Source organism: Pinus tabuliformis, chromosome 9 (assembly GCF_031772625.1).
Source record: "Pinus tabuliformis cultivar Carrire ecotype Pingquan chromosome 9, CPIR1, whole genome shotgun sequence".
In the NCBI taxonomy this organism is placed as follows: domain Eukaryota; kingdom Viridiplantae; phylum Streptophyta; class Pinopsida; order Pinales; family Pinaceae; genus Pinus; species Pinus tabuliformis.
The window spans coordinates 1,271,227,702-1,271,371,880 of record NC_142307.1 but is presented as its reverse complement, the minus strand read 5'-3'; the positions used below and the strand labels follow the sequence as shown (position 1 = coordinate 1,271,371,880).

Sequence of the window (144,179 nt, the reverse complement as noted above, 5' to 3'; positions counted from 1 at the left end):
ATAATTTTATACAGAAGCATCGAGAACTACTCAAGTGTTGAGGACAACACTTTTTGAAGGAGAGGGGCATGTTAGGTCCCTATACTACTAGTGTAACCCTGTATTGTTATTAGTAGAACCCCCTTATTATATTGTTGTTCCCATGTAGTCCCCATATTGTTATTATTGTGCCTCATAGAAGCCCACTATTGTTATTATTGTGCCCTTACATTATTATTGTTATCTCTGCTTCGATTGTATTATGACCCCTTAGACTCCTATATATAGAAAGGAGGTCTTGTCATTTGTATCATCCAAGAATTGTTCATTTGTGTAATGTAAAGGAGATTGCCCCCTCGAAGAGGCTTATTTCTAAGGCGTTGATCTATCTTTTCTATCTTTTTGTGAGCTAGTTTCATAACACTAGCGAAGCCATGATACCATTGGGGAAACTTGGTTTCTCAAGGAAATTGATGGGTGTGAAGTTCACTCTCCTTCACAACTAGTCAATGGAAGAATGCCCTCTACCCACAAAGCTCAAAACAATCCTGGATTGTATAGATGCCTTCCCAATGCGTTGCAAATGCACAAGGGAGTCCCTTAATTTCCTATGTAATCCCTCAACATCTTCCCCTTTGAGTGTTTTCTTCCTCGCCAAGCCAATATAAAAAAACTCATAGCCCCCTTTTTCTCAGTACGAGGTCATATTTTTTCAACAATCAAATTCGAGTTTTAGTCAACCCAAATACCTAATGATGGACCCCACTCAAGTTTAGTATCCATGGGCATGATTTTTGGTAGCCCTGTTGAGTTTTATTTTCTTCTAAAAATACCAAAAACAATCTTCTCGTGATTTTCATTATTTTTGCTTTTGGGCACTTCCAAAATTCCTAGAAACTCTTCCTCGACCCCTCCCCTCTTCATTCGAACCCCATGTGCACCCCTCTTCCCCCTTCTAGGAAACTCATGATTTTTTCTTGCTTGTGGTAGAGGAATTCATGGACAAACTAGGGAAATCGAGGTGTATATTGGTTGTACCATTGTCTTGTTGAAAAGGGTAACTAGGTTTGTTCTTCATAATTATCATTATCATTATGTATTTTATGTAAAAAAAAAAAAAAAAAGACGAAAAATAATATTTTTAATTGTTCATTAGTTAAGCATGTTCTTCATGCTTTTAGGATTTGTTGAGTCAAAGTCATATTTGGACTTCGTAAAGAAAAAGATAAAAGAATTTTCAAAATGTATTTTTTTGGGTCAATTCTCCTCAAGAAGCCAAGTCGGCCCTCCAAGATGACAAGTCATATCACTCAAAAGGTGTTTCTTTTTGCATGTTATAAAAACTATATATTGGAATACATCCTCCACCAAAACAGCAAGAAATTTGGTGCTTTCTATGATGAGTTTTGAAGTAAAAAGTTTGGATGCCTTCTGTGGTGAGTTTGTGGAACATATGTGATACAAAAATGAAGTTTCTAGGGTCCAGAATGCGAGTCATTTGTGAAAATATGTGAGTTTTCTATATCATACTTCTAAGGAAAAATCGAGTTGTATATACTATTCTTTTGTGATGGAATACGAGCTTATGTGGTGGTTCTCTGTGATGGAAAGTGATCTCCTGTGGTAGATCTTGGTGAAGGCATATGAGCTTTGTGATGTATCTCTATAATGACCTATGAATGAATTTATGGACAGACCTATGGATAAACCTATGAAGTATGTTATGAGGAAAATGTTGTCTAGTGGAGGGTTGACTTGGCATCTTGGAGGTTGGATTTTTGTATTGGGTCTTGGATTTCTCACTTTTATCTAATTCTATAAGAAGAGAATTTGGTTGGGATTTCCCCCTTGTGGGGTTTTTCCCTGGGTTGGAGCCTATTTTCTATGTTCATTGTCTTTTGTGATCTTCCTGTTTCATATTTTGGTAATTGCTTGATGAAATAAGAAAAACATAATAATAAAGAAGCCAACAATTTCACATGTAATTATCATGCAAAGATAAATCAACCCTAATTTCTTAAGCACATTTATTTCTCAACATGGTATCAGAGATAAGGTGAAGGAAGGACAGTCTAAAGATCACTAATTGTCTTCACCTTTCTTAGAGATACTCTTATGGAAACTACATTGCAGGACATTATCTACATCTCTAGTCAAGTTTGCAAGAATAATTTTGGGGAAGAAAGTGGACAATTAAATCTGAAGTTTAAGGATGAATTATGTTATACATTCTAAAGAAGGTCTGAACTTATTTTGAAATGTTGAATAAGGGTGTATCTTGTCTCTTAAGTTGAAAGTATTGCAAGGAGGATAGAGTCTTCATGTGACCTCTTTTTTCTGTGGATTGGAAAAGTTCCTATGGAACCTATCTTCTATGGATTAGATGAATTCTTGTAGCTACTATCTTTGTGGATTGGATGCATTTTTGTAGTATCTATCTATTGGACACATTATTGTATCATCTTGGACGACTTATTATGGAATCTATAATCTATGTTGATGCAAAGTATATAATATTAATTTTGTGGTGTCTAATATTCGTGTTGCAAGAAGTATATTATGATGCGAAGAAGATACAAAGATGTGTTGGAAAATTCAAAGTTGCATCTTATTAAATCAATTTTCCTTCGACCTTAATATTTTCTCGTGAATTAGTTAGTCTTCTTGTTTTCTTTATTTAGATATTTTCATCAAACAAATACCAAGAACAGAAACAGTAACAACAGAGGACACAGAAATTAAGCTCTCAACCAGGGGAAAACCCCTCCAAGTGGAAAAATCAAAAAAACTCTTCTCTTCTTATAGAATTTGCTTCATATGAGATCACAAAGACCCAAATTGTAGACCAATTCCTCCTCCAACTATCAATTCATCCCTTCCATCGATTCCTTCTTTGACCTCACACCAACCAGCATCACACTGCAACTTCGACTTACCAACTTCAGTACTACAACTTCGACCTACAACTTCGGCCTTACAATTTCGTTCTTGTAGTTGCTACAGAAATCCTAATTCAACTTCCTCTTGATACATTCCTTGAGCAAGACAGCTTCTCCAACTGTCAACGAGGTCAAGATAGATTATTATTCCTTTCAACAGTAAGAGACTACACTTCATCCCACTACAACTCGGATCTGTAATTTTGACCTCCTTTACAATTGTAGAAACCGTACAATTTCACATGTGTGAGAGAGACATAGCCCAAAAACAAGTCTTCTTCTTCTTCTAAAGCTTCGCTCTTCTTGTCTACTTGCTTCCCAGCTATAGATTGAAATTTTTCCTTGAGATTGAACTTCTTGGTGAGTAAGTCCAAAATAAGTTCGAACTCCTTCTTTATATAGCCTTTCCAAGGGGTCGAACTCCCTCCTTTAGGCTGACTTGAAGCTTCTACAGCCGACTTGTAATTTTGGAGTTTCCAAGACTTTTGGACACAAAAATAATTCTTTTTCAAATTACATTTTTCTCGAAAGGGTCTTATAAACATGATGTTGAATCCTTTGACTCATGACAATAAATCCTATGACCTAACAAACCCTAGAAGCATGAAGAACATGCTTTTACCTAGAATACCATCAATAATGAGCATGAAACCCATGTTTTTATAAAAACATTTTTTTCCTTTTCTTCTCTTGTTTGTTACATAAGATACATATTGAACTTAATACAATAACAATTATGAAGACCAAATACAATAACAATTATGAAGACCAAAACTAGTTACATTTTCAACACTCCCTCTTAACTAGGGAGGTATTCATAATTGTACAACCAGTAAAATATCATTCTCAAACTAAAGAGTTCTCATAAGAAGATTTAGATTGATAATACAAATTGTAAGAATCATCATTATAAATAGCACTGTCATTGAGGCCTATCTTGACAAGCTCTACTTCATTTGAGAACATTATGTTGGGAGGCTTTATGTATGATACCACACTGCCTCTACAAGGCACATACCCCATCTAGATGTTCACAAGGTATTTCCTTTTAGGATTATTCTTACCTTGGATCTTCAATCATGATTCCTCAAAGAATATTGGTCCTCTTCGGTCACTCTTCTCTTAGATACATGTCCTATCCTCAAAGAGTGTCGGTATCTTACCTTTCTTGGATTCTATATCCTCAAGAAAACCACAGATGCTTATCCAATCCTCCACCATTCTCTCTTCATTACCTGAATATGAGAACGCATATGTAATGTCCAACATCACTCCCTCTCAACTAGAGAAGGTAACACTATTCCCTTTTGTCCATGGAATAGATATTTTCTCCCATTTAAAGATACTCCTTTGCTCCCTCTCAAACCTAGAGGAGATTATAGACTTCCTTTTTATTTGGGAATTCAATGCCACAAGCCTTATAGTTTGTCTTCATAAGAGTATCAGCTGCCAGTTCTCCATAATTGTTTGGCTCCCTCTTTTCTTAGAATCTCATTGTATCGATATTTCTTTCTTTTGAGGTATCATGGAACCATCTTCACTCTTCAATATCATGATAGGATCCAAGTCATTTTTCTTGCATATCACTTTCATCTTGATATCATGGATGAAGAAATTATATTAAGCCTTTCCAAACTTTAATATGAACATAGTTTCCTTGTGAACGCGATATCCTTTTACCTTCAGGGTATCTTCGCACTGCTACCTTTCCATTCCAAGATGGACACATCTTGACTTCACAGTGTCCATGTACCAGATATTGAGTTTCTCAACATTCTCCATACATTTCCATCCATACAATTGAACTTGCCTCAATTTTCATCATGTATTCTTGCAACATTCTTCCAAGTAGCAAAATAATATGTTAACCAGATAACCAACAATAATTAAAATCAGACTTACTTCATCATGTTGACCTTCTCGTTCCATCAACATCCTCATGGTCCATATCCATATGAATCTTTCTTCATGCATCAGGGTGCCCAAGGATCTAAATTGATTACCAAGTTACAAATTTTTCTTCAGGAGATTATACTCGATGTTAATCATTATTTTTAATATTCTAGAGAAAGTCTTAATCTTTTATACATCATTAAGTAAGTCAAATTCCTCATTTTAAACATCATACAATCATACTAAGCATGTTACAAGATTATACACACATTAATTTTAACCAAGAGTCACTTCCAATGTGTATCCTTATGCTTCTTATTCCATCATCTAGTTATATGTCTCATATTGAGTTTGCATCCTGACCCATTGCATTCCTTCATCTCTTTACCAGTATTGTTTCCACTTACATGGAATGTATACTAACCTTGACATATTGCTTTTCCCAAGAACCTTATATAATGATGGTTCTTCCAGGATCATAATGATCCATCTAAGCAAGATGACTGCCTCTAACATAATATTAGATAATTCCTGGATGATCAATATGAAAAAAGGTTTATCTATCTATCTATTCTTAATGACTAGATGACTTCTACAAAGAAATATTAACCAATTATACTCTACATATGCTACTATCACATTATTCTCTTTATGATGTTATGCACAATCAAGACTCTTCTAAAGTAAACAATAATGCATGTTATTCTAATGGAAAGACCAATTTTACCAAGAACCTAACAAACAAGATGTCTTCTTTAATAGTAGATATATTTCACTTCTTCTTTCTTCGGCTTCTTATAAAGTTCACCTATTTCCTCAGCTATGTGAGCCTTGCTTCTTTCCTTTCTCTTGTTGTTTTATTGGCGTAGACGTTCCCTCTTATAGTGTCCATATTCATTGCACTTAAAGCATTGAACCTTGGACATATCTTTCTTCTTGGACTTTCCAAACTTCCCCTTCTTCATCTTCTTGATGAGGGCTAGATAGGCTTGAGACTGTTCATCTAATCCAATTGCATCTTTCACCTTGATCTTGGATTCTTACAAAATTCATTGTTCCCAAAACTCATCAAATGGAGTTGAATCTTTATTGGAGTAGATGTTGGTTGCAAAGCTACTCCATTCTAGTGGCAATGCATTTAGTACATAGATGGCCATTTCCGAGTTAGAAATAGTCTCCCCTAGCCCTTGTAAGTGATCTCTTAATTGAGAGATCTTAATTAGAAAGGATGACATGTCCTCATCCTTTGATTTCTTCATCTTATATAGTTTATTCTACAAAGACATATTTTGTTCTGATGTACTTACAGAGTACAAGTTCACTAACTTGTCATACATAGCCTCGGAAGTTTTCAAATTTGCATCATGGAACAAGAGGATCCTTGATGGATTCAACTATGATCCTTTGAGCCCTTACTTACCCTTTCTTGTACTTTTCTAGTTCTTGAGTCTTGTCTTTGCTAGGTTCAGTGATTTCCTAGTTACATATTTTGTTACCTCATGCTCTATCAGTGCTAGGTAAATAATTTTCTTCCATGCTAGGTAATTTGATACTGCAACGAGCTTATTGCTCTCCTTGCAGAAAGAAACCATATGACAAGTAGATTCATATATAGAGTAATAATATGATATTTACTTGATAACCAGGATTTTCATCTTCCTTGATGATGTCTTCAACCTTTCTTGATACCCTCAAGACCTTTGAATAAACTTCAATAATGTCCTTGAAAGATGTTTCCTAGGATTCCTCGAACGACAACTTCTAAGATGAATGATACCAAGATCATTTTAATGCTTTCTTCAATGGTGATTCTTTAAATAGATATCCTTCTCTCAAGAGAAAACCTTTCTTGTAGTCTTCCTCTCAATCCTTCCTTGATGAGAGCTTGATGTAGTCTTGATCATATTCAATGTAGAAACCCTCCTTCAATATTTATAGCTCTTCTACTTCCTTTCGTCCACAAATGATTCCCTTTGAATAGCAAACCCTTCTTTGTGTCCACAAGATAATCCTTCCAGCTGCCTTTTTGTTCACCTTAGCTCTGATACCATGTTGGAAAATTCAAAGTGGCAACTTATTATATCAATTTTCCTTTAACCTTAATATTTGCTTGGGAACTTGTTTAGTCTTCTTGTTTTCTTTATTTAGATAGTTTCATCAAATAAATATCAAGTATATCAATTTTCCTTTAACCTTAATATTTATTTGTGAACTTAGTTAGTCCTCTTGTTTTCTCTATTTAGGTCTTTTCATTAAAAAAATATCAATAAAAGAAACAGTAACAACAGAGGACACATAAATTAGGCTCTAAACAAGGGCAGAACCCCTCCAAGGGGAAAACCGAGAAAAACTCTCCTCTTCTTATAGAATTCACTTCATATGAGACCAAAAAGACCCAAACCCTAGACCAAGTCCTCCTCCAACTACCAAGTCATCCCTTCCAGCAAGTCCTTCCTTAATCTTGCACCAACCAGCTTCACACTACAACTTTGCCTACCAGCTTTAGTACTACTACTTCGTCCCTGCAATTTCGGTCTTGTAGTTGTCGCAGAAACCCTGTTCCAGCTTCCTCTTGAGACCTTCCTTGGGCAAGACAAATTCTCCCAAGGTCAATGAGTTCAAGATAGAGTATTATTCCTTCCAGTAGCAAGAGACTACACTTTGTCCTACTACAACTTGGATTTGTAATTTTGGCCTCCTTTACAGCTGTAGAAACCCCAGAATTTTGCACAAGTGAGAGAGAGATAGCCCAAAAACAAGTATTCTTCTTCTTCTAGACCTGCGCTCTTCTTATCTTCTTGATTCCCATCTATAGATCGAACTTTTTCCTTAAGATAAAACTTCTTGGTGAGTGAATCCCAAATGAGGTCAAACTTCTTCTTTATATAGCCTTTCCAAGGGGTCGAATTCCCTCCTTTAGATAGACTTGAAGCTGCTAGGGCCAACTTGTACTTTTGGAGTTTCCAGGACATTATAGACTCAAAAATAATTATTTTTTCAAATTACATTTTGCACAAAAGGGTCTTATAAACATGATGTTGAATCCTTTGACTTCTGACAATAAATATTATGACCTAACAAACCCTAGAAGCATGAATAACATGATTTTACCTAGAAGACCATCAATAATGAGCATAAAACCCATGATTTATAAAAATATATTTTTCTTCTCTTCTCTTTTTTGTTACATAAGATATATTTTGAAATGAATACAACAACAACTATGAAGACCAAAACTAGTTACATTTTCAACAAGATGACCTAATCTTTGTAATATGTAGACCTAATATCTGTGAAGAAGCACGTAGATATAATATTTGTAATTTCCTCAACCTCTATTATGCGAGGATTGAAATTAGTCACTCTTATCTTTGTGGTGTGAAGTCTTTGTGATGCATGTGAAAACATAATCTACGTGAGAGGAAGTTCACCTATTTCTACCATGTGGAGAAGACCCTGATCTTTATCATGCGAAGAAGGGTAGGATTTATATCTGCAAGAAGACTGATCTTTATGATACAAGAAGTCTCCCAATCTCTATAATTATTTGTGGCAACTAATATCTAAGGCTTAATGAATTTATACAAGAGATCAAAATCTTTAAATTCCATGAATCAAGAAACTAAAATATATAGCATATGAAGGAACCAAAGTTGTGTATTATCTCCATAATCAAAAGTTGAAACTTTGTAAAAATATTTATGAAGACCATCTCTATGGCACTACAATTGTATACCTGAGGAACGAAGGATAGTAATGTGTTAAGATCTGAAGTGACAGAAACAATATGAATCATCTCTAAGGCATATACAAAGCAACATCTTTTCCATGACATTCATGGAAACATACATAAGTTTGTAATGAGACCTTTTTACCTCAAGTGGACGAGATAACCAAATAAAAAATGTATGATGACTTGGTTCGTATCCCAGTTTGAAGAACAAAAATGTTGAAGCTCAATGAATGAATTGTGATTTGAAGCTTATCTTTGTAACAACAATACTTGAGGTAGTCATGTTATCCAAATCTCCTTCCTATACATAATAGAAGAATGAGTGACATAAATGCAGTCGACCTGAAGTTTGGGATTAAAATAAAGTTGCAAGTGACAAACCTAAAGAAAGTTATTCTTTACACACAAAAAAGAAGTTTGGATATGTACAAAGAAGTACTATATTTGAATATTGATGAAGCTCATCTCTGCACTATGAATATGAGAGGTTGTCTCTTTTGAATGAAGTTAATAAGTGTCAACTCGAGAAACAAGACCAGATCCTTGTGAAGAAGGACAGGTAAAATCAAAAGAGGTACATCTAATTTTTGTGCATTCCATGACCTATGTCAACTGTTCATAATATTAATTCCTTTAGGTCATGTTGATGATTATAAAAGGGGGTATGCATAAACGTAGTTTAGAGACAGTGGCATGTAAGAGATTGATGCCATCTAGTATTTATGGGCATATAAACATTGGGTCTTGTAATCAAATGAAATGGATAGATGGAATGTCAAACAATATCATTAGGAATTTGTTGTCGTTGCGACAAATACCCTCCAAAATTTTTCCAATACTTGAATTTCGGAGCCTACTGTGGATCTTGCAATCGACTTTTCTGTAGCCACCTCTAGCTCTGATTATTCTTTGAGCTCCCTTTTGGACTATAAGCGTCGAAGTAACCTTCTCACACATGCTCAGTCTGTAATGAATTCATGAGCACACTTCTTCATGCAAGCTCGAATAAGCCTAGCATAGGCTATCAAGACAGTGCTTGCGCTATGTTCAATCTATGTTGACAGTCAATGTGCACTGATGTTGACAGTGTCTCACTTCTAGCTGTGTTTGTATGTCTATTTTGGTGAGTTTTGCAAACTGCTGCATTTGCGCACTCTTACTTTCGCGAGTCTTGTTTTCATGCTTTTGACTATATCTTTTTCTTTCTCTCACTCTAATTACTGTCAATTTCATGTTATCTTCACTCTAGCGTGTGTTGCTTTCACTTTTGTTCGTATATCGCAAGTGTCGTTCACACTTTTCTTGTATTGTTGCAAGTGTCGTCTTTTGGCATGGGAATTGTCGTTTATCACGTAAAATGAAGGTCATACTTGTTTCAAGGGGTACTATTTATGATAATGAGTTTTTCTTATCATGTAGACATGTTTCACACTCATTTGCAAACTTTCATGCATTATCGCACAAGTGTCGTCCCTTTCGTCGCAAAGTGTATCTTTTGTGTCGCACTTGGTAGGAGTTGTCGCAAAGTTGTTGCATTGAGGAAGGTATGTTGTTCATATGTTCTGAGTGTTTCTTGTTGTGTTGTCAAGTGATTTAAGTGTGTGATCATGTTCTTAGTCTCTCTCTTACTCATCTTCATATCACTTATCCAACACTTGGTGCAACTAGGAAAACTCCCCCACTGGGCCACTCAGCCTCATTTTTCCCAGCCTGAACTGCGTATTACGCAGTCCCAGCCCTCAAGCAGCACCCTTGTCCCTTGGAACTGTGAAATGTGTAGACTCTGCATTCCAAGACTATGCACTGCACAATCACAGTGCTCAAGCTCAGCCTCTGACCTCCAAACTGTGCAATCTCTCTCTCCTGCCCAGTTAGAACTGTGTATTGTGCAGTCTCAAGGCTCAGGCCTCAACCTTGAGCTCCTGAACTGTGCAATTTCACATTCATCAGCCTCCTCTTCCTTATAGAACTATGCGGTAGGTTGAATCATTGCTCAACCCCTCATCCTGGCTCACTAAGCTCCCAAACTATGCAATCATCTACGTCAGTCCAGCCTATACTGTGCATTGTGCAGTTTAAGAGCTCAAGCCTGACCCCTGATTCCCTGAGCTACGCAATTGCATAGTTACTGAGCCTCTCCCTCGGCCTATCACCCGCTTCTGGCTCAGTTAGTGGATCATCATGTAGCATCTTAGACTAGGAGTTTATTGGATTGATGTTTTCTTGTCATGAGTGAATTGCAGATGCAGGTACTCTGTCATACCATGACAAGATGAAGAAGAAGAAGATGGAGAAGGATACCATGCTAGAAGACACTTCACTAACTACAAAGACAAGTTGATCAATCAAGAGGAAGCAAAGGGACATCAAATTGAGACAACAACTAGAGATCAAGTTACACTAAAGACTCCTCATATCTAAGCCATTTTGGAGGACAAAGAAGAAGGTCATGATCCATCTTTTAGAAGACACAAAGCAAGCAGCAACAAAGAATGGCTTGACATTTTCATGTCATCATGCAACCCATGTCATTAGTGTCATGTCATGGCATGTCAAGATTCATCATGTGCCACATCATTTTTTGGAATATGTAAGTCAATATTGGAGAAATATAATGTAAAGTGGAAGTCTAAGAGTCATTCATGTAATGTGAAAAGTCATGTAGGAAGTCAAACAGTCATGAGGGTAGCCCAAGGGTCACAAGGGAGGTGAAGGATCACCCCATTTTTTATATATACAGCCTCATGGTACAAGCAAAGGACTTTTTCACCTTGGGTCTTCCCATAAGCCATCAGAGAGACAGAGCTAGTACTTTTGGGGAGAAAGTCGTGGCTTCAATGCTTTACTATTGGAGATAGTGATGCTCGTTGTATTCATGTATCTTGGGAATTTTATTTAATACTTGAACCCTAATGGTCAGCACGTTTTGATGCATCGATTGTGAATATTTATAAGATTGTTATGTGAATATTTATGATTCATGTTTTCTTTCACCTGTACTAAAGTAGTTGACCTATTTCAGTGATTTTAGTGCTTATCTAATTGAATATGTGTTGTAATGGTTGTAAAAATTGCCGAATCTATGTGGATTATTCTGCGTGATGTTAGGCGGTTATCTCTTCACTTGTGTGTGCCTCTACTAGGGTGGTACTATTACCTTTCTCTTAGAAGCTCATATTTCCTTCCTCTGCAGTAGAAGAACCTTGACACACTTGCAATTGAACATTCACTAAGCACACTTACTTGTTTTTTGCAAAGGCACATACACGCTTCTCTCTCTTTTTGACAGTTAAACCTAAGGAAAATCTATAAGAAAATATGGCAACCAAACCGATACTTCAAATGGGGCTCCTATTCCCAATGGTGTGAGGTCTTATTGGGACTTCACATTAGGGAGACCCCTTTGGTTGACGGATTTCCAGCACCTGTCAACAAATGGTGCTAGAAGGAGGGCCTTATGACAAGTAGTGCTTGTTGAGTTTGTTTTGAACCTCTTATCTAAAATGGCCCATCCCCAAATATTACTCCCATGGAATTTCTCTAATTTATACATTTGTCAATTTTCAATCCCTGATGAACCTCTTTATCACTTATCTCAGTTAAAGTTTGATGGTGAGGATAGAACATCCATAACTGAGCACATTTCTTATTTTCTTAAATTTTGTGAATCTTACAAAATCGATGATGAAGATTTTGCTTGTGTGCTTTTTTGCCTCACCCTTGAAGGTCGAGTTAGTTGATGGTGTCATACTTTTCCATCTACTGTCATCCATTATTTTCATAATTTCCTCAAGGAGCTTCATCAAGCTTTCGATAGGTATGATCATTGGGATGTTCTTAAAATAATTAATCAGTTAAGAATGAATCCTAATGAATCAGTTGAGGATTTCTCTGATCGATTCCTTAACCTTTGTTGTGAATTTCCTGAAGAAGATATGGATTGGGTTTTCTTGAAACAAAAGTTTCAACTCTTAGTTCACATTTCTATGCATGGTGAACCTTAACCCCCTAATGTTTCTACTTCCGCAACTCATGTGAATTATGAGACACCTCTAATTTCAGAGGAGGATTTTATTGCTCCTTTTGTTCCTTGTCCTCCTCCTTTTCCAATATCAATGAGGGTGCCTTCGCATGATGATAACAAAGTTGGAAAATCTCCAGATCAAATTCCTAATCCATCTCTTCATCCTCTTTCTACTTTTCATGATTCATATCTAATGGCAGAAACCTTGGAATGGCTCATGGAGCTTAGGGTGAAGGTTAATCTTTTCATTCCTCAAGATGACATTAGCACTCTAAACATCAATCTTGAATCTGGTTCCATTGAAAGTGTTACTTATTCAGGGGACATTTGTCATCCTCTATCATCTACATGTTATGACTTTGTGTATCATGATCTGCTTGATCAATTTTCTCCACCAACTAGCTCTTCATGCTCTCTTGATTTTCAAGTTGTTGGTTCAAATTGCGATCAGATACAAGGTAGTAACAGTACACTGGTAGAGGTAAAGGAAAGTGAAGAGACTCTTGAACTCTCTTCCCTTTTTCAAAGTCCCCCATGTCAAGATAATGTGCTTCCGTTCTTGGATGATTTTCAATCTGCTAATGTCAAGAGTGAATCAAATACAATCAATTCTTTCAATCAACTTGTATCCTTGGGAAACAATCATTCCGATGATGATGAATCTGTTGATGTATGCAATCCTGAATGCCCAAGTACATCAGATGATCTTTCAATTTCTCATAAAGATGTTAATTTAGATCGATAATTTGATTTGGTTAAAGAATATGTTCTTATTGAAACTTCCTCTTCATCTCACTCTCCCTTGCCCTCTACTATTTGTGATGCATCTACATGCGATAAAGATACTCCATGCTCTTCAAGTTCTTCATCAAATGAGTTAACCTCTCAATTGACACAAGGTGGTGAGATTATCCATGATGCAAATGAAAACAATCAATCATTGAGTACTCTTTCAATCCCTCATCATCTCATCTCTTGCATGAAGACAACTCTTCAAATTAGCTTGCTCATGAAATGTCTTCAATTCATACATCTTCATATTTGTGATCAAAAGAATATTTTAACCTGAGTAATCTAGTTTTTAAAGTTGAAAAAATCGGTCAAATCAGTGATAGAGATAGTTGCCATCCAGTGAGCAGTGGTCTTATTAAAACCAGTGGTAGTAGTTATCATCACACCATGCACGATCCGGTTCAATCTTCACAATGTGATTTTACAATATTTAAAAGTTTTGGGACTTATCATCAAGTCGAGTCACTTCAACTTCCATCAATGATTATGTCAAGATCTCGTGACTCTGGTAAGCCCCCCGAACTTGGTCAGATCTCGTTTCTCTTGCATAATCCTTCTCTTTGCATGTTTTCTTTCGATGTAAATTTCTTTTTGAAAAATGTTTGGTATTTCAGATGTAATTTTTCAAATTTTCAAGATTTTACTTCTGATTAGATTCAAGAATCTTCTTCAGTTGATTCATCTTCATGAAAATCTCTTGCATCAAACTTGGGTTTGGAATGTGTACCTCTCATAAAGTCATGGAATTGTGAAGTTAATCACTTCAAAGATCATCTTTGGCCAAAAGAATCATATCTATCATATGTATTTCATGATGAGCAGCACCTGATTTTTCTTGTGAATATCATATCGTGAATCGTGTTCTTCATCACACCTGAAATCCTCTTGAGTGCGAATGAATTCATGAGTTATTGTGCAAATAAAATTCTTATTCGTTCACTATATTCTGACTGGTCTCATGTGTTTGATGTACTGGCATTACTTTTCACTTCTTTCGATGATTACGATGCTAGTGCAGTGTGTTACCAACTACAAACAAATAGTTTGTTACATTCATCACACGAAGAAGATGATTCTATTATTCAGATAATTTTTGAAGATGTTCAAACTAATCTATCTTTGTTATTTTCTAACAGAGAATCTCATACCAAAAACAATCCATCTAATCATGATATTAATTGTCATGTATTTTATCATTTTCCCACCAATATATTCAATGACAGTTGTTTCACAGTGTTTGATCTTCATGGCTCAACATATCACTATTAGGATAATTGTCAAGAAGTTGAGGCACTTTAGCCTTTGTTGATGGTTATCTCAAGTCCTCATTGTCTTGGCATGCCTGTTGAATATGATCAACTCTTTTTTCCCTCACAAGATTACCATCCTGATCTCGCGCTTTTAATTGAAGATTCATTGTATCAAATTTTTCAATGATTTCAAGAGGATTATTTTGAATTTCATGATCCAATTGTCGAATGGTTGGAGCAATATTACTTGGAAAGCTCCATTGCAAATAACAAGTTTCAACCTTTCCTCATGCTTGTTAAGCAAGATGACACAAAAGAAGGTGCATTCACAAGAATATTTCAAGGTTTGTTTGATTATGGCTTCCCTCAAAAAGGTAAGAATGTGAACTGATTAAAAGTAGTGGTTGTGACACATCTTTCTGCCCACAAGAAATACTTTATTTTTGTTGTGCAAGTTCTTCGAGATCTTATCTTCTCTCTTGCACATTACTTTATACCAATTTTAATCGATCGCATATTTGTCATTGCTGGTCGAGAACAACTACGGTGACTTCACTGGAAATTTCATTATACGTGACCTCGATCTTCTAGTTGTTTAGGTTAGGAGTAGGACTAGCTGCATTCTAGTTTCCCCTCTCTTGCACTCATTCTACACCTATTCTCCTTAGTCTTTCTTGTGTTTTCTTACTTTTGTCTTGCATCATGTTTTGGTTTAGCTTCCTTTTTCTTGTCTTTTGGTTTTGCTTTCTTGTTGTGTCATGTCTTTTCTTTTATGTTTTGTTAATAAGACATTGCATGAAGGGTGTCCCATTTGGGCTCGAAAGACAATGTGGCCAAATAAAAAAGGTCTTTGTGACAATGCAACATTTGGCTAAACTTTAGTCCTTCTTCTTCGCCCTGGTTACACTTTTTGGTCGATGATGTTCTGACGGAAAATACAATTCCTGTGTGATGAAATCTTTGTATCAAACCATGCTATTTGTGTCTATTCTAGAAACCTTACGCCTTCACTCGGTTCTTTATGTTTCAATGTTTTCCATGCTTATCCAATTAAGTAGAGAAAGAGAAGGGAAAAAATCTAAACGAGAAAACCAAAATCAGAGGTATTTATATGCTTCTCTGAAGGAAAAACCTCTTCTGCTCTCAATAATTTGGGATCCCTCTTTTGCCTATGAAATGAATAAGTTCCTATGCACAATCCTCTATAAAATACATAAATAAAGGCGAAAGAAGAGAAAGGATTCCTACGCAGAGAGGTGAAGCAAGCAACTCCATTGGGGTACTTTCCAGGCTCATTGGAAACGGAGAAATGTTTGTATTCTTGTAGTGACTCCACAGGGGTACTGTCCAAGCCTACTAGTAGCAGAGCAACACCAGAGAAGAAAAACAATACTCTGAAAATCTAAAGCTCGTGAACTATACTACTCTTCTTTGATTCGAAACATTGTGATATTGTTGATCTTATGTTTGTGTTCAACCAAAGGGACAAAGGGGACTACACTTATTCATAGGGTAAGTGGGGAGACCAAAGTGATATGTACGATGAATCAATACTCCCTGAAGAACTAGACCCTACGCAAAAGAATCAACCTAGACAAAGACGCTGAAAATCTACCAGTGTTGTCGTTGCGGAAAACACCCTCCAAAATTTTGTGAATACTTGAATTTTGGAGCCTACTATGGATATTGTGATAGACTTTATAGTAGTCACTTCTAGCTCTAATTATTCTTTGAGTTCCCTTTGGGATTGTAAGTGTCGAAGTCACCTACTCACACATGCTCAGTCTATAATGAATTCATGAGTGCACTTCTTCACGCAAGCTCAAATAAGCCTAGCATAGTCTATCAAGACAGTGCTTGCACTATGTTCAATCCATGTTGACAGTCAATGCACACTGACATTGAGAATCTCTCACTTCTAGCTACGTTTGTACTTCTATTTGAGTGAGTTTTGCATATTATCGCTTTTGCGCACTCTTGCTTTCACGAGTGTCATTTTCATGTTTTTGACTGTCACTTTTGCTTTCTCTCACTTTAATTATTGTCGTTTTCATGTTATCTTTGCTCTGGCATGTGTTTCTTTCATTGTTGTTCGCATATTACAAGTATTGTTTGCACTTTTCTTGTCATGTCGCAAGCGTTGTCTTTTGGCATGGGAACCGCTGCTTATTGTGTAAAATGCAGTTCTGGCTTGTTTCAAGGGGCAATATTTGTGACACTGAGTTGTTCTTGTCATGTAGACATGTTTCGCACTCATTTCTAAAGTTTCAAGCACTGTCGCACAAGTGTTGTTGTTTTCGTCGCGAAGTGTATCTTTTGTGTCGCACTTGGTAGGAATCGTCGCAAAATTGTTGCATTGAGGAAGGTTTGTTGTCCATATGTTCTGAGTGTTCATTTTCGTGTCATCGAGTGATATAAGTGTGTGATCATGCTCAAAGTCGCTCTCTTTCTCATATTCATCTCACTGATCCAATACTTAGTGCAACTGGGAAAACTTCCCGACCGAGCCACTCAGCCTCATTCTACCCAGCCTGAACTGTGTATTGCACAGTCCCAGCCCTCAAGCAGCACCCTTGTCCATTGGCACTGAGCAATGTGCATTCTATGCCTTCTAGGATTGTGCACTACACAATCACAGTGGTCAAGCTCAAAATTTGATCTCCAAATTGTGCAATCTCTCTCTCCTTCCCAGTCAAAACTGCGCATTGCGCAGTCTCAAGGCTCAGGCCTCAGCCTTGAGCTCCTAAACTACTCAATTGTGCAGTCATCATCATCCTATGCCTTCCAAAACTGCATAGTAGGATGAATCAGTGCTCAACCCCTCAACTTGGCTCAATGAGCTCCCAAACTGTGTAATCTTCTTCCTCATTCGAGCCTGAACTGTGCATTGCATAGTCTCAGGGCTCAAGCCTAACCCCTGACTGCCTGAGCTGCGCAATTGCGCATTCACTGAGCCTCTCCCTTAGCCTGTCACCCAGTTTTGACTCAATCCGCAGATCATCATGCAGCATCTTAGACTAGGGGTTGATGTCATATTGTCATGAGTGAACTGTAAATACAAGTTCTCTGTCATACCATGACAAGATGATGATGAAGAATATGGAGAAGGATACCATGCCAGAAGAAACTTCACTCGCTGCAAAGACAAGTTGATCAATCGAGAGGAAGCAAAGGGACACCAAATTGAGACAGCGTCTGGAGATCAAGTTACACTAAAGACTCCTCATCTCTAAGCCATTTTGGAGAACAAAGAAGAAGGTCATGATCCATCTTTCAGAAGACACAAAGCAATCAACAAAAAAGAATGGTTTGACATTGCCATGTCATTAGGCAGTCCATGTCATCAGTGTCATGTCATGAGTCATCATGTGCCACATCATTTTGTGGAATATTAATTCAATAATGGAGAAATATAATGTAAAGTAAAAGTCCAAAAGTCATTCATGTAATGTGAAAAGTCATGTAGGAAGTCAAAAGGTCATAGAGAAGTCTAACAATCATCAGGGTAGCCCAAGAGTCACAAGGGAGGTGAAGGATTAGCCCATTTGTTATATATACACCCTCATGGTACAAGAAAAGGACTTTTTCACCTTAGCTCCTCCCATAAGGCATCAGAGAGTCAGAGTTAGTACTTTTGGAGAGCAATTCATGGCTTCAATGCTCCACTATTGGAGCTAATGATGCTCGTTGTATTCATGTATCTTGGGACTTTTACTTAATACTTGAAGCCTAATGGTTGACATATTTTGATGCATGGATTGTGAATATTTGTAAGATTGTTCTGTGAATATTTATGATTCATGTTCACTTTCACCTATACTAAAATAGTTGAACTATTTCGATTATTTTAGTGCTTATATAATTGAAGATGTGTTGTAATGGTTGTAACAATCATTGCATCTATGTGGACTATTCTGCTTGATGTTAGGCGGTTATCTTTTCGCTTGTGTGCACCTCTACTAGAGTGGTACTATTACCTTTCTCTTAGAAGCTCACCTTTCCTCCCTCTACAGTAGAAGAACCTTGATACACTTGCGATCGAACATTCACCAGGTACACTTGCTTTTTGCAAAGGCACATATGCGCTTCTCTCACTTACCGACAGTTAAAGCCAAGGAAAATCTATAAGAAAATATGGAAACCAAGTCGATACTTCAGATGGGGCTCCTATTCCAAATGGTATGAAGTCTAATTAGGACTTCACATCGGGGAGACCCCCTTGGTTGACGGCTTTCCAGCACTCGTCAATAATTTTTTAGAATCTTGCAATGCATGGATGACAAGTCTTGATAACTATGAAGGATCTAGGGTTTGCAATTCTTAAGTAGCATGTCTTAAAGACTGGCATCTAGGGTTTATAAACCCTAACATAGTTTGGACTAAAAATAAACCCTAGAAACAAAATTGTATCTAATCATGTTCATTGTTAAAGATAGATATAACCCTTGATGTTTAATGTGGGAACAAGGTTGGTGAACAAGTCCAAAATTAAGAGGGAGCTAATCCTTCTCAAAAGATAAGTACACTATATTTCCTTGTTTATTATCTTTATGCCTTGCCCTTTTTTTTCTTTCATGGTGTTCTAATAAAGGTTGCAGGTCAAGACAAAATTTTATCTAAAAGCTTGACTACTAGAAGGAAGAAGTGGAAGAACGTGGAAAAGTATGAAGATGAAAAAGAAGAACGCAGTTTGAAGTTTGCATTAAGAAAGTCAATTAAAGGGAAGAAGTTCACTCACCTCAGATGGAAAGAGGGAGTTGTAAAGACCCTGATGGATACTATATTGAAGCTTGTTGATTGGTTCGTTCCAAGAACACATTGATTGATGATTGAAAGTTGAAAAGCATGAAGCAAAACTTTTTTGCAATATGAGGATAGACCATGTGAAGGAATGTTGATCTCAAAGGGAGCAAGTAGCAAGATTTTGACATGACGAATCCCACACCTTGACTGGAAGCTATTGTGATTTGGTAACTCTAATATTGATGATTTTTTGGGGATACGATTTTGCTCCCTAGAAGGACATTTCAAAAGTATATGTAGAGGCTATAAAAGATAGTAGTGAGATAATGTGATGTACCTACAATTGTTTGGTTTAATTCAATTTGGGAGCACATGGTTTGAGTGGACAACATTGATGATGGCTTGGAAGAGCATGAGGGTAGAATTATGATTTGTAATGAAGAAAGTCATGTGCTAGCATCTTGTGAGGAAGTTTGGATCCTTGAAGATGATAAGTGAACCATTTAATGACAAAGTTGTAGGACAATTTCCAAGATCCAAAAAGGTCGAAATTTGATATGATGTGATGTTATTAGGAGCCAATAAACCTTGTCATAAAGATAGAGTGTGAAAGAATTTCGCTCCATAGGATGTTTGACATCCAGGAAGGTCGAAGCTCAGGTATGATGTAATGCGAGAAAGGAGCCTTGCAACTACAACTATATCTCCATGGAAGAAAAAGTAGTTGATGTATTGATGAAGTATGAGACAAGCTAAGGCTTTTGGTTATGTCTCCCTAGTTGAGAGGGAATGATGGACATTGTATTCTCCATGTGTCATGCACTAGGTGACGATTAACATTCGTAAGTCTAGTGAAGGAACTGGTAGGGAGAATGGAGGATTGGATAAGCATCTGGGACTGATACTCCTTGAGGATTTGGAATCCAAGATAGGTAGTAGTCTCGTGGACTGATACTCTTTGAGGATAGGACAAGGTATCCAAGATAAGAGTAGTCAAAGAGGACCGATATTCTTTGAGGATTGGGAATCCAAGATAAGAATAGTCCTGTAAGGACATACCTGGTGAACATCTGGATGGGGTATGTGCCTTGAGAGGTTGTGGTGATGGTGTCCAAGTTTATGCCTCCCAGCATTGTACTCTAATCTAGTGGAGATTTAAATCTCGTTAGTCAAGGCCTTGTTATATTGAAAATTCACAATGTTGGTTATAATGTTGATGCTTGATGATGTCTTAGCAATCTAAACTCTTCTTACGAGAATATTTCAATTTGAGAGTATCCTCGTATACTGGTGTGTAATTATTAATACCTCCCTAGTTACAAGAGAGTGTTGAAAAGTTTAACTAGGTTCAATCTTCATAATTATCATTATCATTATGTATTTTATGTAAAAAGAAAAAAGAAGAAAAAGAGGAAAAATAATTTTTTTATTGTTTCATTAGTTAAGCATGTTTTTTATGCTTCTAGGATTTGTTGAGCCAAAGTCCTATTTGGACTTTTTGTAAAGAAAATTCAAAAAGTATTTTTTGGGTCAATTCAACTCAAGAATCCAAGTCGGCCCTCCAAGATGACAAGTTGGCTAACTCAAAAAGTGTCTCTTCGCATGTTAGAACAACTATATATTGGCATACATCCTCCACCAAAAGAGCAATCAATTCAGTGCTTTCTGGGATTAGCTCTGAAGTAAGAAGTTTGGATGTCTTCTGTGGTGAATTCGTGGAACATCTGTGACAGAAAAATGAAGTTTTTGAGGCCTGGAATGTGAGTTATCTGTGGAAATATGGGAGTTGTATGTACCATACTTCTAAGGAAAATGTGAGTTGTCTATATTATTCTTCTGTGATGGAATACGAGCTTCTGTGGTGGTTCTCTATGATGGAAAGCAAGCCCTTGTGGTAGATCCATGTGATGGCATATGAGCTCTATGATGTATCTCTATTATAACTTGTGAAGTACTCTATGGACAAACCTATGGATAAACCTATGAAGAACGTTATGAAGGCTAATGTTGTCTAGTGGAGGCTTGACTTGGCATCTTGGAGGTTGGATTTTTGTATTAGGTCTTGGGTTTCTCACTTTGATCTGATTCTATAAGAAGAAAAGTTGGTTGGGTTTTCCCCCTTGTGGGGTTTTTCCCTAGCTTGGAGCCTATATTTTGTGTTCATTTTCTTTTATGATCTTCAATTTTCATATTTTGGTAATTGCTTGATGAAAGAATAAAAACACAATAATAAAGAAGCCAACAAATTCACAAGTAATTATCATGCAAAGAGAAATCAACCCTAATTTCTTAAGCACATTGATTTATCAACATGTATGGCGTTTTCAACTATCGCAACCACCTCTTCCATGTGAAAATTTGGAGACCTAAATTTAGACTGCAACAACTGATTAAGTTTCTTCTATTTGTTAAATAACTGAACAAATTATTTACTGTTTTCTACGGTAAATATCAAAACCAATACACTGCAACCTTCACTAATTAAATTATATGTGGAAACAAGAACGAAGCAAGAAATAAATAGCACACACAAGTGACACCGTTGTTTTTGGACCAATGTCCCCGGAAAAACCCAATGCGAGAAAACCGGTGCAGCAGCTGAGGGTTTGTATTATTTAGCAGTATTTTTCTTAATACAATTCTTTAGATGCCAAAACTGGAAATCCTATACAGAGATCTAACTGGGCAAAAGGTAGTGAGATGATCTCACCCTATCACTAGAAGATCTGGAACCGATATGCACTGGAGATGAACCTCTGTGTTACCTCTGCGCAGTATTGCGTCACACCCACGTAGTCAATGGACCACTATTGTTGGGACTGCATTGCACCTCCTCTTGATCCTCTGTTGACTGGAAACTTCGGCCCTCTGGCCTCCCGGTCTCACACCCCCGCTTTGGCACTAGATCCCGACTATTCCTTAGCAGAATTTCAATCTCCCTCTGAAGCTCTGCGCTGCCACAACATAGCTTCGTGTGTCCCTGAGTCAGCCTCTCTGGACGTCTTTCTACCCTCTCCGCCTTGTACTCTCCGGATCATGAAAACTTCCTCCAGAAACTATCCCTGCTCCTCATTGCAAAAAATCACCTTGATCACTTCTTTGGCAACTGTTGTGATGTTCTCTCGAGAAATCAATCTCTTGATCTCTCACTCGATATGTTTTCCAAATGCCCATCAAGCCTCTTCTTATAATCCTCTCGTTGATCAATCAACGGCCCAGATTAGATTCTAATCAATGGCTCCAATGATTTTGGCTTGATCCTCGTCTTCTTCTAGAAGTTTCAACCCCAGTTTAATTAATACCCTTTAATTATTTTAATTTCTTAAGTTTAGAGTTAGGCATCCATTAAAAATAATTAATTGTTTTAATAAAACTATCTCCGGGTGGAATTTCCCAAAACGATTTCTGGGTATTCTGGAATACATGTGTCCTAGCCTCCGTGCAAATTTTGAGGCTTAGAGCACATCTGATGCTACCAGAAATCAACACTCCCTCTTAGCAAAGAATGTGCTCTAGTAATGCAATCTGCTGAAGCAACACTCTAACTCTATAACATCTCCCTCCGCGCTACTGATGTCTGACATCACTACCCACCAACTACTGCGCAAATGTTGCATTTGTGTTGCCCCTGGCCCTGCCATTATGAACGATGTATCTGCACTACAACCCTTTCCAACTGTTGTTATTGCTGCAATAGCAATGGAAAAGCATCCAAAATACTGAACAGGTGTTCAACATGATGCGTTTGTCACTGGAGTTCTAATTGTTGCTAGTCTCTGCGCTGACCCTCTGAGGTCTCTGTGTTGTTGTTGACTCTGCATTGTGCCAAGTACATTGTTGCCAACTCTATTCTGCGCTACTCAGTCTCTTGCGCTCCTAGCCATTACAACTGCCACTCTGGCACCCCTCTGCACCAACTGACACTGGTCCATCCTGCTACTTCTGATATGGGCTCCTGTAGCAAGCTATTGATCCAAGAGGTGGACTCCTCAAGGACCCTTCCCATCTGTAGTTCTTTCGATCTACAGTACTAGATCACCCCACCTCTCCCCTAAAGGTATCTAGGAAACCATGGCAAACTCCTCTTCCTCGATCTTTGTGATTACAGCCTGTGGATCATGTTTCTCATCCTTGTCCTTCTTCTTGAGAGGATAGTGTGTAGCATAGTGACCAAATTCACCACACCGGAAACATTTGATCTTTGAGACGTCCTTCTTCCACCTCCGTTGCTCCTGTTGCCCCTTTGATGCAAGGGTTGCATTCTCTTCCTCCTCCTTGGGCTTCATCCCATTACTGTTGTTGTTATCAAGTTTGCATTTGACTAAGTCTCGCCTCATCTCTTCCTGCTGAAGAGCGGCCCACATCCCTTCCCAAACCGGCAATCTCTTTTTTCCCAAGATACTCTAGACAAACACTTGTCATTCTTCTGAGACTGAATTTGGGGCCAACATCACCATCTCAGTGGGCTGAGGCGCTGATCCTATAGCTGCCAACGAGTCTCGGACCTCTTGAAGCTTCGAAACGAACGGATCAATGCGTTCTCCCTTTTGCATCCTCGTGGATCTCATTTTCTCCTCCAAGTACATCTTTCGTTGCTCGGAAGATCCCTAATCCAACATAGCCAAGGTATCCCACATCTCCTTGGCAGTGCCTTTGCCAGCAATGTGACATACAACATGATCCCTCACTCTGTTGAGGATCAATCGCTTGGCCTTCGCCATTTTAGCCTTGTACTTCTTGAGTGGATATGCATATGCAGGTTCAGCTACCACACTATCGACATAAGCTTTGAGATTATGCTCATCCAGAAGGTAGGAAATCCTAGCCATTTAGATCACATAGTTGGATGCTTCATCCAACTGATATTGATCTATCAGCCCATTAGTTGCCATTTCTGCCAAAAAAATGTCGAGCTGCCTCCTCTCTCATCTAAGCTGCTACTAAGCTGGCCTACGCACTCTTTGCTAGAGTTAGTAGATCTGCTCCTCGCTACCACTGCTCAACGACTAAGAAATTGAATTCCCTGGCTAGGAATTCTTTGAGGAAGAAATTCCCTCAAAAAGAAATGTCTACTTCCTTCTTCTGACGTTTTTTTGCCCCAACAACGGCTGCAGAAAACTGTGTCTCACCTGAAGACTACTTTGCACTAGAGCTCCTGCAGCACTGCTCCCTCTGCCACTGACAAATCTCGATCTGGAAACCTTACCTCTCTGTCAACTCACACAGAGAGAGATCTTCCTTGGGAATCTTTCCCTCCTGGCTTGGACTGCGCAATCCCTATGGGGATTCGATTTGCTGCCTACGCAGCACTTCGATCTCCCTCTTTCTCTTCAACGCTCGACTCTTCCGATCTGCTCTCTTGCTTCACTTGTGCTCTGATACCATGTGAAAATTTGGAGACCCAAATTTCTACTGCAGCAACTGATTAAGTTTCTTCAATTTGTTAAATAAATGAACAAATTATTTACTGTGTTCTACGGTAAATATCAAAACCAATACATTGTAACCTTCACTAATTAAATTATATGCAGAAACAAGAACTAAGCAAGAAAGAAATAGCACACACAAGTGACATCGTTTTTTTTTGGACAAATGTCCCCGGAAAAAACCCAATGTGAGAAAACCAGTGCAGTAGTTGAGGGTTTGTATTATTAAGCAGTAGTTTTCTTAATACAATTCTTCAGATGCCCAAATTGGAAATCCTATACAGAGATCTAACTGGGCAAAAGGTAGTGAGATGATCTCACCCTATCACTGTTAGATCTCGCACCGATATGCGCTAGAGATGAACCTCTTTGTCGCCTCCGCGCAGCACTGCGTCACACCCACGTAGTCAATGCGTCACTATTTTTGGGACTGTGTTGCACCTCCTCTTGATCCTCTGTTGGCTGGAAACTTCGGCCCTCTAGCCTCCCAGTCTCGCACCCCAACTCTGGCACTAGATCCCACTATTCCTCAGTAGAATTTCAATCTCCCTCTGAAGCTCTGCACTACCACAACGTAGCTTTGTGTGTCCTTGATTCAGCCTCTCTGGACGTCTTTCTACCCTCTCTGCCTTGTACTCTCCAGATCAGGAAAAGTTCCTCCGGAAAATACCCCTGCCCCTCACTTCAAGAAATCACCTTGATCACTTCTCTGGTAATTGTTACGTTGTTCTCTTGATAAATTGATCTCTTGATCTCTCACTCGATATGTTTTCCAAATGCCTAGCAAGTCTCTTCTTATAATCCTCTCGTTGATCAATCAACGACCCGAATTAGATTCTAATCAATGGCTCAAATCATTTTGGCTTGATCCTTGTCTTCTTCTAGAAGTTGTACCCCCAGTTTAATCAATACCCTTTAATTATTTTATTTTCCTAAGTTTAGACTTAGGCATCCATTAAAAATAATTAATTATTTTAATAAAACTATCTCCATGTGGGATTTCCCAAAATGACTTCTGGGTATTCTAGAATACATGTGTCCTAGCCTCCCTGCAAATTTTGACGCTTAAAGCACATCCAATGCTCCCAGAAATCAACATTCCATACTTTCATAATTATGGTTGGTTGGTTGCCCAACGACTCAGCTCTCTCTCAATAGTTGATTTATGGGAAACAAGCCGAGGGAAGAATTTCAAATTTAAATTTTGGTAATTTCGTTATATGCTTTCTTTTAGTTCAACAAAGATTATTTATTTGGCAAGGTAATTCCCCAACCCTCTCACCAGTTTTTACTCACAATATCATGGTCATTACCAACACTCCACCCTTCAATCAGTTGTTCAAGGAATTTCTATTAATTACGTAGATTATATTTACATCATTTATAATTTGTCCATCATAGTCTTAAAATTTACAAAACATTTCTCATACCTCACAACGACACTAAGACATAGTTATAATTACAAACAAAGGGGAAAACAAGGTGTTACATCCAATCATTAGCCTTGATTGATGTATCCCTACCTATTGCATTAGCATGGGAAGAGCCCTCCAATACTCAAATGGATGTGAATAATGTTGCTAAATTTGTTAAATGAATCTAGCACATCTAGCAACAAGTACATGAAACTCTACAAAAAACCAATGCCAAGTATAAGCAACACCATGGTCCACACAAAGTTCCCCACATGTATAAGGTTGGTAATTGTGTTAATGTGCATGTAGGAGCCACTTACAAGCCTTAAAATGAAACTTTGACCACTCCACCAAGAGGTTTTACAGCATCACCAACGCAATGGACAAGAATGTTTTTTAACTCAATTGGTATTTGTCCCTTGGTTTACACCTTGTTTTCAATGTGGAGGTGCTTTGGCCATACTCCCTCCTTTGTTGGACACATCTGAGGTAGAAAAGCAATTGGACACTACAGAGTTAAAATTTGATTTCATCAAACAAGCCATAATAGACAAGATCATGGATATTGAAATGAAGAGCACATCCCATTAAAATATGCATCTCTATTGGTTTATTAAATCAAGGCAACATCTTCACCAAGGAAGTTATTTATCAAGAACCAAATCAATAGAAATTTCTCCATATGATATAGGAACTTAACAAAATAGAGATCAATGATCTCTGTGGTTGTTCCAAAGTCATCTCAACTTCTCAAAATCCATGTCAAATCTTGTCAATGTGTAAGTCCTAAACTTTTAGCACATTATTCAAGCCCTTAGTTGTGAATTTGTCATTTAGTGTCGACAATGCAGACCTCTTTGGGGGTTCACCCTACCAAACTTGTAGAGCTCAAAAGAAACTTTCCAATAGTCCAATGAGTGCCCAAAATGGAGTTCACATCCAAAAGTTTATCACAATCTATCACATCCATAACCTACAAAATCTAAGTACAAGGTACTACCTAACCAACATTGAGTTCAACCACATTTTCTAGTCAGTGACACGGTTTGGCTCCACTTAGATAATCAACATTCAAACGTCAGCAATGTCAAAAGTTCAAGCTAATTCACTATGGTCTATGTTATCAAAACCAGTGGAATTGGATCAGAACTAGCTATTCTAGACTAGATTTGGGCATCTCTGGTTGAAATCGATGGTTTAAATTGGTTTTTTGCTTATAACTAATAAAAAATAAAAATAAAAATTGGTCAAAAATGATTGATTCTAATAAATTAGTCAAAACAGACCAAGACGATCAATTATGTATGAGCGCCCCATCCACTCTACCACAATTTTATAATCATATATAGAGAGAGAGTGTGTATGTGTGTTTAGCTTGGGTGGTTGGGTAGAATAGTGGTCATCTCCCCACCCAGGTTCAAGTCTTGTAAGTAGACATGTTGATGCTTTGGAATAGAGTATCTTTGTTGCGCTCTTAAGTGAGTCTATACCGAGGGCTGGCTTAGTACTAGCGACCTCTCTCTTGCCTTCGGGTTGAGAGGGAGGTTGACTTTCTTCCCCAGGCAGTCCCCAATGCCCAAAATTTTTTCCTTGGAAACAAAATTTATAGAGAGAGAGAGAGAGAAAAAAATCTCTATAATACTTACATCCTTGTATCTTTACTACTGTTTGAGTTTTACATCATCGCTGGTATTGTATTCATATCATGAACATATCTAAAATGATTTTAATCCAAGCTTTGAACCAGTTAATAAGTAGATTTGTTCATGCTAAACTGTCACTAGTATTTCGTGCTAAGCACATGTTTCAACATCCACTTAGAAATCTGAGAAAAATCCCAAATTCACATCCAGCACCTTTGCTTAGTATGCACAAAGGAAGATCACTAATGCCAAGACCACGACATCACATAATTCACGTCATTTCAACCAAAGAGTTACACTTATTGTATAAATTGTGAAATTGCTGGATGTAATATACACTAGATTTTTCTGCCCCTTAAACTTTGCAGTTTACAGGCTTTACAAAATCTCTTCATTAGTTGTTGACAGATAGTTCTTTTCATTGTTTTCCTGGGCCACTATTTTTTCCAGTCCTTGCATCTGTTTTAAGGAAGTGAAACCCCATCATTTCCCTGTATTCACCCGTCCCTAGGCAGCGGGAACAGTAGATCAAGCCACTTCCACCACAGTTCTTGCACCTGGTAATAAGAACCTGATAATGTGAAAAAGATCCAAAAATTGATTTGCTCCAAAAATAAGATCCAATTGCTGTAGCACAAAATATCAATAATAGGAGAAATACTGTCAAATCCTAAGAGCTTACCATTTCGGCCATTCTCCTTTAGGAAGCATAGCAAGATGTATGAAATTGGTGCGCCCTGTAGCATAAGCAATCAAAAGAGCAATTTCATGATCAGTAAATCTCAGCTGGGAGAAGTTAACAAGTGGATACCATAGAACTGAGTATATTCTCTTATAAGTTATTGCAGAGATGTTGCCTTGGCAAGCTAGTAGCGTGGAACAAAATCATATTCATCGCACAAGCTTTCATTTCAAAATATCAATTATTAACTATTATCGAAGAATCAATAGAGCATTATTACTTTTGTTTGAAACCACAATAATTTATGTAGTATTTGTCATTCACTCTAAATAAAGGCTGAAGCAGATCACTGCCTCCATTAATGTAGGTATAAAATAAAAATAGAAATAATCTCTTCAACTCTGTTGACATAATGGCCAAATCACTTTTCAATAAAACCAAAAAGAATTGACATGCAATAACAACCCATGCAAGCATAATACATGTTGTTAGTTATAAATGAAATGACCTAATTTGATATCTACAAAATAAATTGCTGCAAATCATTACCCTCTCTTATTTGACTTTTATAATTGTTCAACGTAAGGTTTTTGATGCAATTGAATATAATATGTTCATATACCATGTGTCTGTGCCAGGGAGGAGAGAAAGACCTCTTCCTTGACATCGGCTGCAATTAACTTTTCCATTTCCTTCACATATTATGCATGGAGGGTCCGGGCGCTTTCTTATTTGCCTCCTGACACTTGACTGCACAAAGGATGAGTTTAGAATTAAAGAAATGAAAATTTGTAAGAAACACCAATCGATGTTAGCTAAATTCAAATGGCATTCTCACATACTAGACTTTCCAAATTGCACTTCTAGCTTGAAAATTGAAGTTTCAAGCTCAAAGCTGACTTACAGGTTTGATTTATAACTTTACAAGTACCGTGGATTTCATGGGCTCTACTTCTTGACATGTGACCAATACCGCCCAAATGGCAGTTTTCAATTCACAGCAAAAACCAGGAAAGAGGAACTTGTATGAAACAGGAGTCCATGATTGGTTATAGTTAAAAGAAAAGTCAATTTCAGAAAACAGCTCCTGAAAATACATTCCAGGCTAAATCTAGACTAATAAAAGAAAAGGGAAGAGTGGTAGCTACTTTATAGGACTTTAGTCAAAAAATTTCAAAGACAACAATCCAAAGTTCAAACAACTGGTTGATTATCCTCAAGTTATAAAGAAGTAAACTCCAAGTTAGAAATGAGAAGTAAACCCTAGAACGTGCATTTCAAATTTAGCCCAACTTGCATCAAAGCTACTAACTTCCATCCTTTCGTTGAAGTTTAATGGGAGGGAGGGGGGTAGACTGACTCATGTTACAGCTTGCAACTATATACGAGTTTGCAAGTATTACAGTATGTGCAATCCAATCTAAAAGTTGGGCAAAAATGTTAAAATTAAGAAGAAAAACAAGAAAAGAGTTTTTAAGGATAATCTGGAATTCATTAGAAACAATATTGCAGAAGGTTGGCAAATGAGGAGATGGTTGAGAAGGAAGATTCCATCATCAGATAAAGATATTGATGCAGAGGAAAAAGCAATGACTAGACTCTATTCCATAGTTATCCTTGGGATGAAAGAACCAAATTTCTCACTACGTTGCAACACCTAGAAGGACTATTAGTGCAAATTACAAATGTAAAATACGAAGGGAATTGGTTGAACTTAACTTAGGGAAAAGCCTCCTTGGCTGCTCATTATTACAAGTAATTATTGTCTTCTCAAGGTTCAACTTGGAGAAAATGTTACAAAAATATCTTAGAGGACCTTCCCAACAAGGTTTCCAAGGATCAAACAAGGTCCTTTTTAATTAGATTGCAATAATCTTATGGAGCAATCTCCCCAGATTGGGTGGTCATTAGTACAAGTGGAGAAACGGGTGGTGACCTAGGACATGACTTTGCCTTAGCCACGTGTCGCTCTCGCCCCGCTCTAGTGCATGCAACCCACTCAAGTAATAAGAATGGTAACTCATGTGCCTCTAAAGGTTTCTTTGTTGCAACGATGCCCTGGACCATCCATGATTAGACCTGTACCTCTGGCATTGATGCGAAGAATGTGTAGATTTACTCTGTTTGGCACATGAGTTGTTCAGCATTTTTGGTTCAATGTTGTGAAGATGGATTCACTCCTAGCTTTCTCATCCATTATTCATCCCTACTTTGCACTCTCCTATTATGAAATCCTTTGTTTGTTTAGCACTTTGGTTCACCGCCATTGGTTTTCATACACTCCCATGGCTCCCTGTCCAACTAGTTAGTGACGGCCTCTTGTTCGTTGCACAGGGGCAAAATTTGCAACTAGGGAAATTACATAATCCTTCCACTGCATTGTCTCCCCTATTACCCACACGAAATTGAAGTTGCTAAAAGCTATAGTCAAATTGAAGCAAGGCTCTCTTCCTGACAAGGCACTCCAAGGCTGAAATCAAAGAATTCATCCTGGACGCAGGTTCGTGTCACACTTGCAACACTAAGATTTTCAAAACCTTGGAATTGTACTAGCATACCAAGACATGGGGAGCTCATTTGTTTGCAAGGTTGGAATTAGAATATTGGGAGCTCCATGTCCATCTGAATAAGTTAGAGAAGTCAAGGCAAGTGCTCCTCACCCTTTGGAAATGACTAGCTAAGAAGCATGGGGGGATTTTGGCCTCAAAGGTTGTCGTTGGTACTTGAGACCATCCCATCAAAATCCTTGCAGATGTGCCTTCATGCTCAATTTCTCCTGCATATTAATCCCAAGTTTCATGTATGTTTCATAGTATTTCAATGACCTTTAAGTTGTTTACCACTATTCGGTCTTCCCTTAGGTCTGTTAAAAACCAGATTAACCCCTCTAACTCTAAAGGTGTTTACATTATTCCCTATTCCCATGGGAAGCCTTATATAGGTGAAACTGGTCGTTCCATCAAGTGAAGGATTCAGGAGCATGTTGTGGACATCAAGCATAATCACTCTCTATCATTGGCTCTTGCTGAGCATTCTGCTAATATTAAGCATCACATATGTATATGTATAGAGGACACTTGTGTCCTAGCTAAGGTTTTTCATTATCATCACAGAAAATTCAGGGAAGCCATCGAGATAGAGAAATGAGCGGCCAACAATCTTAACAGGGACGAGGGTGGCAAATTAGTAAAAATTGGATCCTTGCTCTCTCCTTGAGGTATTCTTCGTAATTCGTCTCCCTAGTTCTGTTGATTTTGGGTAACATCGGATGTGCTCTAGCTCCAAAATTTTGTGGAGGGGCTAGAATATATAAGATCTCTAAGACCCAGAAATCGTTTGGAGAAATTCCACCCGGATTGTGAGTTATTAAAATAATTAATATTTTTAATGGGGTTCCTAAGTCTAAACTTAGGAAAATAAAAATATTAATGGGTATAAATAAAAATATGGGTGAGAAGCTTCTAAGAGACGAGGATCAAGTTTGTTTTAATCTTAGCCGTTGATTAGGGACTTAATCTCGGCCGTTGATTCATCAACAAGAAAAGTATAAGAGGAGGCTTGAGGGTCAGTTGGAGATATACCAAGTTGATCAGTGAGTTCGATTTTTCTGGGGCATGGTTTGCTGAGAAAATAGAACCAGTGATCTGAGTTGCAGTGAAAGGGGCAGAAGCAGAGATTTGGATCGAAAAGGAGTTATGAGCCAAAGAGTACGTGGCAGAAAGGCAGTAGTAGCATTAGAGAGGCAATGCAGAGGCCTACGCAGACCAGGAAGGGGCTCACACAGTGTTGACGCAAGCCAGGAGGGTCTCTTGCAATGGCAGTGCAGAGTATTCATCAAAAGTCCGAGATTTTGCCGTAGAAGCGAGGTTCTGAGCCAGGAGGGTTGAACAACAGTCTTTCTCCAGCAAATCGATCCAGCAGAAGGGGTGAGGCAGTCTCCTAGAGGCAAGACACTGGCCCAAGCAGTGATTGCGTTGGGATTTCGCAATGTTTGTCGAAGTCAAGCCACTCAATGGATCAGTTGTGACTTGGAGAACGAGGTAAAACCTCATATGTATTTCTTGTTGCCGTGATTTCTCTGAAAGATTAGCTGATGTGAGAGGCAACCTGTTGTACTCAGATTCTGCTTGCTTAATAATACAAACCCTCTATCTGTTGCACCGGTTTTCCCGCATTGGGTTTTTTCAGGGACGTGTTGTCCAAAAATAGCGGTGTCCCTTGTGTGTTTGTCTGATCTATTGTTTCAGTTTATGATCTGTGTCAGTGTAGTCTGCAGTAGTGTTTTTCATCACTGTTTATAAATTAAATAACTTTTTGAATGAAATAACGAGTAGGAGATGGTAAACCAGTAACTGCAGTAGGATTTATGTTTGTAAAGATTCAGAAATTTTCACATGGTCTCACAGCATTGCAGGTCATAGGATACTGAAGCCATCAGTCGAGAGATACAGCAAATATGTTGCAAGGAGGCAATTGTCTCGAGTGACAGCATTATTTTAGAGCTAGAGAAGCAGCTGAAGGAGTGACGTAATGCCAGAGGAGTGACACAGAAGCTCACGCAGTGCTTGTGTCAGCTTTCTGAGCCAGGACAAGGAGATTTAGTAGCCAAGAGGAGCTCACGCAGTCACTGCGTCAACTCCTTGGGCCAGCGCAGAGCTTGAGGGGCTCAGATCAGTGAGTTTTCGGGGCAGTAGGAGCAGTGCAAATTCGATCTGTGGTGCTGGTGGGACGTTGTTGTTGTTGTTGCAGAACAGTGTCTGTGGAGACAAAATTGAGGTAGAGGGATTCACTGCTTTGACGAATTTCTTGCCAAAAGAAATCTAGGTCTGGGTTGTTGCACAGCAGCAAAGGAGGATTGGAGAAGGGGTGATTCGACATTATTCGGCGGGAGGATTTTCGTGAAGGAAATCAAGACTCGGAGGGAGTCTAGAAGGAACTTGTTCCTTAGAGGATTTCTAGCGCCAAAGAAATCCAAATCCGAGTCTTGATGGGGCAACAGTGAGAGAGGGAGAAAAGAACCTGTTTTATCACTTTTTGAGCAGAGATTGCAGTTAATGGATCGAGGGATCAAGACAGATTGGATGGAGCATCCAACTTTGTCATCTGGAAGGCCAGGATCCTGGCAGTCTTGGACAAGAATCACATCAAGGATTATGCCTTGAAAGTGGTGGTTGTATCGGTCGATGCTGATCCTCTCAAGAAATACGAGGAGGCTCAAGCAAAGGCGAAGTGCATGATCTTGGACGGGGTCAAGGATCATGTGGTCCCACATATTGCTGAAAAGGAAACAGCAAGGGAGATGTGGGAGGCCTTGACCACCTTGTATGAAGGAACTTCTGTCCAACGGAAGATGTTGCTTGAGAACCAACTAAGACAGTATCAGATGCAGAAGGGAGAAGAAATCGATCCCTTCCTTCTCAGGTTGCAAGGGATTCGAGACCAGCTGACTTCCGTGGGGTCTACACCAGATCTTGAGTTCATGGTCAAGACTGCCCTGAATGCAATCATTGAAGACTGGGAGACCTTTGTCCAAAGCATCTTGGGCAGGGCTTCTCTCCCCAGTTGGGAGGAGATGTGGGCAGCTCTTTGACAGGAAGAGATTAGGCAGTTAACCAAGGCAGGAAGTAGCGGCAAAGGAGTCAGATTCAAGAAGAAGGAAGAGGAGGATGCAACTCTCGCATCATCGAAATAGCAAGGGCAGCAAAAAAGGAATTAAAAGGATATAACCAAAGTCAGATGCTTCAAGTGTGGGAAATTGGGACATTTCGCCACTCAGTGCCCTTGGAAGAAGGGCAAGGAAGAGAAGTCTGACTCAAAGGTTGCTCCAGCGAAAACTGACAAGGAGAACGATGATGAGGATTGTGCCATGAGTGCTCATGCACCTCTGGAGAAGAGGTGGGGCAAGATAGAGTTGTAGTAGGGAAGACTACATTGGGGCAGGATCCTTGAGGTGCCCAAAATCATGGATCACATACATCTACAGGAGCCCTTAATGACAGTAACAGAATGACGAGAGTCAGTTGGTGCGAGGGATGATGGAGCGACAGTGGCAGAGCTAGAGTGCCAAAGTCTGAAGCAACGCAGTTGAGTGTTGAGCAATGAGGGAGGCACAGAGCAGATACAACAGCAGCGCAGTAGCATCAGAGAGTCAACACAGAGTAGCAGCAGAGGTAGCTTCAGCATCACTAGGTATCCAAACTTACCAGCGTGTCAGCTTTTGGGTAGTTTTTCAGTTGCTTACTTCTCAACAACTAAGTTGCAATGCAACAGTTAGCTGTGGCAGCGCTATGGGCAGCATATTGAGAGGGAGTTGCAGTACAGATGTAGCAGTGACAGTGACAGTATCATGGGCAGCAGTACAATATGCAGCAGTGCAGTGGATGAAGGGCAGCATGCCGAGCATCAGCAACACAGAGGAACGATGTCGTGGATCAGTGTGATACTTCTGCTGGGAAGTATTTCTAGAGCACATTCCTCGCTAAGAGGGCATGTTGATTTTGGATAGCATCGGATGTGCTCTAGCTCCGAAATTTTGTGGAGGGGCTAGAATACATAAGATCTCCAAGACCCATAAATCGTTTGGAGAAATTCCACCCGGATTGTGAGTTATTAAAATAATTAATATTTTTAATGGGGTTCCTAAGTCTAAACTTAGGAAAATAAAAATATTAATGGGTATTAATAAAAATATGGGTGAGAAGCTTCTAAGAGACGAGGATCAAGTCTGTTTTAATCTTAGCTGTTGATTAGGGACTTAATCTCAGTTGTTAATTCATCAACAGGAAAAGTATAAGAGGAGGCTTAAGGGTCAGTTGGAGATACACCAAGTTGTTCAGTCAGTTCGATTTTTCGGGGGCGTGGTTTGCTGAGAAAATCAAACCAGTGATCTAAGTTGCATTGAGGGGCAGAAGCAGAGATTTGGATCGGAAAGGAGTTTCGAGCCAAATAGTACATGGCAGAGAGGCACCGCAAAGGCCTACGCAGCCAAGGAAGGGGCTCACGCAGTGCTGACGTAGGCCAGGAGGGTCTCTTGCAGTGGCAATGCAGAGTATTCGTCAAAAGTTCAAGATTTTGCCGAAGAAGCGAGGCTCTGAGCTAGGAGGGCTAAACAGCAGTCTTCCTCCAGCAAATCGATCCAGTAGAAGGGGTGATGCAATCTCCTAGAGGCAAGACATTGGTCCAAGCAGTGATTGCGTTGGGATTTCGCAGTGTTTGCCGGAGTCAGGCCACTCAGTGGATCAATGGTGACTTGGAGAACGAGATAAACCCTCGTAAGTATTTCTTGCTGCCATGATTTCTCTGAAAGGTTAGTCTATGTGAGATGCAACCTGTTGTACTCAGATTCTGCTTGCTTAATAATACAAACCCTCTATCTGCTGCACTGGTTTTCCCGCATTGGGTTTTTCCGGGGACGTGTTGTCCAAAAATAACGGTGTCCCTTGTGTGTTTGGGAACAGTGCGGAAAAAGTTGGGAAAAAATCGGGATTAAATCCCCAAAACGCGATTTTTTTGGCTAGCCAATTAAATCGACCAATTTTTTGCCAATTTTTTCCCAGTTGAAAAAGTCGAGATTAAATTGGGACTTTTTCCAAAAAATCGTGAATGAGGTAGTTTCTTTAATGATATTTTAAATTTTTTTTTTTTTTTTAAATCGGGATTTTATTGAAAAAGTCGGGATTTTTTAAAAAATGAATATTTTTGTATTTTTTTAATTTTGCCGACTTTTTCAAAAAACTCCCGACTTTAACAACTTTTTCAACTTTTGGACCCTTGCCGATTTAATCACGACTTCGACTCTTTCCACATTGGTTTGTCTGTCTCATCTATTTTTTCAGTTTATGATTTGTATGTCAGTGTAGTCTACAGTAGTGTTTTTCATCACTGTTTATAAATTAAATAGCTTGTTGAATGAAATAACAAGTAGGAGATGCTAAACCAGTTACTGCAGTAGGATTTTTGTTTGTTAAGATTCAGAAATTTTCACAGGTTCTTTATTTTTTCTCCTTGATTGTCTCCCCCCTTTTCTTTTCATTCTTGCTTTCTATTTTCTTCCTTATTTATTTATTTTTGTTCTATTTTGCATTATCTCTTATCACATTGGGTTTTTAACCCCACCACCCCCCCCTTATTTATCCTAGTCATATGTTTATTTATTATGGGGAAAAATGCCTTCCTTCTTCCTTCCCTTTTTTATTTTATTTTATTTTTATAATAATTATTCATTTATAATAATTTAATTTATTTATTTCTAAACCCTTAGCCCCTAATCCCCCTTTAAGATATATAATTTATACAATTATATATCTATTTAACTCATAATTTGACTTTGAATTATTATGATTATTATAAATATAATTTTTATCCCATAATTCCCCATAGTTTTATTTTATTTTATTTAGAATAAAGTAGTTATTATTATTATTATTATAGAATCTTTTTCTTTGTTTGACCTCTAATTCTTGTTATATAATAATTTATTTATTATTTATATAATTATATTACTTAATTATTTATTTATTATTTTGGTCCTTAATTTATTTATTTGTTACCTTAAGGCACTTATTATTTACATAATTGGAATTATGAGTTTTTATTATTTTTATTTATTGGCTTTTATTCAATGTTGCATTAATCGGTATTGGGATAATATCGACGCGAGGAAAAAATCGGAAAAAATCATAATTATCGGGAAATAATCGGAAATAATCGGGAAATAATCGTTTGGTACAAAAATATTCATTTTTTCATTTTTTTCAATTTTTTTAATATCTAAACCATCTACAACATAAAATAAATACATTGACACATAAATATGATAAAAGAACTAATATATAAGATGTTTAATATCATTTCTAGTGCTCAAATCACGCATAACATTGAATCATGTCCTGAATAGTAAGTCCTAACTCCTGAGTTCCAACTCAGCCTCAAAATATCAACAAAAAATATGATAATGTATCTCATCATGTCATAATGCCATATACAATAAAATGAAGAAAATAACTAAAGTCTAATCCTATTGATTTCCTCTACCCTTCTTGCGAGAAAATGCCACAGCTTTCCCTTTCCCTCTAGATGTAGATGCTGGTGCCCATGCTGGTGGAGATGGCAGTGGAGTCTGATGTGCTCTAGAAGCTGGAGAACTAGAAGTAGGAGCTATAGGAGGTAGACCACATCCTCTACTGGTGGCAGTTGTAGCCCGGGTAGGTGGTGTCACCTCCTCCTCTTGTTCCTCCTCCTCCTCCTCCTCCTGCTCCTCCTCCTGCTCCTGCTCCTCCTCCCCCTCCACAACATCCTGCACTAACCAATCATCAGCAGACTCCATGAGAGGCCTCTCGGCCTCAACCCTCCATGCAGCAGTGATGTCAATCCCATCCAATGAGATGGCCTCCACATCAGGTGTCTTCTCAAGTTGCCTCACCCACAATCGAAGATTGTAGTAGACATAGACCATGTCATTAAGGCGTTGGGACTCCAACCTGTACAAAGACCATGAAATAATAATTAATAATTATAAAAAAAATATTGTTTAATGAATTCAAAAATTTATTTGGAAATTTGAAATATTTTAAATGTTTAAGTGTTAACCTGTTGCGCTTCTTGTTGTGTATTTTTTCAAATACACTCCAGTTGCGCTCACATCCTGAGGAGCTACATGTTTGGCTGAGGATGCGAATGGCAAGCTTTTGCAGAAGGGGTACCCTGCCACCATACATTTTCCACCATGCATCTACAACAAAATTACAAATAAAATTTTAAATAAACATAAGAAAAAAATGGAATTTGAAGAGACAATGAAATTTGAAACAAAGTTACAAACTAAAAAATACCTGGCATTTTAATCGTCCTATCAGTGGCAGCCATGTCAAAGTCAATTGTGCCACCTGCCATCCTATATGTTTCAATTTGTTTAGAGATCTCTATACGTTGTTCTGGAGATCGCACCATCTTCTGGACACAAGATAAGAATCCATCCATGATCTCAGCATCAAAATCAAACCCACATGTGTAAGAAAATGCAGGGTTCAGGAAAAGCCCAGCAGCATGAATAGGACGATGGAGTGTGTTCCATCACTCATCAATCACTCCCCATAGGAGGAGTTGTCTCTGAAACCCATCATCTCCCTTGCCATCATAGTAGGCCCGAATGCCTTCTTTGGCCCTGTCCATGGCCTCATACAAATAGCCCATTGCGGGCTTTTCACCATCAACCAACAGAAGAACCTTTACCAAAGGTTCAGTAACGGCGCACACCTCCTGCACTCCCACCCAAAAGTCTTCCTGGTATGAAACTAGTCTGCATACGGCCTCTCCCTCTGGTTTGCAGCTCATTTGCAAAGCACGCCACTCCTCTGAAAGAAACATTCTCTTCACATCCCACATAGAATTCAAGAGGTATTGAAGAGATATGAAACTGGTGGCAAACCGTGTAATGGCGGGGCGCACCAACTCTTTGTTGTTGGTGAATCTTCTCATCAAACTAAGCACAGATGTATGGTTATATATAAATTTTGTAATGCTTTTGGATGAATCAACAATATCTTTGACAAAGGGAATTTTCCCTATGTCCTCCAACATCAAATCAATATAGTGTGCAGCACAAGGTGTCCCAAATAAAGTAGGATGCCTGTCCATAAGCATCCTGCCAGCAGCAACATAATTTGCAGCATTGTCCATTATGACTTGGACAACATTTTCTGCACCCACCTCCAAAATAAACACATCTAGCAAATCACATAAAGTTCTTGCATCTTTGATTTGTGCAGATGCATCAACAGATTTGATAAAGATACTCCCCTTGGGACAACTAACCAAGAAGTTTATAAGGGTTCTCCCCTTTTGGTCAGTCCAACCATCTGACATAACAGTGCATCCTGTTTGTGCCCATGATGCCCTAAAATCCTCCAATCTTTGGGTGCAATCACGCTTTTCATTTTGAAGAATCCGGCCTCTAAAATCATGATAAGAAGGGATTTTGTACCCTAGGCCAACACTGGCAATAGAATCAACAGCAGGTTGGAGAAATGGATTATTCCTTACAATGCTGAAAGGAATATCGCTCCAGAGGAGAAATTTTGCCAGCAACTTGTCAGCTTGTTCTTTCTCAGTTCTTTTTAGCATTGAACTGATAGATGGCTGTGAACCAGGTGTGGTTCGAGGAACAAAAAATGATGTGGCAGCTATCGGATTGGTTGATGCTGCAATAGAACCAATGCCACTTGCTTCAATTGACCTTTTTAGTTTCCTTTTGATTTCTTCTTTGGCCTCCCTAGTCTGCTCTAAATTTTCCAATGCTCTCATGGCTCTTTGGATGAGTTCAGGATTTGTATTTGTACAGGGCCCCACATCTTTTCCAGGGATCTGTGCAAGGTGAAACTTCAACCTGTACACCCCCCCGGACATAGGGTGGCCACACAACTTGCAACTCAAGTTTAGTCTATCATTCGGAGCATCAGGTTCACCATATTCCCAGAAAGGATCCAATTTCCTTGGCATGTTTGTTTTTGAACTTTGAAGTTGCACACTTGAAGTCTTGACTCTTGAATGGTGTTTCGGTGCAGTTGTGAACCTATGGGAAAATAAGGATTACAATTTAGTATTTACAAAATTACAAGTTACAAATTTACAATTTAGTATTTTAATTTTTAATTTTTACATTGTACAATGAAAACCCAAGTTACCCAACCTAAAACAACCATTCCAAAGTTCAAACACAAGTTACCCAACCATTCCAAACCCAAGTTACTCAACCAAATGGCAAAAACAATGACAAAAACATAAACAATGTTTAAAAACAATGAAAACAAAAAAAAAAATTGGTTCCCATAGTCATACCAAGTTACCCAACCAAAAACAATGAAGAAATACAAAAACAATCTTTAAAAACAATGAAAACAAAAAAAAAATGGTGCCCATACCAAGTTACCCAACCAAAAACAATGAAAAAAATACAAAAACAATGTTTTTAAACAACGAAAACAAAAAAAAAATTAATCCACATACCATTTCTATGGAGAAATCGGTGGTCTCCTCTTGATTTTCTCCTCTAAGCACTTGGAATTAGCTTCAAACCCTCTCCAGTTTGGTCTCCCAGCGCTCCTCTGCCCTCCGTGCGCAACTGTCCAAATGAACTCATAAAAAGAACCAAAAAAAATTATAAAACCTCGTTGATGCGAAGCCCCACGATTTTTCCAGTTGTTATCGCAATAATTTCATAAAAATCCGGTAAAAAAAATTTCCCGCGATAATTTCGTATAATAATCGCGATAAAATCGGCATATCAAAAAAATCGTGATTTTCACAACACTGCTTTTATTATTTATTCATTATTTAGAATAAATTTTCATTTATATTTTAGTCCTTAATTTTCTACAACCACTCATGGGTATTGATCCTAATGAGGAAAAACATTGGGGGCAAAGAGCTTGCTATGCCTGCAATTATGAGATTTGCATATCACTTCCTTACGTTGCAATGTCTCAATTCTCAACAAAAAAACTTGCAGAAAATGTTTTCTTCTGATGAATGGACTTCATCTGGGTGGGATCGTAGACAAGATGGCAAAGACACCAAAAAGAAAGTTTTTGACAATTATTTTTGGAAAAAGTCTGCAAAGATTATGAAAATTGCCAATCCCCTTCTTAAGGTGTTATGGATGGTGGATGGGGAAAAATTGGCCATAGGCTACAACTATAAGGCTATGGATCAGGCAAAGGAGCAGATATGGGCAACTTACAAGGATAAATTAGCTAAATATGGGCGTATTTGGGAAATCATTGATAATAGATGGAACAATAAACTCCATAGTCCTATACATGCAGCTGGGTATTTTTTGAACCCAAAGTATCATTATAAAGCTCGGCTAGGAGATGTGCAAATTGGGGAGGTCAGAGATGCGTTGTATGATTGCTTGGAACGAATGGTCCCTAACCATTCCGACCAACTGGAAATACATAAACAACTTACTCTTTTCAGTATGGCAGCAGATACCTTTGGTAAAAACTTGGCAAAGATGGCAAGAGATGTGGATCAACCAAGTAAGCAAATCAAATTTGTTTTTCTTTTAAAGTTCAATTGTTTACAAGTTTACAATTTAATTTGTCTGTAACTACTTGTAAATAAGTAATGAAAAGAACTAAGTTACTAATTAATGCCCTTTTCTTTGCAGCACACTGGTGGGAGTCATTTGGTGGCCAATGTCCTCAATTGCAAAAGTTTGCAGTTAGAGTCCTCGGCCAAACTTGCAATGCTCCAAGTTGTGAGCGCAATTGGTCTGTTCACACATGAAGAAGAGAAATTGTTTGGAACAAAAACGATTAAATGATCTTGTCTCTGTGCAATACAACCTTCAACTAAGGTGCAACCAATTAATGAACAAAAGACTTGATCTAGATCCCATTGTGTTGGACAATATTGATCCAACATCAGAATGGGTGGAGACTGAACCAGCTGAGTTTGATGTTGATTTTGATATTGACATGGAGTTAGGGAGGGGTGATCCTAATGTAGATCTGGTAGTGCCATCGGAACCAGAATTAGTAGCCGAATCAAGCAAAGGCAAACAACAAATGGAAGGTACTAGTCGCGCAACTCAACCAACTCATGCTTCCATTAGGTCTAGTTCTATTGTTATTGGTGCTACTATTGAGGTTGCAGATGAGCCTGAGGCATCCTTAGACTTTGTCTAGATGATGTTTATGTAGCTCCAGTTGATGATCCTGTGACTAGTAGTGGTGATGAGTTTCATCATGATGAGGAATGATCATGTGGATCACTGAAACGTACCTGTAGTCTTGTAGTAGGTCAATGGCCCCATAGCTTGTAGCATTGTTTTTGGACTTTATTGGCCATTTAGAGCCGCATTACTTATGTATTTTGTCGATGATATGTATTGCACTCAATGCCATTTTGATATATTCACATTTACATGGTATATAGATGAGTAAACTTTGCATATTTTGTCTCTATTGGTTTGGAATCATGGTTTTAAATCTTAAAAATAGTTTTTCTATTAAAAATTAATTATTTCATGTATTTTTTTTAAACTAGTTTATTGAGATATAACCAGTCTCAGTTTGACCGGTTCCAGTTTGAAACCCAATTTATTAGGTGGACAAGTTCGATCACCGGTCCTGATTTTGAATACTCTGAATATAACAAGTTTTGGGTTGATGCAAAGTGCTTGTGTTGTGGCATTTTAGTGTGTTTGTAATCATAATCTTAGACATAAACCCGATTCTAAAGTGTCGAGGAAAATTCAACAGAATTGGCTTGTAGGGTCCCATTTTAGTGGCAAGTCCCTAATCAAAAAATTGGGGTCTGGAACCTTCTGAAGCCATTCTAAGGCATTAAACAATGTTTTTTAGGAGTGCAGGATCTGGAACTTATGCCAACGCCCTCAACATCAATCTATACTCTAAGACCTTCCAATTGTTCAAAGATCACCTCAACCAAAGCTCATATGCGGAAGTTATGTGTCCTACAAGTTGACCTACCTAGTTGACCACCACAGTATGAGTGGATGCCACTCATCCCCCATTACACACACATGTCAAACTAGCCACGCTTACAAGTAGATTCTATAAGGTCCAAAACCTTATCATATTGAGGGTTGAGGAATTCTAGTACCAGGCTTGCCAGGGGGAGAAGGGGTTCCATTATTGTTAATTTTAGGTATGTTCTATGTTAGAGTAATTTATTTCAATTTTCACTGTTAGCTCATTATCTTTTCCAGATTAGCAATCACATCAGCATTAAAGTAAACTATAGATAGAACATAAATATAAATCGCAAAAGACAAGCCAAGACAAGAGGACACAAGATGTGGCGCTAGCCAGGGACAAACCCCACAATGTGGGGAAACCCTTGATCAATTCTTCTTTTATGTTCTTCAAAGTTCAGCAGAGAAAGAGAGAGAGAAAGATAGTACATTTACAATAAAAGTCAACACTTTGAATTATCTAGATAAAAGCATAGATCATCTCTAAGAAGATGATACATGAGATCAGTTGAAGACATGCTGCTTCAACTGATTCTCCAAGGTGACTCCTTCACCTATCGTTGTGCTGCATTTCGTCATCACGCTGCACCTCACCGCGCTGCACCATGCTACACCCATCATCACTGTACTACATTATGTGTCATTGCTGCACCATGTTGCCTTCCTGGCAGTTCCGGCTGTTCCCTGCAATTCTGACAGTTCCGGTTGTTCTCGGCAATTCCTGCAGTTCCAGCTTTTCCGGCAGTTCTGGCTTTTCCTGTAGTTCTGGCTTTTCAAGCTTTTCCAGCGGTTCCGACTTTTCTGGCTTTTCCGACTTTTCCAGCTTTTTTGGCAGTTCCGGCTTTTCTGGCTTTTCCAGCTTTTCCGGCTTTCCCCACAGTTCCGGCTTTTCCCATAGTTCCGGCTTTTCTGGCTTTTCCGACAGTTCCGGCTTTTCCAGCAGTTCCGGCTTTTCTGGCTTTTCCGACAGTTCCAGCTTTTCCAGCTTTTCTAGCAATTCCGGCTTTTCCGGCTTTTCCAGCAATTCCGACTTTTCTGACTTTTCCGACAGTTCCGGCTTTTCCGGCTTTTCTGGCAGTTCTGGCTGTTCCTACTTTTCCGGCAGTTCCGGCTTTTCCAGCAGTTCCGGATTTTCCGGCTTTTCCGGCTTTTCCGACAGTTCCGGCTTTTCTGGCTTTTCCGACAGTTCCGGCAGTTCCTGCTTTTCCGACAGTTCCGGCTTTTCCGGATTTTCTGGCAATTCCGGCGTTTCCAGCTTTTCCCGCTTTTCCTGCTTTTCCCGCAGTTCCAGCTTTTCTGGCTTTTCTGGCTTTCTGAATTAGGGCAGCGTTATCCCTTAGGATCTCTCCTCTTACTAAAACCCAAAGACAAGTAGAGAGAGGAAGAGATCCCAAGTGTGTGTGTAAATGACTTGAAGTCCTCTATATTTATACTAAAACGTAGATGATGAATAGGCATGTCTATTGGGCTTTTGAGCCTACTCAAGTTGCTGGTCGGCTTGATAATAATTCCATAATCATTCATAACTCCATGAATACTTATCGGAATGGGATGATCTTTAGATCAATCCTACACCTCTCCATGAGAGGGATCCAATAAAAATATCAAGGGCCATAAATAAGCTGACCCACATGGAGTTTGACCCTAGTTGCCAATTTTAATAATTATTTTGCAATCAAAAAACATTATCATATTGAGGCTTGAGTAAGTAAAACCCCTAATCCTAGATGGCTATTGTGCTACATTGAATATCGCTACGAGAAGGGGTCTATTCTTTTGCATTGTACTTGTTCCATAGCTAAGCAAAACATCTGGGAGATGTAATTTTCATAGCATAATAGAGGAGGATTTTGTGGCAAACGTTTTAGCCAAAATATCAAAGATAACTCCATAGGAGTGCCCATTCCTTTGTATTTGCATTTTTCTAACTAATACAAAGAGAGAAGAGGATAGGCCTCACCTTTTAGTTGGGTTTTCTCCCATATTTGGTTTCCGAAGATTAAAAATCTTGTGTTCGTTTGTGTGAATGGTGTTTTTATGTCCCTATTCTTTCCATTTCTTATTTTAGTTATTTCATAAATTTGAACAAAGCTAGTAATTAATTAATCTGGAATCTAAGAAAATGAATCTATATAATCTAAGATTTCAAAATATTATAAGATCTATTATCAAAAATTGTTCTAGTGGAATATTCAAAGCAATTTACATATCATATTGGTATCAAAGCGCATTTTTCTTTGTAGTTGTGAGAAATTGCAAGATCCAAGAATTGGATTGAGAAAAAAGTTACAAAACCTTAGCCATGGCAAATGAGTATGTTCACAACAACTCTCAAGATACAGCAAAAGAGAGATTTGCAAGGATGGAAGAGCAATGTGGCCCTTCTAAATAGGGTTGTTCACCTAAACATCCCTAACATAAGGTAACTTGTTTGCAAGTCCTAATCTAGTTAGACATTTGAAGGTGAGTTTTGTGTGCAGTATTTATGTGCCCCTAGCATTACATATGGTCCATTATGATGCTTTAATAGTTTTATGTCCATAATGAGGTTGATCTCACTTGATCCTAAGAGGTTTTATTCAGATGGTATCATACATGGAGTAGAGATCCCTTGAGAGACAGCTTGACTCCACTTCAACACCTTCCAAGAGGTACTTTGCCTCGTTTTGAGAGCATACATGACTTTTTGGCCCCAACTTTTCCCCTCCTGAGATATGTGTTGGCCCTTGAGTAGCTTCCACATGCTTCTATGCGTCTTAATGAGCCTCCAGATGCTAAAACGTCGAGCTTGAAAGATTGGGCATTAGATTATTTGATGATGTGCCCAAATGGACCCAAGATGCCCCCAAGCTAGTATTGAGTCTTGACCTTATTTTATGGACGATGCCTTGTTCTAGAGCCTAGATGAGGATAATTGTTACTAGGATGACTTGGGAGGGCTAGCATATCCGTCTTTGATGCCAATGCTTACCTTATATGATGCCACATCACTACTACATGCATGGAAAGGGTGACATAGGCCTCCTTTTGGATGACATTGTGGTGAAGGAAGTTTCTTTTGGAGATGTCTACATACACTTTGAGGTTTTGTTAGAGTGAAGAGCACTCTTGGACCATTGCCTCACATACTTGATGCATTATTGCTTATTTTGGAGGATGATGTCATGGTAGAGATCATTTTCCCCCACATCTGTTGGTTATTTTTTACCTTTGACCTAGTTGAATGCTCAAGTCAACTTGGTTTAGGGCTATTATGAAAAAATGACTTGGATACCCTCATATAAATAGAGGAGAGTCACTTTTCATTTTCATTATCATCATTCATCACACATCTTCTCTGGAAGTACACACTAGCTCTCATTACTGTTGTCTTCTATTCTACTTGGCTGCAATGTAAATTTATGGTGCCATTTTGTCTTTGAGGCAGATCTTTGCATGAGGAGGCTTCTTTGGGATATATTGAAGAGATTTTTGTGGAAATTTTGTAAGTTTATTGTTTATATTTTGAATTTTGCACGCCATATTATGTGAATTAGGGTTTCTATTTGTGTCGTGTTTAAATTGCAATATTTATCTTGAAACCTTGATTCTTTATACTATGCAAAATTGTTTTCCTTGAATCTTTTAAGAGAACTCTAATATGTGCATCTCTTGAACTTAAAATCTCCCATCTAAGGAAGTCAAGGTTTGTAAGAAGAGGCTCTTGTCCTCTCACCCTCTTCATCAAGGTCGTCTTCATCAATTTGCCCTAAAAGACTCCATTGCCCATTTGGATCAAGGCACTAGTCTAGGAGGTGTTGATCAACCTTTTCTCTATAACTATTTTCTTTGTCTTCTCTCCTATTTCTAGGTATCTAGAGTTAGGGTTTTCTTGAATCATGCTATATCGTAATTTTACTTGATGTGTTATTTCCCTTTTAATATGGATTGCATTTAATAATTGGAGAAAAAACAAAATATACCATTAGTTGCATAGTAAAATCCGAATAATATGGCTGATGTCATCTTTGTTAATGTTGTTTTATGTGTGTTTAAGCCATAAAAGCTCAATTGCATACCCTAAACCTTGGATGCCTGATTGATAGCATTGTTACTTTGTTGACCTATACACATGTAAGGCTATTTCTTCTAGTTGTTAATGACATTGCATGCCATATCATTGAATGTCTATCAAAACCTAACTTACAACAGCGTTGTAATTAAATTAAGAGGTCTAAGGATAGAGCTAAGTCACATGGTTCATGTTTGATTTCAGTTTCAGCAATGATTTGGTTCAGTTTGAGTTCTAATTTTTTGGTGAAAATTGGATGAGGTTTTCAATTAGGTTCGTCCACAATATATATACATTTTCTATATATATATAAACTTTTAAAATGAAATATAACATAAAATAGTAAGAAATCAACATCAATAAGAATAAAATATGCTATCATAGACATGGAAATTGCAAGGATAGATTGCAAGCTTGACTTGCAACATGAGGTCATGAGCTTGAGCTATGAACTTGGTTATGGCCACGAGGTTTGATGAGAATTTCCGAACCTCAATTTCTATTTAGGTTTGCTGAATTTCGAACCTCAAGGTTGAAGTTCGTGGAACTTGTGATAGGGATAGAGTACTTGAACCTTGGTAAAGAGTAACTTAGCCATTCGTAGCTCCGCCAATACCTTATCCAATCATTAAACCTTGGATCGACTTGAAACCTTCTTATTGAATATCCTTCAAGTAATTTGTGTAGGGAAGCCTCCCTTGTCTTGTAATTTACCATTAAACCGCTGAAGAAAGGGCATTGAGGTCAGAGTGGTTTCCAATCTCTCTGCTTAGTTGATTTTTGCACTTGGCCTACTATATTTTGTGATAATAGGTCTAATTCTTGATCAAACAATCCTGCAAGTAACTTGCAAAGCTAGATGGTCTCACAACTAGTAGTATTGGTTGCCATGTATTCTACCTCTATTAAGCTAAGTGCAACAAATGTCTACTTCCTACTGAACCCAAGCTTAAGTAGAACCTTCAGGTGCTCTTCCTCTATGTTGCATTGCCTACTGAATTAGAGTCTGAATATCGTTGCAACTTCACTTCACCATCTCCATGATATCCCAGACCATTCTCTATTATGCCCCTCAAGTACTTGAGCACATGTTTTCCTACTACCCTGCTCTTGCCTCTACTCCACCATGAACTGACTCAAGGTGTTCATTACAAAAGATATATTGGCCTAGTGTTGACCAAATACATTAAGAAACCTATCAATTGCTTGTACAATATGGGATCCACCAATTTTGAATCTAAAGTTGTCACCTTCCTCAAATTACGGATCATGGGTGTGGCTATATGTTTGCAATCCTCCACCTAAAACCACTTTAGAATCTCCATTGGATACTTACCTTGCCCTAGGAAAATCTCCCCTAGTATTTATCAAACTTCCAAACCCAAGAACTAATGCATCAAGCCAATGACCTTCATCTCAAACTCAGTTGCCATGTCTATTTTGCACTATGCAATGAGCTTTTTTACACTTATAAGAAACAAATCATCTACATACAACACCAAAACAAGCAAATCAAATCCAACTAATATATAATATAAGTTGGGTTCTTCTTCGCTTTTGGTGAAGACCATACTCAGCAAGAATCCATCTATACTGATACCATGTTCTCGGTGTCTACTTGAGTTCATACAAAGATTTCTTAAGCCTACAAACATGGGAATCTTTCCCTTTTACCTCAAAGCCTTGAGGGTAATCTATACACACTTCTTCCTCAATGATTCCACTAAGGAAAGTTGTCTTCACATCCATTTGATGTATCCTCCATCCCATAAATGAAACTAAGGACATCAGTGTTGAAGAAAATGTAACTAGGTTTGGTCTTCATAAATGTAATTTTGATCCTTGTACTTATAAAAGAAAAGAAATATTATTTTTGTAAATTATAAAATGAGTTTCTTGCTCATTACATAGGTCCAACACATGTTGAAGTGCTATAGGAAAGTCAAAGAGTCAAAGAAAATGTTAAAGAGCTCTTCTTGAGCATATATGTAATGTATATGAGTCAACCTAGTGTCTAGATCAGCCCTCCAAGACAAGCACAATCCTCTTGAAGAAGGCAAAAAGCAAATTGATGAAGAAGACAATCATGTCAGCCTCAAAGCGTATATAGATGTCTAGTCGTCTCAAAAATAGAGACACGTTGGTTCACCATAACATGTCGGCTTATTATGGAGACATGACAACTATATATACCCAGCTAGGATCACCATAGAAACAAAGAATCTCAGACAATATGCAATCTCGGATGGTACAGGAAGGTACAAAATCTCGATGATAAGTCCAATGATCTCCTCGCATACTTCCATGCAGTCTCAGCCTAGTTAAAGGGTCACTGTAATACAGTCTCGGCATAGATGCAGTAGACCTTGATGCAAGAAGAACAGGGCTACAAATCTTGGTGTAGATCACAGAGCAGAAGAAGATGCAATCATGACCTCGGCATTCATGGAGGAAAGATCTCAGTGTACTATATATCCTAGACACAGTCATGTCCTCAGCATCAATATGATTATGATAACAGTCATCATACTAACGAAGATGAAGATTTCAGTACATATATATATGGAGATCTCATTAATGAGATAAGATTCTCGATGAAGGTGAAGCATTGATGCATCAAGTTCTCAATGGTGTAGCATTGATACAGTAGTAATGAAGATCTCAATGAAGGAGCAGTCATGGTGCAACAGTGATCTAGCTGAAGGAGCAGTCATGGTAAAACAATGATGATGATGATCTCAGCAGTGACAAAGAAGAGGATTGTTGTCTTGGTCTTGGAGTGGCATGATGGGTCAAGGGTCATGGTCTTGGTATTCGTCAATTGGAATCTCTATAAGAAGAATTTTGTGTAGGTTTTCCTCTCCAAGAGCGAGAGGTTTTGGCCCTGGCATAATGCCAACATCTTGTGTTCTTGTCTCTTTGTTTTGGTAGCTATTTGATGAACTAAAGAAGACACTCTCTAATAATAATAAGTGAAGATTGGTATAAGAAGAAAAATTGAAAACACCTCACAAATGGTTATCATGCTAAGAAGAATCTCATTAACCACATTAGCCCTAGATTCTTCAACATGGTATCAGAGCTTAGGTGTTGAAGTCAAAGGAAGGGCAGAAAAAGAGACATACAAGGATCAGAATCAAGAAGGGCATCAAAACAAGTTTAAGGGTTTTGTCAAGATTAAAGGATCAAGTCTACAACAAGCAATATACAACAGCAAGGAAACTCCACATCAAGAACTTGTGTCTCCACATCACCATCATCAAAATACCACCAAGACTCTCATCAAGATATCTACAAAGCAATGAAGCTCAAAGGACCTCAAAATCGAAGACTACATCATCTCGAAGAAGGTTGAAGTCCTAAAAGCAGTCTTGATCTAAACTACAAAAGAAGGCAAATTCAAGGCAATAAGGCATGAACATCTTCAAAGGATCATCTCCTTACCCTAGAAGAAGATCATCTGACGAAGCAGCAAATCATCCTCATCAAAATGAGCAACCTTTTCTATTGAGGAAATGCTCTCTCATTTGTAAGGTGGTCATCCAAGAAGAAGCTCTAATATATCTTCTTCAACCATCATCGAAGCAATCAAGGTGAAGATTTCATCTTCACATGACAAGTAAGTATCTTTTCATTCTATAATCAAATTTGGTTAAATGACTTCATGATGGCAAGAAGATCTATAGGTTGGATGGGTCATCAAGATTCCTTGCATGAAAAAGGAAGATGGACATAGTCCCCTGAGTAGTTGAAGTCATTGAACATATCAAAAGGTCTCCTCTGAATTCATGGAAAGGGATACTTATGAAAGATCCCCTCATATAGCAATATTGGAGACATCAAAGAGATGTGTATGATAAATTCATTTTTTGAAGGTGCAATGAAGAAGGTCACATGAAAATAAAGGTATCAAAGAATGTAGGATATCTCCAAAAGGTCTCACTTACAAAATCTAGGAAGGAAATCATCATTGTCTAACTGATAGGCAAGGTAACAGATGTCCATGAACAAGAAGATTACCTCATTCAACAATTTGTGGTCTTTATGCTAGATAGAGAAAGACAAGCTGATGGCAAAAGTGTTGAAGGTTAAAAGACTCAAACATGTGCAGAAAGGAAAGGAAAGAGTCCTAGAACAAGACAGAACAATGCTATGGAAAGATTATAAAGAGAAAGCTCATATTGGAAAGATGGACGAAGCTGAAGAAAGGGACAAAGGAAAGAGGGAGTAACAGATCTCTACTATGATTGAGATGGTATCCCTCATGAAAAGGTCATATCATAAGCACCTAAATCTTTAGTTACAGATATGACCATGATAATAATATGCATCGTGGCATCATGGAAGCATTAGAAACAAGAGCTCGAGACATCACCATGGGAATCATGAAGGACAAAATCCATGGCAGACAAACATGAAGGATGTAGCTCTTGGGAACCTCATTGGACATTGAAGAAAAGGGTGAAGTCATCTAGGACAAGGCTCATCATAAAAAAAGGAAACATTTGCCGGATGGGGATATGCAAGATGATCAAGATTCTCTGAAGGAAACCTCATCAGAGGGTTCACTAATCTAGAGAGGAAGCAAGTGTTTCATCAGGAAATCCAACTTATGGAATTCATGAGATGATTGTGTGATGACATGAGAAATGAAGCAAATCAAGGGATTGAAGATCTTTTCAATTAAGGAAGTTGCTAGAAGAAGCCTAGATGACCTAAAGGTGAAATTAGGTATGTATGCTTGTGTTTAATATTATAATGTCATGTCGTAGGGTTGCAAGTAAGATGGATCATTACTTCTATCTTGAGAAGAATGATCAGGAGAAAAAGGATCTCCTCCTCTGAAAGGATGTAGGAAGGCATAAGTCACACATGATGAAATCAACAAAATATGACCTCATATGAAGCATGAGGTGGTTGACCACAATGAAGAAACTCGGATTGAAAGCTCCCGGAAATGGAATGTTTCAGGATGGAAGAGATCGTGAGATATGCAACCCTGATGAATCAACATCCAAAAGACCAAGAAGACTTGACTAGGAAATCTCTCAGAAAGATATGAAGACTCTGATGGAAAAGACGAAGACCCTTGACAATGGCTATCTTTGGGAGATGTGTCAACATGTATGCAGGATGCTAATACCTACAAGAAGATGTCATGATGAAGAGCCATCTCGAAAGGTACTATTTGCTTTAATGTTGTGTTTTGATTTCTTGAATAATATCTGGATAAGTTCATGCGGGGCTACTAGAACAAAAGTTGTAAGTACAAGTACAACTAGCATTGATATGGTCGATGGAAATTCCTAAAAGAAACATGATGAGGAAGAAGTATCCATATGACGAAGGTTCCAGATATGTATTAAGAAGGCCACTTTCCATGAAGAAAGGAATAACATGACAAACCAAGAAGGAAAGTGATCGATGGTTGTTGCCCTACAAGGAAGAAGCTCAACTGAATTTCATGACATCAGGGAAGGAAAATGATCAAGCAGCTAAAGGACCCACGAAGAAGAAGTTGTTGATGAAAAAGAGAGTCCCTAGTTAAGACGGAGTTCTGACAAGTCCCTAATTGAGTGGGAGCCTATGCAAGTTCCTGGTCAGAGGGAACTTGGGTACATTCCTTTATAGGAATGGGAATATCCTCCTAGTTAAGAGGGAGAGATAGACACAACATTCTTGTCTTCACCTGGGAAGAAAGAATGGGAGGATCGGGTAATCATCTAGCATCCGATGCTCTTTGAGGATGTTAGGGCATCCAAGATAAGAGTAGGCAAGAGGACCGATATTCTTTGAGGGTTGGGAACCCAAGATAAGAATGGTCCTAGAAGGGCATACTTAGTGAACACCCAGGCGGGTATGTACCTTGAGAGACAATGATGAAGGTGTCTATAATCATTGGTCTCGCCAACATTGTAGCTCATGGTCTGGAGTAGAGATGGAGTTGTTAGTCAAGGCCTTGCACTGTGACAATGTTGGTTGATATGATGCTATACAGAGGGGTTACCAATCCAATTCTTCTTATGAGAAATTCTTCAGATTGAGAATGACCAAGTACCATTATGAATACCTCCCTAGTTAAGACAGAGTGTTGAAGAAAATGTAACTAGGTTCGGTCTTCATAAATGTAACTTTGATCTTTGTACTTATAAAAGAAAAGAAATATTATTTTTGTAAATTATAAAATGAGTTTTTTGCTCACTACATAGGAAAGTCAAAGAGTCAAAGAAAATGTTAAAGAGCTCTTCTTGAGCATATATGTAATGTATATGAGTCAACCTAGTGTCTAGATCAGCCCTCCAAGACAAGCACAAACCTCTTGAAGAAGGCAGCAAGCAAAACGATGAAGAAGGCAGTCATGTCGGCCTCAACGCATATATAGATGTCAAGTCGGCTCAAAAATAGAGACACATCAGTTCACCCTAACATGTCAACTTATTATGGAGACATGACAATTATATATACACAGCTAGGCTCACCACGGAAGCTAAGAATCTCGGACAAGTCTGCAGTCTCAGATGGGTACAGGAAGGTACAGAATCTCGATGATAAGTCCAGCAATCTCCTCGCATACTTCCCTGCAGTCTCGGCTTAGTTAAAGGGTCATTGTAATACAGTGTCAGCATAGTTGCAGTAGACCTCGATGCAAGAAGAACAGGGCTACAAATCTCGGTGTAGATCACAGAGTAGAAGAAGATGCAATCATGACCTCGTCATTCATGATGGAGGAAAGATGACGGTGTACTATATATCCTAGACACAGTCATGTCCTCAGCATCTCTGTGATTATGATAACAGTCATGATACTAACGAAGATGAAGATTTCAGTACAGTTGTATATATATATATATATATATATATAAATGGAGATCTCATTAATGAGATAAGATTCTCGGTGAAGGTGAAGCATTGGTGCATAAAGTTCTCAATGAAAGTGTAGGATTGATACAACAGCAATGAAGATCTCAATGAAGGAGTAGTCATGGTGCAACAGTGATCTAGCTGAAGGAGCAGTCATGGTACAACAATGATGATGATGATCTCAACAGTGATAAAGAAGAGGATTGTTGTCTTGGTCTTGGAGTGGCATGATGGGTCAAGGGTCACGGTCTTGGTATTCGTCAATTCGAATCTCTATAAGAAGAATTTTGTGCGGGATTCCCTCTCCAAGAGCGAGAGGTTTTGGCCCTGGTAGAATGCCAACATCTTGTGTTCTTGTCTCTTTGTTTTGGTAGCTATTTGATGAACTAAAGAAGACATACTCTAATAATAATAAGTGAAGATTGGTATAAGAAGAAAAATTGAAAACACCTCACAAATAGTTATCATGCTAAGAAGAATCTCATTAACCACATTAGCCCTAGATTCTTCAACATGGTATTAGAGCTTACGTGCTAAAGTCAAAGGAAGGGCAGCAAAACAGACATACAAGGATCAGTCTTCAAGAAGGGCATCAAAACAAGTTTAAGGGTTTTGTCAAGATTAAAGGATCAAGTCTACAACAAGCAGTATAAAATAGCAAGGCAACTCCACATCAAGAACTTTTGTCTCCACATCACCATCATCAAAAGACCACCAAGACTCTCATCAAGATATCTACAAAGCAATGAAGCTCAAAGGACCTCAAAATCGAAGACTACATCATCTCGAAGAAGGTCGAAGTCCTAGAAGCAGTCTTGATCTAAACTACAAAAGAAGGAAAATTGAAGGCAATAAGGCATGAACATCTTCAAAGGATCATCTCCTTTCCCTAGAAGAAGATCATCCGAGGAAGCAGCAAATCATCCTCATCAAAAGGAGCAACCTTTTCTATTGAGGAAAGGCTCTCTCATTTGTAAGAAGGTCATCCAAGAAGAAGCTCTAATATATCTTCTTCAACCATCATCAAAGCAATCAAGGTGAAGATTTCATCTTCACATGACAAGTAAGTATCTTTTCATTCTATAATCAAGTTTGGTTAAATGACTTCATGATTGCAAGAAGATCTATAGGTTGGATGGGTCATCAAGATTCCTTGCATGAAGAAGGAGGATGGACATAGTCCTCTAAGTAGTTGAAGTCATTGAACATATCAAAAGGTCTCCTCTAAATTCATGGAAAGGGATACTTATGAAAGATCCCCTCATATAGCAATATTGGAGACATCAAAGAGATGTATATGATCAACTCATTTTTTGAAGGTGCAATGAAGAAGGTCACATGAAATCTGATCTATGTGAAAGTAAAGGTATCAAAGGATGTAGGATATCTCCAGAAGGTCTCACTTACAAAATCTAGGAAGGAAATCATTATTGTTCTAACTAATAGGCAAGGTAACAAATTTCCATGAACAAGAAGGTTACCTCATTCAACAATTTGTGGTCTCTATGCTAGATAGAGAAAGACAAGTTGATGGCAAAAGTGTTGAAGGTTAAGGGTCCTCAAACAAGACAGAACAATGCTATGGAAAGATTATAAAAAGAAAGCTCATATCACCGGAAAGATGGAGGAAGCTAAAGAAAGGGACAAAGGAAAGAGGGAGTAACAGATCTCTACTATGATTGAGATGGTATCCCTCGCGAAAGGGTCCTATCATAAGCTCCTAAATCTCTAGTTACAGATATGACCATGATAATAAGATACATCATGGCATCATGGAAGCATTAGAAACAAGAGCTCGGGACATCACCATGGGAATCATGAAAGACAAAATCCATGGCAGACAAACCTGAAGGATGTAACTCTTGGGAACCTCATTGGACATTGAAGAAAAGGGTGAAGTCATCTAGGACAAGGCTCATCATACAAAAGGAAACATTTTCCAGATGGGGATATGCAAGATCCTCAAGATTCTCTGAAGGAATCCTCATCAGAGGATTCACTAATCTAGAGAGGAAGCAAGTGTTTCATCAGGAAATCCAACTTATGGAATTCATGAGATGATTGTGTGATGACATGAGAAATGAAGCAGATCAAGGGATTGAAGATCTTTTCAATCAAGGAAGCTGTTGGAAGACGCCTAGATGACCTAGAGGTAAAATGAGGTATGTATGCTTGTGTTTAATATTATAATGTCATGTCGTATGGTTGCAGGTAACATGGATCATTTCTTCTATCTTGAGAAGCATGATCAAGAGAAAAAAGGATCACCTGCTCTGAAAGGATGCAGGAAAGCATAAGTCACACATGATGAAATCAACATTATATGTCCTCATATGAAGTATGAGGTGGTTGACCACAATGAAGAAACTCTGACTGAAAGCTCCGGGGAATGGAATATGTGAGGAAGAAAGAGATCGTGAGATATGCAACCTTGATGAAGGCGATCAACACCCAAAAGACCAAGAAGAATTGACTAGGAAATCTCTTGGAAAGATATGAAGACTCTAATGGAAAAGATGAAGACCCTTGACAATGGATATCTTTGGGGGGTGTCAACATGTAGGCAGGATGCTAATACCTACAAGAAGATGTCATGATGAAGAGCCATCTCGAAAGGTACTATTTGATTTAATGTTATGTTTTGATTTCTTGAATAATTTCAGGATAAGTTCATGCAGGGCTACTAGAACAAAAGTTGTAAGTACAAGTTCAACTAGCATTCATATGATGGATGGAAATTCCTGAAAGAAACATGATGAGGAAGAAGTAGCCATATGACAAAGGTTCCAAATATGTATCAAGAAGGCTAGTTTCCATGAAGAAAGGAATAACATGACAAACCAAGAAGGAAAGTGATCGATGGTTGTTGCCCTACAAGGAAGAAGCTCAACTGAATTTCATGACATCAAGGAAGGAAATTGATCAAGCAGCTTAAGGACCCACGAAAAAGTTGTTGTTGATGAAAACAGAGTCCCTAGTAAAGAGGGAGCTCTCACAAGTCCCTAATTGAGAGGGAGCTTGGGCAAGTTCCTGGTCAAAGGGAACTTGGGTACATTCCTTTATAGGAATGGGCATATCCTCCCTAGTTGAGAGGGGGAGATAGACACAACATCCTTGTCTTCACCTGGGACGAAAGAATGGGAAGATTGGGTAATCATTTGGCATCCGATGCTCTTTGAGAATGTGTAGGGCATCCACGATAAGAGTAGGCAAGAGGACCAATATTCTTTGAGGGGTGGGAACCCAAGATAAGAATAGCCCTAGAAGGTCATACTCGCTAAACACCCAGGTAGCTATGTACCTTGAGAGACAATGATGAAGGTGTCTATAATCATTGGTCTCGCCAACATTGTAGCTCATGGTCTCATGGAGAGATGGAGTTGTTAATCAAGGCCTTACATTGTGACGAAGTTGGTTGATATGATGCTATACAAATGGGTTACCAATCCGATTCTTCTTATGAGAAATTCTTTAGATTGAGAATGACCAAGTACCATTACGAATACCTCCCTAGTTAAGAGGGAGTGTGGAAGAGAATGAATCTAGGTTCGGTCTTCATAAATGTAATTTTGATCTTTGTATTTATAAAAGAAAAGAAATATAATTTTGGAAATTATAAAATGAGTTTCTTGCTCATTACATAGGTCCAGCAAATGTTGAAGTGCTATAGGAAAGTCAAAGAGTCAAAGAAAATGTTAAAGAGCTCTTCTTGAGCATATATGTAATGTATATGAGTCAACCTAGTGTCTAGATCAGCCCTCCAAGACAAGCACAATCCTCTTGAAGAAGGCAGCAAGCAAAAAGATGAAGAAGATAGTCATGTCGGCCTCAAAGCATATATAGATGTCAAGTCGGCTCAAAAATAGAGACACGTCAGTTCACCCTAACATGACGGCTTATTATGGAGACATGACGACTATATATACCCAACTAGGGTCACCACAGAAGTTAAGAATCTCAGACAAGTCTGCCATCTTGGATGGGTAGAGGAAGGTATAGAATCTCGGTGATAAGTCCAATGATCTCCTCACATACTTCCCTACAGTCTTGGCCTAGTTAAAGGGTCACTGTAATACAATCTCGGCATAGTTGCAGTAGACCTCGGTGCAAGAAGAACAGGGCTACAAATCTCGTTGTAGATCACAGAGCAGAAGAAGATGCAATCATGACCTTGGCATTCATGATGGAGGAAAGATCTCGATGTACTATATATCCTAGACACAGTCATGTCCTCAGCATCATTGTGATTATGATAACAATCATGATACTAACGAAGATGAAGATTTAGGTACAGCTGTATATATATATATATATATATATATTTCTAAATGGAGATCTCATTAATGAGATAAGATTCTCGGTGAAGGTGAAGCATTGGTGCATCAAGTTCTCAATGAAGGTGTAGCATTGATACAGCAGTAATGAAGATCTCAATGAAGGAGCAGTCATTGTGCAACAGTGAGCTAGTTGAAGGAGCAGTCATGGCGCAACAATGATGATGATGATCTCAGCAGTGACAAATAAGAGGATTGTTGTCTTGGTCTTGGAGTGGCAGGATTGTTGTCTGGATCTGAGGAGATCGGACTCATTATTGCAGTAGTTGCAGCAGCAATGCAAAAGCATCAGCAGAGCAATAGCAGCCACAATATGAGTATATCATATTTTTCCATGATAGTCGAGATACCTCTAGGAGGGAGGTGGAATGATTTGGGGTTGTAGTTCGAAAGAGCTACAGATGGGCAGGATCCTTGAGGAGTCCACCTCTTGGATCAATACCTTTCTACGAGAGCCCAGTTTTGCAGTAGCAGGATGGACTAGTGTTGGATGGTGCCGAGGAGTGTCAGGGAGATAGTTGCAGTGGCTAGGAGCGCCAGAGACTGAACAGCGCAGCGCAGAGTTGGCAGCAGTGCAAAATCCAGATGGCACAGAGCAAAGGTCAGCAGCAGCGCAGTAAATTCAGAGGGTTAGCGCAGAGACTAGCAGCAGCCAGTTCCAGCATTCATGTGGTATCATACTAAGCATGATTAGTTCAGTAATTTTGGATGTTTTTTAGTTGCTTCTCTCAGCAACTGAGTTGCAGTACGGATGCAATGTTAGCAGTGTCAATGCTAGCAGCATAGCAAATGCAGCATTTGGGAGGGAGTTGTAGTACAGATGTAGCATTGGCAGTGGCAATGTCAAAGGCAGCAGTACAGTTGCAGCAGCAGTGCAGTAGTTGGTGGACAGCATGTCAAACATCAGCAACGCAGAGGACGTTGCTTCAGAGTCAGAGCAGTATGCAAGAGTAGTATATTGCTAGAGCACATTCCTCGCTAAGAGGGAGTGTTGATTTGGGGTAGCATTGGATGTGCTCTAAGCCTCAAATTTTACAGGGAGGCTTGGGCACATGCATTCCAAAGAACCCAGAAACCGTTTTGGGAAATTCCACCCAGAAACAATTTTATTAAAATAATTAATATTTTTAATGGAGTTCCTAAGTCTAAACTTAGGAAAATTAAAATATTAATGGGTATTAATCTAATTGCGGGTATAACTTCTAGAAAAAGACAGAGATCAAGTCAAAATGATCTGAGCCTTTGATTAGGAGTTAATCTAGGTTGTTGGTTGTCCAATAGGAAGATATAAGAAAAGGCTTGATGGTCATTTGGAAAATACACCAAGAGAGATCAAGAAATCGATTTTCTGAAGTGAGAAGTTCTCAGGAGGAAAATTCGATTGAGGATATTTCTTGCAGTAGAGGGGCAGGGATAGTTGGGGTTGGAGTATCTTCTTCAGGACCCTGAATACTCAGCAGAGAGGCAGAGAAACACTAGTGGAGGCAGTGCAACCCAAGAAGGACTGACGCTGGGCCAGGAGGGCCCATGCAATGCTTGACGCAGAGCCAGAAGGGTGAACGCAGACGCAGAGTTGCCTTCCAGTAGAAGTCCGAAATTGCTAGGGAGCTGCCGGATCAGCCGGGAGGGTTGACGTCAAAGTTCCAGGAGGCAGGGAGACACAGTGCAGAGATGACGCAGAGCCTCAAAGAGCTCCACGCAGGGCCACACAATTACTGCAAAGGGGTAGCGCAGTTGTAGCCAAGGATAGTCAGTTTAGTTGCCGAATCAGAGGGATTTGTCAGGTGAAGTGAGGTAATCTCACTAAGTTTTCCGCCAATGTCTTTTTCTCTGTAACTGGATTGCCGGAAGGGAATCCAGAGTTGTATTCAAAACTACTGCTTAATCATAATAAACCCTCAGAGTTGTTGCACCGGTTTTCCTGCGTTGGGTTTTTACGGGGACATTTGTCCAAAAATAATGGTGTCATGTGTTGTATTTTTTTTCTTGCTCAGTATCTTGTTTCCGCTTATAATTTAATTAAGTGAAGAGTGCAATAGTATTTACTTCGATATTTACCGTAGAACACAGTAAGTAACTTGCATGGATTAACAAGTAGGAGAAGTAACATCAGTTTGCTGCAGTACGGGCTCCTCTTCTGAAATTTTCACAACAACAACCTTAGCTCAGACCTGAGAAGAGGAGACTCAGACTTGTGAAGAGGAAGCCCAGATTAATAAGCTCGGATCTATGGTGGTGCCTCAGTCTTGCAAACCTGTAACCACAAACTTTCAGTCACATCTCTGACAGTGGACAGAAAATTGGCTCGGTTCTGTGCTCATAACTTCAAACCAATAATAAACCTTGGGAACGGTCACCTTAGAACAATGACCTAACTCGGAATTACAAGGTTTGGTGGAGAGGGCTCAGTGCAGTATAACCTCAGACCATTCTTAAACCTTGAGTACATTCATCTGTGGAGACCAGTGGACAATCATCACCTGAATTGGCTCAGACTTTTTGAAGGATCAATCTAATAACTCATAATTGTGGTTGTGGAGAATCGAAGTACATTTTAGAGGACTCGGACCTGAGTTTGAACAGTAGACAGTACCTTTTTTGAGCTCGGAATAGTGACATTTGTGAGGTTTTGTTATGGATTTTTTGAAGGCTCAACATTACATACCTCAAATCTTAAGGACAGCTCACCTCATAACTGTTGGAGGACTCGGACTGCTAGCTGTGGAGAAAATATACCTTGGATAAGTAATAAAACTTGAGAGCAAACACTCAGACTTTGAAGATTGAAGCTCGGACCTCAACATTCATAGATACCTCGGATCTGAGGTTAATCTTCTGTGGAGGGTGTGTGGACAATCTAGCTCAAACCAATGAACAATCATCTTTTGGAGGCTCGGATCAGACCTGCAAGTTGCTCGGACTGTGGACAATTACCAGTGATCAGTTATGTGCTAACACTTGTTTAGGCTCGGACCTGTGGAAAGTGTGGAAAGATAAAAGGACTCTGCCTCCAGTGACCTTGGTTGAAAAATTGGAAGTACATATTTGACATTGGTTTGCAAGACCTTGTTTTGGAAATATCTCTTGACAGTCTTTTATGGACTTGAATTTGCCTTGGGGATACTCTTGAAGACAACCTTGGAGTGGCCTTATTTAAAAGCCTTTGGTGTTGACTTAAAGGATTTGTGTAGCAAACCTTGGAGCATCATTGAAGTCATACCTTGGTTGAAAACATTATGGAGCACTTGAAGAATTGTTTGGTGCAAACCTTGAGCAGCCTATTGAAGACACCTTGAGGGATTCTTGAAGACATTTGGAAGACTTGTAGAAGTTGATCTTGAAGCTGATCTTGGAGACATTATTGGATACCATGATGCATTGTTGAAGCCATCATGATGCGACCTTGGAGAAATTGTTGAAGAGTTGTGGAGACACCTTCTAAGAAGACAAAGTTGTCATTGATGAGCTAAGTGCTTTGGAGATTGTTTGAAGGCATTGTTGAAGGAGAAGATATTGTCAGGACTAGTTGTAGAAGATATTGCGAGCCTTGAAGTACCATTGAATCCGTCTTGACGAATTGATGTATAGGGTTGGAGCCCTAAAGGACAGGAGTCCTTAAGAAGCCCAGGTTGGAGCCTGTACCAGTGAGAGGGTTGGTGCCCTAGAGGTTGGTGCCTCATCGAGACAAGGTTGGAGCCTTGGGCAAAATAGGGTCTGAGCCCTAGAGGTTGGAGCCTCGTGAAGTCCAAGTCAGTGCTTGGCAAAGTACAGGTTGGAGCTTGGTGGATTGGAGATCGGTGTCTTCATCTAGGGTTGGAGCCCTAATTATTATTGTACTTGATTCATTGTAAAAGGGACTGGAGTTCTCATCATTTCTGATTAATAAAATTATTATTCTATCATTGTTCATTTTGTGTTCTAATTATAAGTAACCTTAACTGCTAAAAATAACAATTGAAAAGAAATATTGATAAATCCCCCCTCTCAGTATTTCCAACAATTTTGTCACAGTATCTAGCATATTTTGCTTCTCAATCAACACAGAATTTCTTTGTTCTTTAATAGCCCTCCTGTTAATTTTAGATAACAATGGTATGTTCTATGCTTTAGCACAATTTACTTCAATGTTCCTTTAGCAACCCAATGACAATTTCAAATTATATCTAGTAGCAATCACATTAACCTAAACACATTGACAGTAAATGCATATAGAACATAAAAACATGTGTAGAAGACAAGCCAAGACAAGAGGACACAAGATATGGCGCATAACAGGGACAAACCCCAATGTGGGGAAACCCTTTGATCAAATCTTATTATTATTCTTCAATAGTTCAGCAATGAGAGAGTGTACAAATATTAGAATTACATGCCCAAAACAGTCCTACCAAATAAGCAATCAATGCAGCCCTAACCAGAAAGTCAACGGTGGTTAAAGCAGCCCCTAAATGCCCTCCAAGCAGCTTGGTCAGTAGCAGAAGAATTCAACCTACCAAGGAAGTCAAAGTCAACCCCAAAACAACTCGATCAACCCAGTGAAAGTCTGTTGTAATTTCTGCAGTAAAATCAGAAAGTCAACATTGAAGTCAACTCGATCAAACTATCCCCAATCACCTTGAAAACCGTGTCAATCAATGTAGCCTTCAGAAATCAAAATTTTTCCCTCCAAAATGAAGTCAACGAATGGTCAAACAGTCCAAGTCGAAGCTGGTCAACGCTGCCCTAATCTCTGAAATTTTCAGCCTCCAAAATCACTCCAGAAATTCATCCTCTTCCACATGTACAAAGTAGAGAAGCCTCCAAGTTGTACGAACCAATCAATAGAGGAGAGAGAGAGATATGTGATGAGATGATGATGTCCAAATGAGTGAAAGGTCGCTTCTATTTATACACACCGTTGAGGGTGAGGAGACATATCCATTGGGCTTCATGAGCCTACGTTTGACTGAGGCCAACCTTGACAATTTGTCCATGAGAAGGAATAAATTCAAAATTCCATTTCTACTTGTCAAAATGAGATGATCTTTATATCAAAATTGGACCTCTCGAAAAGAGGAATCAAATGCAATAATCATCTCTATCATATGAGCTATCCTCAGGTGGAATTTGGACCTAGTTGCCAATTTTAACACTCCCTCTCAACTAGGGAGAATTCCACCTGCCAATCCAACTGTCATCATGCCATCCTGTCATCCTGTACCATCCCTATCATCACTACCCTACTCTGCTCTGTTGAACCATGAAGTAATAATGAAGAAGAAGTGATCGAGAGTGAATCATAAGATCATACCACTCTCCACTGACTAAAGTCAATCCTTGATCCCAAATCAAATTGTTGAACACCATGCATCCTAGTCATAGGGAGTATGGCAGTACACGATGCGTCCATCGGTAGTGCTATGTTCCCTAACCATCTTTTCCCAACTCATTGACCAGATGAGAGTTACTTCCCATGAGTCCCGGACTCTATGGGTAGGATGTGTGTTGGGGCATCGGCAAGAGAAGGTGAACCACTCATCCTGCTCATATGCCATAGGAGAAGGTGAACCACTCATCCTATGCATATGTCAATCGTAGGGGAAGGTGAACCACTCACCCTACATGCATGTGTCCGAGTAGGGGAAGATGAACCACTCACTCTGTATCCAGCACACCACTAGGGGAAGGTGAACCACTCACCCTATGGTCGCTCATAGCTCCAAGAAGTACCCAAAGCCCCCAGGAGCTCCCAGAGGTCTGTGTCCAACTCATAAGAGGGTCATTCCACGACTCCAAGTCTCTCTCAGAAGGTTAAGAATTTGACCTTCCCCAAAGCCTTCATGAGAATGTCAATGACCTATGCATTTGTTCTAATGTGTTAGAGCCTTATTGCTCCCTGTTGTACCATATCCCGGATAAAGTGGTGCCTGATATCAATGTGCTTGGAGCGGTCATGGAACACAGAATTTTCTGATAGGCAAATCCTACTCTAGTTGTCACAGAAGATCACGGTGGTATCCAACACGTGCTCAAATAGCTCACTGAAGAGCTTCCTCAACCAAATAGCTTCACAACAGGCCATACTCGCAGCAAGGTATTCGGCGTCGGTGGTGCTTAGTGCAACCGATTTCTGCTTCCTGCTCATCCAAGATATAGAAGCAAACCCCAAAGAGAAGCAGTACCCAGATGTGCTTTTATGATCCACCACATTGCTTGCCCAATCAGCGTTTGAATATCCATGAAGCTTCAAATTCTCGGCAGTGTATCTCAATCCATAGTGGATTGTGCCCCGAAGATATCTCAAGAGATTCTTGGCAGCAATCCAATGAGTGTGATGAGACTCGACCATATATTCACTCAACATATTCACAGCAAAGCATATGTCAGGACAAGAGTTGACCAAGAACATCAAGGCCCCCACAAGTTGACGATACTTGGTAGGGTTTGTTAATCTGGGCCCAGCAGCACTTCCACATAGCTTCTTAAAGTTGAGTTCCATCAGAGTAGTCACAGACTTGCAATCCACCATCCCACATCTCTCAAGTAGCTTCACAATGTATTTTCCTTGAGAAAGGAAAATCTCACCTGGATTTTGCTAGACCTCCAGCCCTAGGAAATAATTCATCAGTCCTAGGTCCTTGATCTCGAACTCGGAAGCAAACTCCCTCTTGCATTGATAAATGAGAGGGTCATCACCTGTCAGAAAGAGATCATCCACGTAAAGGACCAGAATGAGAGGTTTTTCCTTTTCAACCTTGAAGTGCAGGTTTGGGTCAACATCACTCCTTGTAAATCCCAGCTTCATAATATAGCTATCGATCCTCTCATACCAAGCCCTAGGGGCTTACTTCAACCCATAGAGGTCTTTCTTCAACCTGCATACATGAGTCTCACAATCTTGAACGTCGAACCCCTCGGGTTGTTCCACATACACTTCTTCCTTAAGCGAACCATGCAAGAAGGCAGTTTTGATATCCATCTGGTGTAGGTTCCATCCTTGTGAAGTAGCAAGGGCTATAATCAAACGGATGGTGGTATATAGGGCAACCGGTGCAAATATCTCATCGTAGTCTATTCCTTCCTTTTGAGAGAAGCCTCGAGCTACAAATCTGGCCTTGAATTTCTCAGTAGTTCCATCAGCTCCATGTTTGATCTTGTAGAGCCATTTCGAAGTGACCACTGACTTTTCCTTGGGTCTAGGAACCACATCCCAGACATCATTCTGCATGATCGACTCATACTCCTTGTTCATTGCATCCTTCCAAACTTGTTGCTTCACAACTTCTTCGAATGTGCAAGGCTCATATTGTACAATGGTACTTATGGCAGCTAAGTACCCTTGGTACCTATTCAGCTTCTTACTTTCACAAAATGTCCCCCTCAATGCAATATGTTTCTCAGCATCTTCAAAAGTATGTTTGAGCCACAAAGGTCTTTTTATTGAAGTAGAGGGCTCACTAGGAGGTGGATCAATGGGATCCATTGGACCTTCCACATCAGGCATTGGTTCATTAGACAGAGGTTCATCCTGCTTTTCTGCATCAGCATCATCATTGTCCTTCCTAGGAATAGGAAGATCTAGGATCTTTCTAAGAGCAGAATCTTCATCAAAAGTGACATCATGACTTAATTCCACTTCCCTTTGACCAGACACATAGATTCTATATGCCTTTGAAGTTTCACTGTAGCCCATGTTAGCACCTGGATTGAACCTCAAGTTGAAGGAAGGCAATGCCAGGGTAACCACAAACCACGCTTAGCCAAGTAGCTAGCCCTACTAGGCCAAGAGAGGGCTCTCTCCGTAAGGATCTCAGCCAAGATGACTGGATCAAGAAAATGATATTAGGCTAGGTATAGTAGCACAAGGTTTGATTTGATTTTGAAGGGTTTTGCTGGATCAGGAGGAGCCAAACAGTTAGGGCAAGGAAATTAGGTCAAAATTGCAGGGTTTTCGATGGGGCAAGGTAGGCACAAGGCTCAGCACTCTAGGGTTTGATGGGTGAGGTGATTCAAGACAGGTGAGGAGCTAGAAAGAGCATGCAAGCAACATGGATTCTTCCTAAACTGAAGAAAACATAGACTGTGAATATTTTCCCAAAACAGAGCATAAATATTATGGGTTCTGCCTATCAACTTGAAAACATCCACTTAAAAGCAATGAAATGATTGATGAAGTACAAAAAAAAATTTAACATATGATCACAATAGAGAAAACTGAATTGAACATCATACCACATGGATCCCAAAGAAATAGCTGCAATTTTTCATTAATCTCCTGCTAAAACTGATACAAAATGATGTCTCCTCAAAGCATAAGCATCCAGCTGAGTCCAACCCTTTACAATGAGAAAGAAGAAGAAGATATAGACATTGATTCAACCTCCTCCCATCCTCAGGGGTCAAATCCCTAGGATGAGGAACTAATCCATCAAAAACTGAACAAGAAACTAGAATCTAGGCAACCTAACAACTTGCCTCTAAAAGGGAGGAAACTGATTCATTTGTCCTCAAGATAACTTTTGATCTAATGAATCTACCTTCTAGTAACTATTATCCATCTTATTTACATGCCTAGTTACCATTTACATCAGTAAAAACATCATCCATGAGAGAAAACTCAAAATTACAGTCATGGCACAATGAAGTGAAAATTCAGGATAAAATTGCCCTATGCGCAGCGCCCAAGCTCTATGCACAACGCTTTTTGCAGGGCCATTTTGGAGGCCTTCCCGGTGTCCAAATTGGGCCCAAAATAGCTTGTTGGAAAGCTCTTCAAGTCTACTTTCCAGAACATCTTGAAAATTTTTCATTTGGAGTTCATTTGACCCCTCAAAAACTGATTCTCCCAAGGCTGCTTCTGTGGCTCAAAAAAAAGGCAGAAAGGTCATTTTTTGGGTGTTTTTTGACCTTTTGGTTTACCAGTTCTGCTCCAAAAGCTTAGCAAATGCACAGGGTGCATATACTCATCATTGTGAATCCAAAAATGCTGACCATTTCCTCACTGGATGCCCCTAGGAAAAGCATAGAGCCAAAAAATTTTGTGTCAAAAATTGCTAAATTCTCCAAAAGGCAAAACGTCTTCAAAACTTACTCAAAATTTGTGGAGAACACCACCATCAAGTGTCTTGGTTAGCAAAGGAAGCTTCAGCAAGCAACCTAAGCTTATCACCCTCCTTTTTGCCTTTGAGTGCTTGTTTTAGCCTTGTCTTCATTTGCTTGACCCTTATGTTGCAAATCTTGTTCCGGGTCCTATAATGGCAAGCCATGTGCCTGATGATTTGATTGTCCCTGTTGGCCCTTTTTAGCAGCTTCTCCAAATGCAAATTGACCCTGTCAAGCCAATTTTCTCTATCCTCCTCAATCTCCTTCTCAAGCCTTTGTTTTGTAGTCAAGGTGGCCGGGGTTTCTTCTTCTTGCATTACTGGCTTGCCTTTGTCACCTTTGCCTCTTTGCTTTGAGAAGTTCTAGCTCCATGAGGACTTGTTTGTCACTTAGCTACTTGTTCTCTTGCTCAAGGTATGAAATGACATACTTAGCTCTTGCCAAGTTGTCCATCAGTGCTTGGATCTGTGCATATTTTTCCCTTATGGTTATATTTTTGTTTGTTGCCTCATCTTGAGTCTCCAAGTCAGCTATCTCAATGCCATGTGGATGTGTGGTTGTTCTGGTTCATCATCTTCCATCAAATCAAATTCCCTTTCCTCTTCATCATTGAGGCTTTCCTCCAGCAGCTTTTCCTTCCCTTTATGTACCTGTTGTACGTGTTGTGTTGATGAAGAAGGCAAATCCCCTTCCATAGTTTGTGGAGCAAGCATTTGCTTATGAGCTGATGAAGAAGGCAAGGTCCCTTCCACATCAAGTGGAGTAAACACTTGCCTATCTGCTACAAACAACTTTTTAGCCCCTCCCTGATATGTTTTCTAGGCTTATGGGTTCTCAACAACTCTAGTCTCTTTAGCCTTCTCACTTTTCTTTACTTTGGCACTGCTAGAAGGCCTTTCTACTTCTTGGGGCACCGATGGAGGAATCTGAGGACCATTGAAGATGTCATTGGCAATAAATGTATCCCAGGAGATGTTGAGGAGGTTGAGATGATGTAGTACAATCATCTTAATCAAGGAATAGTGATAGATACTACTCATCTACTGGGGGTATGGCTTTTTCTGTACAATGTAGGCCATCTTCTCAATGTTCCTGAATAAGAAATACGGGATGTTCAACATTTTCACTCTTGTGAAGTGCATAAGAAGCCTAATATGATAGGTGTACAATCTAGAAAATCTGCCCTCACATGTAAAATACTTCATAATGATCCTCATCATAGGGGCATACTTGTCTTCAAGGAACCTGAAAGGAAAGGTCCTCTTCTTTTCATTCCTGTACCTGGATTTGATGTATGGCTCATAGTAGTGCTCATCCAAATCTTGTGCCTTATACCATTTTTCCCCCACATTTGGAATCCTTGTAGCATCAGCAATGATGGAGGATGAAACTGTAAATGTCACCCCGGCAAGAGTTACCTTGTTATCACAGAGATTGGCTACAAAAGCCTGGTCAGCTCAGGATGATGTTGAACTCTTTCTACCTGCTCACAAAACTCATAACACCCTAGATGCCTGAAACAAGAGACAGTCATATGAGAAGCCTGTAACTCTCTGATGTTTGATGGTTCCTCTCTGATGATTCTGCCTCCCTTATGTGGTTTTCTCTGATGCTAAGGTTCATCTCCCAAGCTTTCACTGCCACTGTTTTCCTCCTCATAATCTCTATCCTCTCTGTCCATGTTTGTTGAATTTTGAAGCTTTGAAACCTTGTTTAGAAGTTCTAGGTGGAAAAAGGGCAATTTGGATGATTGATATGGTGGTTTTGGTGCTTGTTGGCCCTATGCGCAGCACCTTGTATAGGTGCCCAGCGCTCCGGCTCTATGCGCAGCGCCGTGTAAAATTGCACTGGCAAACCGGCCCCATGCGCAGCGCTCTCCCCTCTATGCGTAGCGCCTCCTCTTTGTTCAGCCACCAATTGGCTTCAATTCCCTTATCTCCTTCAACTCTCTTCTTTCTCTTTGTCAAATGAATATGATGAATTTGGAAAAGGAATTTGAAATCTTATAAAGAGGGTGATTTTGATTTTTCTTTAGAAAAACCCACTTTCTAATGTTTTCTGGAAATTTTTCTTTGTATTCAAATCTCTGTTTGATACCTTTCTCTCTTTGTCTCTTTTCAGGTGGATGATGCTTGGATTAAACTGATTTCTTCAATGGCTTCATTTTCTTGCAACAAGGAGAAATGCTTGGGCAGCTTATGGAAACACTTATTACATGAAATGACTTGGATTACATCAAAAAATATAAATCAACTAAAATAGTATGTTTTCATCTCAAAAACATGTTTTTGAAATGAAAATTACATTAGTGAAATAAGATCTTTGTACAATAACCATGACTTGCTAGCAATCACTCTTTGTTTATTGGTCATCCTCATACCTTTGCTGCCCTTTATTTACACTTGAAACTATGCTTTTGACCTTGGAAATGAACCCTAAGACCGAATGGAAACATAACTGCCTTGACTCAAACAAAAACATAACTGAAACCATAACTGAATAGAACATGGAGATGGGTCAGCAAATGTACCTCACGAGGGAAAATTTGATTTTCTGAGAAGAAGACAACCATCAGTGGAACATTTTGACATGACCTAGTGGAATGATCCAAAAATTCAGTATGAGACACCTAAAATGAAAATGCAAAGAGCAGATTTGATCCCTGATGGAAGTATGCAAATACTGACACTAACAGCCCACAAACGTTCCTTTCTTCCCAAATGCATCTAGTTTGTTTCTTTTCTCTTTCGGCACATGAAAATATACAAGACAACCAAAATTCTAAAATGAGAAACATCAAGTTTCTTACCGGTGAATACTTCTTCGAGTGTCTTGAAGTCCAAAGCTTGATGAGGGCATACGTTTTGGACATACACGACGGTGTTGGCAACTTCTCCCCATAAGAACTTCAAAAGACCTTGATCATGTAGCATGGCACGGCTGGCTTCTATGATAGTACGATTCTTTCTTTTGGCAACACCATTTCGTTCAGGAGTATATGCAGTAGTGGTCTCCCTCTTAATGCCAGCTTCTCTACAATAGTCTTTGAATTCATTTGACTCATATTCGGTCCCATTATCGATCCTCAATATTTTGATCTTTTTCCGTGTTTGATTCTTTACCAATGCTTTGAAAGAGAGGAACCATTTGAATACTTCATCCTTCTTCTTTAAGAAATAGATCCATGTTTTGCGGGAGAAGTCATCCACAAAAATAGCATAGTACAAATATCCACCCATGTCACAGGCAACATACCTGATAGATTCGAATGGACCAACTGAAGAATATCTGTGGTTTGAGTTTTAATCGAGGGGAATGGTCCCCTTGTATGTTTTCCAGCTTCACATCCCTGACAAACACCTTCATGATTTAAGTTGAATTCAGGCATACTTGTGACCATCTTCCTTACATCAGGTAAGGCTTTGAAATGAAGGTGAGCAAATCACCAGTACCATAACTTGGATTGAAGAGAAGTATCATAAGTCAGTGCCCCCAACAGACTTCCTCCAACCTGATAAAGATCTTCAACCCTGAATCCAAGAGTGAATGCATCTCTTGGGTTCCTTTTCCAAACATTAACGTTCCCATCAATGAATTTCACCTTGAAACCTTTATCTTCCATCGCAGAAATAGAAACCAAGTTCTTTTTCAAATCAGGTACATATAGCACTTCTTGCAAATGAAGAGTTTGACCTTGATTTAAGTGAAGAGTAACAGTCCCAATTCCTTTCACGGGATAAGTGGCATTATCCCCAAGTATAATCTCCATATTTGTCTTCTTTTCAACCAAGTTTGAGAGGGCCTCCTTGTACCCAGTGAAGTGCCTTGAGGCACCACTATCAATCAACCAATGGTCCAATGTATCTGAAGGAGAGGTAGTGGTGAGGGAAGAAATAAGATAAAATTCTTTTTGCTTTACAACATTAACTTCTTCATACCTGGAGTTTATCGACTTCTTGGGAGGACGACCATTTCCATTTCGAGCAATGGGAGCATTCCTCTTTCCTTTGTTGAACCTGTTGTTCCTTTGATTGCCATTGCCCTTGAAGTTGTTGTTATTATTGTCATCATCTCTTGGAGTATCCTTCTTGTGAGGACACTCTCTAGCGAAGTGGCCAAACCTGTCACAATTGAAGCATCTTCCTTTCCTTCCTTCTTTGAATCCCCGCTTGAACCCTATTCCTTGATTCCTTGGACCAGCATTGTTCCTCCTCTTAGAATGAGCAAAGAAGGCGGTAAGATTGTTTCCATTTGAGGGCTTATCTCTTTCCATCATCCTTATTTTTTCTTGAGTGCATCTAGCCAATAATTCATCAAATCCTAAAATCTTGTCATTGTTGAGGATGGTAGTGTTGAACACATCCCATTCTCTTGTAAGACCTCCAAGTTACTTCTCCAATAGATAAGAGATCATTCTTGATCTCGGTAATCCTCATGAAGTAGGATTGGATGGATTCTCCTCTATCCATCTTGATATCCTTCAACTTGTTCTTGAGAAAGAGAACTTGATTTGCATTATTTACTTTGAACATCCCAACCAGCTTTTCATACATCTCTTTATATGTTTCCAAATCAGAAATATAGGCAACCAAAGGCTTATGAATAGAATCAAAAATAATTTTCTTAGCTTTAACGTCATCTTTCTTGTACTTTGTTTGTGCCGCTGCGAATACATTTGAAGGAGGCTCTACTATTATTCCTTTGACATAATCCATGCCATCATTTTCTTCCAATGTCAAATCTAGAGTCATCTTCCATGCATGATAGTCAGATTTGTCCTTAAGCTTGTCCTCCGATTTGAAGAAAGAAGTAGTCGTCATTGGGACTAGTTCCAAATCTTTGTCCAACAACTTCCCTTAATGAACTTTGCTTCACTCTTGCTTGGGCTTCGTCTTCACCTAAGCTCTGATACCATGTTAATTTTAGATAACAATGGTATGTTCTATGCTTTACCACAATTTACTTCAATGTTTCTTTAGCAACCCAATGACAATTTCCAATTATATCCAGTATCAATCACATTAACTTAAACAGATTGACAGTAAATGCAGATAGAACATAAAAACATGTGCAGAAGACAAGCCAAGACAAGAGGACACAAGATATGGCACATGGCAGGGACAAACCCCAATGTGGGGAAACCCTTTGATCAAATCTTCTTGTTATTCTTCAATAGTTCTGCAGAGAGAGAGAGTGTGTACAAATATCAGAATTACATGCCCAAGAAGTCCTGCCAAATTAGCAGTCAATGCAGCCCTAACCAGAAAGTCAACGGTGGTCAAAGCAACCCCAAGATGCCCTCCGAGCAGCTCGGTCAGCAGCAGAAGGATTTGGCCTACCAAGGAAGTCAAAGTCAACCCAAAAATAGCTCGGTCAACCCAGTCAAAATCTGCTGTAATTTCTGTAGTCAAATCAAAAAGTCAATGTCGAAGTCAACTCTATCAAATTGTCCCCAATCACCTTGAAAACTGTGTCAATCAATGCGGCCTTCAGAAATCAAAATTATGCCCTCCAAAACAAAGTCAACACATGGTCAAATAGTTCAAGTCAACACTGCCCTAATCTCTGAAATGTTTGACCTCCAAAACCAATCCAGAAATTCGTCCTCTTCCACACGTGCGAAATAGAAAAGCCTCTAAGTTGTACGAACCAATCAAGAGAGGAGAGAGAGATATGTGATGACTGATGAGATAATGATGTCCAAATGAGAGAAAGGTCACTTCTATTTATACACTTTGTTGAGGGTGAGGAGACACATCCATTCGGCTTCATGAGCCTACACTTGACTGAGGCCGACCTTGACAATTTGTCCATGAGAAAGAATAAATTCAAAATTCCATTTCTGCTTGTCAGAATCAGATGATCTTTATATCAAAAATGGACCTCTCGAAAAGAGGAATCCAATGCAATAATCATCTCCATCGTTTGAGTTGTCCTAAGGTGGAATTTGGCTTTGGTTGCTAATTTTAACACAATACCTTCCCTTAACTACTCGATAAGGAATGAAACTGGGTGTTGCTCGTACAATCCAGTATGTTCAAAGAGGAAAAGACATGCCCAACAATCAATGAAAAACCAAACCAAGATCTTCCTATAATCCTTACAAAGGTCAAGATTTATGTGATGATGCGTCATGTTGTTTACACATGCATATCAAGTTCGCTCAAGAGAACGTATTTCTCCTTTCAAATAAGATATGTCTTAATAGATATAGTTTACTCTGTTAGATACCATTCAATGTTCATTCTATAAAATAATTGTCATCCCGCCAACCTTATTTGCATCTAACATCCCTATTGCTCTTTCTTTAGTTGTCTTATTTTCTGCAAAAGGCATGCTACTTTATCCTCTTTACCCACTTTCAAAGGACAAAATCTCATCTTATCATATGTTCTGGAAGAAGGCTAGATCCCTTTCCTTACCATCTCCTCAAAATAAGCATAGGCTTCTTCCCAGCAATCTTTCTCCAAGAACCCATTTATAAGAGCACGGTAGGTATGCATGCCTAGACACACCCCCTTCAAAACCATATGTTTAGAGCTATGTCTAGTTCATCATCTTCAAAGAACATCTTTATCATTATAGTGTATGTATTCAAGTGAGGATCACAACCACAGTTAATCATCTTCCAAAACTCTTCGGAAGCCTCTTTTTTAATCAAACTTAACCAAATAATGCAAGATGATATTATAGGTCCTCCCATTCGGACCACCACCTCTACTCCATCTCATCCAATAAGTCATATGCATTCTTAAATTGTCCTACGGTACAGAAGGCACCAATCATTGTATTGTAAGTATGAATGTTAGGCACACACCCATTCTTCGTCATTTCCTGGAAAACATCAGGGCATGAGAGATAGCTTGAATTACCTACAAAGATAACTCGAATGCCTTTCTATAGCCTTGGATTACCTCAAATATCACAGCTCAGATGGACAAAGACTTTAGACCATTTGTTGAACATAGAGATGTTGTTACAAACCTCAAAAAGAGAGTTTCAAACCTATGTTGAACTCGGACAGACCTCAGAGAATTTCGGACCTCCAAACTTCCACAGTCATTACAGAATTTCGGTCTTTCCACAAAGAGTTTTAGTTCTTCCCCAGAGATAAGGCTTCGAACCTTCCATAATGACTCCAGACTTTGATAAAAATCTCAAACCAAGATAAGGATCAGAACGAAGACCTTCGTTACCCTTGCCGACTTCCTTTTAGCCTTCAACAAAAACCCTCACATAGGGGAATAATAGATCAGAAGAATATTTTTGATCGAACTACCAAATGAGGAGGGATGTTTCACTTCTATTCGGCCTTCCAGATCTCCTTGAGTGAAGGTAGAATAAGTCCAATGATCAATGTTGTTTTTCAATGCCCCCCCAGCTCTGATACCATGTTGATTTTTCTTAGGGAAAACCTATAAGAGCTTCAAATGATCATTATTTGTTTTAGCTTTCATCTAAGTCACCTGACACGGGGATTCAAGTTTCGAATACAAACACATTGACCCCCCAGAACAGGACACGTTCAGATACATTATATATTATTTTATTAAAATATATATATATATATATATATATATATTTATTTATTTATTTATATATATATATATATTAAATTAAAAAATAGATATTTCTTACACAAATTCTCATTCATGATACAAATAACATTATGCATACAAATACAATTGTGACATAAATGATAAATCACAATACATATTCAATTCATCAATGATCCAATAGGAGAAAGACAAGATAGTATGATAAAGATATTGTGGTTTTCTCATTAAGTCATCAAAATCAAAATGTGTTGCATAGGTAGTGCAATGCCAATGGCAAATAGAAATAGCAAATACAAAACAACTACATGTATACAAGCCTCGGGCAGTAGGTAGCTCATGAGTCATCAATCCTCATTATCAAAATTAGCAACATTGTACTCATCATCATGGTCACCACTACTCTCCTCTGCTGCATCCTCCTCCCCTGTATCCAAAGTCATCTCTACATCTGCTGGTGTGAGGATGACCCCTCTACAGTATCGCCATCATCAAATGTGACAAGCTCTAGCACTAGATCATTGAGATCCAAGTTGGTCAATGCCAACTCAACACTATTGTCTAGACCCATATCATCAGGAAAGACATCCCACATATTTGTCTTCTTGACACTACAAATTCCCATATGTGCTCCAATTCTTCTCGCAACAAGAGGATGAAGTCAACTGAGAGAGGAGCCTCATGGCTAACTGTTGTAGAGGAGGTCTTGTTGCCACATGATTTGCCCACCAAGAATAGGGCTTCTTAGCCCCCCTATCTCTAATCAAATCATATCCTGCAAATCGACTAGTGCCAGTGGAAAACACTGCAAAGGCATCCTCCACCTCATCAAGGGATGTTCTATCTTGAAAAACCCGCCTGAATGCACCTTTCCTCCCCTATGAGATTTCACCATCGATGTGAGGAGCGAATCTGCAGGAAGGTCCACCATTCAACGACTCATGGCTGTAGTATTTTGGGTTCAATGAGTGAGCCAAACAATGTAAAGGTGTGCAATTCTTGTCGAATCTGCTGACAAGAATATCCTATATAGTGGTGAAGAAGGCCTCTGATGATGTCTCATACTCGGGACACTCACTCTGTAAAATAATGCTCCTCGCGGACTCATTCATGGAATCCCATACCTGATAAACCTCTCCTAGGATGGGTTGGTCTATATCTGCAAATCAAAGCAAAGAAATGATAAGGTCCATGATCTGAATAAGTAGATCTACCCTCTCCCATCAAGCATCATCTAACACTGCATCCTTCACTCTTTTAGAGGCTACTTGATCTTTCTTTCTCCAAAAAGACCAAAACTCTAAAATAACCATGGCCCCAAGAACAGTCTTGACCTCCCTCAACCTCTTCAACATGATGAATGAAGAGGCAAACCGTGTATTCACAATCTTCAACAATGATAGATTGGCGTACTCCTTGTAGATAGTGAGGGCATTTGTATGATTTTGTACAAAGTTGTGGATATGTCGTGCATCCTCAATAATGCCTCCAATCCAAAGCAAATCAAAAGCAATAGATTTAAGTGCTAAGTTCAATGAATGGACAATGCAAAATGTCAAAACACTTGTGGATATTTAGCTTCCACAATCATGCTAGCGGCCTTGCAAACAAATGTATTATTTGTAATGATTTGCACACAAGAATTAACACCTACATCTTCGACAACTTTAATAAACAACTCACCCATATATTGTGCATCCTTGTATTGTCCAAGTGCATCCACTGATTTCAAGAAAACTGGACCATTCAAGGAAGACACCATGAAGTTGATGAGTGGGTGTCGTGCTGGATCTGTCCATCCATCAAAAACAATGCTAACCCCAGATGTTGGCCATGTTGATTTAATAGGCTCAAGCATTTTTCCACCTCTTTTTTTGCCTTCGTCAACAATGTGGTTCTAAGCTTCTCTGACCCAGGAGGCACATACCCTGATGGAGCCCCTTGAGTTAGAGCTCGGCACATCTCAATAAATAGAGGTGAGCGTGCAACATTAAAGGATATGAAGTTTTGATAGAAAAAAAGGCAATGGTGAGATCAAGCTCTTCCTATTTCTCTTTCTGAAAAATTTTGTCCATTGGACCAAGTGAAATTGTCTTTATTTTTGTTGCTTGTTCCACACCAGAACTCTCAAACGGGAATTTGTTGTTGCTTTTCCTCAAGAATGGAAGGGGGTCATCATTCTTGGTTTTTTTAGATTTTGCAGCCACATTTGCCATACCAACATTGGACTCTCTTTCCATTTCTTTCCTCTTTGGTAAAGGCACCTTTGTACAAGCTACAATTCCACAACTTGGTAAAGCCAACAAATGAGCTTTCACACGGTAATATGTGCTCATGAAATTAGTGTTGCAATAGTTGCATTTCCAACTCACATTGCCTCCTCCCTTCACCTTGTTGCTTGGCCCTTGCTCTCTTGTGATATATTTCCACAAGGGATATTTGTTATCTTGAGGAGGATGTCTTCCCTCAACATTTGAAGTTGTTGTTGCAGCCCCACTTGCAATAGAGGGAACACTTGCAGCAAACCCTGATGAAATTGGGAGAGGAGGGGCATCTCCAATGGGGACATTCTTCCCCTTCCTTTGCCCCTTCCCTACTGCTCTTAATTGAGCCATGAATGTTGTAAAAAAATAAACAAAAAAAGCACAATTTGTAAAAGAAATGCACATGCAAACTGTTGTAATAAAAATGCAAAAAATAGAGAGAAAATGCACATACCTGTTGCTTGAATCTCCTTGAAAATGCTCCCACGCCCTTTGTTGTTTGCTCCCAAACACCCACAGCAAACAAAAGTAGTAAATGTGAAAAAAGAATGGGCAACACTGTCTTTTAATGTCGCGTGGAATGCCTAAAATTGGGATTCGTGTCCCAAAATCAGGACATGATTGTGTCCGATCGAGACACAATCGGTCATGTTCAGAAGGACATGAATCCAACCAAATCGTGCATGATTCGACCGATTAGGAACACAGTGGACCAGTGGGGCGAATCCGGTTTCATAGGTTTTCATATAACATTTTACATCATTAAGCAATTATACATTAGAAAAAATTCACCATTCAACATGAAAGAGCAGTAGTAAATCACAATAGAAACCAAGGTTACTTGGGAGCACGAGTGGAAGCAGGAAGCGGGAGCAAAAGCAAGAGCAGGGAGCGACATTTTCAAAAGCTCTTGGTTTGGGAGTCAATCGGGAGTGAATTTTTATATAATATATATGTCAACAAAAACATGCAGAATGATGAATTATATATAAAAAGCATAAAAACATGGATTGAACCATATAACATCAATCATCTAGAAGTTATAATCTTCATCAACCATGTCCACAAGTTAGTAACATACAACATATCGAGCCTCATGATTCATCAATCTTAAAGTTTCAAGCTTTCAGAATTCGATATATAACATTTATCATCATTGATCACAAAAGTTGTAACTTATACTTCTAACCATTACCATTACCAAGTAACCAAACGATAACAAAGAATATCTAACATGAAATGAAATGTTTCAACTTTCACAAAGCATCATATTCATAATTCATTACCAATGAGCTATAAATGCCAACTTCAAACTTCAAACTTAAATTGTCACATATTGTTTACAAAAAATACCATAATATATATGAATGAGTCAATAGTTATATAGAGTACTAGAAACTAGAAAAGACAAGTAAATTTATTAACTACTGCTTGACCCTCTTGCCATAAGAAATTTCTAATTTCTTGTCTCGTGCATTATTGAGAGTCTCCTCCTGCATAGACGAATGACCTTGGTGCTACTGATTAAATACAAGTTCCATACCGTAGTACCCTAGGTGCTCTTGATTATTGGGAGTCTCCCCCGCATAGAGGGCTTCGTGTTCTTGATTAAATACAAGTTCCATACCTAGGACATGAAAAAATCCAATGGAAACATTGCAATCCCCACAATCCTGAAATCCTGAAAAAATGATAAGGTTGCTGAATTTTGAGTGAGATCTAAAATTCTACTTTATGCATATGAAATCCAATGAGGTCGGAACCACTCTCAAACATCTTGAGTCATTTCATGAAAATGAAAGATAAACGAAAATGTCACTTTTACTTTAAGAATTTAACATTACCATGAACTGCATATCAACACTAGGGCCAAATTCTTGTTTCCAATCTTCAATAACTCTCTCTATCATTCCTAAATTGGCAGGGAGCGAAAAAAAATTTAGGGAGCGCACTTCAGGAGCGGGTTCAGGGGGGCGCTCCCCCCAACCCTAGTAGAAACAACAAGACAAGGAACACCAAAAACTAGGCCTGAAGCCAAGGAAAAACCCCACCAAAGGGAAAACTCATAAAGCTTTCCTTAAGAGAGAGTATTCAGTTCATCAAGTACATTAATCAAAAACATAGTATCAAGAAAGATTTGACTAGTTAAGTGTCCTCCCACAAGTGCCAAGTGTTCCTCAAAAATTCGGCCTCCAAACCCTCTTCTTCCTTCACTAGAACAGAGATCTATTGAGCAAAAATGAGTACCCAAATGAAGAGCAAGTGTCTCCTATATATAGTCATCAAGAGGGGGTCGAAAGGGTGCCTCCTATGGAAGAATGTAAGTAGGTTTGGTCTTCATAAATTGTATATGAGTCATAATGAAATGTATTTATCAAAAGAAAGAAAAAGATCTTTTTTACTATTATTATTATGACTTAGTAAAGCATGGGTTTCATGCTTGGGTCATCATGTTTTAGGTCAAAGTCCCCATTGAGGACTTCTAGGTTTTATATTGTCATTAGAGAATTCTTCATTTAATGAGACCCTTCTTGGGCTTTTGAATCATGTAAAAAGAAATATTATTGAGTAAAATAAGTCATTTGCCACCTCCACACCAAGTCGGCCCTTACCTGATCAAGTCAGCCTACATCAAGGAAATTCGAACTCCAGAAGAGGCTATAAATATAGTGCAATTTGATTCATTTGGAGGATCAACTATCAAGTTCGATATTCAAGAGAGAGAAGCAAAAGAATACGAAATTGCAGAAGGAATAGAAGGAGATTTGTTGGAGAAGGAAGATCGAATTTTCTGGGTCATCTCTCTCACACGTGTGAATTTACTTGGGTCGAAATTTTGGATTCTACTGCAGGTCGAAGTTCAGTTGTTGGGTCAAAGTTTTGTTGTTCGGTCGAAGTTTTGTACGGTCGAAGTTCTGTTATGCTGGGTTGAATTTTTGTTGCTGGGGAAGTCGAAAGTCTGTTGCTGCTAGATCGAAGTGCTAGGTCGAAGTTGTTGTTGGAAGGCTATCACCTGCAGAAGAAAGGAAGGGCCGACTTGGTGGTTGGAGGAAGTCTATGTCTAGGCCAAGGAGTATTGGATCATCTCGTGAAACCATTAAAGGAAGAGTTGTTGACTGGGATTTCCCCTAGATAGGGTTTTTCCCTGGCTGTCTGCCTACATCTAGTTTCTTTGATCTTCGCATTATGGTTTTGGTAATTGCATGATGAACTAAGTTAAAAGAAGCACACAAGAAACTTAATAAGAACACAAGAATATCACAAGTAATTATCAACATAAAGAAAATCGTTCTACCTTTCTGATTTTCCAACATGACATCAGAGCTAAGGTGAAGAAGAAGGAAAAAGGAAGCCTGAAGATCTATTGAAACGAGAATAAGGAGTTTTAAGAAGTTTATATAAGGGTCATCAAGGAAAAGGATCATATAAGAAGTCAAGCCTATTATCTTCAAGAACAACGTCTAACTCAATGAAGGGAGAAAACAAATTAGAAGGAGCCTCAAATTACAGGGCATGGAAAAAGAGGATAGATCTCATCCTCAAGAAGAATAAAGTCTTGGATCTAGTCAAAGAAAAAAGTAAAGAAGCCTACAGATGAATCAAGTGAAGCAAAAAAAGCAAAGTTTAGAGAAACAAAAATATTGGCCATGAGCCTAATAGTGGATGGAATAAAGGATAACCTCATCCCATATATATCCAACATAGATTCCGCTCAAGAGATTTGGAAGGATACTTCTACATTCGAGCAATTATGGAATGCATGCAGTGAAGAAGTCAGAATATCTTTAGTAAGCAACAAGGAGAGTGAAGAAGAGAAAATCTCGAATTCCTATTCCGCTCATCACAAGAATAAAGGAACCTTCAAGAAGTCCAAAGGGCCAAGGAAGAAGATAGACCTATCCAAGATTGAATGCTACAACATGGGTCACTATAGAAGTAATTGTCCTGAGAATCCAAGGAATAAAAGAAGAGATAAGGATCAAGCAAACATTGCCAACGAAGGTTCATCAAAGAAGAACAAGACGGAAGGATCCAAAGTCAAAGACCTATTTGCTAGGGACTCTTAGGGACTTTATCCCTTACATATCCTTCTACTCTAAGTTTTGAATTGTTTTCCTTTATGTTTTGATTTCTAGTACTTGTAGGTCTAACATGCTTTGGAAGAACATTTTTGAGTTGTTGTAGGTATCCCTCAATATTGGATTAAGAGGGAGCCCTCACCATTTTACCAAAGATAAGTATCTTACTCGTATTTTCCTTTATATTTGGTTTCCTTCTCTTATTTAGATGAGTTTGTATTAGATGCTAATAACATTTCTTTTCATATTTTCCTTGTTTAGGAAATGCTTGCTGATATGCTCAAAGGTTATGGAGAAGACCTCGCAAAACAAAGCTTGATAGAAGTTCTATTGAAATTGATGTCCTACAAGGTTTGTTAAGAAACAACTCAAAGGTATGTCTTAGACCATGAGCTTGGTTCTCTTCGTGATAAAGGTATATTCATTCATTCTAATAAATCTGCTTTGCATTACTAACAAGTGTTATGTATAGGACCTATGAATCTTAGAGATTCTTATTTGGGTGATTAAACATTAGATTGAATCTATCCTCATTAATATCATCATGTTTATGGAACCCTAAAAGGTTCTTTGTAAAACCTTAACCTAAGGGTATGTCTATGCTAATGTGAAAACCCTAGTCTACTTAGGACTACTGATGAAATCTAGAAAATACTATTCTTTTGATGTTTGGGGTTTTGATGGTAATGCCATGTTGGACTTTTAGTATTATTATGGAAACCCTAGTCCTTTAGGTTTGGATGGTAATGTATTCCTAGACCTTGAGGTTTTGCTAAATTAGGGTTTATGAGCAAAACCCTTATAATATCTAGAGTAAGCTCCTAGGAATGAAACCCTAGGTGTATGTTTGTCCATATGATCAAACCCCTAGCCTAATCAAGATCATTATATGTCCAGCTTTAAATGTATTATTTGTGTGTTGGGCCTACCTAATGGATAATGATATGATTGTGCATGCTTATGAAATCCTAGATATGTATATGTGCTAACCTAATCGTTGATGCTCATAGTGTGTAAATTCTAGGGTTTGTAACTAAGCCCTAGTAAAAGTTTGATATTCTAGGATATGGTGATATTGTTTCCATTATGATGATAAAATCTAGGGTTTACAACAAACCCTAGTAGAAGTTGATCATATTAGATTGTGTTGTGATTGGTTGTATTTATTGGCATCTAAGGTTAAGTGTCTCAAAGATGGAATCTAGGATTTGCCTTAAATCATAGTAGAAGTTTAACATACGAGTTCTAAAGTTGTTGGATGCATTGTAGATCTATACTTGTTTGAATTGCTTCTAGGGTTTGCAATATATTATAGTAAAGTATGTCATATCTCTGGAAGTAATATTGAGGCCCTAGATATAATAAGACTGATATCTTGATTGAGTTACTAAAGTGATATAGGGGTTATAACCAAACCCGAGCAAGAAGTTGAAGTTTAAAAGTATGTGTCTCTTGTTGATTATGAACCTAAATAAGTTTAGGTATTTGATGTCTAAAGTCTAATGCTTCCATGATTCTGATATAGTTAAATTCATGCTTCTATATATGTATTTTGGTTGTACTTGTTGTTTAAATTTGTGCAGGTACATAGTCTTCAAGATGTTGAAGATATTTGTAAGTAAAGTTGATTTGATTGATAAACATGATGAATGATCAAGATGACTTCGATATGAAGGATTCTTCGATGCTATGGAAAAGAAGTTGATCTCCCTAAGTTAAGAGGGAGCATAGATAAAATAAAGGGTATATCTCCCATGGTGAAGAAGAAATCAATCTAATGATTAATCACCCAAATAAAGAGTATATCTCCCAAGGAGGGCATATTATAGTCATGATAGGATACCTTGAAGAAGAAATTGGAGAATGTATATTGAGATGCTATTGAAAGAAAGAAAGAAGGATCCGGTTGTAGAATATGTTGTTGCATGTGAATTAAGAAAGGAAGTTGTATGATTGAGGAATATTTTGTTAGGATTTGTTTCGGAAGCCTCTAAGTCCTATTGTGATAAATTGTGAAGCAACATCAAGATGTTTGAAGACCCCAAAGGTTTGTGTTTACTTATGTAAGGTTGTTACTGATTGGGGTTGTGATTGTTTAGGTAAATCTCTCGAAGTTTTGAAAGAATGCTTGAGGTTACTGATCTGTTTGATCGAAAGAGATTTGATGTGTTGAGGCTTTGTGTGTAATATATATTGCCTGGGAGGACCCTGGTCAGCCTATGTGTTAATGTCTAGTTCCCAAAGTAGGGAGGGTGGCATTGATCATAGAGCTCTGACCTTGAATTATGCACCTAGTTCCTTGGGTTGATGGTTAGCAAGTAAGCCTGATGGTACCTAGAGAGGTTGAAAGCTTTAGTCCATCTTAGTCCCACCCGATAGATTGCCCTGGTCAAGAATCTAGTCCGTGGCACTGTGAGTGCCTAAACTCTTCATGGTTCATGTGTGTTAAAATTGGCAACTAGGGCCAAACTCCGCATGGGTCATCTTATTTATGACAACTGATATTTGTCTTGGATTCCTCTCTTCGAGAGGTGTAGGATTGATCTAAAAATCATCCGATTTCGACATGTACAAATGAAGTTATGAATTTATTCTGATTATGGACAAATTGTCAAGGTCGGCCAGCAAACTTATGTAGGCTCAGAAGCCCAATAGTCACGTTTATTCATCGTCAACGTTTGTTATAAATACATGATGCCTTAGCCTCATTTGGACACACTCATCTTCACACTTCTCTCTCTCTCTCCTCATTGATTGGGTACGGATTTCTAGGCTTCTCCCTCTCATCATTGATTGGGTACGAATTTCTAGGCCTCTCTCTCTCCTCATTGATTGGGTACGGATTTCTAGGCCTCTCTCTCTCCACACATCCGAAATTTCAGGAGGCTGAAATTTCAGATCGAAATTTCAAGAGAGCGAAATTTCAAGAGATTGAATTTCTGGACAATTTGACCAAGTGCTGACTAGCATGCGTTGACCTCCTTTGACTGTGTTTTTATGGGGGCTATCTCTGTTTGGGAAGGCCGCATTTCTAGGCACAGAAATCGAGGCCAAACATTGACTTTGACCAGCATTTACTGTAGCTAGGGCTAACTGCAGGTTGGCTATTTGACCAAATTTGATTGGGTTGATTTTGGGTTGTTTTGAGGGTTGATTCATCTTGTTGTTTGGAGGCCAAAGTTAACTGAAGTTAACCAATTTATTGAGGGTCAAATTTTCCCTGTTGACGAGCATTGACTTTTCTGGTTAGGGCTCTTTTGCTGCAGTCATAAATTATCAGATTTTAAATTGTACTATCTCTCTCTGCTGAACTATTGAAGATATAAGAAGAATTGATCAAGGGTTTCCCCACATTGGGGTTTGTCCCTAGTTGGTGCCGCATCTTGTGTCCTCTTGTCTTGGCTTGTCTTCTACTATTTATGTTTATGTTCTATCTACATTTTACTATCATGTTGATGTGATTGCTAATCTAGCTATTAATATTGGGCTAATAAAGAAATTGAAGTAAAATTGCTCTAAAGCATAGAACATACCATTGTTGCCTAAAATTAACAATGTGTTTTGAGATCTTCCATGTACTTGTATATATATGAATACCTCCCTAGTTAAGAGGGAGTGTTGAAGAATGTAACTTGGTTCGATCTTCATAAATTGTATTTGGGTCATAATGAAATGTATTTATCAAAAGAAAGAAAAAGATTTTATTATTATTATTATTATTATTATTATTATTATTATGATTATGACTTATTAAAGCATGGGTTTCATGCTTGGGTTGTCATGTTTTAGATCAAAGTCCCCATTGAAGACTTCTAGGTTTTATATTAAGTCATTAGAGTCATTGTCCATTTAATGAGACCCTTCTTGGGCTTTTGAATCATGTAAAAAGAATTATTATTGAGTAAAATAAGTCATTTGGCACCTCCACACCAAATCGGCCCTTACCTGATCAAGTCGACCTACATCAGGGTAATTCGAACTCCAAAAGAAGCTATAAATACAGTGCAGTTCGATTCATTTGGAGGATCAACTATCAAGTTTAGTATTCAAGAGAGAGAAGAATAAGAATACGAAATTGCAGAAGGAATAGAAGGAGATTTGTTGGAGAAGGAAGATCAAAGTTTCTGGGTCATCTCTCACACGTGTGAATTTACTAGGGTCGAAACTCTGGATTCTACTGCAGGTCAAAGTTCTACTGCAGGTCAAAGTTCTACTGCTAGGTCGAAGTTCTGTTGTTGGGGAAGTCGAAAGTCTATTGTTGCTAGATCGAAGTGCTAGGTCGAAGTTGTTGCTGAAAGGTTATCATCTGCAAAAGAAAGGAAGGGTCGACTTAGTGATTGGAGGAAGTCTGTGTCTAGGTCAAGGAGTCTTGGATCATCTCGTGAAACTATTAAAGGAAGAGTTGTTCACTGGGTTTTCCCCTAGATAGGGGTTTTTCGTTGGTTGTCCGCCTACATCTGGTGTCTTTGATCTTCGTGTTATGGTTTTGGTAATTGCTTGATGAAGTAAGTTAAAAGAAGAACACAAGAAAGTTAATAAGAACATACGAATATCACAAGTAATTATCAACATAAAGAGAATATTTTTTCCTTTTTGATTCTCCAACACCTCCAAGGGACCTAGCCGACTTTGATCAAAGGGGGGAGCCAACTTGACACTTATGAGTGCAATAAATTCAAAGTTAATTTTCTTTTTCTTTTTTTTATTTTCATTGATGGAAATACCGACCATGGCTTCAATTTTCCAACACATTTTAGCTTCCTCACAAAGTTAGCTATCTCTTCATCTGAAATCTCATTGTCGCTGCAACTAGGGCTTGGCTTAGACTGTTGCCTGTTTTTCCCTGCCTTCTTGGATATCGTAAAAGTTGCTTTCCTTTTAGATGGATTCTCCTTCTCTGTTCTCATTTCCTAAGCTGTAAGTATTCCATGCAGCTCATCCATGCTGACATTTTCTAAATCTGATCTTTCTTCTAGCACTGAGACTTTGGCATCAAATCTCATTGGAAGTGATCTCAGTATTTTTCAGACAATTACTTTGGTTTCCATTTGTTCTCCCAACCCTTGTATGGCGTTTACTACATCATCAATCCAGAGAAAGTAAGATTCAATATTTTCATCTTCAGTTGCTCAAATTTTCCTCTGAAAGTCTGAAGCTTGGCCTCCTTGACCTTCTTGTCCCCTTCATATATATTTTGGAGCTTATCCCAGACTTCTTTCGCCGATTTGCAATGCATTACTTTAACATATACTGATTCTATTAAACCATTCAAAATAGAACTCATGGCTTTAGCATTACTATCATAAAGCTTCTTACCTGCATCATCTGATGGATGAGTCGAGGGTTCTTTATAACCAGTCATTACGGATTGCCATACATCATACCATTGTGCCTACACATACACTTTCATCCTTCCACTCCAAAGCGCATAATTTTGTACATTAAATACCGAATCTTCGATCTTTGTGCACCAGGCTTTTATCCTTCCACTCCAAAGCGCATATTTTTTTCCATTAAATACTAGAACTTCGATCTTTGTGCACTCCATGATCTCCCTTCTAGTGGTTAAACTGCTTGTGAAGGAACCGGATCTAATACCAATTGTTGGAAATACTGAGAGCGGGGTGAATCAGTATTTCTTATCAATTAGTAAATTATTAATTTCTTTCAGAGCATTAACAATAAGTAAAACATCAAAACAACAGTGCACAAGAGACTTTTTAGGTGGAAACCCTTCTGGGAGAGAAACCACCAAATGTTTTTTTAATATTTTATGAGTACAAAATATGTTTCAACTCCAACTGAAATGGATACCCCAACTCCATAGTACTCTAGAAAAGTGTTCAAGTTTATCAGGTAACTCCAACTCCTAAAAGGTTGCTCTTGCACCCTAGTTTACCAAATCCTACTAGAAGGATGCTCCAATGCCCTGGTTTTATCAGCTACAACTAATAGGATGCTCCAAAACCCTACAAGCTCCAACTTTCCCTAGCACCACCCTACCACCCTGAAGTATTTTCAGGCTAAAACTTGAAGGAGACTTCACTCTCCTACCTTGCACCACCCAACCACCATGAATAAGATAATAAAATGGATAAACAGTTGTGGGCTCCCATACCAAGGATAATGACCCACTTACAAGGATATTCAATGAAACCCTTACTGCTAAACAAAACCAGACTTTTTCAACTGTTGCAAACTGATGTGACAATGAAACCCTTGGACAATGTATTTTAGATGTGCTGATGAAAAATGACCCTTGCCTGATGCTTGTCTTAGTTGTTGAAGATGAAAAATCTGTGAAAATTTACTGTAGCCTAGAATACGATCTGTGCAATTGCATGTCTCAGTGTTCAATACGTAGTGCAATACAACTCCTCCATACTTCTCATACCAAAAGAGGATCCAAGCGTAAATTAACTTCTTAAGGTTAACTACTCTATCATTAACAGTATGGAAGAGATGCTACAAATGTTGAGTGATCAATCTTCAAATCTGCACAGATCTGTAGCCTAAACCTTTAGTAGTTGAGCCAGGACATCACTATAAAATTTCCTTAATAATTGCTTCTTTGAATTAGGATTTGATTACTCATAAAAATCATTATTTAGCGCTTTTGTTCTTTTTGTGAGAATCAAAAATAAGTTTCCAGAAGACTCCACATTTAGGCCACAGATCCTCAACAATTAGTGCGTATAGTCAGAGTTGACAGAGTAATTGTTTAGGCTCGTCTTCAATTTAGGGCTTGTCTCAATGCAAGATTTATCAAGGAAATACTACATAAGCTTAAATGGCAACTCAGAGTATGCCCTACCACAAGTTCGAACCCTCTCGGGTCTCCAACAATTCTTAGGACATCTTCAAATCTATATGGAATACACCCTCAACTAGTACCAAAATTGTTGCCAAATAAAGGTCAAACCTGTCTCTGAGATAGTTCTCAATATTCTTAGGCTAGTGTCTAAAGGGGCTTATCTCAAGATTGCCTTAGAAGCTAATCAAATTCTTCAATATAAAGCTTGAAGTCTCAGAATTCAAATATTGCACAGACCTGCCAATGAAACCTCAATGTACTACCCAAACAAAACATTTCAATAGCTCTCAGATCTTTGATTACGGCACGAGGTAGAGTGTTAAATAAACTCGGACTAGGGTTTGTTCCAAGGCTGAGCGAGTTCAGATCATGCTTGAATACTTGCTGCTTGGAGGCCAAATGGATAAACTTTGATCCAAGTGTAAAAGCCCCAAAGAAAAACTTCAAATAGGTTTCGATGGGAAGGTTGAATGGCCTCAGAACTTTAGTGAGTCCCCTTATCCAAAAAAAAACCGAAAACCTTGCTTCAAATCTTCAAAAAAATTTGCCCTAGTAGGTGCCGAAACTTCTAGAAATGAAAAGGACTTCAGATATCACATAGATTGTCCTTGAAGGAGAGACTAGTAAGCCTTGGAAAGAGTGCAAATATCCTCAGTTACCTACAACGAGATCCCAACCAAAAGAAAACAAGAAAATTCAAGATGAACACCTTCAAACCAGACCTCCTTCACTGATCTTCAGGACTACATAGGGTCACAGATGTATTCTTGCTTAAGATCAATGCCTTAGACACACAACTTGGAGGGTTAAAATAATCTCTATATATACAAGCGTGGAGGCCTTTTGGGAGGGAGGTCGACTTGCTTTTTGGAGGGGGATTTCGATTTTAAATTTCAAATTGTTAGAGCCAAAAACCCCTCCTTTAATAGAGACTGACATACACCTTTAATTTAATTTGAACTTTTAACCTGTCCACAAAGTATTTTAGCCATAAATATTTGATTTAATTCTTTAATGAAAGTCCCTCTTGGTTTCATTGATTGATTAATTTGTTGGCTAATGATAAATTGCCACATCATCTCCTTTAGGGAACTTTGACTGCGACAAGGGGGATTCGACCTTCTGAAGGGCATATCTTTCAAACCATGAGGAGCTACGAGGTGTGCCATATATCGTTAGAATCGGCATGACAAGGACCATCCAGTGAAGGTGATCTTGATCCCAAAAAAAATGTGATTTTCCATGTCATGTTTGTCAACAAAAGTAGGGCTTCTTCTGGTGCTGCTTGGGTTGACATCAATGACAACCACTTTCCAACACTTGTAGGCCTTTGAAGTCTCACTGTAACCTACAAATAAACACTTCAAGTTGGAGGGTTTAAACTTAGTGCTCTTTCTATTGGTGCATGGATATAAACTGGACAACCAAAGATATGGACATGACTCACCTCTAACTTTACACTAGTGAATGTCTCCTTTGGTGTCTTGTCCTCCAAGATCCTATGAGAACACTAGTTCTTGATGTATCCTGATGTGTTGCATGCCTCTACCCAGAGAAACATCGACAAGTCTTGGTCATGAATCATGGTCTTACCAACCCCTATGATGGATCAAGTCTCCTACTCTACAACCCTATTCTATTGTGGATTGTATAGAATAGACAACTCCCTCTTGATTCCTACCTCCCTATAGAAACCCTTAAACTCCTTAGAGGTACACTCACGCCCATTGTCTGATCTCAAGACTTTCAGCTTCTTCGTTGTATGGTGTTTGACTAGAGCTTTAAACTCCTAAAACCTGCTAAAGTCCTCATCCTTGGTCTTTAGGAGGTAGAACCAAATTTTTCAAGCGACATCATTAATGAATGAAGCTTCCTGAAGTTGATGCCACTTGCATTGATCAACAAACATTCAAATGCACTAGGTCTAGAATCTCCTTAGATCTATGCTCACTACTTGGGAAAGCGGCCTTGGCATGCTTGTCAAGCATGCACCCTCTACATATTCCATGCCACTCAATACTGAACTCTGGGAGCCCTGTTACTATCTCCCTCACAATATGCACTGCTCTATGATGCAGGTGCCCCATCCTCTTACGCCACAACTCACACAAGTTATCAATGTTATGAGTTAGACCTCAAACAAGTTCACCATGCAACTTGTGAAGATTACCTTCTCTAACTCCTATTACTTGAGCTATATGTAGGCAGAATTCCTTCAGCCTGATGAGGACGTGCTAGTTCTTGAACTAAATTGCAAAACCTTTATCCTCCACAACTGAAATTGAAAGCAAGTTATGTTATGTAACCATCTCACAAAATAGAAGAAAAGATAGATCAACGACTTAAAAATTAGCCTCTTCGAGGGAGCAACCTCCTTTACATTACATAAATGAACAATTCTTGGATGATCCAAATGATAAGACTTCATTAGTATATATAGGAGCCTAAGGGGTCACAATATAATCAAAGCCTACATAACAATAATAATGTAAGGGCACAACAATAAAAATAGGGGGCTACACTAAAAATAACAATAAGGGGAATACACTAGTATTATAGGGACCTAACATGCCCCTTTCCTTCAAAAAGGTGTTGTCCTCAACGCTTGGGTAGTTCTGGATGCTTCTGTATAAAATTTTCATCCTCCCATGTGGAATATTCAGCGGGTAAATTCTTCCACTTAATGAGATACTATGAAATTAATCGATTCCGTAACTGTCAAGTTCTTGTTTCTGTGACTGCTTCAGGCTCAAATATGATTTTTCCTTATTCGTCAAGTTCTGGCAACACTGTTTGAACTGGGTGCTTGTCACTGATAACCTTTTTTAAGCATGAAACATGGAAAACCAGGTGTACTCGGGAAGATGCAGGCAGCTCCAATTTGTATGCCATAGCACCAATCTTTTGCAACAACTTGTAAGGACCATAGTACTTGGGTGATAATTTATTACCCTTCTTAGCTTGCTTGAGGGACATTTGTTGTAGCCGTAAAAATACCCAGTTGCCTACATCAAAACATTTTTCATTGCGGTGCTGATCTACCTATTGTTTCATTCGATTTTGCGCCAAAGTGAGGCTATCCTTTGAGAGTTGGAGAACTTGTTGTTGATGCTCGATGTGATCTTCCATTGCTTGAACCTTAGAATTTTCTCTTAAATATGATGTCATGGATGGTGGATGATATCTGTAAAGTGCCAAAAATGGGGTCATTTTTGCTGCAATATGGAAGGAAGTGTTATACCACCATCCAGTAACCACTTGACCCATTATGTTTGTTTATCAAATACAAAGCCACAAAGATATCCTTCCAAACATTTATTCACTATCTCAGTTTGCCCGTCAGATCGAGGATGATAAGATGAGCTATGAGCTAATTGAGTACCAAGACAAGAAAAATTTTGTCCAAAAATTTCCAATGAAAATGGGAGCTCTGTCACTTATAATAATCTTTGGGTTTCCATGTAGATTTTGATTTGTTTCCATAAATGCAATAGCAACTACACTAGCTTTAAAAGGATGATATAATGCGCAAAAGTGTGCATACTTGGTAAATCTATCAACTACCATCATGATGACACTCTTTCCTTCAAACTTGGGTAAACCTGTGATAAAATCCATTGAGACCTCCTCCCAACGTTGACTTGGAATAGCTAGAGGTTGTAACAGACCCGAGGTCTTAATTGTCTCAACTTTATTTTGTTGGCAAACCAAACATTCTGCCACAAACTTCTGAATATCAGATTTAAGGTCATCCCTAAAAAATTCCTTCTTGACCCTGTGGTAAGTTTTTACAATCCTGAGTGTCCTCCTAAAGGGGAGGTGTGCAATTCCAAAAGAATCTTTTGCTTGAGTTGGGAATTCTTCCAAAGATATAAGTGATCTTTGTACCATAATGAATCACTTTTCCAGCTAATCTATCAGATGTACTGGGATCTTGTTGCAACTTTTGAATGAGTGTACACACCTCTTCGTCATTATTCCATTCATTCATCCCTTGCTTCGGTTATCCAATCAGGTTGGATAATAGAAATGGCACAAAGCAATGCTTCCACATCCTCATCCTTTCTTCTGAGTGCATCTGCAACAACATTTTGCTTCCCTTTTTTGTAGATGATTTCAAAGTCATAACCCAACATCTTTGTGACCCATTTTTGTTGCTCTTTTGAAGATAATCTTTATTCCAAAAAGTATTGAAAACTATCATAATCTGTTTTTACCTTAAAGTGTCTTCCCTTTAGGTAACGTTGACATTGTTTTACTGCATGTATAGCCAACATTTCCTTCTCATAAATAGGTTTGTGTAAATATTTTCCTTTGATTGGATGACTTTCAAAAGCAATGGGTCTTCCTTCTTGCATTAAAATAGCATCAATTTAATTCCCTGAGGCATCACATTCCACAATAAAGGTTTTTGTGAAGTCTGGTGTAGCTAAGACCGGTGCTTCGCATATTGCCTCTTTAAGATGTTTAAAAGCCTTAGTTGCTTCTGAAGTCAAAAAAAATGTATCTTTCTTCAGTAATGTTGTTAGAGGTGTTGTTATTCTCCCATAATTCTTAACAAACTTGTGATAACACCCTGTCAACCCGAGAAATCCTCGAAGATGCTTAATGTTTGTGGGAATTTTCCATTCCTTAATGGCTTTAATTTTGTTAGGGTCTACCTCAACACCTTCATGAGATACAATATGACCCAAATATTCCACCTCCTGTACTCCAAAGAAACATTTGGAGGTTTTTGCATATAATTGTTTCTCCTCCAATAGTTTGAGCACCCTGTCAACATGTTGAACATGATCCTTCCAAGACTTGTTGTAGATTAGTATATCATCAAAAAATACTATTACAAAATTTTCTAAGGAAGGGTTTGAAAATGGAATTCATCAAACCTTGAAATATGGAAGGTGCATTAGTAAGGCCAAAAGGCATGACCAAAAATTCATAATGACCCTCATGAGTTTTGAATGTTGTTTTCGGAATGTCTTCAGCCTTCATTCTAATTTGATGATATCCTGAATGAAGATCCAACTTGGTGAAGTAAATTGCTCCATGTAATTCATCCAATAAATCATCAATGACAAGAAATGGAAATTTATCTTTAATAGTGAGCTTGTTGAGCTCCCTATAATTTGGACACATACGCCATGATCCATCCTTCTTGTGCACCAATACTACTGGATCAAAGAAAGAACTTTGCCTAGGTTGAATTATACTAGCCTCTAGCATTTCTGCAACCATACGTTCAATTTCACTCTTTTGGGCATAGGGATATCCCTAAGGTCTAATGTTTGGAGGAACACTTCCTGGAATCAAATGAATAACATGATCATGATCATGAATAGGTGGGAGGCCTTTGGGAGTCTCAAATACCTTGGAATGACTGTCCAAGATTTTTTGGAGATTTGTAGAAATAGATGATTTCAATGTTTGAACCTCTAGTGAGCATAAATGTGCAATTACGCCCCGTTGTTCTTTCTTCATAAGCTTTGTCATGCCATTAGAGCTTATTATTTTTCCTGGCTTCCCTACGATACCCCTTAATTCAACTTCCTTTCCTTCCCAAAAAAAATATCTAGAAAAGTTCTTTAAAATTAAAAGCTATCATTCCAAAGATTGTAACCATTGGACTCCCAGTACAACAGCAGCACCACCCAATGGAATGGAAAGCATTGGACTATTAAATAATAAATACATATTCCCCCATAGTTATCTTGATATTATGGCACTTTCTAGATAAATTTATAGTTCCTCCATTTGCAACCATCACTTGACACTCTGATGCTGGATATAGCAAGCAATTCAATTCCTTGGCTATTTTACAATGGATAAAATTATAAGTACTACCCGAATCAATCAGAACTATTTCCTTTTTCTTATTGATATATCCTTCTACCTTGAGAGTTTGAGGAGTGGTAATTCCTGACAATGCATTACAAGATATGGTCGGATTCATTTTTTCTTTTTCTGGGGTTGGTTCCTGGTGTATATCCTCCTCTTTTGATGTTTCTTGTTCCTTTTCTTCCTCCTCTTCACAATCTATGTAGAATAATTTCTTCTCAGCACACTTATGACCTTTAGTGTATTTGCTATCACAACTGTAACAAAGCCCTTTCTCTCTTTTTTCTTCCAATTATTGTGGTGTCAACCTTGTAGGTTGTGGAAGACTAGGAGCAGAAACACTTCCATCTTTATAGTTGTGAGTGGTAAACTTCCTTGTTGCCATATTTTTTCTTTCAACTTTTCTTACCACCCTGAATGCCTTCTCCAATGAATCAGATTCCCAAAGGCAAACCTCGTATTGGATGATATCCTTTAAAGTCCCTATGAAGACATCAATCCTATGCTCCTCTGGAATATTAGTTACCTTAATATTCAATTTTTGGAAATCTTCAATGTGCTCCACCATTGAACCCTTTTGTTTGAGATTTATCAATTGGCTAAAGAAGGTGTTGCTCTTTGTATTTTTATAATGTGCTATCATTTCCTCCGTAAAAATTGACCAGGTGACAAGTGGTTTACGAGAACAAAGCCATCTATACCATACAAATTGATTGGGTTCTAAGTATAAAGATGCATTACGTACCTTTTGTGAGGGTTGCACATCATGTAGATCAAAATATTGTTCCATTTATAGTATCCATGTTATCGGATCCTTGTCATCAAACTTCCTCATATCGATCTCTGGAATGTGGTAGGACTTCAATCCAAAATTAGAGTATCTAAAATCATGATTAAAATTCATTTTGTTCTCATCATGAGTTTCATGGAATACATTGTCGCTATTAGGAAGCATTTCTTGTAGCAACTTTGTCAAACCTTCCTTCAAACCTTTTATTTCTGCTTTTAAACCATCCTTCAAACCTTCCATTTTTTATTCTAAAGAATCCATGTTCCCTTTTAAACCATCCATCTTAACATTCATCATCGCTTCCAATTCATTTTTGGTTACTCTTTGTGAGAGTGAAATTTGTTGCACTTGGTCTCATAATTTTGATATATCATGTTGCATTTCTTCCTCTTCTTCATGCATCATAAAAGAGCTTTTTGGTTGCTTACTATGTGTGTCCATTTTTTTGTTTCGAGGCATTTTGGAATCAAACAATGATATCTATGCTTCTCTATGCCCTTTGAATCACTTCAAACTAATTTTTCAAACAAAAGTTATGCAAAATTTAAAAAAATTACACACATTTTTCTTGTTTTTTAGGAGCTCGATATTGAAACTGTTGTATCTCTGTAATTTTGTATCTCCAAGGTCTAAACTTTTGCTCTGTGTAGCCCTCTGAGTCTTCTTTCCAACTCCACAAGCCAGACCGAGATTGAATTCTTCAAGAAAGAGTTATGCCCAATCTCCCACGATGACTTGATTATTCACTAGTTCAATAGAGCGAACTTGTACGGAGTGCCACACGTCACTGTTTCGACCTTCGAGCTTGAAAATAATACACAAAAAACTATAGTATGTGCACTTTCAAACACTTTTATGAAATTCAAATCCGATGTTCAAAGAGAAAGTTATGACGATTTTCCCTAGGTCACCTGTTCGAGATTGAATTCTAGAGCTTGCAAAAACCCTAACTTCCTTGGATAATATCTCTAAAAATATAGTGAACCAAGATCTGAAATTCATACACAAAGTTCACCAATATTTCGGCTCCACGTGGTTGCAATTTCAACTTTTGAAGCCTCGTAGAAAAAAAAGTTATAGTGAAAATGCCAATATGACATGTTTGAAGAAGCGAAACCCTAGAATCCAAAGCTCTGATACCAAATGTTATGCAACCAGCTCACAAAATAGAAGAAAAGATAGATCAACGACTTAAAAATTAACCTCTTCAAGGAAGCAACCTCCTTACATTTACATAAATGAACAATTCTTGGATGATTCAAATGATAAGACCTCCTTGGTATATATAGGAGTCTAAGGGGTCACAATATAATCAGAGCCTACATAACAATAATAATGTAAGGGAACAATAATAACAATAGTGGGCTTCTATGGGGCACAACAATAACAACATGGGGGATACATGAGCACAACAATAACAATAGGGGGCTACACTATCAATAACAATAAGGGTAATACACTAGTATTATAAGGATCTAACAAGTTCTTTCTAAGACTTGGAACAAACAAGGCATCATCAAAATCTAAATAGTAACCTGACTCAAGTTAGAAGGGAATAGTACCAACTCTTGCAACTACATACTTGGCATCATCACCAAGCTCAGCCTGCACTATAAGCGTTGTATGTTAAACTAGAAAATTTAAATAACTATCAAACTTATATCATATGATAGAAATGCACCACCGTCCACAGACCACACATTCCTAGGAACCGTGTTGGTAGAAAGTCAAGATACCATGGAGAAATCCTTCTCGAACTTGGCAACAAGCTCATTCATCCAGTTTTTGCAAAGGTTGCTACCTACCTCTATGCCTACTTACCTATACCCTTCTATTTTTCTAAACACTATGATGCATAATGACCATGTTTATGACAAAGAAGGTGTTCAAATTTACTCGTCCTTTCCTTACTACAAGGATGACTCCTCATTCTTTCCTTGCCCTTGCTAGGTCATTTACCTCTACATTTATTTGCCTGACCAAATGGGCCTAGACTCTTGTCACCACCCTTCTTGTCGACCTTTGACTCTATTTGAGTCGCCCCCTAGATACAATCATCTCACAACCTTTCAATGTTAAGAAGGTTCTCACGAGGACAAATAGCTTTGACCATGAAGTTGGGAATCCATTTAGTGCCATGTTCACCAACTCTGCATCTACAATATTCTCCCCATTTGCTACAAGTTGATCAAGAATCTACATGATCTTCATAAGGTAATTGGTAATTGAATCTGATATGTTCATCTTTATGGATCTAGGTTTGTTTCGCAATATCATCATTTGTTTATGTTCTCACTCTGGTATAGGCCAATCAAGGTATCGAACATTTCTTTTGTCACCTTCTTCTTGAATATATGAGGGATCAGTGGACCAATTATGGAATCCATGATTCTCTGCTTGGACTTCACTTCCTTCTTGTAAGCTGCGAACTATTGTGGATCTGTAAATGAACGCACAACATCCTTAGCAATATCCCAAAGATCATTCTCTTTTAATAATAGCATAACCCTCACTTTCCATGACAAGAAATTTAAGGTTCCATCCAATCTATCCTCGAACTTAAGTCTAGCTGAGGCCAACCCTGAGATGTAATGCAGTAATGCACAAACTCCAAAATTTGAAAATTAATCCTTAAAAAAAATATTGAAACCCTCTTACTACTAGTCCTTTCTAGCAATTATTCTCTACTATAAATACTTGGGAATCTCAATTAAAGAAAAAAACTCTAATGCCATAAATAATTTTCAACTAAGTGACTTCTATCCTAATGTTCTCTCAAATAACTCAAAAACATAATTATTTAATAGCAGAAAATTTAAAAAAATCAGTCACATAGTAGTTGAAAAATGAACAGGAGAAGAAAAAAAACATAAACTCAAGGATGTCTCCTTCTAATCAACTTTCCATTCCTTTGATCAAAGCTTACAAAGTGAACTCTATAGCCTGCTTGAACTAGTTGTTGTACAACCAATAAAATCGCCTTAAATAGCAATGTACAACCTGTATAAGATGTTGAAGAATGTAACTAGTTTCGGTCTTCATAGATGTCATTTGACTCATGTAAAGATTTAAATATTATTTGGAGAAAGAAAATGATGTAAAAAATAAGATAAAATTATTTTTGGAGCATGGGCTTCATGCTCAAGTTATTTGTCATTAGGTCTCCTAGGTTTATCATGAGTCAAAGAGTCATTGTTATTGTAAAAATACCCTTTTGGGCATTTGTATCATTGAAATAAAAATTATTTTGTATATGGAAATGTCTAGAAGGCTCCTAAGAACCAAGTCAGCCAGCCTACATGAAGTCAGCCTTGTGAGGGATGTTTGAGCCCTAAGAAAGGCTATATAAAGGGAGGATTCGACATCAATTGTGACACAATCAAGGAAGCACATTCTTGGTTTGATCTGCAATTGAAGAAGGAATGTGAGGGTCATAGAAGACAAAGGAAGGCTAGCGAAGAAGGAAGAGGCTCTAGAATTAAGCGAAGGTCTGAAATCTTGCCATATATTGCTCACACATGGAAATACCCTAGGGTTTCTAGGGTTACCTCAAGTCCAAAACTACAAAAGATGTTCCAGGCTGCTTTGGCAAGGACAAAAGGCTAGAAGAGCCTTCATCTTGGAGAAGTCTTGCTTCGCTACCCTTGGAGGTCTTGTCTTGCATTGCAGAAGAGAAGATTGGTTGGTTGACTTGGTTCTTGGTGGCAACTTGGGTCTAGGGTTTGGTCTTCGAAGTCTCCTTTGAAGTTGATTCTATGAGAAGAGGAGTTCTTTCTGGGTTTTCCCCTTGGAGGGGTTTTGCCCTTGCTTGGAGAATAAGGTATGGGGAAGGTGCACACTACCCAAGGATCAACCCAACTCTTTAGGATGGTTAGATTTGCTCAAGGTGGTTGTCCACGGTGGCTACAAAACAGAAATCAGAATTGGTGATTGGTAGGATTTGGCGAGAGGTGGAAAAGACTTAGATGAGGCTAGTGGAATGAGTTCCTCCCTATAGATCAACAACTCCTGCAACAATACATATTCATTTCTTCATTTATGCACAACTTTATGTAAATGTGGAAAAGATGAGTTGAATTTGAGAAATTGGTTTATTGATGGCTAATGGATTAAATCTATGGAATGGAATGCTTTCTATATCTTGTGTTCATAGTGTATGGTTGTGATCTTTCTATTTTGGCATTTATTTGATGATAATAAACAAGAAGAAAAATATAAATCACAAATAATTGTCATGAATGGAAAAGTGAATTATTATGCTGCCCTAATAAACTTTCCAACATGGTATCAGAGCTAAGGACAAAATTATAGGCAACTAGAAGATTGCTGGAAGGGTTTTTCATTGCTCCAAGAAGCCAAAAAGAATAGACTATCTAGAAGGTCGAATTGTTTTAATACAAGACCAAGGAACAACAAAAGGTTAAATGTGGGATCAAAGGAAATAATAAACACTTAAATGCCATTGTATTTTGGTTTGATGGTTTCAGATCCATCTCATAGCATCAAGAGTCGTTTTGAAGGGCTAATCTATACATGGAAGAAGGCTTATATTCTGAGTTGTCCTTGTAAGATTTGGTGACAAGATCGGGTCACACTTATTATAAAGATTGCAGAAAAATCGTGGGTCTTGTAGTGAACTGTTTGGAGGGGTCGAACAGCCTTAAATAAGTTCAGATTGGGACTGTTAAGCCAGCAAAGAAGTATCCTCAATGAAAATAAAGGACTGCAGTAGTGGAAAATATATTTAGGATTGTTTATGAGATCTTTGCGAACCCTAACCACAAGGTCGAGGTCACTATGCAAACATCAGAAACATTGAGAAGCTTTGATAAGATAGGCCGAGACCTATAACCTCATGTCTTGTGAAATTCAAGGTTAATAAGTGACCTTACAATCAAGCAAAGTAAGGCAACTTGTAAGACCGCAGATTGAAGAGGCATTTCAAGCCTAACTTCAAGGTTTTTATAGTGACTGTGAGAAGCCCTAGTTGGAGGGTTGAAGTCTTAAGAAAGGCTTCAATAGTATCAAGATTTAAATACCAAAAATAGGTACCAGACCTGTTGGTAAAGGCAACGAAATAAGTCCTTGAATTGTTTGAAGCTTGAAGCAGTAGTAGAACTCTTATTTAAGAACCTGTAACCACCTATAGGATACCCTTACCAAAAAAAAGCACTTTCGCTCAGGAAAAGAATATTCTTATTTGGCATTTTAAAGATCGTTGGAAGGCAAACTTTGGCTTTAGTGGAAGCATCAAGAATTTGAAATCTAGAGGAAGGCTTCGATGCAGCTTACAGTGATATTGTAAGACAAAGGTATGCAGTCCTTGTCTATAAGGTATGTATGATTTCTAAATGTTCATTTGTAAATTTTTTGCAAAAGGGTATGCATAAAGTATTAGGTTTTTGTTGCACATTTTGTTTTTAGGGTTTGTAGACCTCATTTTGTTGAAGGTTTGTGGGTATCTAGGATTATAAACCCTAGATGGAATTGGATTAGAAAACCCTAGTAAACCCTAACCCTAATCTGTTTGTTCCCTCATAGAAACCCTAACTCTTGACTTTTAGGGTTTACAAACTATCTAAGGCATATGGTAAACTTGAGCAAGGGTGGAATTGAACTCTAGGATATGACATCGAAACCCTAGGGTTGATGTTTCTATGAGAAATATCAAAGGAATTTAGGGTTTGTGTCTAAGAATCCTAGGATAATGCCCTCTATAAAAAACATGAAACCCTAGGCCGTTATCATGCTCTTCTTGTACTTGTATTTTGATTGGTCGTACTTGTCAGTGAATGATGCAGGTACATATTGAAGAAAGCAAAATGAGAAGGATGGACTAGCAAAGTAGTCCTTGTGCTTGTTAATAATAAGCATGATGGAAGGAAAGAACTGTAAGGACCCTAAAGAAACTAGCGCTAACAAGTTCATTAAAGGAGTAAGCATGTATGATTATTTAGTATGGCGTCATAGATAGAAGCATAGGATAGTAGCATATTTAAAGTCTACTTGTTTGAATTACTTGAAATCATCTAGTCCTTTAAGACTAAAAATTTTGGGGACCATTCTGCATAAGTGTTCATCCATGATTCCATACACTATCTAACATTATGTTAGAGGAAGTCATTTTGCTAAAGTGGATCATCATGATACTGTAAGAGTCATCATCTTAGAAGGCTCTTGAAAGAAGCATTATGACAAGACTTGTATATATTCCATATTATATGGAAACAATACTCTGAAAAGGGTGAAGGAATGCAGTTGGTCAAGTTGCAGGCTCATTGTGAAAGACATGTAGCTAGATGATTGTGTGAAAGATTAGGAATGTGTGTTTAAAAGTAACCTTTGAGTAGGATTCATATAGTCCTGGAAGAAAGGTTAGTCACATGCATAGTGAATCTTTCATTTGGCTATATGATGCCTAGGAAGATGAATTTGACTTACTATGGATGGATAAAGAATATTAAGACTTTCTCGCTAGAATATATGTATATATTAGTAATCAACATCTAGTATAGTCTCCGAAAGAGAATGGTAACTTGGTAATCAAGTTCAATCCTTGGGAAATCTGTTGCATGAACGTAGAATCGTAAGGAGATGGACCTTGAAGATGTTGATGATGAGAAAGTTGTCATAATGTCTAATGTTAATATTTATTGTTCGTTATCTGGTTAACATATTGTTTTTCTACCTGGAAGAATGTTGCAGGATGACAGTTGTTAAAATTGGCAACTAGGGAAAAACTTCATGTGGGTCATCTTACTCATGGCTGATAATATTTTTATTAGATTCCTCTCGTTGAGAAGTGTAGGATTGATATAAAGATCATCCGATTCCGATAAGTATTCATGGAGATATGAATTTATTTTGATTATGGAATTATTATCAAGACAACCTACAACTTATGTAGGCTCAGAAACCCAACAGTCGCATCTATTCAAACACCAACGTTGTGTATAAATACAAGAGGACTTTTCCTCATTTGGACTCACTCATCTCATCACATCTCTCTCTCTCTACTGCGCAGAAAAGAGTCTCTTCTCTACTGCGCAGAAAAGGGTCTCTCCCTCACACATGTGAAGCTAGAAGCTGCTGAAACTGAAGCTGCAACTGCAGAAGTAAAGATTGACCTGCATGGACTAGAAGATCTCCTCATCTGAACTGTGTTGTAGGTTCATCTAAACCTCCTCTGAAAGCTGCAACTGTTGGTGGTGGAATCAAGTCAATCTGATGGACAGTTTGCAAGATATCGACTGCCCTAGTTTGAAGGAAGCTGCTGAAACTGAAACTGCAACCGCAGAAGTGAAGTTTGACCTGCGGGGACTAGAAGATCTCCTCATTTGAACTGTGTTGTAGGTTCATCTGAACCTCCTCTGGAAGCCGCAACTTTTGGTGGTGGAATCAAGCCAATCCGACGGTCGGTTTGTGAGATATCGTCTGCCCTAGTTTGATGATGAAGTCACTAATGCTGATGCTGCTGATCTAGGGTTTGCTACTGCTGATATAAATCAGATTTATTGTACTATTCTCTTCGCTGAATTATTGAAGATAAAAGAAGATTTGATCAAATGGTTCCCCACACATTGTGGGGTTTGTCCCTGGCTAGCCGCCACATCTTGTGTCTCTTGTCTTGGCTTGTTTTCTGTCGATCGTTTAATGTTCTATCTGCACTTTACTTTATGTACATGTGATTGCTAATCTGTGGAATATAATAAGGAATAGAAGTAAACTATTATAAGCATAGAACATACCATATCTTAACATGGTATCAGAGCCGAGGTGAAGACAAAGCCCGAGCAAGAGCAAGAGCAATCACCGAAGAGAAGATTGGCAAGGCTATCCTAAAAGAACTATGGGGTCCTCAACACTCTTTCCTGCCGAAGACAAGCTCCATGAGAACGCTGACTATCACGGATGGAAGATGTCTATCGATCTAACCCTAGAACATCAAGGAGTGTTGGACCATGTAAGAGGCAATATTGTTGAGCCTCCATTAAATGCATCCGTTGTTGCCTAGAACAAATGGAAAAAGGGAGAAGTCAAAACAAAGAAGATCATCCAGGACTCTATCGACAAGCACTTGGTGGCCTACATCTCTGAACTGGACACCTCCAAGGAAATCTACGATAGACTGGTGAGTTTATTTAAAGTTAATGATGCAAATCAAGTTTTGTTTCTTAGAAATAACCTGAGGGAAACCAAGAAGGGTAAAGATGAGAGTATGCAAGCATACTTCTTAAGAATCACCGAGATCAAGAATGATGTCCTATCTATTGGGGAGACTATTACTGACGGAGAAATGGCACTCGTGACTCTTGGAGGATTACCATCCGAATGGTACGTGTTTAGGACTACTCTTCTGAACAATCATGTAATTCCTGGTTTCAAGGAATTAATGGCTAGATGCATTCAAGAAGAAACAAGGGTAGGAAAGCAAGAAATGCCCATGCCTAAAGGTCCTCCTGTTGCCTTTTCTTCTCATGCTAAGAAAAGAAATAATTCCGAGACTAAATCAAAAGGAAAGGCTGGACCTAAGGGTGGAAGAAAAGGATGATGTTACATCTGCGATAAAGCATGTCACTATGCAAGGGAGTGCCTTGATAGAAAGGACTCACACCGGAATGATGATCAAAATCCCTCTGATGACAATCAAAGGAATGACAAATTCAATAGCAAAGGTAAGAGGAGAGCTGGGAATCAAGGAAGAGGACAACCATTCAAGAAGGCTAGAAATTCCAGGATGTATTAAATGCACCTGACCTCAAAAAGAACCTGGTGTCCATCTCAGCAATGGAAGACAAAGGCTACAAGGTAACCTTCAGCGATGGCAAGGTACGTATATGAAAAAAAATGTTAAAGATGCCTTTACTCTTGGGTTTCGAGTTGATTCTTTATATCAGGTCGGTGGAAGTCCGCTAGGTGTCATGTCTTATGAAACATCTCTTTAGTCTGAACTTTGGCATCGGAGGTTTGCCCACCTTCATTATAAAGCTCTACTAGATGTAAGACAAATGGTGACAGGGATGCCCGAATTCCGAGTAGAGAAAGAAGGTGTATGTCTAGGATGTGCCGAAGGAAAGCTCAAAAGGGGACCATTCCCCTCAAGCCAAAGCAAGACCTCCGATATATTACAATTGGTTCACTCAAGCATATCTGAGGCTGGCATTCAGAGGGAGACTACTACACCACATACTCTAGAGCAGAATGGTGTGGCACCGTATGATTGTGGAAGGTGTCTCTATGGGTAGATGATGTAACAATGCATGATGTGGAAGAACTGATGGATCCTATTTATCCACCTGAGCCTTCCTCTTCCAGGAAGAGGCCTTCATGGCTTAGTGGGATACTTGATGATGCTGAAGGACATGCTGCACCCCGAGGAACCTTCCGTGAAAGTAAGAAACCTAACAGGTATCAGGGATACCTAACCATCATGAGCACGATTATACAAAATGAGCCTTCATCATTCTCAGATGTCGTCAAGCATCAAGTATGGAAGGATGCTATGACCATTATGGAGAATGATGTCTGGGAAGTAGTTCCCAGACCCTAGGACAAGACAATTGTTACTTCAAAATGGCTTTACAAGATAAAGCTGCAACAGATGGAAGTACAGAATAGTATAAGGCTCGTTTTGTTGCTCGTGATTTCTCCTAGAAGGAAGGTATAGACTATGATGTGATATTTGCACCTGTTGCCAGATATATGACCATCCACTCAATCATAGCCCTTGCGGCTTCACAAGGATGGTACCTACATCTTATGGATGTCAAGACCGCGTTCTTGCATGGTTCGATCAAAGAAGAGGTCTACGTGGAGCAATCCAAAGGATTTGAGATTTATGATCGAAAATCTCATGTGTGCGGGTTGAAGAAGGCTCTCTATGGGCTGAAGCAAGCACCCCGAGCATGGTATGAGAGGATCGATAGCTACTTGATGAAGCTGGGATTCACTAGGAGTGAAGCCAACCCTAACCTTTACTTTAAGGTTGAAGATGACAAGTCTCTCATACTGGTATTGTATGTGGATGACCTCTTTCTAACAGGTGCATACCCTCTCATTCACAAATGTAAGAGGGAGTTGGCTTTTGAATTTGAAATGAAGGACCTAGGACTGATGCACTATTTCCTAGGACTTGAAGTGTGGCAGAAGCCAAGGGAAATTTTCCTATCTCAAGGAAAATATGTGGTGAAGATTCTGAAAAGATTTGGTATGGTGGACTACAAGCCTGTGACTATCTCAAGGATCTTAACTTTCAGAAGTTATATGGTAGTGATGTCGGACGAGATTTGGGAAATTCCTCTGAGTTTCAAAAACTCATTCGCGTTGATGTTCTTGGTGAACCTCTGTCTGAACATATGTTTTGCAGTTAGCATTGTGAGCTCATATTTGGTTGAGCCTCACTAGATTGGTGCCAAGAATCTTCTGAGATGTCTTCAGGACACAATCTCTCATGGATTGAGATACACTGTCGGAGATATGAAACTGCATGATTATTCGAATGTTGATTAGGTAGGTAGTGTGGAGGATCACTGGAGCACTTTTAGTGTTGTTTCTATTTGGACTCTGCTTCGATATAATGAATGAGCAGGAAGCAGAAGTCAGTTGCCATAAGCACCGTCGAGACCGGATATATATCTATGAGTATGATCTCGTATGAAGCTGCCTGGTTGGGGAAGCTCTTCAGTGAGCTGTTTGAACACATACCACTATGATTCTTTGTAACAACCAGAGGTGGGATTCGATTATTGAGGAATCTCGTATTTGTCGATTGCTCCAGCAAATAGACATCATCTGGGATATGGTAAGTCGATGAGTAAGGAGGCTCCATCGCATTAAGATGATGTACAGGTCGATACACCTTGTCAAAGCCCCGAGGAAAGATCTAATCTGTGATTTTCCCAAACGACTTGGAGTCGTCAAGAAACCCTTGTATAAGGGTCCTGCATGTTTCATACATTAAGCTCTAGGAGCTCTGAGGGCTTGCTGTTCTTACTGGAGCAACATACGACCACAGTATGACTCACCCTCCCATGGTGGTGCGCACTGGAACAAGATGATTCGCTCTCTTGTGGGACAAGATAATTCGCTCTCTTGTGGAACAGGATGATTTGCTCTCCTGTGTAGCAAGATGATTAGTTCTCCTGTGAGGCCTAGATTGATGTGTTCTCCATGGCGATTGTAGCAGGATTGATGTGTTCTCCTGTGAGGCCTGGATTGATGTGTTCTCCATGGCGATTGTAGCAGGATTGATGTGTTCTCTTGTGAGGAGAGGATTGATTAGTTCTCCTGTCGAGGCATCCTACCCATGTAGTTTGGGACTCATGGGAAGTACCTCTCATTTCATCAATGAGCAGGGAAATGAAGTTAGGGACCAAAGTAGTACCGATGGACGCATCGTTGTATCTACCGTACTCCCTACGCTAGGATGACCTCCATTGATCTGGGATCAATGATACTGGTCTGGGACCAGTGGTAGGAGTTGTACCATACTATGACACTGACTTCGGGTCGGTTGAGACTAGTCTGGGACCAGTGGTACATACTCTGAGACTGACTTCGTGTCAGTGCAATACTGGTCTGGGACCAGTGAGAGTGGTACATACTATGACGCTGACTTCGGGTTAGTTGAGACTGGTCTGGGACCAGTGGTACACTCTCTGAGACTGCGATACTGGTCTGGGACCAGTGGTAGGAGTGGTACTTACTATGAAGCTGACTTTGGGTCGGTTGAGACTAGACTGGGACCAGTGGTACACACTCTAAGACTGACTTTGAGTCAGTGGAGGATGATACTGGTCTGGGACCAGTGGAGTTGTACTCGCTATGACACTGACTTCGGGTTGGTTGAGACTGGTCTGGGACCAGTGATACATACTATGAGACTAACTTTGAGTCAGTATGATACATCCTCCATAATCTCTTCTTCTTCATAATTCGGAAAAAAGCAAAGCAGAACAGAACAATGCAAGAGCAGAGCAGAACACGGCAGAACAATACAGATCAGTACAGGGCAAAACAAGACAAAGCAAAACAGGCAAAATAGAGCAAAACAGGGCAAGGGGCAGGCTGTACAGGGCAGTGCATTTGATGGATGAATAGTAACGACCGATAGACAGATTGCAGATGAAGTTCTCCTTAGTTGAGAGGGAATGTTAAAATTGGCAACTAGGGAAAAACTTCATGTGGGTCATCTTATTCATGGCTGATAATATTTTTATTAGATTCCGATTCCGATAAGTATTTATGGAGATATGAATTTATTTTGATTATGGAATTATTATCAAGCCGACCTACAACTCATGTAGGCTCAGAAGCCCAACAGTCGCATCTATTCAAACACCAATATTGTGTATAAATACAAGAGGACTTTTCCTCATTTGGACTCACTCATCTCATCACATCTCTCTCTCTCTACTATGCAGAAAAGAGTCTCTTCTCTATTGCGCAGAAAAGGGTCTCTCCCTCACACATGTGAAGCCGGAAGCTATTGAAACTGAAGCTGCAACTGCAGAAGTAAAGATTGACCTGCGTGGACTAGAAGATCTCCTCATCTGAACTGTGTTGTAGGTTCATCTAAACCTCCTCTGAAAGCCGCAACTTTTGGTGGTGGAATCAAGTCAATCCGACGGACGGTTTGCAAGATATCGACTGCCCTAGTTTGAAGGACGCTGCTGAAACTGAAACTGCAACTGCAAAAGTGAAGTTTGACCTGCGTGGACTAGAATATCTCCTCATCTGAACTGCGTTGTAGGTTCATCTGAACCTCCTCTAGAAGCCGCAACTTTTGGTGGTGGAATCAAGCCAATCCGACGATCGGTTTGTGAGATATCGTCTGCCCTAGTTTGATGATGAAGCCGCTAATGCTGATGCTGTTGATCTAGGGTTTGCTACTACTGATATAAATCAGATTTATTGTACTATTTCTCTCTGCTGAATTATTGAAGATAAAAGAAGATTTGATCAAAGGGTTTCCCCACACATTGTGGGGTTTGTCCCTGGCTAGCCGCCACATCTTGTGTCTCTTGTCTTGGCTTGTTTTCTGTCGATCGTTTAATGTTCTATCTGCACTTTACTTTATGTACATGTGATTGTTAATCTGTGGAATATAATAAGGAAAAGAAGTAAACTGTTATAAGCATAGAACATACCATATCTTAACAACAGTTGAGGCAAGTTCAACTATATGGAATGTATGAAGACTATTGAAGAAAGCTCAATACCTGGTATCTGGCAACGGTGAATTCAAGATGCACTCATCTTGGGATTAAAAGGTAGCAGTGCGAAAAGATAACCTGGAGGTCAAAGGAGATCACTTTGTTGAGGAAGCTATGATCAACTAGAAACTTGGAAAGGATCAATATAATGCCTTCATTGAAATTGACAAGTTGAAAGTGATGTGCAAGATTAATGACCTGGAACCTGTCACAAGATTGAAGAAGATGACTCCATGATACCTCGAAAAGAAGCAGGCTCAGTACGATGAGATGTAGAGAAAAGAGGGAGTCAAGCAGCTATGAAGAATTGGCAACTAATACTCTTATAAAGACAAGCTAGAAAGCTTGTGGATATGACTTCCCGATTAAAAAGGAAGTCAGGAATCTCCTCTAGATTTGAGAGGGAGTAAAGTAGTCTTCTTGAATAGCAGCAAGGATCTATTCTCAAGTAAAAAGGAGAATATGAATATCCTCTCTGGTTGAGAGGGAGAGATGTTGGACATCACATATGCATTCTCTACTTCATGTGTCAAGCACTTGACCAAGGCTAACCGTCGTAAGTCTAAATGAAGGCTTTGAAGAGAGACTGTTAGAGGATTTGATAAGCATTTGTGGTTTCCTTGAGGATAGAACATCCAAGAAAGGAAAGGGACTGACACTCTTTGAGGATGTGACAAGTATCCAAGATAAGAGTGAGCGAAGAGGACCGATATTCTTTGAGGATTCAGGGCCAAGAATCCAAGATAAGAATAGTCCTAAAAGGACATACTTTGTGAACATCCGGATGGGGTATGTGCCTTGTAGAGGTAGTGCGGTATCACATGTAAAGCCTCCCAACATAATGCTCTTGAATGAAGTAGAGCTTGTCTAGTTAGGCCTCAAAGACAATGTTGGTTGATCATAATGTTGATGCTTACAGTTGGCTTATCAATCCGACTCTTCTTATGAGAACTTTTCAAAGGGAGTATTGTCCTTGTACCGGTTGGACAATTATGAATACCTCCCTAGTTAAGAGGGAGTGTTGAAGAATGTAACTAGTTTCGGTCTTCATAATTGTCATTTGACTCATGTAATGATGTAAATATTATTTGGAGAAAGAAAATGATGTAAAGAATAAAAGAAAATTATTTTTGGAGCATGGGTTTCATGCTCAAGTTATTTGTCATTAGGTCTCCTAGATTTATCATGAGTGAAAGAGTCATTGTTATTGTAAAAAGACCCTTTCGGCCATTTGTATCGTTGAAAGAAAAATTATTTTGTATATGGAAATGTCTAGAAGGCTCCTAAGAACCAAGTCGGCCAGCCAATATGAAGTTGGTCTTGTGAGGGATATTTGAGCCCTAAGAAAGGCCATATAAAGGGAGGATTCGACCTCATTTGTGACATAATCAAGGAAGCACATTCTTGGTTCAATCTGCAGTTGAAGAAGGAATGTGAGGATCATAGAAGACAAAGGCTAGCAAAGAAGGAAGAGGCTCCAGAATTAAGCGAAGGTCTGAAATCTTGCCATCTATTGCTCACATGTGTGAGTATGCTAGGGTTTCTAGGGTTACCTCAGGTCTGAAACTACAAGAGATGTTGCAGGCTGCTTTGGCAAGGACGCAAGGCTAGAAGAGCCTTCATCTTGGAGAAGTTTTGCTTCGATACCCTTGGGGGTCTTGTCTTGCATTGCAGAAGAGAAGATTGGCTGGTTGACTTGGTTCTTGGTGGCAGCCTGGGTCTAGGGTTTGGTCTTGGAAGCCTCCTTTGAAGTTGATTCTATGATAAGAGAAGTTCTTTCAGGATTTTCTCTTGGAGGGGATTTTGCCCTGGCTTGGAGCCTATATCTTGTGTTATGGTTGTGATCTTTCTGTTTTGGCTTTTATTTGATGACAATAAACAAGAAGAAAATAAATCTCAAATAACTGTCATGAATGGAAAAGTGAATTATTATGCTGCCCTAATCAACTTTCCAACATAAGAGAGGGTACAGCTACAACAGTATGGCCTGCTTTATTTCTGCCTTTCCAAGACAAACTGCTCTCTCTCCTATCAATAGCCACAACACACTCAAGCAATCCACACAAGCCTGTGTATGGCCAAATCGAAAGGTGTATGGGCTGTGCATAATAAAAAGGCAGCTACAGCAATGGTACTACCTGTATGGCCTACTGGTATATTGTTGGTTTCTTTAGCAATCTGCTCTTCTTCTCCTTGAATGTACTCTTCTTTCTTCTAGCTCTCTTGCTTTTTTCTCATAAGAGATCGACTTCTCCTATCTTGTCCTCTTTACGTTTAGAGAGAGATAACTAATCTCCTCAAAAGTCAATCCTAGCTGCCACCTATCTCAATCATGAGATGTGCAGCTAAGATTAAATCAAGAGTTAAGTTACTAATATTTTAGAACATTTAAAACATTTCATTTAAATTCCGAAGACAAATTGACTTCAAAAACATAAGACTTTCACTTTTTTTTCAAGTGAAATTACAAGATGGAATTAGTGATCACCAAAGTGGTCACCAAAAAAATGTCTCGAATAACTTCTTGCACATTCACACTAAACCTGTGCAGGAAGTTGCTGCTCAAGCTACATTTCTCCACAATATTCACACTCTAGTATAGTGTGACTATGGCATCAAATATGTCCTTGACCAATTTCTTTTCCACCATGTGGGGGATCAAATGGTCTCTCACCAAATCAAGGGTAATTCTCTTTACTTTGGATACCTTCTGGTTTTGCTCAGCCAGTTATGTGGGATCAAAGGGGCAATCACCTTTCCTTCCACAAAAACCAAAAGATCAAAGTCCTCCAATAGACTCTGTAGTCTGCACTTCCACTAAAAATTGGTAGCAACCTCCAACATGTGACACTCTCGGAGACCAAAACTTGTCATGACTGCAGCTCCTAGTACACACCTAAGCTAAACAAATCAACCTGAAAAATTAAAATAAAACATAAAAATAAAATAATCAGATTAAATACTCCAATCACTATAGTACTCAGGGCGTCATTGCCTACAACCTCTCACTGATCTGCATCTCTTCAATTACAAATACTCATAGGCGTCACACCCATTGAAACCCTCTGACAATTCCCTCCAACAAAGCACTGATTTATCCATACAGAGATTCCTAGAAGATCTCAAAGGCACAACTCTAATATGAAGTTAAAATTTCGATACATGGTAAGTAGACATGCAAACTACAAACTGTAGGAAGTTGGATATTCAACGAACTCTCAAAACCATTGTTTGCATACTAGATCTACAAACACATAGCTAACTGAAAATATGCATAGCAGAAACTAGAAGAAATCTAATCTGATGTTAAATTTTCAATACATGGGAATTGGATATGCAAACTACAAACTGTAGGAAGTTGGATATTCAACGAACTCTCAAAATCATTTTTTGTATGCTAGATCTACAAACACATAGCTAACTGAAAATATGCATAACAGAAACTAGAAGAAATCTGTAGCACTCAAAATCACATATATTTTATTAATTGAAAGACAATCAATACAACGCTCAGCTCAAGTCTAAGGCTGTTGTGATTAATGACATTGTATAAGGGTTCTTCCAATGTATTCGCATCCATTTTTGACCATTCTTAGGTCGACGTTTTGGACCAAAGCAATGTGGTCTACACACATACCCGACTTCATCCCTTTCTAACACGCTGGGGCAGACCGCAGCGAAAATGGAACCCTGGTGGTCAGCACTTCAATTCATCAACCTCACCAATGAACAAGTCCCATTGGCATGTGTAACCTTTTAGAACGCTTCATTGAAAGGCGTATAACTAAAATATGTTGTCATGTTAATTAATATTTATCCCAAAAAAAGGTACACCTATGAAAATCAATCCTCACGAGCCCTGCAACATCGAAGAAATACTCCATTCTGTGTATGTGGCAAAGGATTTTAGTCTTCTTTAGACAAGCCAAAAAGAAGGAACTATTGAAAATGTACCTAAAAGGCACTATTCAAAATGTACTTTTAAAAAGAAGTCAAGAGGCACTCGACATATCGATTAACTTGAAAACCAATATAATGTTATCATGGAAATTCCAACTGTGCGTATGTCTGTGTGTAACCAAAAAAAAGGGTGGAACCTTGGGCGACATCCCACTTGGAATGTAAGTCGTGGATAATAAACCCTACCATTCGATACAGATTACAAAGGTTACAAGGTTCAGAGCACAATAACAGCAGGTATATCATCTAATTTAGATTATAGAAGTGATTGGCATGAGGTGATAATGAGAAGATCCATTAATTCTTACAGTCATGGAATTACAAACAGTACATGCTAGCCTAATAAGTTGCCACAGAAATTTTAGGGAAATTACAAAAGCCCAACGGTTTACAGCCCGTAAATACAATGAAAATCGATTGTTTATAATGGGAATTCGAGTGGTGACAATGCAAATGCAAGAAAGCAAAATAATCTATGCTATTGATTTGAAGAGAAGGACCTCTGATTTGACAATCCAAGGACGCTTGGACAACCTCCGTGGGACCGCACATATTGTGGGTGTAAAATCTTCATTTTTGTTATCGACCGAAAGCCAATGTAGACTCCTCAGGATCTCGTCCTTTCCGACAGAGCCGTCGATGTAATTCAGAATGGCTGCCATCGGCATTCATGACACACTCCTTTTAAGTTGCAAATAATCTACATAGTTTTAAGTTTAGAAACCGATGAATCTGTTGATTTATTTGATCGGATGGTACGGTATTCTGAGACTTAGCGGCCGGTTTCATGTTAGTAGCGGAGGTTTTAAAGATTTACAGGCATAAAACTTTGGAGTGTAGATTTTGTCGACTGGACTTACCGATATCATTAAGATTCCTTAGAAAAGAAAAAAGCAAAAAACGACATTATATGAGTTTACAATAATAATTGAGAAGAGGTGAGGTGTGATTGAGAATGTTATAAAACAATGAAAATGTAATCTCAAAACTATTTAATATAGAAGCTTTAATTGAGAAGAGGTGAGGTGCCATTGAGAATGTTATAAAACAATGAAAATGTAATCTCAAAACTATTTAACATAGAAGAGTTGTTTCGTTGTACTATTTAAGTACCATGGTATCTTTTATTAGAGTATATATATGTTATTATCAACCACATCTTCTAAGTAATGTGGTTTTCTTTTTTTAAGTATGGATAGGTATTTATATTATAAAAACAATTTACCTAAATTTTATGCGCATCTAACTTTATTTTGAGTATTTTTCTAAGAAAAGACGAGGAAGTAAGAAGCAATAATTCCCTTATTATCATATGTAATGTATTATCTTAAAGCTTATTGAGATATATTTTCAAAATGGCTACTTTTCCCTCTACAAGATTGTAGAGATTGTTTTTCCATAACAAACCATGGAATCGTCTCTCACAGTCATATGTCTAGAGGGTATGTACTATTTTAAACCTTATTGATTTTTAGAATGGCTTCTTTTCCCTCGAATTGTAGTGGTGGTTTTTCCATTATAAATTGTCGAATTATATTTTTTTTACAATTTTCCTTTACATATTGTTTATGTATTATAAATGTTAGTGCTCTGTGTTTTATGGATTTGGCTTTTTTTAAAGTTGTGTATTGGTTCATTATTTCTATACATATTGTTGAAATCTAAGATGTTATTACTAGGGAATAATAAAATAATGGAAAAGTCAACTAATATTTTTTATGATAAAAATTATAAATGAACATTTTAAATAATAAAAATTTTAAGATATGCTTAAAATAATTAGAGTTGAAAATATATAATTAGAATATGTGAAGTAATTATAGTAAAAACATGGCTAATATTAAACACCATTTCATACCAAGATTTTTCTAAACATAGGCCTGATCACGGATCGATGGTAAACCCTAGCTACGCCGTCTCCATGCCCGCGGCCGCCGTCGGCTCTCGGCTCGCTCTGAGTGCGACAGGGTTCGAGAGATCTGGGCAAAGACCAAAGGGTTGCCTCTCAGTTGCAGATCTGCAACATGACCTGGCCATGAACGCCGGCTCAAACCCCAGCACTGCTGCCTCCAGGCCCCATGCCGCCATTGGGTCACGGATTGATTCGGCTGCGATGTGGTTGGAGAGATCTGGGAAACGATCAAGGGTTCATCTCTCAGAGGCAGGCACACAAGATTTCCACGCCATTAACGCTGATGCAGCAGATCTAAAAAGGCCTGCAAACCTCTTAGCCGAGAGCTCAGGGAAAGCCTGGCCCCAACCCCCTGCTTCCACGGCATGCCTTCGCAGTCCCTTTCCGATTGATGGAGCAGCGAACAAGAAAGATCTTGCAGATCCCTTAGCTTTTCCGCTGACCCTGGCTTCCAAAAAGGGAAGGACGACACCAAACAAATGCACGCCGCCCCTGCTCAGGAGACAAATACAGCAATCGAAAATTTATCAAGGCATTTGCATACCCTCTCCACAGGTCGGTTGGGGAAAGAGGCTTTCAGAAGCCCCCTCATCATTCCAGATCCAAATCAGGCTCCTTACAGGAAAAACCATGCTACAATGGGTTTGCCAGACGGATCTAGTGCAGAATCTCAAGCATGCACTGGACATCAAACTGGGGATCCCTTCTGCAGCTCAACGGCTTCTCTACGAAGGTAAACATCTTGAGGATCGCTTTCCTATTTCTTTTTATGGCATTAAGAAAGACGCGTCTATTATCTTAACCCTTCGTTTGAGAGGAGGAGCTGTGGGAGAGCCATCCTCAGCTAAGGCGTTCTCGTATAAAGATGCAGTCCATGCCAAGAATACTGAGAAGATAGATCCACCAGTGAAGACTTCACCCAAGCCTTTTTTGGTTGACAAAGTGGAGGAGGTTCCCTCAGTGGAGATCTCCTACCCTGATCTGGAAGACGACACCCAAAAATTTGCAGAAAGGGCCATCATCTGCAGATTCAATGGGCTCTGGCCGCGCTCACAGGATCTGTATGACTGGATCAAGGAAAACTGGACAGACCGCTGCAAGGTTTATTTCTGTGCAAAGGGATATTTCATAGTGTTGTTCGATGACCTCGAGCACTGCTACAACGCCCTAGACGAAGGCCCTTGGTTCATGGATTCAGCTGGTCTTTTCCTAACTCCATGGTTTCCAGACTTTGACCCAGCCTCAGCCGTCATCACTAAAGCCCCGGTATGGATCAGACTTCCAAATCTCCCAGTTCACCTGTGGCGTACAGAAGTATACAGGCAAATAGGTAACGCCTTGGGTAGCTTTCTACTGGGAGATTACAAGAGAGAGCGGCAAGGTCTCTATACATACGCTAGAGTTTGTGTGGAGCTTGATTTAAGCAAGGGATTGCCAGAGTACATTAATCTCAAGATCAAGGACTTTGTCTGGACCCAGTTTCTAGAGTACGAAAACACTGCCTTCAGATGCCGCCATTGTCACCTAACAGGGCACCTGCAAAACTCTTGCCCATCGCTGACAGCAAGAACGAAAAAGGGACTCTTCGCACATTCTAAGCCCAAGCGTTGGACTCCCTGTCCACCGCCGCCAGCCGGAAGCTCCAGACCCCCAAGTATGGAAAAGGAGGCAAGAGAGTCAGAACCAGATCAGGCGCCTCAGCCGATGGATCCGCCCACGGACAATATGGGGCACACTCATGTCACAGCAAGTTCCCAGAAACGTCCCCATGAGACTTCATCCTCTGAATCAGAGAAGGAGTCCCCTGAGATAGAGAACTCCAGTCTTCAAGTTGTTCTAGCTCATCCTCCCCATGATGGCTGGACAAAAGTTAACAAAAAAAAAGGGAAAAAACAATGTGGTGTAGTTACTGTCCCGTTGGGATAATAGCCTGTTAGTTGGTATTTGCTCGAATCTTCTGTTGTAGCTGAGTTTGTATCTTCCCTCCGAGGCCGAGGTTGATGTATCCATCATTTCCGGTCTGTCGGTCTTTTGCTTTTCCTGCAGCTCTGTGATTGTATCTTTCCTCCGGGACCGAGGTTGATGAATCCATCATTTCCGGTCTGACAGTCTTTTGCTTTTCCTGTCTGTACTATATTTTACCTAATAGATTTAGTCTTTACCGAGAAAAAAAAAATTATAGTAAAAACATATTTATAAAAGTTGTAGTCTAATAAGGTCATAATTTCGCTAAGAAAACAATGGAAATTTTCTAGCACGATTTTGAGAAAATTTGGCATATTTTTTTGGAAATTTGGATTACATAGGTCAAGCTTCAAGATTTTGGGTGCCCCAGGGGTTCTTGATGATGTTGAATCCATTTCCACCATCAAAAAAATGATTTAAACACTCCCATGATTAGATTTCTTGAAAGAACTTTCGTCATATTCTGGCGACAATTTCGCCATCTAAGAAAAATTGTGACCTTATTAGACAAACCCTTTATAAAAAAAGGAAGTCACACAAGGAAGCATTGAAGAATTAGAAAAATAATTATTATGTTATGAAGTGTTGAAAAATGCACAGTTTTGAAGATTGTGAAGGTGGAAGTTAAAATTACAAATATCAATGTTAATACAACCTATAAAAACATATAAGTGAAATATAGAAATCAAATCGCTAATGAAGGAGTTGGTATTGCAATATTATAACATAATAGATTCTTACACATTTGAGGATGTTAATAACTATCGAAGAGTCAATGATTGTTGACACAACAATATCAATGAGTTTGAGTTGTGCAACATATACTAAACTTGTTGAATAAGGTTTCCAACATAAAAATGTCAAAGAGTGAGAGTGCAAGAATGACTTAATTCAAAGTTAATCACTGAATTGTGGTGCCTAGTATAGACTCTCAAAAATATTATAAGGAGCTAATAACCCACAAAATTATGGAGCCTTGATTTAATATAAGGTATGAATCACTCAAATATGATCAAGTCTTTGATAGGTTGGATAGATATAATTGTGTATGGATGTTATGTGGTTAAGGCTATCAATTTAAAAATTAGTTAGTAAGAATATTATAGTATCATAGAAGTATGTAATTGACTATAAAACCATAAAATATATAGGGGCCTAAAACACATTTTGAGTTAGGAAGGTTTAGATCCATAAGTCATTTGTGCAATAGTGTGAGTTTTTAATCTAAACGAGAGCCATCCTTGTTTTGTTTATAACTTTTGGTGCTTTATTCTTGTTCTTTTTAGTTAATGAAATTTTATGTTTCTAATTACAAGTATGGTGTTTGAAAATTAGTGTCAGATAAGGTTAAATCTATCCAAATTTGTAATGATTAGACTTCCCCCGTATTTATTTCCACAAATAGATTTCCCCTAAGTAAAAGGTAAGTAATGAATGAATGCTTGGAGATAAATTTAGATTACTTCATCCAAAGAAATGAAAAAGCTCCAATAATTGGAATGGGGAGTCAACCAAGAAGGGATTCATCTCACTCATCCAACCCTATTGGATAAGAAACAAAAAAATCCTAGAAGGTCCTTACCAAAGACAAGGTGACCAAACCTTGTAAGTCTTAATAGAGCATTCATCTCTAAGGCAGAGGTCTACGATGTTGTGACTTTGGTATCGAAATGTGTTTGAGAAATTTTGTATCTAATTATGTTCCAATATTTACATTTATTTTTTAAAGTTATGATCATCCTAAAACGTGTAGGATATTTGTGTAGCCAGGGCAGGGCAATATTAGATTTGCTACAATATAGTTTTAACAATGCGTCAATGTTAAAAATTAACGTGCTCCAAAATATGTGTGAAATAATATTTTTTGTTGGTCATTAATTAATTTGGAATTGTAGAATTTAACAAGTTATTTCACTTTTTAGGTTTTATACTTACTGACGTTTCAAATTATTTTATGTATTTATGTTTGCTCATATAACTTATAGGAAAAAAGACGAGAACATGTGTTTAAACGAATGACATCATTTGTGAAGAAGAGGGGATAGCAATGCCATTTCATAGTAAATATTATGGTTTAAAGCCCATGGATAACAATTATAACATATAACATGTATGAGCATGAGGATGGGGAAGGATGGCCATGTCATGGTCAACATGACACTTTGGGTGAGTCCAAGTCTATGCATCAACTAATGCTTCCAAGGGACATGGTTTCCTACGTTGAAAGTTGTTTTTTCTTGGAAGTGCCAATTGATTCAATGTGTACAATGCATATTAAGAAACATATTAGTTGTTGGAAAATTAATTAGGGCAACATTTTCCTTCTTTGACATTTACTTGTGATTTAGGTTCTTCTTAACTTAATTATGCTTATGTTTTTATCGTCAAATAAATGACAAACACATTGAACACGGGATATAGGCTCCACACCAGGGAAAAACCCCTCCAAAGGGGAAAACCCATCAGAACTTCTCTTTCTTATCAACTTTCAAAGGAGATTACCAAGACCAAACCTAAGACCTTTATCTTTTATCAATGTACAAGTCAACCATCCAGCCAATCAGGTCTTTTTCACTTCTGTAACTTTGTTAATTCTGCAATTTCCTCTACATCTACAATTTCGTCACTTCTGTGAAAATCATAGCAAAATCTAGGCATATTGCATAAATAAAAAGACTTCAAACTTCCATCTTTGTAAGGCTCTTCTAGCCTCCTAATATCCTTCGCATCCCTCTTCAAGTCACAAACCAAAATGCTAAGATATGCAAGCTTGATTGCTTGTTCACAAATGGAGGATGTCTTCCTTTTATAGTCTTCCAAGGTGGATTTATTAACCCTTTCTAGACTGACTTCCACTGGATGGTTGACTTGTACTTTGAGAGCTTGCCTAGACGCTTCTACATCAAAAATTATATCTCATCATTTAATACAAGTGCCCAATAAGGTCTTTTACAATGTCACAATGACCTTAACTCATAACAAAAACATAGAAGCATATAATGGATGCTTGACCTATTGACCAAATGACATAAGCATGAAACCCATGCTTTATAAACAAATTTTCTTTTACAGATTCTTTCTTCTTTTGATCAAAACATAAAATTTACATCATGACATAAGACACGTGACAATTATGAAGACCGAAACTAGTTACAATTTCCAATGCTCCCTCTTAACGAGGGAGGTATTCATAATTGTCCAACCGGTACAAGGACAGTACTCCATTTGAAAAATTCTTATAAGAAGAGAACCGGATTGATAAGCATCATTCATCATAGCCATCATTGTCAATTACCCCAATGTCTTGATAGGTACACTCTAACTCTCAGGAGATCATAACACAATGTTAGGAGGCATTCCATAGGACACCATATCGCCTCATCATGGTACATACTCCACCTAGGATACCCGAAGTAATCCTACCATCAAACCATTATTATCTAAGTCCATGTGACTTAGGATATCCATCCTAATCCATCACATTACATGACTCTAAGAATGTTTGTCCATGACGCTTATCCAATCTAACATTCTCCTTATCCATGTTTATGTACTTGACTTACGACATCAATGCTAATCCATCAAAGTACCTGACACAAGGAGAACCAAAAAATTATTATTCTCCTTATCTATGATGCATGCACTAGACTTATGATTGTTAGTCCTAGTCTAGTACATGACATAGGAAGAACCAATGTCCAACCATACTCCCTCTCAATCAGGGAGGTCATCCCTATTCTCTTTGTAATCAGAGAGTAGATCCTACTCATATTCAAGGAGACTCCTTTTACTCCCTCTCAAACCTAGAGGAGATTCCAACTTCCTTAGAGAAGTTACAGCCACAAGTACTTGTCTTTCACAGCTTGCATGACTCCCTCTTTCCTTCACATCTCATTGTACAAAGCATGCTTCCTTTTACGGTATCACGGATCACAAAGCCATCTTCTCAGGATAGATTCCAGGCCATCCATCTTCCACATCACTTTCATCTCGACTTTATCAATGAAGGCTTCCTATTCAACCTTCCCAAACTTCAAGTTTCTCATAGATTTCTCACGAAAGTGATCTCCCTTATAGACCTTTAGGTTATCTTCTTACACTGCTACCTTCAAATCCTAAGATGAGCACATCTTGTACTTCATAGATGTTAGTTATCATATGTTGAGCTTTCCCTCAACATCCATACAGTTGAACTTGCCTTAGCTATCATCATGTATACCTACAACATCTTTTCAAGTAGAAAAAATAATATATTAACAAGATAACCAATAACAGAGATTAACATCAAAATTACCTCACCATGATAGTTTTCTTCAACAAGGCATCAACATTCTCATGGTCTAACTTCATATGAGTCTATATTTATCAGAGTGCCCCAAGGATCCAACATTATTACCAAGTTACCATTCTCTCCATTCATCATGCTCTTCATAGCATAAGATCAACATATATTTTTCATTTTTCTTTCTTCGTTATGTACTTGCAACATTCATCGACAAGTACCACAAAGAAAAATATATAAGTACAGGAGTATGATTATGATTTTGACAGACTAGAGATTCCATGGAATATTAGAGCGAGATAACTCCTAAGGTTTTCAAATCCGAACCCTAAGTCTCTTGATATTTCCTTTTGAAACATCAATCCTAGGGTTTTAATCTCAAATCCAATTATACCCTCACTAGGGTTTTTCATTCACCCTAAATTACCTACAAACCCTAAAAACCAAAAGCTAGGGTTTCTATGAGGGAAAAAATAGATTAGGGTAAGGTTTCTTTCTTGACTATGGTTTCCAAGTAGCAACAATGGTTTTACAAAATCAATAACCTTCGATGAGATGAAGACTACAAATCCTAGAATTCAAGGGCTAGGGTTTTTGGTTAGGGTTTTCTCACTTGACAATGGTTTTCTACTTCAAGCACCATCTAGGGTTGTACAAACCTTATGATCAAGACATACATAGAAAACCCTAACACAATTAAAAACATACCTTTTATTCAACAAAAGCACATACCTTATGACTACATATCTTAGTCAACCAAGATTATTGAAAGTTGATCGTAAAACATTATTCTTGATTTCATTATCCAAGATATTTTTACCTTCATAACTGCTACTTTCTTCCTACTATTTTCAAAAAGTGAAGACTCCAAAAATACCACAACTAACGTTTGTCTTCCAATGATTTACAAGACCTTCTTCACAATCCAAGGTATTTCTCCTTTCATTAATGTCATGGTCTTTTCAAGAGAAATGCTCTTTACAAAGCGACTAATTGTAGCTTCTTTTGATTGTCACAGTCCTTCAAGCAACTAGTCTGCTTCCCATTTTTCATTTGTAGAATAGACCTATGTAGGTCGGCATAGATACTTCTATTCTCAACCTTGAAGTATTTGTTCTACTCCTTGGAATCTGTCTTCTCAGGTTCTGCAACTTTTCTTAGCGAGACCTTCAATATTCCTTCCACTAACTCACTCAAAAAAAATGTTTAATATCTCCTTAAAGATTGGCTTTCAATTTGTATAATGTTAATTTCCCGAGATGCCAAACTAGGATACTTATTTCAGGATGACAATATTGTTGTTTTCCTTGAAATTTGGTTAGGGTATCATGTAGGTGCTGCTACAGGTTCTCTAGCTCGACTTCTATGCTTCATGGCTTTACAATTATTTGAGTGAGACACAAAAGTTATTCTCCTTAGGTTATTGTATTAAACAATGGATTTGGTTCCCATATCAGTTCTTCAGAATACCTTTCTTCAATGATTCATTGGAGTGAAGGGCTTATATTAGCCTTGGTAATGATTTATGTAAATTTTAGGATTTATGAAGGTGACAGCAACCTTTTATGGTTTTGGATCAGTCCTTCCAAATGAGCCTAAAAATGCTTTTATATAGTTTGGTCTTGGTCCATTTCATTGTTTGGCTGTAAGGACTATTTCTAGTCCAATTAAAGACACCTTGAGATTCAGTCACTCTTATATTATTGCATAGAACCTTGTGAAATTTAAACTTCAAAGATGATGTTAAGACCATTAGACAATGCTCATATCTTCGATCTCCTTCACAAGATTCCTGACCTAGAATAAGTTTATTGCATAGCTCCTTGGATCACCAAAAAATGCTTCTTGACTTCCTTAATTTCTTCAACCTTCTAGCCCAGATCTTCAGCCCTAATTGCAGAGTTCAAATCATATAATAGTAGCTCAGATATGACTTCTAAGTAACTCTATCTTTAGAATAAACAGTTCCTCGTGCTATATTTGAAATACTTTTTCTCTTCTAAACAATGATTTTCTAGCTACCTTTATGCCATTGTCCTTAGCTCTGATTCCATGTTGGAAAATTGATTAGGGCTGAATTTTTAACTTAACATTTTCCTTCTTTGACATTTACTTGTGATTTCGGTTCTTCTTAACTTAATTATACGTATGTTCTTATCATCAAATAAATTCCAAACACAATGAACACAGGATATAGGCTCCATGCCAAGGAAAAACACCTCCAAAGGGGAAAACCCATCAGAACTTCTCTTTCTTATCAACTTTCAAAGGAGATATCCAAGACCAAACCTAAGACCTTTAGCTTTCATCAAGGTACAAGTAAACAACCCATCCAATCATGTCTTATTCACTTTTGTAACTTCATTAATTTTGCAATTTCGTCTGCATCTGAAACCTCGCTACTTTTGTGGAAACCCTAGCCGAAACTAGGGATATCGCATAAATAAAAAGACTTCAAACTTCCATATTTTTAAGGCTCTTCTAGCCTCCTAATATCCTTCACATGCCTCTTCAAATCACAGACCAGAATACTAAGATATGCAAGATTGATTTCTTGTTCACAAATGGAGGATAAGTCTTCATTTTATAGTCTTGCAAAGTGGATTTATTAACCCTTTCTAGGCCGACTTCCACTAGCTGGCCAACTTGTACTTTGTGAGATTACATAGACACTTCTGCATAAAAATTAATATTTATTCCTTTAATACAAGTGCCTAATAGGGTCCTTTACAATGTCACAATGACCTTGGCTCATAACAAAAACCTAGAAGCATATAATGGATGCTTGACCTATTGACCAAATGACATAAGCATGAAACCCATGTTTTATAACAATTTTTCTTTTACATTTTCTTTCGTCTTTTGATCAATACATAAAAGTTACATCATGACATAAGACACATGACAATTATGAAGAACGAAACTAGTTACAATTTATAACATTAGCATGGATGCAACATTTCAAGATAGGGCTTTCTTTTTGTGTAGAAAATATATTGTAAACATCTATAGTCATTTAATGAAGGGACATTATCAATTGCACAAAAAAGAAGAAATGAGTGTGAATATTTGGTATAAAAAACACCAAGAGAAAATTTTCTTTTACCAAAAATCAAATGGGGGAGAGTTCTAGAATTTAGAAAAAATGGATGTTGGAGACCATGGTTAAGTACTCACATAATGGCTTAATAGCCATAAATTCAACATTCAATACAAATCAATATGGGGTAAGTGTGTTGCCAGTGACTGGATTAGTATGGTCACTTGAATTATAATGATTCAATATGATTGATGTGTTAAATATTGTAGCTCGGATAGGTGTTCTAGCCTTTAGAGGTGTCACTAAGGCTAGGAACACATTGGAATTAATTATCTCCAAGCCCATGTAATTTTTCTTAAGTTTCACTTAGGGAAAATGTCTTAATTAAGTTAATTAGTGATTTTTAAATATTTCTTAAGTTAAAACTTAGGGAAAGTGGTTAATTAGTTAACATTAATTGAGATAAGATCGATTTATCTCTAGAAGCTTGTAGAAATTTTCCAAGTTGATCTTAGCAACTAATTGGATCAAGATTAATTCTAATTTTGGACATTAATTTATGAATGAGAGATTAAAAAGGGAGATCAATGGGAAGCATTAGAGACTTATCACACATTGAATGAGTTGATTTGGGTGAGTTTTCAATAAGACACCGGGAGGATTTCAGCAGCAGTAATTGAGGAAAGTTTTACAGGATTTCTTCTTCATCCAAGAAGACTTCTAGCTTCTGAGTTTCAGAGGGAGTTTTGTTGGATAGTTTATTATCTACAGAGAAGGTGAAGTTAATTTTTGGAGGTAGTGTGAATTTCCCAAAGCAAGTGCGAATTTCCAAATTAGCCAGTGTGTGTTGTTGGAGGCAGTGGAATTTACCAGAATGAGTTTCCAAAGGCCATGCGAATTTTGTTGATATTTGTAGCTTGGGAGGTACTCCAAGCCATAGGCTATAGAGTTTTGGAGGAATGGGCCTCACAAAAGTGGTTTGTGGGCTTAGAACCCAAGGTTGGGGTTTTGTACCCAAAGGTGTGGGGCCAAAACCATGAGGATATTTGGTGACTTGGCACATGGAGATTGAAGAGAAACCCTAAAGGAGATAGGGGAAACTCCAAGCATCGTGAGATGCCTTGTAGAAATGGAGATATGATTTTTTGAATAAATTATCGACTAATTGTTCTAGAGAATTCAAGTCAACTTAACTTAAAAGGACCCTTTGGGAGGGGTAAGCATAAGACTAAGGAAAGATATAAAACAAGGAGAGGAGGAGCCTCATTCCTCACCAATCAACGCACATCTTTCTCATTTGAATATTGAAATAAGAAGCCCGAGTTACTCTGAGATAGCCGCAACTATAGGAGACCTAGAAAAGGAGGGATCTGGCCTGGTTTTAGTGTGTTCTCTCAAGATTGTTTGGGCCAAGGTTAAGCAGAACTAGGGAAGTGAAGATGGAACAGATCTGGGCAATTAGGACAAGGTATAGGAGGCTAGTTCTTATCTAGAAAAGGAGGATTCTCATTGTGATAAGGTTTGAGATATTCTTGTGTAAGTGCAAGTTGGAGCAAGGACTGTTTTGGGGATCGAGTTGCCTAATAGGCCTCCCAAAACAAGGCCAAGTATCCTTGTGACATTTTCGCAGGAGGAAGGTACCTGTGTGACAGTTTTTCTGTTGTTTATTATGCCCTGAGAAAATATACATACCTCTAAAATCACAAACCTAATATGTAATGTTTGCTGGGCTAATGAAGGTCGTCTTCTAGGAAGGAAGAGTACAGGATTGGGTCCAAGTACTGGACAGTTCGTTGGATCATCCAAGTGCAAACACATCAAGGAGTCATCTCTGAAATGACACATATATTAAGCAGCCTAGACGAAGTCAAGGAGGAGGTGTCTTTGTATCTTCTTGGGATTGTTTTAGTGTGATTTTTCCTTGAAGTGTAGGTCGCAACTTTTGGAGGTGATATATGACAATTTGGTGCATGATTGAAGGTGTGTTTTACTTTTGAACCAGGTCGTAGACCTTCTGAAGTAATTGTAGGTTGCATTGATAGGAAGAAGGAATAAGTTTTTTATACATGTTTTGGAGGGTAAAACACAGGGAGTAAAATATAGAATTAGGGTTGAAGTGTGCCCTAACCAGATCTATCAAGAGGACACAGGTGCCTAGGACAAGGAGAGTAGAAAAAGGTATGGTTTGTCTCTTCTTGTTGATGTTGTTTTGTTAGAGGATGTAGATTCCTAGTTTGGACAAAATTGGAAGGTCATCCTAAGGATGTAAGGAGGCCAGAAAGTGGATGGTCTTAGTAGCCCTATATTGGTTATCAAAAATGGATTTGGTAGTTGTAAGAAGGGTCAAGACTTGTAAGCTCTGGACTAATCCTTGAAGGAAAAAGGAAGGAGGTCAAGGGAGCATATTACATCATCCTGAGCTCGTTGTTGGCGAAGGACTTTTGACAGTGATATGTGGCAACCCTCTATGCCCTATGTGTGTCTTCATTGGGTAGCACAAGAAGGCACTAGAGGGAAGAAGTCCCTGAGAGTTATGTCCTTGAAGGCCCAAGGAGAAGCTAGTGGGAAAGAAGTCCCAAATGAGTTGAGGAAAAACAATGGGAAGTTGAGAGTTTTTCACAAACAAAGTTGTGAACAACTCGATAGGAGTCTCGATGTGTTTACACATTGAACGACTAACGATCAGCTAGAGAGCAGTTGGATTCATGTTTAGTGACCTAATGTAGTTGGTTCATTGATAGAGGAAAGTTGGAGTTGCTGCAGATTTGAGTCGAAGGACCGGGCAGATATGTTCAGGGTACGTGGACTGAAAGGGTTGCATGTGGCCACCATCAGTAAGTAGGTCAAGTTGTATCTTGTTGAAGGTAGATTGGTCTTTAAAGTACCGACACAAAACCCTAGTTGTATGTACTTGTATCAATGGATGTATGAGGGCCATTATCCCTGGTATGGGAGCCCTAGACCATTGTATTACAGTTTGTTAATATAACAAAGTTGGGCAGTTAAAAATTGTAAAAAGTTGTCCATATTTGTGCACATGTTGATTTGTTGTTATTTATTGTTCCGTTATGAAAAGTAGTTTGTTGTGATACTTGAATTGGTAGTGTCAGTGATTGTAATATTCTAACCTAGACTCTAGTATCATGGAAAAACAACAAGTTTCCCGAAGGCATTGCGAGTTTATCAGGTCGTTGTGCGAGTTAGCTAGGAAGTAGTGTGAATTGTTAGGGAGGTTGTGCATGTTGTTGGAAAAGCAATGTGATTTGTAAAAGGGAATCTGTGGGGTTTTCCTAGTTTGATTTAATTAGTAGTGGTGAAGATAAATTTGCTAGAGTTTTGTCAGAGCATTTTATGTAATTTCTCAATAGCAAGTTTGTTGAAGATAATAATAAAACCCTTAGACCAAATACTAGTTTTCCCCACACTAGGGTTTTTTCAAGGATATTTGTCCAAAAATATTTGTGTTATTTGTGTGATTGGTTTTTCTTGTATTTTGTTGCAATTTTATTTGGTGAACGGTGTTATTTATGTTTTTATTCATTACTTTTAGTTGATAAATTACTTTGTTGTGTGTAAGTAATCACAATAGTTAATTGGGTTAATAACACCTTCTGGATAGCAAAAATTTCACATGGTATCAGAGCATTGAAGCACTGAGAATATTTTTTATTTGAGCGTGAGGGTTTTGAAAGAGAAATCAAAGGTTTTCACATAGGTCAATTTTCATATCGATTTATATTTCTTGGGGCTTATTATTCAAGGGTTTCAAAGATGGCTTCATTTTTTTTAGGGATCAAGATAAACTTGATGGTGCATCAAACATTGGTATCTAGAAATCCAGAATACTTTTGTTGGTGGAGGAGCACGGATTGAAGGAATATGCAACATTCTTTTGTTGTAATACTGACAGATCCAACACAGTTAGTGACCTACCACAAGGAGGATGCCAAAGCTAGGCGTATTATCCAAGATGGGGTCAAATACCATATCATTCCCCATATTGCAAAATTGGATACGTGTAACAAGATGTGGGATGCCATCCTGGATCTATTCTAGAGTGCAATTATGAATAGGAAGTTGATCCTCAAAGAGAAGCTGCAAAACACCAAACAGAATAAGGGAGAAGACATTGTCAGTTACCTTACTAGGGTTAGATAAGCCAATGATGAGTTAATAGTTGTCAGAGAAAAAGTGGAAGATGAAAAGCTTGCAAGAACTTTGTTGAATGGGTTCTCAAAGTAATGAGATGCCTTTGTCTAAGTGATTAATGGATGCCAAGACTTTCCTAGTCGAGATCATCTTTGGAGCAATTTCACTCGGGAAGAGCTTAGGTTGAGCCTTGTTAGTGGAGGAAATAGTAAAGGTCGGAAGGGTGAGGATGACGAGAATGTTGCTCTTTCTGGAAATGGAAAACCCAAGAAAGGCTCAAGTAAAGGGCCTAACTCCAAAAGAGAGAAGAAAAAGAAAGACTTGAGTAAAATCAAGTGTTTTGGTTGTGGTCAATAGGGACATTATGTCAGGCAATGTCTAAACAAAAAGAAGGGTGAAAATAAGAAGAAGAAACAAACACCAGCTTCAACAAACATTGATGAACTCCCTCAAGGCTTGAGGATGAGTTCACTCTCATAGTTTGCTTATCTAGCTCGACCACAATAGGAATCTAGTACATCGATAGTGGGGTGTCATGTTAATGACAGGAGTTAGAGATTATTTATCCAAATACAAAGGAAAGGAGACAAGCTTCCATATACAAATGGGAAACAAGTCCAAGTGTACTCCAGCTGGGAGAGGGACAATCACATTTTAGAGGGAGTCTGGAAAAAATATCCATGTTACATACGTGTTACACGTGTCAGGTATGGGAATGAACCTGATTTCAGTTTCTACTCTTCAAGATAAGGGGTATGATGTATAATTTAGAGGACAAAAGGTGTTTGAAACACCAATATTGGAAGTTAGAAAAGGATATTGGGGTGATAAGCAACAAGTTGTATAAGTTGTAGTTTGATACTCCAAAGGTAATGGTTAGAAACAATAGTAGTAAAGATATAGGAGAGTTCTGGGCATAGGAGGATCGGTCATATCCATCATGAAGCACCTAAGTTGCTCAAAGAGACCGTGACATGTATTCCAAAGGTGAGTACAAAACATGATGACATATGTAGAGGGCGTGTAGTTGGAAAGTTTTCAAAAGTAGCATTTCTAAGAAGTGATAGTAGATCCAAGGGTGTTTTACAGTTGATACATTCTGATATTTGTGGTCCATTTTCCACACAATATCTCAACGGTTATGGATATTTTTTTACCTTCATTGATTATTTCTCTAGGAAGACTTGGATTTACTTCTTGAAGACAAGAGATGAAGTCTTCAATTGATTTCAAGAGTTTAAGGCTCATGTGGAGAATTCAATAGGAAAGATGACAAAGGTACTTTAGACAGAAAATGGGGTTGAGTATATTGAGAAAGCCTTCAAGAAGTTCTATGCCAAGGAAGGAATCAAGAGAGAGTGGACAACTCCATACAACCCACAATAGAATGGGGTTGTAGAATGCAAGAACATAACCATAGTTGGAGCAACAAGGGCCATGCTATATAATCATGATATGCCTAGACATCTTTGGGTAGAAGCATGTAGCAAAATATACATTTAGAATAGGGTCCCATGTAAGGTGTTGGGAAATATGACACCCGAGGAGGCATTTATAGGGAAGAAGCTAGAAGTTAGTCATTTCAAGAATTTTGGTAGTATTGCATATTTTCACGTTCCAATAGAGAAGCTCACCAAGATGGATCTAACTGTTGAGAAGGGTTATTTCATTGGTTATATCAAAACATCAAAGGCATACATGATCTATGTTACAGTGACTCAGAAGATCATCGTGAGACAGGACATCAATTTTCAGGAGGAGAAAACCTTTAGGAGATCTCGCAAGTTTCCAACATTTGATCAGAGTCAACAAGAAAAAGCTCCAAGGGTTGAACAACAATATTAGGTGCAGGGCACAAGTACAAGTACAAGTGTAGAGGAGGGTTCATAGAAGAAGGAGCAGGAGCATGATGAGGAGATTGAAGCTCCACCCACTTTAGTTGGAAGGAGGAATCACGAGGTGCTTCAAACATTGAGAGATGCACAGGAGTTTGTAGGAGCTCCTAGATCGAGCACCGGGGACATGAGACCACCAAAGAGATATTCAATTTACAAGGCATTGATGAGTCAACTCATTGATAATGAGCCTTCCAACTATGAAGAGGCTGCACAACACTAGGTGTGGCAGGATGCTATGGTGGAGGAGTACAACTCCATCATGTTGAACAATGTTTGGGAGGTGGTGCATAGACCATTGGATAGGGAAGCAGTTGGTTCTCACTGGAACTATAATATCAAGCACGTTGTAGATGGTAGCATAGAAAAATTCAATCGAGGTTCATGCCTAAGGGTTTCTCTTCGAAAAAGGGAATAGATAATGAGGAAACATTTTCTCCCATGGCTAGGTATACTTCCATTAGGGTTGTGATCTCACTTGCAACACAGATGGGATGATAGATTCATAATAGGGATGTCAAGATGAAATTCATAAATGGATTCATAGAAGAGGAGGTGTACATCGAATATCTAGAGGGCTTTGATATGCATGGGAGGGAAACCCATTTATGTAGGTTGAAGACAGTGCTATACAGACTCAAGCAAGCTCCATGAGCATGGTATGGTCGTCTTGACAACTACTTGTAGGAGATGGGTTTCATAAAGAGTGAGACAAATTCGAACCTCTATTATCTTATGGTTGGAGTTGAATCACTCATTCTCATTTTATATGTGGAAGGTCTATTTTTTACTGGATCACCAGGGCTCATAGAAGACTGTAAGAGGGATTTAGAAATATAGTTCAAGATGAATGACTTAGGATTAATGTATTATTTTCTAGGACTCGAGGTGTGCAAGACAAATGGGGAAATATTTCTTGATCAAGGGAGATATGCTTTGGATATCTTGAATAAATTCAGGATGTTGGACTGTAGACCCCTATCTACACCTATGATAACCAATTAGAGGAAGATTGATGCATAGAAGCAGGAGGCACTGAACCCCACCTTATATAGACAACTTATTAGCTTTCTTATGTATATGGTCAACACAAGGAAAAATATTTACTTTGCAGTCAACATTCTTCGCGAATTCATGTTGGAACCAAAGCGAGTGCATTGGACAACGAAAAAGTATGTGTTGCAATATCAATGAGGTACAATTGATTCTAGGTTGAAATATACTCGAGGTGATGGTGTCAAGTTGATTGGCTACACTAATGCATACTGGGAAGTTAATGCAGTGAACCAGAAAAACACTTCAAGGTATTGCTTTAGCCTGGTATCAAGGGTTTTTTCTTGGTACAACAAGAAGTGGAAGATTGTTACTTTAAGATTTATAGAATAAAAGTACATGGCAACGATCGTGGCAGCATGTGAGGCCATATGGCTTCGGAAGTTGCTAGTGGCACTGTTTGGTTAGAAAACGGAGTCAATCGTCATTCATTGTGATAATCAGAGTTGCATCAAGCTATCTGAGAATCCAGTATTTCATGGTCGGTCGAAACATATTGACGTATGAAACCATTTCATCAGGGATTGTATACAATGTGGATCAGTTCAACTATAGTATGTGCCTATAGATCAACAAGTGGAAAACATTTTGACGAAGGCCTTGAGTAAAGAAAAGTTTGTTTTCTTCAAGGAGAAGTTAGGTATCGTGGAGAGCACATTCCTCACTAAGAGGGAGTGTTAAATATTGTAGCTTGGATAGGTGTTCTAGCCTTGAGAGGTGTCACTAAGGTTAGGAACACAATGGAATTAATTATCTCCAAACCCATGTAATTTTTCCTAAGTTTCACCTAGGGAAATGCCATAATTAAGTCAATTAGTGATTTTTAAATATTTCATAAGTTAAAATCTGCGGAAAGTGGTTATTTAATTTTGCATTAGTGGAGATAAGATCGATTTACCTCTAGAAGCTTGTAAAAGGTTTCTAAGTCGATCTTAGCCATCAATTGGATCAAGATACCTTTTAATCTTGGCCATTAATTTGTGAATGGGAGAATAAAAAGGGAGATTGATGGGTAGCATTGTAGACATATCACACATCGAGTGAGTTGAGTTAGGTGAGTTTTCGGTAAGACACCAGAAGGTTTTCAGTGACAATAATTGAAGAAAGTTTTGCAAGGTTTATTCTTCATCCAAGAAGACGCCAGTCTTATTACTTTAAGAAGGAGTTTTGTTGGCCATTTTATTATTTACAGAGAAGGATGAGTTATTTTTCGAAGGTAGTGCAAATTTCCCAAAGGTAGTGTGAATTACTAGATTAGCCAGTGCATGTTGTTGGAGGTAGTGTGAGTTGCCAGAACAAGTTTCTAGAGGTTGTGCAAGTTTCCCAAAGCCAATGCAAGTTTGTCGAGAGGTTGTGTGAGTTAGCCAGGAAGTAGTGTGAATTGTTTGGGAGGTTGTGTGTGTTTCTGGAGAGGCAGTATGATTATCCAAAAGGAAGTTGTGGGGTTTTCCTAGTTTTATTTGATCAATAAGGGTGAAGATAAATTTGTGGGAGTAGTTTATGTAATTTATTAATAGCATATTTGTTGAAGATAATAATAAAACCATTGGACTGAAGACTAGTTTTCCCCACACATGGGTTTTTAAAAGGATGTTTGTCCAAAAATATTTGTGTTGTTTATGTGATTGGTTTCTCGTGTATTCTCCTACAATTTTATTTGGTGAATGGTGTTATTTATGTTTTTATTATTTACTTTCAATTGATAAATTATTTTTTGTGTATAAGTAATTAGAATAATTAACTGGGCTAATAACACCTTTTGAGTAGCAAAAATTTCACCTGATGATCTAAAATTGACTTCAAATATTAATATATATTTTTAATATGGCAATATCACTTGTACACACTTGTGGCTTTTGATGAACAATAGAGTGGGGTTTCAGTTGCATGGATAGTGGCATCATGAAATACAACATAAGATATTGCACTATGATTGGAGCATTTGATGCAGAGGTGTTACCAACTTCGTTATGATTGGAAAGTCAATGTCTTCATGGTTGATGATACATTGACTGAAATTGATACTTTGAGGTAACTACAATCTTGTCTTTTTACATTGCAACTTATATTTATTTGAAAACTCTCACCCCTAAAATAAATTAAATGTGGAAAGAGGATCACAATGTGTGATGTGATCTTGTGTGTTTAACATGTATGATGGCCAATACTTTAGAAAAAGTGAATGAAATGTGTTAGCGCTTGAAATTTCACCTCAGGTTGAGAAAGGTAAACTTCAAGGCAACATCAAACCACTTGGCCTTGTAGCTAGCCCTACGGGGCAGGAGAGGGCTCTCTCCGGTCTATCTCAGTAAAGATCTTCAATGGGGGAGATGACCAATAGGAAAACACTGATTTTAGGCTAGTAAACTGATCAAGAGGTTTAAATTTGGGATTTTTTAAAGTTTTGGTGGAAAATTAGGGAATGGCAATTTCGAGTGCGGGGATTGGACACAGTTTTCGCAGGGAGTTCTTTGGGGCGAGGTAGGAAACAATATTGATGCCTTTGATAGAGATGGATGGATGAGAATGACTGGTGAGGAGTTAAGGAGAGCAAGCAATAACCTTGAATTCCCCTTAAACAGTTGAAAACATTGATATTAAGCAAACTTAAAAGCAGAGCATGACAGTCATGAATTCTACTTTAACACTTCATTTGCCTAATTTGCAGAAGGAAAAGTAAGGAAATGATTCACATAACACACTTACAAGTACAAAGAGAAACACACCATCAATACATGTGACCACAAGAATCTCAAAAAGGACTGCAAAACCCTGGTCTTCCTTTGCCAAAAATTGCAGAGATACAGTGAGTAATACAATAAGATCTTCTCCCTCAAGAGTCCAACCTTCCAACCCCTGAAAATGATTAAGAAAATACATAATATAGACCATGCCAACCCATTCCCTAGCCTCTAGGGGTTGAGCTCATCCTTCTAGGAGCTGTTTCAACCAATTCTAAACTGAGCACTAAAATCTAGGTAGTCAAAACAACTTGCCTCTATAAGCTAGGAAACCAATTCATTCATTTAATTTTCACCTATCTCATGAATGAATCTTCTAGAAGAGATACATAAGTGTAAAAGTGTCATAAAATTACATCATTTACAACAAGGAGGATAAAAATCAACTCCAAAAAGTCAAACATAGTCAAAATTGCGTTTTGCTGAGCTGTAGGCTGAAATCCTGAGCAATTTGCCTGATGGGTCGCGCGCCAAATCCTGACGGGTCGCGCGCATTTGAGAGCACTTTTGTGGCATTTTCAGGTGTCCAAATGAGGCAAGAGTAGGCTTTTTGGAAAGGTATGTGAGTCTACTTTCCAACCCAACTAGAATTTCTGAATTTGGTTGTCATTTGCCCCTCCTAAATTGCAATCTCCCAAGACTGCTTTCTGTGTGTCAAAAATGTGGCAGAAAGTCATTTTTTGCTTGTTTTTTGACTTTCAGGAGGCCCAAAACTTCATAAAATCTCTTGAAAATGGGTGAGCATGTGTAAATTTCCATGAAAAATCTAGAAATGCTGAGTTTTCCCAAAATGGAGTTGCCCAACGAAAGGGTCGCGCGGGGGGTGAGACCAGTCAAGCGGAAAAACCTGTTTTTTGCCTGAAAAAAACCAAAAATGACCCAAAATGCTCAAAATTTCTTGGAATTTGTGCTGGGGCTGAGCTATTTAGTGCCATGCTCAGTCAAAGAGGCTTTGGCCAAAATTTGGAGTGGATCGGGCCTTTTCCGTCGTTTTAGTGCCTTGGCCAACCTCCTCGGATCTGGCGATTGTAATTTTGACATTTCTCTAAAACCATGACACCTGTGCAAAAAGTGAAGGAGGTTTTTCTTCTTTGGCATGTTATGGACAAAAACCTCTCTCAGTTTTCCAAAATTCATCTTTTATTGCTCTGGAACATCATTTGAGTGCGACCTGTCCCGATGTGTGAAACAAGGAATTTTGTCGAAATGGAGCGAAATGAAGGGGATAGGGGGCTTCTAAATTCTTGGGGAAATTTTTGGGAGTGGGGAGGGATGTTAGGAAGTAGGGGAAAGTGGAATCTCAGAGATTGAGCGAGGGGAAGGGGTCCAAAAGGGCAAAACACAGGCCCAACCTAGAAAATTGCCAAGTTGTAGCTAGAAACTAGAGTTTGTGCAAAAATGAGGAATTTGGCGGATCTAAGGGATGGGAAGCATTTTATAAGGTACTTTAAGGATAGGGGAAGGTGTATGAACATCTGGATACAAGTTTTGCCGATGATTTGACCGTCCAAGAGAAATTAGCTTTCAAAACCCTAGGAGAGGGAAATGACCCTGCCTAGGCGCAACTGAAGCATGAACAAGATGTAAAATGACTCATTAGACACTGACATGACAATGACAACCCTATGAATGATGATAGAATCAGCTGAATAGTGACATAGATTGGCATTTGGGCAACTTTTCAAAGAGTGAAAGCAAACCCTAGACCTAATGCCTAGTGACCAAATTTTGCTTGAAGACTCACTGAAATGACAAAATTTGACCTTGACACTTCAAAATCACTTTGTAAGAGCACATTTGATCACTGGAGGAAGGCTGGAAAGACTGACACTAACATTGGCTCCAATGGGGATGGTAGCTCCTTGGAGGTGCCAAGAACGACAGATCTCTGGAAGAGCTAGACAGTGCCTTCATCCATTGGGCAATGGAGTCAAAAACTCAAACCAAAATGCATGACTGAAAACCGACACAAACTAACTTAACAACAAGACTGAAAATTGACTCACAAAGGACTCTAAACACAACCGACAAACTGAAAATGATGCTCAAAGGGGAGCTTATTCATCAAAACCTACTCTAACAGTTTCATTCATCACCTGATCAAGTGAAATGAAACAACCAATGCAACCAAGTAAGTATTCCATCTGCTGGTTGAATTCTCCGCAAGTGCTCGCTTGTGAACAACAAGAGAGAACTACTGAAAGGCAACTCCCATGACAACTTAGAAACAGATCCGTTGAATGATATGAATTCTCTATCCACCTCCAAAAACACTGCATAAGGATCATGAAATTCAAGCACACTGGAACTTAGCTCATCCAATGGATTACTTCTCGTTTCCTCATACCATGAATGCAAACTTTGATCTGAGCCTTGTGACGAGACCTCTGCTGAAAATGACAAAGAAACTGGCTGCCGGATCAAATTTGTATCAGCACATGTTTCAAACTCACATGTAGTTAATGGAGAAAGACTTTGACTGCAAACCTCATCCAAAACATCAGCTATTGGATCATGAAAAACTTGAAAAGACTGCTGTAATGTATCCATTGAAAATGCATGACATCCTTCTAGCTGTTCATCTTTTTATTGAGAGATTTTATGAAGATTCTGCCTTATAAACTGAAATGCTTCGAAACAAAAGGGTATAGAATCTTCCTTCATCATCACATCATGTATTTCATCTTCCACAGCTTCATCTGTAATCTGCCTTTCAATTTCATTTGGTGGTTGCTCAAGAATTTTGTTATCTGTCTCATCCTCAACATTAACACTGAGAGATTGTTGATTTGTTATAGACTATTCATTTGAAGATTTACTATGCAATCTACCCTTCAAAAACTGAAATGATTCAAAACAGAATGGTATGGAGTCACCTTGAATCATTATATCATGTGTGTCCACTTCTAAGTCTTCAGCTGCAACTTGACAATCAATGGCTTTCGGGGGTTGCAAATCTGAATATGAGAAGTCTTGAACAAAATTTCCATTGCTCTCAAGATGATTCAAATCAAGACTTGTTGACATTTGATTTCTGACTGCATGGTAGTTATCTCTGATGAACTGAAACGAATCAAAACAAAAAGGCAAAGATCCTTCACTTACTTCAATCTTTGCTGCACTTTCCTCGTCAATGTCATAGCTAATATGTGATGGTTGAACATTGTATTCGAGCTGCTGAAAATGAACTTCCTCCTCGCACAAACTAGCTGTTGATTTGTCTGCAAGATTAGCTTCTGTTTGAAGAACATAATCATCATCATACTGATCAAACTGAGGCAAATCATCAGTATAAAAGACATCATCAAGCATACATGTCATATCAACAGATCTTTCTTCGCCAAGATGATCTATAAGACAATCATTATCAGATCTATGACAACTAGGATAAGAAACAAAATGTATTGGATCAGCAACTTATTCTTCTTCAATCAGCGAGCTTTGAACATCATAATCATTCTTTGTGTTGATCTTGTCCATCATCTTTTCCACTGCACTTACCAAAATGTCAAGCTTCACCTCTAGAGATGTTGATTTTTCCGTATCTATGTTTTTCATCTCTTCTTCCTTCATCCTTGCCCTTCGGATCAGCAGATGAGCCTCTACATTTACTGCACTGTTTTGCATCTCGTGAAGTGTTGCAATATCCCTTTCTCTCAGCTGAAACTCCATCTCCGGATCAAAGGGACCCAGATAGTGCAAGAGAGCAGATCTAGGAGAAGTCTAATATCAACTGGCATCGAATAATAAACTTGGTTAAATCTGGCTGAAAACTGTTGTACTGTCTCCCCTGGTAGTCTTTTCAGCTGGTTATACTCTTCTATAATCAAGAAAAGGTTCTTCCCGATCATCCACCTGTCGAGAAAAACTTTGACAAACTGCTCGAAATATGAAATGCTTGCATCAGGCAGGGTTTTGAACCAACTCTTCACTTTGGCTTGCAAAGAAAGAGCAAAAAGCCTTATACTAACATCTTCATCATCAACTTCAAAAAGATCTAGAAAAGTCTCAACATTCTGCACATGTTGCTCAGCATTCATATTCTTACATTCACCGTCAAACCTCGGCAAGTATAGATCATAGTTTTTGGGGAAAGCATGAAGAACAGGAGGTAAAACAAGAGGTTTATACCGATATGGAATTTTACAAGGTGTAGGGGTACATACAGAAGGTATAGAATCAGTCTTGGTCTCTTGAGATTCATCAATCTGAAGATGGTCATCACAAAATTTAGAAGAAAGGTCTTGATCAAGCTCAAAGGTATGCAAATCTTTGGTATTCACAATCTTCAAAGGGAAAGAATCAACTGCAGGCCGAGAATCTCTTCTCAAATACAGTATACTTTGCAAAGCCTTCTTGACATTCTTGGGAAACGAGAAGAAATAATTTATGACAAAGAACAAAATGTCTTGGATGAAATTCCAACTTGAATACCTGATCTGTCCATGTTGTCCTTTCATGTTTTTGTTGGTCGGGATCATCCTCCAGTGGAGTCTTTAGATCTAATCTCAAAAATGATTTAGAGTCGCCAAGTGAATGATTTCAGCCTTTCAAGTGTCTGATCGTTATTCACTATCAACAATCAGATCTGAACTTGATACATGTACTGGGGTAAAATGCAAATGAAGTGTTGTATTCACAAGCTCACGGAGATGGACTGAAGCAGCGTTTATCTACTTCCGCTTATGCAAAGCAAAAGCGTTTCGAAGGCTACCTGGCATAACTTCAGGCTCCGTCTAAGACTTATGAAACAAACACATCAATCCATAGACAAGTTTGTTCTCCCCAGTATGGTCGCTAATATGTTAGCGCTTGAAATTTCACCTCAGGCTGAGAAAGGTAAACTTCAAGGCAACATCAACCACTTGGCCTCGTAGCTAGCCCTACGGGGCAGGAGAGGGCTCTCTCCGGTCTATCTCAGTAAAGATCTTCAATGGGGGAGATGACCAATAGGAAAACACTGATTTTAGGCTAGTAAACTGATCAAGAGGTTTAAATTTGGGATTTTTTAAAGTTTTGGTGGAAAATTGGGGAATGGCAATTTCGGGTGCGGGGATTGGACACAGTTTTCGCAGGGAGTTCTTTGGGGCGAGGTAGGAAACAGTATTGATGCCTTTGATAGAGATGGATGGATGAGAATGACTGGTGAGGAGTTAAGGAGAGAAAGCAATAACCTTGAATTCCCCTTAAACAGTTGAAAACATTGATATTAAGCAAACTTAAAAGCAGAGCATGACAGTCATGAATTCTACTTTAACACTTCATTTGCCTAATTTGCAGAAGGAAAAGTAAGGAAATGATTCACATAACACACTTACAAGTACAAAGAGAAACACACCATCAATACATGTGACCACAAGAATCCCAAAAAGGACTGCAAAACCCTGGTCTTCCTTTGCCAAAAATTGCAGAGATACAGTGAGTAATACAATAAGATCTTCTCCCTCAAGAGTCCAACCTTCCAACCCCTGAAAATGATTAAGAAAATACATAATATAGACCATGCCAACCCATTCCCTAGCCTCTAGGGGTCGAGCTCATCCTTCTAGGAGCTGTTTCAACCAATTCTAAACTGAGCACTAAAATCTAGGTAGTCAAAACAACTTGCCTCTATAAGCTAGGAAACCAATTCATTCATTTAATTTTCACCTATCTCATGAATGAATCTTCTAGAAGAGATACATAAGTGTAAAAGTGTCATAAAATTACATCATTTACAACAAGGAGGATAAAAATCAACTCCAAAAAGTCAAACATAGTCAAAACTACGTTTTGTTGAGCTGTAGGCTGAAATCCTGAGCAATTTGCCTGATGGGTCGCGCGCCAAATCGTGACGGGTCGTGCGCCTTTGAGAGCACTTTTGGGGCACTTTCAGGTGTCCAAATGAGGCAAGAGTAGGCTTGTTGGAAAGGTCTGTGAGTCTAATTTCCAACCCAACTGGAATTTCTGAATTTGGTTGTCATTTGCCCCTCCAAAATTGCAATCTCCCAAGACTGCTTTCTGTGTGTCAAAAATGTGGCAGAAAGTCATTTTTTGCTTGTTTTTTGACTTTCAGGAGGCCCAAAACTTCATAAAATCTCTTGGCAATGGGTGAGCATGTGTAACTTTCCATGAAAAATCTAGAAATGTTGAGTTTTCCCAAAATGGAGTTGCCCAACGAAAGGGTCGCGCGGGGGGTGAGACCCGTCAAGCGGAAAAACCTGTTTTTTGCCTGAAAAAACCAAAAATGACCCAAAATGCTCAAAATTTCTTGGAATTTGTGCTGGGGCTGAGCTATTTAGTGCCATTCTCATTCAAAGAGGCTTTGGCCAAAATTTGGAGTGGATCGGGCCTTTTCCGTCGTTTTAGTGCCTTGGCCAACCTCCTTGGATCTAGCGATTGCAATTTTGACATTTCTCTAAAACCATGACACCTGTGCAAAAAGTGAATGAGGTTTTTCTTCTTTGGCATGTTATGGACAAAAACCTCTCTCAGTTTTCCAAAATTCATCTTTTATTGCTCTGGAACATCATTTGAGTGCGACTTGTCCTGATGTGTGAAACAAGGAATTTTGTCGAAATGGAGCGAAATGAAGGGGATAGGGGGCTTCTAAATTCTTGGGGTAATTTTTGGTAGTGGGGAGGGATGTTAGGAAGTAGGGGAAAGTGGAATCTTAGAGATTGAGCGAGGGGAAGGGGTCCAAAAGGGCAAAACACAGGCCCAACCTAGAAAATTGCCAAGTTGTAGCTAGAAACTAGGGTTTGTGCAAAAATGAGGAATTTGGCGGATCTAAGGGATGGGAAGCATTTTATAAGGTACTTTAAGGATAGGGTAAGGTGTATGAACATCTGGATACAAGTTTTGCCGATGATTTGACCGTCCAAGAGAAATTAGCTTTCAAAACCCTAGGAGAGGGAAATGACCCTGCCTAGGCGTAACTGAAGCATGAACAAGATGTAAAATGACTCATTAGACACTGACACGACAATGAAACCCTATGAATGATGATAGAATCAGCTGAATAGTGACATAGATTGGCATTTTGGCAGCTTTGCAAAGAGTGAAAGCAAACCCTAGACCTAATGCCTAGTGACCAAATTTTGCTTGAAGACTCACTGAAATGACAAAATTTGACCTTGACACTTCAAAATCACTTTGTAAGAGCACATTTGATCACTGGAGGAAGGCTGGAAAGACTGACACTAACAAAATGTTCAGTGAGCAAGGTTTAATCATTAAAATTGCTCCAATGATGATGTGGAGAATGTAATTTATAAATTTTCAAAAAACATGCAAATGAGCAGAAGTTCTTAGACTATTTCCCTAATAATTGGGTTGTTGGCGATAAGATTTGTAAGTTCACATACTCTTTATTATATTTTTATTTTTGTGTTAAATATTTGCACTAAACCATTTTTTTACATGTAGGGGTGTGGGCAAAGGTCGTTAAGATTTTATTGATGTAAATCAGGAGACAAACATTGTCGTTGAGTCATATGATTGTTACCTAAAGACAAAATTTCTATCTAATCTAAGAAAGAAATGTGCTTGTAGGATGGATTAGTTGTTCTAAATCCTCTTGAAAAGAACAATATTTGAACAACCACGAAAAATAAAAGCAACTTGAATCGTCAATAGACAAAGCTAGAAGAATTTCAAATAGTGACTGTCACCCTCACAAGAGCATATCTCATGGCTATTGGGTGAGGAGTCAAAGTAATCCTGATAAGCATTATCTTGTCACTTGGTATCACACAAATTTTATAGCTTTTGATCGCCCACGGTCTATTTATGGAAACATTTATAAGCATGCCATAAAGATGGTTTGTTTGTATTCATTTTTAAGGGATTCAAATACTTTATTGAATCAAGATAGAACACCCAATTCGTTCAAACAAAGTTTTCAACTTAACGATAACTCTAGCCCAAAAAACCCCTATTTTTGAAAAAAAACATGAAAAAACACCTCAAAAACAGAAGGTGTTAATGTTGCATCAACCATTTTTTTGGGTTAAAATTCCAATTCTTTTTAGCAATGGCATTAAAAACAAAAAATTTTGTGCAACAAACATGAAAAAACACCCTGAAAATTAAAAGTGTTGATGTTGCATCAACAACAAAAAAATTCCCACATTAAAATTCCATTTATTTTAACAATGACATTCAAAAGGTGTGCAATAAACACGAAAAAAACACCTTGAAATAAAAAAAGTGTTGATGTTGCATCAACACATTTTTTTGTTGTTAAAAATCCAACATTATTTAGCAATAACATTAAAAATAAAATATCATGACTCCACAAAGCTTGCTTGTATTAATGAGGTTTTCGGGCCGTAGAATATGTTAGGATATTCCGACACATAGGAAATAGTTAAGTATGACTTAGTCTAGTGTAGAGTTAGGTAAAGTGTGTTTCTTTACTATGTACTTTTGTAACTTACAATCTGACGATCACGATATGTAGTGATCCGACGGTTCATTCTCTCCTCGGTATTACCGACACTTGATCCATGGCTTAACACCCGATTGGCCCATGATCTCTATTTAAAGAGCATGGAGGGTCATTTGTATGGTAACCGTTCATGAGAGAAGCTTATGTAAATTTTCATTCTTTTATTAATAAATTGCCTGAAGTGGCCGCATTGGCTCAGGCCGTAGTCTATTTCCCTCTTAGAGGGTTTTAACCACGTCAAAAATACTAGTGTATTGATCTGTGATCTATTTGTGAGCGGTGTCCTTTGGTGTTCTATCTAAGGAACTTACTCTATAAATTCCTACATGGTATCAGAGCAAGTTGAGGGCCGCATCCGTTGGTGATCCAAATCTGAAGCCGGTAGAACTGCATCCGACTGTCGTTTCATAGATCTGCCGTTTCTGACTACTTTCCAGCCGAGAGTACTGCTCTATTGTGTTAGGAGCATCTGTTCTAGTGAGGAACCCCTTTCGTTTTACACGAAGAGGTTTCTGGTAGCCCTAGCTACGTCATTTTTAAGATCTGGAGGTATACAGTGTTTATTTGCAGTTTCTAGTTATTTTATCTATGTTTATTTAGCTCTTTGTTTTTTTTATTATCGGATCTATACCTTTCATTTCTGCGTATGCTCTTTGCCCCGCAACTTTGTGCGATCTGGGAAAATCAAAAACAAAGAGGAAGGATTTTTCTCATGCGTATGCTCTTTTCCGCCGCGCCTTAATGTGATCTCGGAAAATCAGAAACATTGAAGAAAATATTTAGTTTCCGGTTAAAGCTAACTTCAAGCTGTAAGGTTTGTTTCTTTTTGTTATGTTCGTGTTGGGTTTTGTGTTTTTTGTTTTGTAGGGAAAAAGAGCTTTCTCAAGTAAGCACGCAGCCCAAAGCTTCAATGACTAAAAAAAAAAAAAAAACCCTTCCTCTTTTCCAAAAATTACTAACCTTTTAATCTAGCTCACTTGGTCCAAAGCTACTTTATGAGAATAGAGGTCTTGAGTTCAAATCCTTCTTGGTCCAAAGCTACTTTATTAGATTAAGTTTGGAAAGGGGGCAGATTTTTTTTTTTAATATAACATTATCATTCATTTCCGCACATTCCCGCACTTCGTCGATATCTTCAACAACTTTTCTTCAAAAAGCCATAACTTCTTCATCCGGAAGCCGTTTTTTTTAATCAGCCTAATTTTTCGATATATTTCCATTGGAACACTTAGTTTTAGTATCTATAGCTTCAGTTTCTGTTAAAATGGAAAGACCATGCCAAGTTATTCTTGACAACACCAACTACTTCCAATGGTGGTCCTACATTGTGGATTTACTTAGAAGTAAAAGTCTTTACGGAATAGCCTCAGGCCAAGAAACCAAATCGAAAGATGAAGATAAGGCAGTGAAATGGGAAATAGGCAAGATCAAACATGTGGGTTGATAGGGATGTCTATTTCTCCGGATCTTAGATTCTATATTGCAGAACTTGATACTCCTGATGAAGCAATGAAATAGATCACTAAAGTTTTTGGAATTAAAAATGAACTTAGAGCCCATCAACTCGAAAATGAGTTGCTTACATTGGACCCCAATAATTTTTCTTCCATTGAAGATTTTTTGTCCAAGTTCAAGACCCTTAGACTTCTCTTGGAAGGTGTTAAGGTTAAGAAAGAAGATAGTAACCTTATCTATTCCATTCTTACTAAGTTGGGACCAGCCTACTCTGTGTTTGTTTCCACCTTCCATTCTACAAGAGAAGCCTTCATTTCTCAAGGACAAGCCTACAAGTCCCCTTCCTTTGATTCCTTTTGTGATTCTTTAATAAGAGAATAAGAAAAAATCTTACATCTTGGTCTTCTTAATCTTGGAAACTCTTCTAAGAAAGCCTTAGCCGCTCAGCAGCAACCAAATTCAAAGAATCCTAAGAAGTCGTATCCTAGAAGAAATGGTCCTAAACCAAACAAGGGTCCTAAGCAATTCTAGTCTCAAAATGAAAAATCATTTCAACAAAATGATAAGGCAAATAAAAACAAAGGAAAGAAGATTGATAGACATTGCCACTTTTGTAATCGAGATGGCCACTTAGAATCCAAATGCTTTAAGAAGATGGAAGCCTTGGAAGCAGCAATGAAGAAGCATAACATCCATTTGGAGCACTCTTCAACTTCAACTTCATCTTTAGGAATAGCACTTTCTGCATGTGGTTGTCAAGAATCTCGGTCTGGCTATGGACTCAATGTATCTTATTCTTCTCATTCTCATGAGTGGCTCATTGATTCTAGAGCTTCTTATCACATGGCCAAAAACAAAGCCATGTTTTCTTCTTTAAATAATTGTAACACCAAAAATATATATGTTGGTGATGATAGATCTCTTAGTGTTGTAGGGACTGGAACTGTTCATATAGACAATGGTCAATTTAATGATGTATTGTGTGTTCCAACCTTATCCTACAACCTTCTATCTGTATATCAGATAACTCATTCAGGTGAAGGTAAAATCATTGAATTTTCACCTCACAATATTGTAATTAAGGACCTAAGAGATCCTAGACAGATTTTAGTTACTGGCATTGCTGATGATTCTACAAGGTTGTATAAGTTTAACAAATTTGGGTCATCAAATCTTCCCTCGGTATTTGTTGCTCATAACGATGAAGTGAGAAAACTTTGGCATGAGCGATTTAGTCACTTAAACTATCGCTCCCTTTAGAATCTATGTAAAGAAAATATGGCAACCGGTCTTCCCATGGTATCTTGCAGAGATGGTGTTTGTTCCGGATGTGTACTCGGAAAACATCATCGAGATAGTTTTGAAAATGTGCCTCTTGGCACCCCTCAACCCCTTTAC

The 144,179-nt window shown here is 38.5% G+C and overlaps 1 protein-coding gene across 6 annotated transcripts; it reads right to left on the bottom strand.

Annotated features, from left to right (window-relative positions):
• Window positions 1-27,961: 27,961 nt before the first annotated feature.
• On the bottom strand, window positions 27,962-112,731 carry ENA (DnaJ/Hsp40 cysteine-rich domain superfamily protein). Of its 6 annotated transcripts, none has more exons than XM_089439930.1 (4): window positions 112,359-112,717; window positions 29,142-29,269; window positions 28,520-28,574; window positions 27,962-28,394 (listed from the first exon to the last, which is right to left on the bottom strand). In XM_089439930.1, the coding sequence occupies exons 2-4, from the start codon at window positions 29,206-29,208 to the stop codon at window positions 28,256-28,258; spliced, it is 261 nt and encodes an 86-aa protein (XP_089296056.1). In that variant the 5' UTR covers window positions 29,209-29,269; window positions 112,359-112,717; the 3' UTR covers window positions 27,962-28,255. The 6 variants fall into 6 exon arrangements, with proteins under 6 accessions (XP_089296056.1, XP_089296053.1, XP_089296058.1 ...); XM_089439927.1 differs by having other exon boundaries at window positions 29,173-29,269; window positions 112,359-112,704; XM_089439932.1 differs by having other exon boundaries at window positions 28,215-28,408; window positions 112,359-112,728.
• Window positions 112,732-144,179: the final 31,448 nt, after the last annotated feature.

Excerpts from the sequence above, each read along its gene's own strand:
- ENA (XM_089439927.1), bottom strand. The coding sequence starts at position 112,526 with ATGCCGATGGCAGCCATTCTGAATTACATCGACGGCTCTGTCGGAAAG. Across the intron at positions 28,575-29,172 it reads CAGCCGATGTCAAGGAAGAG|GGCGCACCAATTTCATACAT; the intron begins GTCTTTCTCTCC and ends CTTATGCTACAG. Across the intron at positions 28,395-28,519 it reads AAAGGAGAATGGCCGAAATG|GTGCAAGAACTGTGGTGGAA; the intron begins GTAAGCTCTTAG and ends TCTTATTACCAG.